General features: G+C 38.8%; 2 protein-coding genes across 3 annotated transcripts; one reads left to right on the forward strand and one right to left on the reverse strand.

Annotated features, from left to right (window-relative positions):
- Positions 1–861: 861 nt before the first annotated feature.
- On the forward strand, positions 862–30,272 carry esrp2 (epithelial splicing regulatory protein 2). 2 transcript variants are annotated; one of them, XM_041792804.1, is made up of 17 exons: positions 862–1,017; positions 1,193–1,345; positions 1,811–1,939; positions 12,317–12,430; positions 12,855–12,969; positions 14,232–14,327; positions 15,046–15,100; positions 15,528–15,638; positions 17,265–17,397; positions 18,752–18,794; positions 20,812–21,113; positions 21,995–22,228; positions 22,512–22,710; positions 24,193–24,397; positions 24,490–24,685; positions 27,033–27,133; positions 28,960–29,094. In XM_041792804.1, the coding sequence occupies exons 2-16, from the start codon at positions 1,214–1,216 to the stop codon at positions 27,117–27,119; spliced, it is 2,151 nt and encodes a 716-aa protein (XP_041648738.1). In that variant the 5' UTR covers positions 862–1,017; positions 1,193–1,213; the 3' UTR covers positions 27,120–27,133; positions 28,960–29,094. The 2 variants fall into 2 exon arrangements, with proteins under 2 accessions (XP_041648738.1, XP_041648729.1); XM_041792795.1 differs by lacking the exon at positions 27,033–27,133 and having other exon boundaries at positions 28,960–30,272.
- Positions 30,273–31,288: 1,016 nt separating this feature from the next.
- On the reverse strand, positions 31,289–114,039 carry nfatc3a (nuclear factor of activated T cells 3a). Its single transcript, XM_041808945.1, has 10 exons — positions 113,545–114,039; positions 84,802–85,954; positions 79,998–80,160; positions 63,916–64,115; positions 63,271–63,443; positions 62,738–62,878; positions 57,421–57,476; positions 57,127–57,253; positions 53,585–54,670; positions 31,289–34,372 (listed from the first exon to the last, which is right to left on the reverse strand). The coding sequence occupies exons 1-10, from the start codon at positions 113,633–113,635 to the stop codon at positions 34,296–34,298; spliced, it is 3,267 nt and encodes a 1,088-aa protein (XP_041664879.1). The 5' UTR covers positions 113,636–114,039; the 3' UTR covers positions 31,289–34,295.
- Positions 114,040–114,253: the final 214 nt, after the last annotated feature.

Genomic DNA, 114,253 nt, shown 5'->3' on the forward strand with positions numbered 1-114,253 from the left:
CTTTTGCACTTAAAAACTCCTGTTTTAATTGGTTAATTTCAGCCATTTACCCAGGCTCTAGAGAAATTAATTCACTGGCCCCCAGGGGCTGAAACAAAGATCTACTGGGGGATGTGATGCTCTGTTGGCGCCCTCTAAGGTTGCGGAATTTAGATTTTCACATCGGTCCCAGTGGTGGCTAAGCTTTTAGATATGAGTTTGGAGGGGCACTGAGGAAATAAGGTTGGGAGCCCCTGAATCAACTGTTTATCACAGGAAAACCATTACAAGGTGACATAAATAAATATCCTAAAATGACTCATTATCAATAGAAAACAGTACAATAAAAGCTTTCCACATTTACAATATGTAAATACCAACAAAAGCCTATGACAAGACACAGGCCTATAATATTAAATATTCAGCACAAACTCAGCTAGCTAGTTCACTGCTGTCTAAACTCCTATAAATAGTAGCTTTATCCGAGTTTCAGATTGCAGTGTTTCACATTTTTGGAGACTACTGATGAAAATTCTGCCTTCACTGGAAAAAAGTACAAAATAATTTAATTTAAATTGAAAGATGACTCTATGTCTGCTGTTAAGGACCTGTTGTGATCTCCCTCTGTATTAAACAGTAGGCCTAATATGTTTTTAAAGTACTTTACAAATAAAAGTTATCATTAATTTACCACACAAAGCCCTTTTTAGTAGGTCAGTGCCTTGTAGAGATAATGCACTTTTTCATCGATTACTTGAGCGATTACTTCCTGATTCAACAGTTTAGACCAATGACATTTTAGCACCAACCCCAGCCTCCCGCCCTCACCTTTCCAAACCAGCCAATAGACGACGCTTCTCCTCGCATAGAGGCCGAGCCACACAGGTAACAGGAAAAAAAGCAGTAAGGCGAGGAGAGGAAAAAAAAAAAAACTCCAGGGCTTGTTATGGAGTTCGTGTGAACGAAACGCGGATTTCCACCCTTCTTTACCAGTTAAACCAGTATCTCTGGATAGAGCACACTCAAGTACTTCAACAGGTAGAGTCTCTGACCGCAAACTCTTCCGTGGCTCTTCTGAAAATAATCTCCCCCTCCGTTTTCTCTCTACCGTTTACCTCAATTGAGTTTCCAGCCCTTTTGTTCGCTCTTCTTATCACTTGGAAAAAGGTGAACCCTCGTGTTATTTTTATTTTAATCTTTGCTTTAATTGTAGTTTTTACCCTTGTGGTCCCTGATGGCTTCGCACAGTGATACTCTGGTGGTGTTCTTTGGGGCAACAGCTGGTGCAAATGGGGGTAAACTGGGTTCGGATGAGAGGGAAATAATTCTCTTGGTGTGGCAAATTGTGGATCTACATGAGAAAAAGGTACGAACCTTTCTGACCTGTTCGTTCGTTGTACGGTTTCTTATGTAGCGACATTGTTTGTGGCTTAGTGTCTATCTGTAGTAGACCAATGTGTTTGACATTTAAATCATGGTGTGCTCTCTGAAACCGTCTGTAGCCTGCTTTTCTCCTGTGCTAGCTAACGCTACATCAACTCTCTGTCCACCTCACCTTTAACAGGTGCGCGACCAAAATTTAACAAGCAGGTGAGGAGTGTAACTGAGGGAGTTAACACACCTTTTTGGTTTGGCATGTCAGCTTGTTCATAAAAACAACGCTTTATTGACAATTACGTGCTTTTTGCAACCACATTGTCAATTTTTTTTTTTTTTTTTTTTTACTTTGAATAAGAGTTAATTTCTTCACTGTGGCGGCTCAAGCCTACTATGTAATTAGCAATAAATTAGCCATTTATTTCTCGCCATGAAACGTTAAATCCTTCCACAGGTGGGGAAGCTTCAGAGGTGTCTTGTCAAACCAGACACTTTGGAGCTGACAGACCAATGTAAAGAAGAGACAGGACTGACTGTGGACGACATTATCAAGGCTGAGCCCCTGGATAAAGTTCTGCAACAGGTGAGTCTAACTAAGTTAACAATATTACAGCCTCTAGGCTAAATTTATTTAGAAATGCCTTTAAGCTTCAATTTTGAAGACTCATTGGGCTAGCCCTGAGTGCTATGATCTGTAGCCTAATGTTATATAGGACCTCCCTCCTAAAGTACTGGAACAGTGAGGCCAGTTTCTTAATTTTTGCCACAGACTGAAGACATTTGGGTTTGACATCAATAGATATGAGACAAGAAATCAATGTTTCAGCTTTTATTTCCAGGTATTTACATATGGATCTGATACACTTAGAAGATAGCATCTTTTGTTTGAACCCACTCATTTTTTATGTGAGCAAAAGTATTTGAACATGTGCCTAACAGGTGTGTTTTGTTGCCCAGGTGTGTCCTATTACATTGATTATTCAAATAACAATAGCGTTGAATGTCTACACTCAGTTTCAGATTTGGCTTTTGCCTTTGGAGACTGCATTTATAGTTAGAGGTGTAACCAACATGAAAACCAGAGAGATGTCTATGGGTGAATGACTTCGTGAACAAAAGTACAGAGGCTACACCAGAAGATGCAAACCACTCATTAGGAAGAACAGGAAGGCCAGGCTGGAATTTGCCAAAAAGGACAGAGACAAGCCTCAAAAATTCTGAGTCAAAGTTTTATGGACTGATGAGACAAAGATGAACCTTTACCAAAAGTGATGGAAAGGCTAAAGTTTAGAGATAGAAAGGATCTGCTCATGATCCCAAGCTTATCAGTGAAATAGTGGAGGTAATGTCATGGCTTTTGTCTGCCGGTTAAAAGATAGATGCAACAAAACTGTCTGGGAGATCCTTCATCATGCAGCAAGATAATGACCCAAAATACACCGCCAAAACAACAAAGGAGTTCATCAGGGGCAAGAAGTGGAAGGTTTTAGACTGGCCAAGTCAATCTCCAGACTTGAACCCTATAGAGCATGCAGTTTACCTGCTAAAGAGGAAACTGAGGCGAGTAACTCCCAAAACAACCAACTGAAACCCAAATGTTTTAGTCTACTGCAAAAACAAGGGAATTGGCCTCATTGTTCCAATACTTTAGGAGGGGAGTTTAGGCAATATGGTGGCCTAATAATTTGATATTCAAGGCATATTAAAGCTCTTGTGTGAAACCCTTGGTCTGTATTGACTGCATAATGTTAATTAAACAAATTATACATTTACATTCAACTTTACCCATCATAGACTTTAGTCAGTGAAAATGTAATTTCTTTACCACTGTTATCCAAATTATTAGAGGGTATTTGGAAGCTATCTGGAGCTTCACATGCTTGTCTAAATGTTGGTAATGTTTGAATGCAGGGCTCAGTTTGGTTTTTATTGCAATTGTGAATACATAGCATGACTACTTGAAATTGTTTTCCTAGTTTGTTGTAATTTAGGCTGTTTATTAGGGAAGTTTTTATTGTAATATGGAAACATAGTGCTTCATAATCCAGCCTGGCACTGGCAGAACCAACCTAAACACTAAGAAAACCAGCTCTTTGGCTCTCTTCTCTACGGGACTTGGAGCTCTCAGACTCTTTGTCATTGCTTGTGCGAAATTCAGAAGCTAATTAAAATCGAGCCAACTTTTCTCTGACAGTTTTTGCCCACAGCGAGATGAGACCCAACAAGCCTGACTCGGTATTACTCTGTAAATTAACATGAGAAGTGTCACATTTTCATGATGACCTTTTAAAAAATGTATCTTCCACCTGGATGGGAGATGTCATTGGCTTGTTCCTGGCAGTTGAACTCTGTTGACAGTTTTGTAGAAGCTCAGGAGTGAGGATAGGCAGAGCCCAAGGCATGTGCAGATAAGGAGGAGTCACAGGTCTAGTCTTGCCCCATCCTGATGCGTGCTGCAGACATCTGGAAGGCGGAATGTTTACCTGGGACCGCACCTCTGTTTTAGGCTGCAGGACAGGTAGGGGGTGGTGGGGGGTGGGGTATTCAGATCCTCATCATCCTGCAGTTAGGTTACAGCATGTCTTTACAACGGGATGTGAGTTTGCTTGCTGGTTCTTCCCTGTCAGGAGGTTTGTTTGTGCTAAAAGTTGTTCTGCTGCCAAACAAGTTTTTCAACCACCTTCTCAACAAGAGTTGTTGGTTGAACTTGGTGTGCCTTTCTTATCCGTGCAGTGTCTCACAGTTTTATAACCTCTCATTATTTTGATGAAACAATGTGCTTGGGTTTCGACCGATGCATGCTTACACTGGTTGGTTTGGGTGATCAATTTACTTGAATCAGCTTCTTTAATGTGGCACCTTTTCTACAGACATGCAGCCCAAAGTGCTTAAATAAGATTTAACAGGCACGACATATGGGGGAAATGACAGCAATGGATGAAATTTAGCAAAACTTATTTAGATACATTAGTAAAAATGACAAAATGCTACAAATGTAAAAACATGCATCAGTAAAAAGTTAGATTAGACAAAAGAAACATGAGGGATGTACCTTGTGTGATGTTTCTAAACTCCAGTTATTGCACAGATTCAAAAAAGAGGTCTTTGATTTTTGTAGCTTTTCATTTTGATATCTAGAATTTAAAATAGATTTTTGAAATGGGTTGCAAGTGCTGTATGGCATTATGAAAGTTATCTAAATAAAAGATGTGTGCAGATTTTCTGAAATAAAAAATTGTATAATTAACAGGATTTAGGTAATCCACCAAAAAGGAGTTAAATGGCTCATTTTCTTTTGAATCAATAATGGCAAAGCAGTACGACATCTAAAGTCAAGTCAAAATTTTCTGTGTCTGGGTTAAAAGCTTGTGTCATTTGAGACTCATACAGACCTGGTAAGCCCTGAGCTCCAGTGTAGGTTAGTTTGTGTGCTGAACCTTTAAATATTAACCCAAGCAATCAGTTTGTTCGTTTCATACCTTTGCCTCGCTGGTTACTTTGTTTCACATTTAGTCATTCTTGCTATAGATTCGTCCCTGAAAATGAAAGTAAGGGAATGCACATCTGTTAAGATTTGAAGGTTTGTTTTAAAATTCAGATTTGAAGCAGCTGCTTCAATGAGTTGTTTCATATTTTGTTCAGTGACAGGGAAACTAGCAGCTGACTCTTCCTGGAGGGCTAGTTGCATTGACCTGTGTGGTCAGAGCCCCTAAGTACATATATTGGTTTTCTTTGGTGAAAGATTAAGGTAAGGAAGCACTGAAAGCTGAGTGACACAGGGCCTCCTGTATTAGCCAGCTATACCAAAGCATGGATGATTTTTTTATTTCATTAGCTGCAGATGCATGCTTTGTAAATGCCTCATTGTGAACCACTGACACTTCATCTCGCAGGTTGCTCGAGTAACATACTTTGCATACCCATTTTCGTCAAACACAGTTATTCACAGTCATACATTATATATTTAGGACTATCTGTAAATGAGCCAGATTTATAAAATAGAAGTGAGCCTATGCTCAGTTCTAGGGCTGGACAATTATGGCAAAAATAATCAAAAATCAAACATTTCAAAATTTGAATATTTATTGAACCACAACTTAAAAGAACAATAAAAAATAAATTAGTAACAAGTAAAATAATAACAATATATTAAATAATAGCAATAAAAAACAATAAATAAAAATAAATATCCAATCTACATGCACTCCTGTAAAACTTGCAAAATTTGCAACATGCAAAAAACACTAATAACAGCCAAAAACACAACCCAAAATACTCTTTGAAGCACACATTAATGGTTTTTCTTTGATTATAATGTTCATGATCATGAGAAGCCAAAATTGAAATCATGATCAAAATTCAATTAATTGTCCAGCCCTACTCAGTTCTTCATTCAAACACATGTTTTGCTTGCTGTGTTGTAAAAATACTGCAGTGTAGGGCTCTGTGGCAGCTCTGACAGATATCAGAAGTTGTAGAAATGAAACTGTGATAGGGCCCACCTGCTGGCTGGCTTTCTTTACTCTTCAGTTATCTACAAGATGACTGCTGATAAGTATTCCACATTACACATCACCAGAAAGCTGTGGTTATCAGGATTCTGATGTTAACCATCCCAGGTAAAACCATCACAGCAGCCATAGTTAATGCATTTGTCAAGCTACAAGTTAACAAACAATAATAAAAGTGATGCAACTCACTATTAGAAGCTCTCCTGTACACTCCTGATCATAATATTCCATTAACACAGTTCTGCTGCGTCAGGAAGAGTCCACACAATCTAAATCAAGTCAAAACAAAATTTCAAATCAAGATCCATTGATTATTTTTATGTAATTTCAAACTTGCTGTTGTTCTCAATAATCCCATGTATAAGCAGTGATAATGTCTTTTTTTCCAGACAATGTTAAGAAATGCCATATAGAAAAATGTTGGCCAACCTCTATCCTTTTTGGATTTTCCAGTTTGAAAACACCTTTTCTTTTCCTCAGAAACAGGTGTAAAATTCACAATTTCTGTTCTATTGTTATCAGCTTTCAACCTAAACTAGCTAACTCTTCATGCTTTAGTCCAGTTGAATTTTCCCGCTATTGTCACACAATTACAGGCCTCTGGTTCACGATACAAATTTATTTGGGAAAAAATGTTTTTTTGTTGTATTTCACAATAACAGTAGCAGCTACAGTGGGTCTGCTGCCTTTCTAAAGACACTGTCCTTGTGGTTGTTCTCCAAATGGTTCAAAGACAGTATTCAATTTAATTTTGGTACTCCTGGGTAGGTGTTTTTGACTAATTTTAGCCAGAATTCTCAGGGGTTATATATGATGAATTTAATTGTTTGTAAGGTTACATATTCCTATACTTCAGTATTATTTGATACTGCCAACAATGATAGCAAATATGTAATCTTTATGTTATAATCGTTAGCCTATCAGTGTCCAAAGATTTAAGAAACTTAAGCTGTTTTGTCAGTCTTTTCTCAAAACAGAGAGAGACCCTGTCTAAACTGCATACAGTGTGTATTTGTGAAATACAAGCTGTACCCAGGAGTTCACCTGCAGTTTTTGGTAATGAAAAACAAGAAATGATCCTATGGTACTTTGAAGCCCAGGACTTTTGCTGCTTATTCACACATGCTCAGTAATGTGACTGTAATATTGAGCATTCATGTCTCACTTGTTTCACAGTGGGGAGGTGGCTGACAGTTTCATTGTCGTCCAACTGTTGCTGACTGCACAGTTTGGGCTGTAGCCTGTAACACTGACTGCATGTCTTAGCCTGTAGAGAGCTACACTGTGAAACCTCACACACCTTGTTGCTGTCGTGAAACTGACACATTTCTTCTCCTGCAATAATTGTTTTTAACTGTTTTAGACCATAGCCAGAGGTCTTGAGTTAACCTATTGATATTTGGTGCTTACTTTTAACATCAGCCATAATGTGAGATGGTTGAAATTCTTAATCACATTGAGGAGTTAGTCACAACACCTGGATTTAAACTGTATGACAAAGAGCTATATCAGGATGACACACAAAAATGTGTTCTGTTTGAACCTGAACCTGTGATATTTAAGTTGTTGTAGCTCATTATTTTATGGGACTGATTAATCCCAATGGGTGTGGAACAATGTCAAAGACTCAAAGTGAGTTTGTGGTCTATTACAAAGAAAGATCTTTACAGAAGATGACTCGTTGAAGATGTTTGTTTTTTCCTTATACGAAAGAAGTGGTGTAATATGAGAAAGTGAAAGTGCTTTAATATAGCAACTACATTTTTGCACTTGTGTCGTAAGTGGAAAAGTTTAAAGAAAGCAGCATGATTTATAAACACACACAGTCTGTTTTAAGCACTTGAATCACACGTGCCCCTAGCAACTTAGCCGTTCCCCTACATTGTGTGTTCATATTTAGGGGTAGGGTGTCCTAATTCTTGTTGGAATAGAGAGGTAGTGCTAGGGCTACATGGCTCTTCAAATGGAGTCTTCCTTGAATTATGCTCCAAATGGTGTTAAGGGAACTCCCCCAGAGCTTTGAGAATCACTGGCAAGATTAGAAAACTATGACATGAGTCTAATATCATGATTTAATGGCGTTTCAATACATTTAGGCCCCTTTGATTTCAAATCTGCATATTAAGAATAATCAGTCGTACCAATATCTGATATTGTTGTTTATGTAATGTTGACAATGACTACTGATGACTTATCAGGAGTGTGAAGGGTTGTCCCATTTTGTAGGGGAAGATTTCACCACTCCCTTTTGTGACTCTGTTGCAAGGGGCAGGATGGCACTTAAAACTGAGGGGTAGGGGTAAAACTTAAAGATGGGATTAAGCCTTTGACTTTGTGTTATCAGTTGGGATTTATTACTTTTTGAGGTCTTTTCTCTACTTCCACTGGACTTTCAACATGTGCTTGCTTGGTATTGTGATTTGCATGCATCGTGTGAAAGGATGGAATGGGTAAAGGTAAAGCTTTCTCAAATAGAAATTTAATTCAATAACCAACATTTTTCAAAGTCCCATAACAGTTTAAAAAGCTAATTTTTCATTGAAACTATAAGACAAACCAGCAGTTGTTTTATTGCTCTGTAGGTGCAAACGCATCCAAGTTTTAATCGCACACTGCTGTAATTCTTTTCAATGAGATATTTACCTTCCCATGTACCCCATGTTTATTTTTGTTGCTTTTGACTCATTTTGAAATAATTGTGAATGAAGCAGCCCTAGAACTCTGTCACACCTTGAGATACCTCCAGCACTGTTTCAGCAGTAGGTTTTTAACTCAGCTTCCTTCAGACAGTTAGCCCAGGCGCTGTGCTGCTCCTGGCAGTCCCTGCTGCTCTTATCGGAGCTTGGTTTAGCCACCACCACCACCACCCTGCCCTCACCTCTGCACACAAACAGTCCGACTACACTGGAGAGCAAACTGTGATAGGACCGTGTTCAAAGGCCACTTCCTCCCCCTCATCTGTGGAAATGCCTTCCAGAGGGTAGAGCAAGACAAAAGCTGGTTTAACAGAAAAAGGTATCCAAAGTGTGTGTGAGGCCTAAAATAGTTAAGGAAGAATTTAGGAAGATCAGGTACTGAGCTTAAAGAGCCTCTTACATCCAGTGGTAAAATAGTATAGTCATGTAGACATGTAGACATGGGGACAGGGGTTATCCAATTATACCTCTTAATGAACAGCTGATTTTGGACTTCAGAGTTGAGTGTGCTATATTTAGTTAATTTGTGTGACTGTGATGCATAACAACTTTTTGTTCTCATTTAGAAGTGCAGCTGGATGTTATTTTCAGTTTATTTGAGAGCAGTTTGCAGAAATGGCTGGGTGTGACACGAATAATGGTTCACTGTGCACATTAAAAATTCTTCACTGTCCTGTTGCCTTTACCTTCACACTGTCAGTTTGAGAGTTGTCCTCTCTTTAGTTTGTTTGCTCAGTTTAAACTTTCTGGCCAGAGGAGAAAAGTGAGGGCGCGCCGCTTCTTCTTCAGAAACATTTGCTTTTCTCTCTGTGATCCAGCTTTAATAATTGGCCCAAGGCGGTTCTGGATGTAAAGCTATGAGCAAACATCAGCTCTGTTTTGACTGTAAACAAGAGACAGTGCTGTGTGGCTATGCTTAAAATGGTCTGCTGATTAAACTGACAAACATTTGAAAACCACTTATGGATTTTTACTGTTGAAACACTGAAAGCTCCAGGATTTAAGGAGGATTACAGAAGATTTGTATTTTTTATTTGTGTTGTGGGCTTTTGTGAACATTTAACTTGCTTAGAAAATAAGTATTCAGATGACTGTATACATAACTTTATATGAAAATGTTCCCGATAAAAATAGTTCAGAAAATACAAACTTTTTTTTTTATCTGTATGCAAATAAGGAAAGGTTTGTTGCTAAAACTATTCCGGCAGTAATGGTACCAACTATGAAAGAGCATTTAAGAATTCAATAGCATTGACCAACAGGTTTGTAGATAAAGGAAAACAAATTGATCTTAATATGTAATTTTAGACATTTAAAATTTAGTATGATTTTTCTTACAACTCTACATTTTTCTCTACATTTAATCACATCCCTGTTCTATGGACACCTTCCTCAGTAAGTCAACACACTTTCCACCATCCATTCACCTATTTTAGCAACATTAATATTATTTACTTGTTTATTTTGGTCTTTTGTATTAGAAAAAAATATGTGGCAAAAACTATTTTGTAGAATTTTAAGACAACAAAATCTATCTACATACACTGACTTGTACTAAACATCTGCATCTCACATTATATAGTCACTATCTCAATGTGGAACCATCATAGAACTGTTTATTGGCTCTTGGTGCAGACATGATGCTGCCTTTCTTTTTACCATCCAATGTTTTCTTCGACCGTGACCTGTTAAATCTTTAGACGATTGCAGAAAGTTTGTAAAAAGATAATTGGCTTAGTGGAAACACTTGTAGTGTTATCCATCTTGCTTTTTACAGAAAGCTTATTGATCAGGAAATTACATCTGTTTTTAGATGCATTTCTCTGACCTGTGAGTTCATTTGGACCTGCAGGAGATCCTGGATCCTTGCTGTTTCCTCAGATCAATGACTCTTCTAGGTTTCTGTCCAGGCTAAAACCATCTTAATCTAACCCTGAAGCATTTCTTCCATCGTCAGCAGCTGGTCGATGTTGTTTTTCTCTGTGACTGTTAACAAACCTGCCTCAACACGCACCTCTAATACTCTCTGACTGTCTGGAGATCTGTCATATATTGCCAGTGGCCATGCAAAACTACTCAGTCACTGGATCTAAGGTGGTCTCACACTCAATTGGTAATGACTTAAAGAGTTGAGGGCAGAAGAAACAAAAACTACCATAACAATTATCTGAGGTGGCTAAAGACATGAGCAGAAGGTAGTCTTAATTTCACATGGGAACACAAAAAAGGAACAGTGAGGTGTTAAGATGTCATATGATGATCTATGTTTGACTAAGAATATCCACAAACATTTAATGGTCTCTGCATCCTCTCCAAAGGCCCTGCTAGAAACTGGTAGAGCTTAAACGGACAATGGAACTTGTCATCCATGTCAGCCAGAAGGATGGAGAAGACAACAGAGGGTTGATTTTAGTTTTAAGGTTGTGCTAAAGGTTTGATAGTGAGTTACAGTACAGGTTTTTAAGTGTATTTCCTTTCACATATTTGGTTTAAAGTGGATTCTTAGGATGAAGTGTCCCAACCTGCATAATAGTTGTGCTTCAAAGGGATACAGATTTATTTAAGATTGAACAATGGTCACTTATTTTAATTTGCCTGAATTGCTGACTTGATTTTAAAATATGTTCCCCTTGCACTAATTTTCTGACCACTTTGTTGAAAAAATTCTGGACTATTTGACTTGACTACACCAGAGTTTTTCAGCTCAGATGTCATGATAATAGTTTCATAACTTTGATATGATTCTCATAGGAATCTAACAGTATCCTTACCTCTTTAAGTACCATATTCATTCATGTTGTAATGCCCAGGCAACAAAAAACCAAGGCTTTAGTATCCACAGTCAGGGAATTTCTTATTTTTAGTACCAAAAATACACTACAAATTCAATTTTGTTGAAATATCTGAAGTTATGACAACCCTAGTGGTGTCCGTGTGGCACTGAGATGTTAGTTCTTGAACATTTCAAAAATGCCGTTTTTTTTTTTGAGTAGTGATCTGGAATTGCTTAACCTACCATTAATGACTTAAACATGAAGGTCTTTAAAGTAATATCATCTCAAATAAGAGAAATACAGGGGCTTTCTGGCCTCATATGTCATTTTCCTCTGTGTTGATACTAAAGGGATGGCTTCTGTTGACAGTGAAATGCTTCAATAACAGGTTGACACAGCACCAGTAATGGCCTCATTTACTGTGGTGGTTATAAATAAACACTCACATATGTGGGAGTTGCTGGTATTTTGGATTGGGTGGTGTAACCATAGGCGTTTACATAAAGGTGAGACAGGCAGGTTGGACTCGTACGGTTTGTTTTTCCTCTCGTCCGGCTGTGACTGCTGGTCACACTGTGAGAAAAGTGTGATCCTGGTGATTAGGGGTGTGATCATTCCTCTCCTTTTGTCTGCCTCCTTCATCGCTGAGCAAACCCAGAAACCTGTTTGACAAGCCTCGTTCTTCACGAGAAACAAACACAAACATTCAAATGTCAAACACCACCCTTACTTTTGTTGCTTCTGATTAGAGTCTGCTGTTATTCTCACTTTCACTCCATGCACAATGTTTGCACAGCAGATACTTAAACAGTAATCTACTGGTTATTTGTAGAGTATTTAAAAGATAATTACTGTTTTTCTGTAAAGATACTATGTTAGATTAGATCTAGTGAAAATTTGATTTGCAGAAATTGTGACATTCTTTGAATAGGATAAATATTGAATTGACTTGTGTCCTTCCTCTCTGTTTATTCTGCAGTTTCAGCAGTCGGTGTCATCAGAACTGAAAAGTCTCGGCAGAAGCTCTTACACACTTTGCGTCCACAGCCCTTTGGTCATCCGACAAGCCCTCCACCCAGAAGCCTCCAAAAAGGTGTTGGTTGTTGTCACTACCTAAAGAGAAAATTTTGAGCTGCTTTTTGAAAGTAAAACATTATCCATAACTGGTATTGTTAAAAAATAAAATCAAATACTTTAATTTAAAGTAATGCAGGTTTTCCTAATATACAATTTCAGTAATTCTTCTTCAAAAACTGTTTTTAGTGACTCAAGAGACATTATAGTATCCAGGAGATCGTGTCAAATATAAGCTGTGATGCTGGTATTAACCCACAACAAGTCATGACTTGTGATGAATGCTTTCCTCCTTTATGCCTTCCTGGTTATAACTCTGAGATTATGTTAACCTCTATCTCTCCTTTCTCCAGTTTTATCTCCGTGTCATGTTTTTGCCTGTTTGCTGCCTGTTTTCCACACTTTTAAAATAAATCCTCTGTTTTCTCTCTTTGTCCGTGCAGAATCTTGTCCTTCCTGAATGTTTCTTTTCATTTGTGGACGTGAAGAAAGAGTTTCACAAATGCTGCCCCAGCGCTGGACCAGTGGCGAAGCTCACACTTGCCTCCATGTTGGAATGTATCTTTAACTAGCTTGTGTATTAAACAGACTTTTTGATCAGATTAGGGTTTTTGTTGGACCAGATTGTTTTGCGTATGTTTCTGGGAGGGGTTTTTTGCCTTCATTTGACAGGAAAGCTGAAGAGTGGCAGGAAATTTAGCGAGAGAGGGGGAAGACATGCACAAAACAGTGTTAAGACTGGAAATCCATCCTGGGACCAGTGTGTCGAGGACTGTAGCCCTTAGTGCATGGGTGCCTCTACCAACTGAGCTGAACTGTGCCCATGTTCCCATATTTTATTCATATAAATTAATGTGCATAAGTTTTGGGCATTTAGGGCTCTAAGGATTCATCATGGGGCCCTGTGTGCCACAACTCAGTGCTGGAGAGAGGGGTCAAGGGCATCAAGAGTCAAGCTTGACACATGTCGACACACATCTGTTGCTCAGCAGCCAAGGTCAGGTTCAACAGCATTTCTTTTGTGTGGTCTTTTCATCTCTGGTGGTACACCCACAGACCACTGCCGTTTTTCAGTGTCCTCAAACATCCACAGCACAACCAGGTCCTGTCAATACTGCTACTTGCCCGAACAGTACCCTCGTCCATGCTTACTCACTACATCCACCCTGTACACCACCATAAAGGTTTGAACTTCATTTTTCAACAGATTATTTTCCCATGCCCATGGTAATATGCAAGGCAAGAGCACAACCTGGGTTGTTTCAGTCCTCCTTCATGCCCGATACTGCTCTCAGGCAGCTTACTTGCCAGATGTACGCCTTAATGCAGCCTCAATTTTGGCTCAAACATGCCTAAACATTATGTACAGTACTGTAGTAAAATCTTACAATGTATGTGCTTGTTTTGGTACCAAGGCAATTAAATAAAAGTCCTGGTCACCGAATATTATGTTCATGGTGCTGCACACTGTTTATATTGCACATATTTAGAGACAATGCTGTCTCTCTCTCTTTGTGGCAGCTTCATTTTTAAATATGACTGAAGGCCTGAAATTTCTTAGGTATTTTTCAGTTCTATCATTGAGCAGACATCTCGTTAAAAAGTCCCAAAATGTTTTTTAAAAAGGTAACCGTCATTTCTGTTTAAAATTTGATTTGATTTGATTTGATTTGATTAACTTTTCTTTGCTGATTTAGTATATTTTAGTTAATGTAGAAGGACAAAGACACAAAACCTAAGCTGTATGCAACATCACCAAGTCTAAAAACGTCACAGTAAGAGGCAGCTTAAACTGTTCAGTGTCCTTAACTTGTGTACAGATGTGGGTCTCCCTGCTGTATCAGAGCAGATGTTTGGAGTGAGGGAGGTGAGGAGCATGGTGCAGCTGACACTCTGCATCCTGGCTGAGCCCCACAGTAAGTAAACACATTATTGGATCACAGTAATATAAGACTCCATTACCAAGTAGTTGAACACATGCAGGCAGTTTATCTTGTGTTGCATAATAAAACATATAGAATTACAATAAATGATAGAACGCTGACCCTAATGTGAACTACCTGTGCAGAGAAAACATAAATACTATGTCCATATGAGGTCCAGTCTAGTGCCATGTGTTGTTCACAAGCAGTGATTACTGTCTGTCTGACTACATGACGGTTTGGGTTTCTATAATCAGCACGGTGACTGCAAAGTTGAAAACAACAACCAGTAACTTTAAGTTAAAGGTGTGGTAGCTTTTAGACCTCTGAAGAATTATTTTATTATATAACATTTGATAGCTGAGCCAGAATAGCTTCTGGCATGTTTCATTGTAAACAGATCCTGAAATGTGTGTTGAAAGGAGCAAACAGTCTAATCACCATTATTTGATTAATTCCCCTGGTTGCATGAAAGATTAATCCAGATATGTGACAGCGTTCATAAATCAAACTGTGATCAGATATCTTTGATCATATCTGCAGCACTTGCCGTTGGCTTTACCTTCTTAGAAACAGACAAGTATGTATTTGCATGTGACGGAAAACAGGAATGCAGAGTGCTTAAAACATGTGCTGCCTGGCGGGATGAACCTGTTTACTACAGAGAACACTGTCTTAAACCTTTAATGTATGTTTTCTTTTTCCTCTTCAGATCACAAGTTCTCCTGTGTAGAAACTGTGAAGTACAAGTTTGATTCTGGCACGTGGTATGTATGAACTTTTTAGGAAATGTACATGTATGCCGGAAACCCCCCTCCAGACGCATTCAGACCTCAGACCTTTAGCATTGATTACAGCAACAAGGAAGGCATGTTATTTAAGCTGTCCAACTTTGCCATCAAGTGCTTACCTGGGTTATCTTGTAGCAGAGCACCAAATCCTGCAGTCAAAAGCCTGTCACCCTGACAACCCCCTGACATTTAATCATGGGAGTGTGTTACTGTGTTAAGCACTTACTGTGAGTGGCCCCTGTGTCTGCAGGCTGTGGACAATTTGTTCAAATGTAACATGAGAAGTGGTAGTGGTGTTTAAAGCTGTAGCCACCTGCAGAGATTAGTTTAGTACTCTGTTGTAAGTGTTTTTCTTTGTAAATAAGTCATTCATGTATGTATTTTTATTTTTATGCTTGTTTAGTAGTAAGACGGAACCAGTGGACAGTGAGACCGTGATCAGAGCTCGAGGGCTCCCATGGCAGTCATCAGACCAAGATATTGCTCGCTTTTTTAAAGGCCTCAGTATAGCAAAGTAAGTTTATTGCAGCATTGTTCTAAACAATATTACACTGGTAAATTCTTCAAAAGCTTGTTTTGCTGTATTATAAATAAACACACTTTGGTTTTGGAAATTGCCATTGCAAAATTTTTAGTTTTATGAGGTTAACATTATAAACACTGTGTTAGAGTCCCTCTTTTATCATATGTAGTTATTTATTTGATCAGCGACCTTCCATCGTCTTTGTTTTCATCACACAATTTTTGCTTCTATGATTTAACAAAAATGTCTGGTTTTATGTTACTTCTCTTTTCCCATATGACAGGAGTGTCCAAACAATTGCCTGGTGGCCAAATGTGCCCACAGATCATTTTTGAGTAACCCACGTCAAATTCCAAAAATAAAATGAAATCTGTCACACAATTGAGTAGGAAGCTTGTACATAACTGTATTGTACTTCATAGTGTCAGCACTAATCTGTGCTACTGTGCTCATTCTGTAAACAGACATTTTGACAAGTAGAATTTTTTGATGTGCTTTTTTATGACTATATTAAGGCAACACTGAAAATGGTAAATATATTGGCAACCAAAAAAAATAATTTTAGGTTTATAACCCCTTGATGGATTATGACAACAAATAGCACTGATTTTTTGCTGTCTGCCACGTCTCAAGGTCTCTTTTCAAACCCTAAAGCATTGATAACTAGTAAAGTTAGTCAGCTTTGTGCAGTCTGCTCTTGATTTGTGTCTGAATGTGAAGACGAGCCATCAGTGTCTCCCTTTTCTACTGCACATTCTAACGCTGACAGGGGTGAAGCCAACTGAAAATCCTTAAAATTACTGGCTATCTGCCTTGTAAGGCACTAACAAGTTATTTTAGCATATCCACCACTTGTCTTATCTTAACCTACATTGATTTGACTTTACCAGCTTTAATAACCTCTACACAATTCTGTATGTGGCCCTCAGTGCGAAAAGTTTAGGCACTCCTGCCTTGTGAGCTGGGACCAAACAGGATCTTTGAAACAGCCACTGGGGTTTTCATCGTAAATGTACGAAACCCCTAAGGGGACATGGGTAGAAGAAAAATTGGACTAAGTTTCAGAGGGGGCCCAGAAACTATTGCTTAAGCACAACAGAGTTTCCCGTGCACGTGAGATGCTCATGAAAAAATGCTGGGTATGTGCATTTTTGTGAAAATTTTTTATGCAGATAGTGTAACTTCTGGTTCACAACAGGAACTTATTTTAAAAATGTTCTGCCTATTTACCTATTGGAGCTCTGTACTTTAGTCATTTTTATTTTCCAATCATATATTTTTTGTATTGTAAGATAGTAAGACATACACAAAGGCTCCCTGGGATAGGTCCTAGATACAGAAAAAATGAAGGTAATTCAAAATAAGAGCATAAATACTGGGATTTAAGCTCCCTTAATTATTTGAGTGATATTTTGACCTTGGTTTGGTCCTAATCTCAGAAGTGCCGTGAGTGAAAGAGGCATGTAAAAGAAACACATATCCCACAATGTCTGTTTCCTTTTTGAGAATGTAATTTAACCGTTGTTTTTGTCATGTAACCATACTGTGAAGTTCCCATTGCTGACCTTGTATGCTTGACTATGGCTTCTTATTCATTTGTGTATTTCTGTGTTTCAGAGGTGGTGTGGCATTGTGTCTTAACGCTCAGGGCAGGAGGAATGGCGAGGCTTTAGTTCGTTTCATCAACTCTGAACACAGAGATCTGGCCCTGGAGCGTCACAAGCACCACATGGGCAGCCGCTACATTGAGGTTAGAATTAACTTATATTGTTCAGTTCTTTCATCTGTGTTTTTTGTGCTTGAAATTAAAGTAGCCCATTTGAATATACAGTCATGGACGAAAGTGTGGGCACCCCTGGAATTTTTCCAGAAAATACACCATTTCTCCTAGAAATTGTGGCAATTACAAATGTTTTGGTATTCACATGTTGATTTCTTTTTTGTGCATTGGAACAACACAAAAAAAATGAAGAAAAAAAGCCAAAACTGACATAATTTTACACAAACTCAAAAAATGGGCCAGACAAAATTGCTGGCACCCTCAACTTAATATTTGATTGCACACCCTTGGGAAAAAATAACTGAAACCAATCGCTTCCTAGAACCATCAACAAGCTTTCTCTTCCGTCCACGTCCAGGGAGATTAGCCACAGTTCCATGGGTTATAAACTTCTTGGTTATATTACGCATGGTGGACAAAGGACTTTCAAGATCTCTAGAGATGGTCTTGTAACCTTGAGATTTTTCATGTTTGTCCACAATTTTGCTTCTTAAGTCCTCAGACAATTCTCAGGTCTTCTTTCTCTTTTCCATGCTTGTTGTGACACACACAGACACACAACACAAAGGTTGAGTCAACTTTTATACATTCTAACCAGCTTCAGGTGTGATTTCTAGATTGCAAGCACCTGTTACTGCCATAGGTGAGTTTAAATGAGCATCACATGTTTAAAATAAAATGATTTACCCATAGTTTGAAAAGGGTGCCAATAATTTTGTCCAACCCATTATTGAGTTTTGTGTAAATTTATGTCAATTTTGTTTTTTTTTCTTCTGCCTTTTTTGTGTTGTTCCAATGCACATAAATGAAATAAACATGTGTAAACCAAAAACATTTGTAATTGCAACAATTTCTGGGAGAAATGGTGCATTTTCTGGAAAAATTCCAGGGGTACCAATACTTTCATCCATGACTGTAATGGAAAATAGACAAAGAAGACATGAAGATGCATTTCAAGGAATTCACTAAAACATATTATCTTGAGGATAAGAAAATAAAAGAAAACCTTTTCTTCCACTTTTGCATACAGAGGCAACATTTTCTGCAAGATTATTCATTCAAACAAGGTGGTATATCTAGAAACTATGGAATCGACTTCATACAACATATTTAGAATGAAGAATAGCATAAAACCTGAAACAAGAAATATATATGAAAGCAAGGACTGAATGAGTGTTCAGTAATAATGAAAACATTGCTCATGTTTTCACCGCTGTCTTAATTTTAATTGGAGTAAATCTATCACTCTTCAGTCTAGAGAAATTCTGATAAAAATGTCTGAAATGATTTGTTTTTATGGCTAATTTTAGTTTTTTGTCTTCAGGTGTACAAAGCAACAGGAGAGGAATTCCTCAAGATCGCTGGAGGTCAGATTTCAGATTTTTTTTCTCTTCTCACCATGTTTGTGTGAATCCCACAGTGAAAGACTTTGTTAGTCTAGGTAGACTTCTATTTCATGGATTTCCCGCATCTTTGAGGAAAAACAAGACTCCTCCACATCTGTAAAATAGCAGCTCTTTAGTGACTGTAAAAGAAAAGATCTCATTTGTTCTCCTGGTCTCTCTCCTGTTACCTGTGTCTCTGCCTCATCACACGACTCTCCAGCAGCTTATCTTCAACAAATAAAAGACGCTTTGTGAGGGACTTCTCCCCCATCCCTTTCCTCACCCCCACATCCCCAGCGTAAACCTTCGCAGGCCATGTGGAGAGAAATTTCACTCTCTGCTAACAGCAGCTCACCTGTTCTGTTCAGTCTGAAGCTGCCCTCCCCTGAGGAGGGGAGGCTGACGGCCTCTGAAAGGACTGGCTCAGAGCTGCTACAAAGGGGGTGTGAAGAGACAAACGCAGGGCCTGAGGCCTCCAGACCACAGAGCAGCAGCCCGTAGTAACAGAGGACAGAGATAGCAGACTTAGAGACACAGTCACTCACAGCAGATAACTTACAGAGGCTGCAGGTCTGACTGTGGACTTTACTCATGCGTTAAGATCAGTGCAGGCTGATGGCACATTGGACTGTATGCAAACAAGCAGGCAAGACACAAACTTCATTCATCAAACAAAGTTAAGAAAAGTTTAAAGAAAACCTCTGGAAGCATATACAGTCAAAACATTACAACTTTAGTACATTATGAAAAAGTTTATAGCTGTCTGATTTGAGGATTTGTCTAACCCTTAATCATCACGGATACGAAGACAACAATTTCTTAAAAAAAACAATAAACAAAAAACAGTAATTCTGGCTGGATCGGAAAACATATTTTAATTGGATTTTAATTTAATCTTAACATAATTTTGAATCCTGTGTTTGTTACCTTTTGATAGTGAGTGATTAAGTTAATAAATCTTGTAATGGGACATCTAAAAGCTCTGTTAATGGCTCACATAACTCCCTTTATAGTTTCGTAATCTTGTTTCTCTGAAACTGAAGGGCCAAAGATTTAAAAGCTCAAAACCCTATTTTTTAATTTTTATTTTCATTTTACAGTGACAGTGCATATTGATCAACATTTCTTTGTCTTTGCCAGAGTATGCCGAAAGGTTTCTGTCTGCAGTTCTTGGCCAAATATTAGACGCTCCCTGAGTATAGAGCTAAATTTAGTGAGCATTAGTGGGCATTTAAGTGAGTGAGTTCCCTCAAAACTGAGTCTTTAGAGCCATGGCAAAGTAAAGAGGAAATTATAAAAGGAAATCTACTGGAAACCAATAGCAGGTGTTTGTTTGGCAAGGGTGATGAATCAACTGTGTAAAAATGTGACATAGTTTATCTCTGCCTATGCAGAGGCCAGTTTGCAAAGATAGCCTGACATTCTTCGGTCTTTTTCTAGGTAATTTAAGTCTGAATGATCGCCTGGCTTTTACTTTTTGCTGCCTTACATCAATAGACTGCTTTGTTCAATATTTAAAACACTGATGTTTTCTAAGGATGTCAGAATTGAAATTGTGTTTGTATTTTATATTTGTTTTATTCTCGTATTTTAACAGGTCTTCACTGACAGAAAGTATTATTCTGCTGTTTAGTAGTTGTCACAAAATATCATGATTAATACCAGTATACTGTATATTGGTAGAATAGAGGCATAAAATGTGACAGAAATCACCAAATTTTGGTGTCTATGAGCCCCAAAGTATCTTTTGCCCTATACCATGTGACATTTTATAAACAGTTTATTAAACCAGAAAATTCAGTCCTGGTCCAGTGTACCGAGAAAGTTTATGCCTCTCATATTTGACAGTTTGCCCGTACCTTTCAGACCTTAAAAAGTGTTTAATTTGATTTTTAAAAGCATGCTGGAACCCTGCTTTAGAGACCAAACAAATCTCTAGTAACCTGGGAGGCAGTGTTAAGATTCTAGATATTTAGTCTTTTCTGTCTTCTGACACCAGGTACATCTAATGAGGTGGCCCAGTTCCTGTCCAAAGAGAACCAGGTGATTATCCGAATGCGGGGGTTGCCATTCACCGCCACACCCCAGGAAGTGCTAGCCTTTCTTGGTCCAGAGAGCCCAGTTACAGACGGCACTGAGGGTCTGCTGTTTGTCAAGTATCCTGACGGGCGGCCCACCGGTGATGCCTTTGTGCTTTTCTCCTGTGAAGAGTACGCACAAAACGCCCTGAAGAAGCACAAGCAGATCCTTGGGAAACGGTACATCGAACTGTTTCGGAGCACTGCTGCTGAGGTCCAACAGGTAAATTCTTTTAGGAAAATGAGCTGGAGAAATTTTTAATGATGAAATTCATTATATAAAACATAAAAAAGAATAGGGCTGGGGAATGGGGGCAAGATTCTACATAAAAAGATTTAATGTAAATGATTAAGAAATAAATAGGTAGCTGTAATCTTTTGATCATTTTTAGACTAATTTGTTTGTATTCTTTTGTAAAATGTAGTTTTAGCATAAACTGTGTTGTGCAATGCAAGACATGTCTCCAGTTAATATCAAACTGAAAATATGAAGAGGGGAAATTGTGGCTTTTGTTTTCTTCCTTCGATACAGATATGCTCAGGTTTTCATTCAGGGTACTTTGTCATAGAAAATAAAATTTTTCTGATGTAAAAATAAAAAATCCACTTATTTTATTCTCCTGTTATTGTGGCTCTTGAAAAAGACTTTTGACATCAATGACTTATTAAGCTGCTTCCCCAAGTCGTGTTTTCAATGACCTGATGTCATGGCAACATGGAGAAGCAAGAAAACAGTTGTAAGGATTACACAACTGAACATTACATCTACAATATTGCACAACATGGATGAATAACATCCTGACAAAAGCCTTTGAATAAGTCATGCCAAAGAGAAAGTGGTCCATGTTGGGCGTAGTTTAGATTGTTTAGAGTAGACAGCCCATGAATAGAGAGTTCAGTCCTCATCTCAGAAGTTGCAGGCTAGACTACCAGTCCTGGTGTTGTTTGGCGTACATGATTCCCCACACAACTAGAGTCTTACCTACTTATGTCATGAAACAGCTCATGGAGGGGCCTTGTGTCCATCACTTAGAATAGCAAAAAATGTCAAATCTGTCTCAAGTTCTTTTGAACTGTCATCATGCTTTGATTTGTGTTTGCCAGGTGCTGAACCGCTACATGTCCACACCTCTGATCTCCACACTGCCCCCCTCACCCATCGTTCCAGTACCGGTCCTTGCCACGCCTCCCTTCCTCCCAGCAGCCAGCAGCACACGTGACTGCGTCCGTCTCCGCGGCCTACCATACACTGCTGGAATCGAAGACATTCTGGAGTTTATGGGCGAGCACACAGTTGACATCAAACCTCATGGAGTCCACATGGTCCTCAACCAACAGGTCAGACTGCTGAGGGTTCAGAATGATCCCTGTCAAAGCTGTGTTTGATCTTTTTATATAAAACCACCGAATGTTTCATCAAATTTAAAATAATGGAAGTACTTGAGCAAATCTATTTTCTGATATCTAAACAGTATTTTAATCAACCTGATCACCCAGCCCTACAGTCAATCAAATATCAGTTTAATCAGTTATTTTTTTTTTCAGGTAAAATTGTGAACATTGTAAGTTGTGTGCTTATTTGTGTTATTTATGTTTGTAACTTCCTCTCTTAAATCTGCAGGGCAGACCCTCAGGCGACGCTTTCATCCAAATGAAGTCCCCAGAGAAGGCATTTATGGTGGCCCAAAAGTGCCATAAAAAGACGATGAAGGACCGTTACGTGGAGGTGTTTCAGTGCTCCACAGAAGAGATGAGCATTGTGCTGATGGGAGGAACTCTGAACCGCAGTGGCCTCTCGCCTCCACCCTGCAAGCTTCCCTGTGAGTAAACTCTGCTAAGTACAATTTAAACCTGTTCCCCTTTGTTCAGCCTATTTTTTATTGTATATTTCTCTTTTCCATATATTGAGATGCTGATTAACTTAACAACCAAAACAAAAAGTGGCTGCTTTGATGCCCACGTTGTGTCACTGTTAAGATTGTTTAAATTCAAGCAAACAGACTTCTAGTTTATTTATCCTAGACATTGAAATATTAATTTTTAAACATTAAAATATTCTACATACTCTCGTATTCTTTGTGTGACAAACATGCTTTACACCTACGTTTTTAGGGAAGGACTAAATGCAACTGTGTACTTTGCTCTCTTGTAGCTCATATCTTTCTTTGGTGCTAGAGAGATTAGATTAGGATTGGCTGCACCAGAGAGAAAGAGGTCTTTAAATTTCAAGTTTTCTATGTTTCCACCAAAAGATTATGAAATTACAAACCTTATTTTTAGATTAACATGTTTTATATACTTTATTGAGAAAGGTGTTTTTTCTTTCTTCCACATCCTCAATTAATTTTCAGCAGAGTCCAGATAATATCTCTTTACCCACAGTCCCCTCCCCCCGACTAACCTGGAAACACTTTGACAAGGTCAGCAGTGTTGTGTGTCAGTGTGCTGGTGCTAAGGGAGACCACAGCTGCCCACGGCCGGGCACTAATACTGGCTGTTTGTGTGTAAATACAACCATACTGTCGTTTGTGTTTATGTGTTTACATTGTAAGTATGACAGCCTCAAGGGCAGAGCAAAAAGCTTGGTGAACAGGAAGCGTGTTTGTCCTTCTATTAAGCTTCTTTGCTGTTACATATACAGAAACTGACAACAGGCCCACAGTCAAACCAAATCATCAAAACCTCCTATTTGAAAGTTAAAAGAAAGATGAATTTCACCCTCCCTGACTAACTGGCAAACATGCTGATATTAGTGCTAAGAGCTAAGATATACCTGCATGAATGCTAAAAAAAAAATGTGCCAAAAGAAAATCAGGATAATCAAAAACATTTGCAAAGTAACTGGCAAACATGCAGTAAATTAATACTAACATATGCATTCCGCCATTTACACTTATAAAGATACGGTCTAAAATTAAAGATAAATTAAAATGCATGAAATAATAATAATATCCTTATGATCAGAACAGAGTTTTATAATGTTTTAAGTTCTTCTAGCTTTGAAATGGGGGTTTTTGTTCACATGTATCTGATTGTAGTGACACTTGTCACTGACACTAGGACAAGAGACACAAATGAGGTTTTTTAAGCTTAAATCAAAGCTAGGACTGTAGATAATGTTTTTAGACTATTGCAAATCGGTTTACTGTTTAACTGGTGGGTTGTAAAGTCTGTGAACATCTACAAATACATTGAAAAATGTGTACACTCAAAACTCTCAGATGGATTTCAGGATTGTTCGGCATCTTAACCACATTGGACTGACACTGTGTTTATATTTCTGTCTTTTTCTCCTTTTGTAGGTCTGTCTCCCCCTACAGCCTACGCTGCCTTCCCCACCCCTCCTGCCATCCTCTCTGAGGCTGCTCTCTACCAGACCCCCCTGCTGACAGCTCCCAGACCGGCTCAGACCACAGCACACAACCCAGCTCACACACTGGCCTACTACCCCCATCAACCACACCTGTACATGAACATGAACATGAACTACACAGCGTACTACCCCAGGTAGGTTCATATCCACCTGCAGCTAGCTCTAAAGTCGCAAAATGGTATCAAAACTCTAACTTCTTGATGTTTTTGTAATTTTTTTTCTCCAGCCCTCCAGTCTCTCCCTCCACAGTTAGCTACTTCACAGCTCCTCCAGGAGCAGTGGCAGCAGTTGCAGCCCAACCTCACCACGCTGCAGCTGCTGCTTCTTCAGTACTGCCTCAGCCGGGCGCTCTGGTCAGGATGCAGGGTCTGCCCTACAACACTGGAGTCAAGGATATACTGAGCTTCTTCCAGGGATACCAGGTTAGCACTGAAAGTAAGACATAGGCCCTGTTTACACCTGGCATAAACATGTATCCTCAGTGATCAATCACAGCCATAAGTACAAGTTTAAATGCATCTAAAATCCGTAAACATCCCACAAGAGATTTGAGAGAGTTCTGGGACACATTTGTCCACATAGGTTTAACATTATGAAAACCATTGTGGCACACGGAAGGACCCCTAGTTGAATAACACCTCATCACATTCTTATATATTGTAGCATTTGTTATTCAAGCATGTGCAAAGTAGTGTACCCAGTGAAGTGGAAAGGATAGAAACACAAAAACAATCACAGCATCAGTGAAGTAAGAGATTTTGTACTTTATGTTTCTCCAAGGGATGATTGCATCCTGGTAGGACTGAAGCAGGCAAGATGGGGTCTTAATCCAAGAAACAGATATCAGTAACAGGCAGTTCATCATAGAGCTTTAAGAGCAGACATGCATTGATCCATTTTACTTAAGGCAGGCATTCACTGTGTGATTTCAGGTCGACTCTAATGGTCTAATCAATTGTCAGCTCACACTGGGACTGAATCCTTAAGATGGAGTGTAAGAAATGTCAAATTGCAGAAAGGCTGAATTCATATTGTCTTGTTTTCACACTTAAAATAGCTCCAAGCAACAATACCAGTCTCACCATCTTTCTTGCTCATGTATATAAACAGCATCACCAGCAAACACACCTAGCAGCTAAATAATAATAAATACTCCAAGTCAGTTTGAGGTCTGCAGGCAAACCTATTTCCTGCTTGTTTATTTCCTGTCTTACATTAAGGCGCATCAAAAGCCATTCCTGCAGTTTTCATAGTGAAGATGCTGCCCAACAGTTGACTAAGAAAAAAATGCCCTAAAGTTGGGGATTCTGGAGTTTCATATCAAACATGCCAGGAATCCAGCTGACCAGTTGTTAGCTGCTGGTTGGGCTGTTGTCAGCCCTTGTGTCCCGCTGCATGACAAACAATGCAGGATCTAGGGGAAACTGGGCTAGACTTTAGAGTGAGTCGTGCAGCTCAAAATTAGTGTCAGAATTGGCTGAAAATCACACAGTGCATGCTTAGTTTTATCCTGTTTACCTGTATTTATACACAGCTTCCATTTGTGTTCTCCAAATCTCAGTTTATTTCTCATGTCCCTGGATTTGCAAAAGGCCGAAATTAGCGAAACATTTTGTGTGTTTTTTAATTGCCAGATATTTTCCTGTTATAACTTGAAAACAAGTTTTACATTTCAAGGTGATAAGACAAAACAACTCTGAGAAAAATAGCTCTGCTTATCCTGAGATGACAAGAAAACAATAGGTTAAAGTGCTTTGATGGGAAACAGAGTAAATCACATGTATAAATGTTTGTACTCTTTAAGCTCCAATAGGAACAGACATTTTTAAAGCTAATCTATTCATTCATTTTTTTAAAGACTAATGAAAGATATGTATATGGTATATAGTTTGTTAGAATAATTATATACAAACCAGGTTAAACTAAGAATGGATCACCCAGGACCCATGTTGGTACCATGTGTAAACAGGCTCTCACATTGAACAGTGTTGGTGTTTGTCATGGTAGACAGTGGTGTTAGATATTACCATGTGTGGTTACAAACTTTGTGAGGAGTTCAGGAGCTGTCGGACCTCTGTGCTCTCAGCCCTGCAGCTACTCAAGATTTACCACCACTGTTATTGCAAAATAACACCACAGTAGTGCCTAATTAGAGGACGTGTGTGTACTTGTGCTCTCCCCCCAATTCTTTGTGCTTCCAATATTTTCACTGCCAGTCTCAATCAGGCAGAGTCTTCTGAGGCAGGTATGAATCCTGACAGGTGTGGTTCACAACGGTTTGGCAAGTTGGGGAGGGAAGAAGAAGGAGTGGGTGGTATTTGAAGTGAAGAATTTTTTCTTGGGTCTACTTCTGGTGGTAAAGTCATTCATTCTACCGTTTCTGAATAACCTATGTGGTTTTGAAGTATGTGTGTTTGGGGGCGAGTAAAGCTGACTCCTGTTCTGACTGTTGGCTGAACTACAGTAATTGTATCCTTAATTGTTTGGTTGTGTGTGAGTGTTTGTGTGTTTCCTGGCTGCAGTGATGCCTCTCACACCATCCCTGGGTGAGAAAGTGTTCCCACACCACTACTGATATTCATTACAGCACAATCCCATTCTTTAACATGATGTGATCTGTCTGCAGTGTGTGTCTGTGTTTTTTTTTCTTTGGTTTGTATTTTTTAGACTGTCATCATCTCTGCATCATTTCTGTATCTGTGACTAATGTATGACTCAATGCGGAGGCCTCCCACCCTGACTATGCGTTCATTATTATGCTGTCTGTAGTATGCTCCTGACGAGTACAGCGGCATGGTTCAGATGAACGAACAGGCCAGGAGTCTGATTCAGCCCAAAGAATGGCTCTGTCTGTAGGGACTCCCACACAGGTAAGAGGAGGCTGCAGACCCAAAGGACCAGGGGGGTGCAGAGGGCATGTCCTTTAACTTACCTCAATAAATTACACAGGGCCCCTTTTATTGTCTCTGCATGTTGAATGAGAAAACCAGCCATTCTTCTCTAAAACAAAACTAACTTTCCTCACATCCAGACAAACAGATGACACACAAAATGGCTAGAAAAGAGGTAGAAAAAAAGAGAGTGACATAATAGAGTAAAATCATCCGTGTTAATGGACTGTTGAATAGTTTTATGCCTTTAAATTGCTGACTTAATGTTAAAATCTGAATGGTGAGGCTAGTGCACACACACAATTGCATAAACATCAATGTTAATTGTTATTGTCAGGATACTTTATCAAATTTATTTTTGCGCTTTTTGCCTTTTTTAGAAAGTGCAGGACAAAGGATCGCATCCGAAATCAGGGAGAGAGAGTGGGGAATGATATGCAAGATAAGGAGTCATGTTGGGCTTGGTGCAGGTCTTCCCCTACCTCTCTCTCTCTCCCCCCATGTTTCTTGTGTTTTTGGCTGTCCTGTCAAAGAAAGGGAAAATGTCCAAAAAAAAATCTTAACTAAAACTAGAAAAGCACTCGGAGAGCGCAGACCTCCGCCATTAGCCCTATCTCCCAATAGTAAAGAATCCTTTAAAAAATTTCTGGATCCAGACGGTGATCCGGATCAGTCCCAAAATCTAATCAGTTCTTCCTTATGCCAATTCTGACATTTCCTGAAAATTTCATCAAAATCTGTCCATAACTTTTTAAGTTATGTTGCTAACAATCTAACTAACAAACCCTGCCGATCACATAACCTCCTTGGTGGAGGTAATAAACACATTTGCCTACTTCTGTGTTACCAAAGATCAAAATGCATGCCATTAATCTGTAAATCTGCAGACTAACATCAGTGAAACTGACATGGTAACATTTAATGGCTCTTTAATATGCTTACAGTCGAAATCTCGGAGAAGATCTCGGAGAGATTCCCAGCGAACCGTTTTCATCAATTTACAGTCTACCCTAACCCTAATTCCAAGATTACTGCCACATACATTTATCTTGCGGTTTGAAAATTTGCATACGAGGAATATGGACACCCAACATTGTGACTTTATGTTTTAAAAATCAGAAAAAATATAATACCCCCTCTTTAAGAATATATCTAGTGAGAATAGGGACTTTAAATGTTTCATTTTAGTAAGATAATAGTCGAGATACTAAGCATTACACGGCAATCTAATTCAAACAAAAATGACTTACTTCTTGCTTCCCCTAATATTTTATAATCTCTATAAAGATGTAGTGTAAGTATTCAGCACTCCTAATAACAGTTCTGTCATGAAGGATTTACTTCACTGCCTGTTTTATTCTAAATAAACTCTTCCCTGATTGCATCCTCATTCTCCTCTGCTCTGACATGATACCGTCTAACATGCTGACTGTTTGTACCGCTTTGTATGAAATGGGATCTGTGGTGTTCACATATCTTTACAAAGCTGATTTTTATGCATCAAACCTGACCTTTAAGTAAGATGCAGATGCATGCAGACTTGTAACTAATCAGTATGGGTCCTAACAACTCTCCTCGTGGATTCCAGGTCGTCTGAGAACCGCGTGTGTTCTGCTTTTGCTCTCTAGCTTCCCCCATTAACCTCTCTCCTTTTTCCACCTAATTGAACCGGTTTGATACGACTTCTTTTCCTGGGATTTGCTCATCCTATGCTTCGTCTGCTCCCTTTGGTGTTTAAGGTGCCAAAAAGTCAACACTTGTTTTCTAATTTGTTTTTGCTTTAATTCCTTTTTTTCCTTCTGCAGCTCCAGCCAGACGCCGTTCTCATCTTGTACAACTTCAGTGGGCAGTGCAGCGGTGAGGCCTTGATCACCTTCCCTAGTGAGGAGATCGCCAGGCAGGCCGTAGCAGAGCGCTCCAACCACCCCTTCTACGGCCAGCAGGTCCACCTGGTGGTCTGTAACTGACCTCAAGCCCATCCTCCTTTAACTTCCTGTTGGAGAACACATGTCCTTGCAGCAGCAGTTTTACCATACAGTTACATTTAAACAGCCAATCCCCTTTTCCATCATTGACCATTTGTCAAAACATTTGACCCTGCTGGCCCTGACACTCCTGAAGCCGCTTTCAGAGTTACGAGATCTACTGGTGAAGTCCTAAAAGCTTCATGCCACTCTGGATGTCAAACTCGAGCATTTTTTGTGCAGATGAGATGATGTGAAGCTTGGACAACCTATATCAGCGGCTCTGCACAGCCAAATCTGCATGTATATTTATATCCTCTTTGTATGAATGTGAACAGATGTTCTTCCTGAAATGCTTGAGGCTATACAGACCACTTCTGCATTTCCATCTTTCTGTATATTTCTGAATTTTCACTCTTGACTACTACAAGATTTAGACTTTTTCAGAATTTATGATCCTTTGTGTTACCTCTATGCAAAGACAGATGTGTGTGAACGTGCATGCACATTGTTTAAGTTATAACCCTTCAGCAGTGTGGTGGTGCCATTTAGAAAAGGGAGGGGAGAGATATCAAAACTGACTCAGCAGAGAAAATGTCACACTGCACTTGCCTCGACTGTCATGGATTAATTTGACTATGCTACTGAAACAACTAATTTGTAACTTTATATATTTGAGCTGAACAGAAACATTTGTGTGAGTAGATGTACCTTTTTCAAGCACTAGGTTAATTTTCTCCATTAGAGTAGACAGAGTTAAATAGAAAACCTTTAGAGATGATTCAGTTATGTGATGTATAAAGACTCAGGTGTATCCTATAATTATTGACCTTTCCTTTTTGTCTCCATCTATTTATAACAATTAGTCTGTAGCATGCTTTAATTCCTGCTGAAGACCAAGTAAAAACTATAAATGTGTAATAACTGCATGAGTTTTTTCCCCTCTTTGACAGGCCTGCTGACAGCTGTTGTAGTTTTTTCACTCTTTACTGTGCCTACATTACCCAGAGTGCAATACTGGCCAAAAACATAAAATGAGGCTGTGTCAACCTCTGGTGGCAGAGGAGATACTTGTTCCTTTTGTTGCAAGTTTGAGACTTGTATGAATTTTGATCTGTGTATAAAACTGTAAACAATAAAGATGTTGACAATGACCCATGTTCGTCCCTGTAGTTTTTTATGGATGTTTGATCTATTATGTATGTTGATAGGAATGTAATGGATGAGCCAATCAACTAGCTTACCTTCACTCACTTCTTCAGCTCCTGACTTCAAACACAAGAAGCCAAAGCATAAAGTGCCCCCTGCTGGTTTAAATAAAAAGTCGCTCAGTTATTTTTCTGTCAAACTGATTTTAAGGTACAGAAAACTAAGGTACTGAAAGTCAGATCTGGATTGCACTTCTGGTGGTAACCTGAAGACAGCCAGTGGAACTGTAGAAAGATGGCAGAGTCCATAAAGGGGCAGTGTCTGTATACAGGTGCAACTCAATAAATTAGAATATCATCAAAAAGTTGATTTATTTCAGTAATTCAACTTAAAGATGCATATAAGCTCATCAGCACAGACTTTCAAGTGTTTATTTTCTTTCATTTTGATGGTTATGACTTGCAGTTAGTAAGAACCCAAAATTCAGCATCTCAGAAAATTTTAACATAGTGAAAAAGTTCAATATTGGAGGCTTATCAGGTCCAAGGTCAGCGCAGCCATCTACCACTTTATGCTTCCCTCTGCTGACTAGCTTTATGGGGATGTGGATTTCGTTTTCCAGCAGGACTTGGCACCTGTCCACACTGCCAAAAGTACCAATACCTGGTCTAAGAACCATGTGCCGTGCTTGAATTGACCAAGCCTAAACCCCATAGAGAGTCCATGGGGTATTATGAAGAGGAAGATGGGAAATACAGAAGAGCTGAAGGCCACTATCAGAGCAACCTTGTCTTCCATAACGCCTCAGCAGATCCACAGACTGATTGCCTCCATGCCAAGTCACATTTCTGCAGTAATTCATGCAAAAGGAGCCCCGACCAAGATCTGCATCTGTGTTTACACTGTGACCATCATTTAATCCATCTGGTTTCATCAGTTAGTTGTTCTGAGGGCTTAGTGGAGTCAAAGGAGGGCTGTTTTTTTAAGAAATTAGATAAACTGAAGTGACACAGAGCCAACAGTGATTTTTGTTTTTTATTGATATACACTACTTTAGAGCCTACGTTATATAAGCAAGGTATTCCCTTTGAATAATTTCAAAAAGCACTGCAGTCTTAAAAATTACAAAAATTTTAACATACAAAATATACAGGAAATGACAATACAAGGCTCGGTAAACATCAGCTAAACCTGTATTTCCCTTTTATTTTACAAAACATATATATAGATGTGTGTATACATATATGTGTGTATGAATATATATAGATATAAAAATATCAATACATATTCAACACTCATGTCCCCAACCTTTAAGGAATGACATCCATTTTAAAGTATCAAAAATAGAGCAGAACAGTCTCTGGAGTTTCACCTTAACGTAAAGGGGGAACAGATTGTTCGGTCTTTGGTTGACAGAAGAGGACGGCAGCCAGAGTTTCTTCTTGATGCTGGTTTTGTTGTTTTTCTTAATCGCTCAAGTCTTTCAAGCTGCAGAAGCGGCTTTTTTTTATTAAAAAGTCATCTCCCTTCTCCCACCCTGCGCCTCCCCCCCAAAAAACAAACAAACGAAAAGTATTAATAGTTCTGACGTACGCCTTTGTCATGGAAAGAAAAAAAAAACAACCCAGAAAAGCATACAGACACACCGACAAACTGGTTTTCAAACAAGAGTTAAGGCATCCTAATAGTTTACAAAGTGACATGATTCTCTCACTATCTGAAGTTTTTTTTTTTCTTTCTGCTCTGTGAAGTTTATAAACATTAGAACAAACGTAATAATCTCTTTTTAATGTCTCACATTTACTGCTTTTCAGCTTGCATAGCCTAAATACAAATGTGTGCTTCTGTTGAAAATACAAATTTCAAATCCTGTCATCTTTCCAGCATATTTGGTACAAACACCATCCGTACTCACACATTTCAACCCATACAGATGTTTGCACCGCGTCCTTAACAAGGCAGAATGGCTGATGAACAACTCCAGGATGTTAACAGAATCAATCAGCTCTACAGTCTACTTCTAGAGGCATCAAGGTCTTTTTTCTTTTTTTTTTTCTCATTTTTAAAGGCATTAGGCAGAATTTTAATGCATAGCAGAATCATTTCACCTGGAAACTGACTTTAAACTGTCATTTGCAACACTCCTCAAGCAGTGCAGGAGCATCATTGTCAAGCTTAAGGCAAAAAAAGGAAAGGAAAAGAAGCAGATGCAAATCTTCACACCATCAGTCTTTTCTCATACACATAATCTGACCTGACCAGAAGCCTGCTAAAAAGACTCATTCGTCGTCCTAACTGTGGTATTGCTGCCTTACAGGCACTGCATGTCTGTCATGACATTCTGGAAACAATAAGGGAAAGTCTCTGATTGTTAACAGCAAACACTGATTGACTTGTTTCATTACAGTAAAGGGAAAGCCTGAACATTTTTGCCAGATTTGAATCTCTGCTGGGAATAAAAAGGCACACAAGGGCCCCTGGAAAATGTGGGGAGTTATGCATAAGAGAAGAAGTATCTCTGTGGAGTCCTGAAACACTTCTCTGTTGTCAGAATTTACAATACTTAGATACCTCTTTAATACCTTATGATTAAAGAGGAAAAAATCTGGTGCATAGAAGAGGAATGATTCCAATGTAACAATGCAGTTAAACTCCTGCACACAAACACTGGTAATGTTCGGTCTCAAAACAGCAACAATGTTTTTGTGCAATTTAGACAGTATTGAGGAGTTAGCCTGCATTTTAGGGCCTTAGGGTTGTGTTTTTTTTTGTTGCTGTGGTATCAAAACAGGTATTGATATCATAGTAGCATATCAAAGTTCAAAATTCTGTTTTTGTGACAACTTCACTCTGTGACATGAAAAGAATCATCATAACTCCTTAAATGAAAATATTAAAGAGGGCTAATTCAGCCCTACAACCTTCTTACCTGCTCTATCTGAAGTCACTTAAAAAATCTGATCAATGTAGATCAGTCGCACATCTGTTAAAAAAAAACAACAACAAAAAAAAAAAACGTTCAAATCCAAACCCAGCTGTGCAAAACAACAAAAAAATACACAAAGCTTTCTAAGTGTCGATAAGGCATTTGTTTAGCTTGAAGAAGGAAACAGTAGAGGGTTGTTCATATACAGATATCTACACGGCTGCAGGGTTGCTTAAAGTTGTGGAATGTCGCAGGCTGCAGCGCCAGAGGAGCTTCTCCTCCCTGCAGGGGCCCTGCACCCCACACCTGAATGCTTTTATCATTAAATAGGGAGAAGAACACGGAGTGCACAGAGTCGTCATCACTAATGCCACAAGCAGACTGATCCATAACTTGAAAAACTGATTTGAGTTAGTTAGATCATTCTACAGCCAACTTTTCTTCACTCCCATCATCTCACATCATGCCACTTTTGCTGATGCTCACTAAGGAAAAAACAAGAATGTTTTCAAGCATCCTTCTATCCTGATGTTTTACAAAAAGAGTCGCCTGAGAAAACACTACCAAACATTAAAATCCCAGATTTAGATCCTGCAAAAGCACTGGGCACTTCTAAGTCTCTCTTTGTTTTCTACATTTTAAAATGTCCTCATTCAATAAATGTCATTGCTGGTGAGAGAGGAGACGGCACACAGACTGCTGTATTGTCTCCATAACAGTAAGTCAGTCAAAAAGCTAGAGCTCCAGATGCACAGAGAGCTGATCGTTCAGGAAGACAGTGGTGCTTCAAAAGTCAGTCAAACATGTCAGCCTGAACACGGCTGCATCTATCTGAAGTTGTGACTTTTCTTTCTTTGTTTCTGAAAAGAGAAACACTGCAGTTTTTCAAGGAATCAGAAGAAATGAACGATGAGACTGTCAGGCTGGTGGTCTTGCACATGGAGTATATTCTGTCTCTGACCTCCATCTCTTTTTCACCTCCACCCTATCATGTTGCTCTGCACACAGGACCACAACCTGGACCTGGGGTCATGGCTGGAGCTGCAGGAGGGGAGGTGGTATGGGTACTCAGAAGGCTTCACCAGGGCCTGAGCAGGCTGAGCTACGACTGGCTGTGTGCTGATGGAGGACCATGAGTGCTGGGGGTCTGGGACATGTCTCTGCCGATGATTTCATTGACTGTGGAAACAACAAAACAAACAGCAAAACACTTTTTAGAACTTATTCACTCAACAATGATCATCTTAGCCTTACAGCAGTTCATTTTGTATTAAAATGTCTTCAAATTAATGATTGGGTTGATTCTGGAAGAAAGTATTTAAGACAGAGAAATGAAATAAATTTAAAACACATTATGAATGGGAGAACAATTTTAAAACTCCACCATTTTTCCCATTATGTAAATATCAGTTTTATCTGTTGTGTCAAATGAAGAATACCACTTGACTGACTGTATCTGAAGCGTTGAAGGTCACTACTGTATAATTCAGTTTGATACAGAAAAAAAATACAAATCAAAACATTTGCAATAATGAGGAAGAAAAAGCAGAGCATTTACAGGAGGAAAACTGTTGAGAAAAGGGAGCATTTCCACTTCATTTAAGGCCAAAAAAAAAAGATGTTACCAAAAATAAATCTACAATAACTTGATTTCAAAATTTTAAATGACATCATGCATATACTAGAAATCTAACATTTGTTAAAAAGTAGGGCTGATACTGAAGTTTGATATATGATTGAAGTTTGACCAATAGGTGACTTCTTCCTCCCAGTCAAAGATCTTTAATTTGATTCAGCAGCTATGCAAGCTAGATGACAGCATTAAACAGATATGACACGACAGATAAACACTAGCTACTGACTGCTGCTTATACCGCATTATTTTGCTGATGGCCACTATGGGCAGATACCGATATTAATATACAGCTCCACAAAATTTACGAAGCCACTCCAAATTATCCTCAAATTAGCATCTCTGCATGCATGCAAGCCACGCTATTACAGCATCTGTTTGATTTCAACACAGCAATGCCTCATAAGTGAGAGGAAATTCACTGGTGAAAAGCAATCAATTAAGTTCAGCAGCTTAATTTTAGGGTTGAGAGTTGCAGAATACAGCAGCAATCTTAAAGTAAAGAGCTGAGACACAAGCAAGCTATGGGGAAAAAGGTTATTCCATCAAATATTGATTATCTCTTCCTTAACTGAAACATTAGTTTTCTGTTAGCATTTTCTTCAAACAAAAGGACAAAAAAGGATAGAAATGTATAGTGTCTAAAAAAGTATTCAGCCCCTTAGATGTTTAACTCTTTAATTGATTTTATGAATCAACCATGGTTAATATAACATTGATTTTTGTGACAAAAAAGTTACAAAAAACCCTATGAAATGTCGAAGTAAAAGAAAGATGCATTCACTTAATACTGACTTGAAGGGGGAGAATATTTATGCGGTTGCTTATTTTGTATTAAATATTTTTATCTAATTGGCATTATTTTGCAGAAATCTGTTTTCACTTTGACATTTAAGAGGTTTTTTGTAATAAAAAATATATATTGAACATGATTGATTTATAAAGTTAATAAAAGGGAAACACATCCAAGGGGGTGAATTCTTTTGTACAATATGACAATGACAATAAGGATCATTTAACCCAAACATAGCCTGTATACAGAAGAAAAATATATTTTTGAAGTGTGTTTTCTTTCCCTAGAGAAGGTAGAGAAAGAAATCATCAGATCATAATGTCAGGGTTTATTTTAAGCCTTTAAAGCCAGGAAATGAAGTGCAATTGAAGTCCATGTATCTGACCAGCAGGAGGCAGTGCTTCCCCACTTTGAGTTCCTCACAGCACTTTCAGCACAAACTCGGCCATCTAAATGCTCAAAATGGAAAAACTCAAACAAACTGGCAAACCCCAAAGTTCACCGAGGCACGGCTCTGACGCCAGAAATAATCACTCCTGACAAAACAAATGAGAGAAAGTCTTCCATTCACAGTTCTGACCTTTTAGTCCAACGACTGTTACCACAGCACACCGCCTGCTACAAACACAGTGGTGCTGTATGGGATAGGCCGTCCGTTACTTCATTACAACTTTAATGATGCTTTAGTGCATTTCCTAGGGCTGTATGCAGTTTTGTGAACATGGCTGAAAATGCTGTGTGACACCAAATCATGGTTAAAAACGTGCTGTTGAGCTGAGAGCGGCACCCAGGCGAAGCAAGGTTAATTACTCCTCTGACTCAGTTAGAACAGCGTTTTAAATAAATAACAGATAAGACTTTCTCTGCTGCTGTTTTTCAGCCAGTGTGGGTGATTGTTTTGCATCTGCTGCCTCCATTCAGTATTCACACAGGGACAACATAAGACACGGCAGGGAGCCAGTAAAAGTGCAGCCGTGAAGTAAATCAACTGTGAGGACTTTGACGTGTTCAGGACAGACGGACAGACAGACACATCTTTGTTTTGTTGTTTGTAATTCATGGAATGTGTGATTTTTCCATTTTGACTATATGTGTGAATTCCCCCCAACGCTGATGTTGGAGGTCAGACACACTTCGGGCTGGATGAACTGGTTTGGGAGGGTGCAGCAGAAACCTCTGGCCCAGTTTGAGACTGGTAGGTTTACAAGCAGACCTGTCCGCACATGACAGTCCTAAATAATGCTCCTTTTTGTTCCCCAGAGCTGCATAATCACACATTCTGCCTTTGCCGTAATAAACAAATGCATTACTGTAACTTACACCATGAAAAGTGGGTAGGGGGTGACTCAGTGAATGATGAGCAGCCGAGTATGTGTTTCACAAGAAAAAGAAACTGTATTTAAATAAGATGACACACCAACTGAAATAAAGGCTTTTAAATAGAACATCAAGAAACAAAAGCTCCTTCTGAACTCTGAAAAAACAGACTTTTTTTTTTTTTATAAATGTTGATCAACCTTTTCAGTTGTTTGACTCTTGTATCATCTGTGTCTGCTTCATTTTTCATACATAATCCTCAAAACTAATTCCTTTCCCAGTCTGTCACAGGACCATCACTGAATTCATTGCCTTGTTGCACCTTCTCTTGTTTTATTTGTTTTCTGCTGCTTGCTTTTGTGTCTGGCCACCATCACTCACATCATCCTGTTAGCGTGGGAGGCTCTTCCTTTCCCATGTCATCTATGTTCACACACACACACATAACACTCACAGCACCACCACGAACTCACGAGGTTACGTTGTGACTACCAGAGCAAACATTTAACTTTATATGTGTTAGACTTTTCTGCAAGGGGATGTATAAAACAATTCTGCCACTTTATGGATTGTGTCCCACAGCTTATGTAAAAAAACAAACAAACTATGATTGAGGTCTACACGATTCTTTTAAAGGCCGTGACCTTTAGAAGGAGAGGCGGTAAAACTGAGCTCAGAATAAAGAGCGTCTAACAGCCTTAAAGGACAACAGAGACTGTTTAACAACGAAGACATACAAGTAAATGGGTTTCTTTTGTTCGAATGTCCCACATAGAATGAAATTTAGCTCTAACATGTCTAAGCCGTGTCACAATTTAAACCTTATTCAAGAAACAAGGTAGGTAACACCTTTAATGAGGCTTCATTATCTTAAAGCAAACACCAAGATGTGAATAAAGGTCTAAATCAAAAACCTTAATAATTTCAATTAAAGCCTCAATCAGAGAGTGATGTTTATAGCCCTGTACTCCCGCAGAGCTGAAACTGTCGTGTTAAAATCTGCTGATTGATAGGAGAAAATCTGCTCTGACACCACAGGAATATGAGAAACCCAGTGCTAAGTGAGACACATCGACATGAAGTAGGCGTTTGCAGAAATATTGCTTTCCGCTGTACTGATTTGATTGTTGCAAATGCAAACATTAAGCTGTGGATGCAGAAATAAATCTGGAGGCATGCAGGCCATCTAGTTTAAGCATAAGTACAACTTTGAAAGAATTGATCACAATTTGATCCACTATTTTCTAACCCCCAATTTCCACATAGGACGACTGCGCTGTGCACTGAAGTGCTGCAGGTTTGGTCCAACCAAACCTGCACACGACGCGCAGCCCTGATCAGCAGGAAGAGATCACGGGAGAATTGCAAGTTCACGCAAGAATAGTATGTCAACAGCGGACTATTTTACCTTTTGGGGTTAATTTATCATCCGTTCCGGTATAAGTCCATGATACTATTGCTTCCACCATTGGTGAGTACGTTAGGAAGTTATAAGGTTAATGTTTGCTTAAAGGATCTGTGGTTTTGTAAAATTCTTTGGCTAAATGTCCTTAAAAGTTAACTTTCCCTCGTCAGTGGCACCGTTGTAGCTCTGTGACCCATTGACCTCTCAGTGACCCTCTGCTCTCGCATAGTGATAATTTACAATCAGGAGTCTGTGCATTGTGTTGTATTTTGAAAGAATCGGATATTCTATGCTTGTAACTTCCTCTTCTGGAGCTTTCTGATCGACAGTTATTGACACGGTTTGGCAGTGGCCGGCGCTGAAAATAGACCTGCAGCGTATCTCGAATGAAGCGGAGCGAAGTGTCAGTCCAGGCACGCACTGCTGCCAGTCTGGAGCGCCTGCTGTGGAAATGCTCTGATAGACTAGAGAGGGAGTGATTTGCTCGGCAGTATGATTCGCAGCGCTTTCGCTGTATGTGGAAATTGGAGGTAACATTAAAAGCAAGAGGACAAGGTTTACCTACAAACCTGTCACTAACATTTACTGTCAATGCTACAGCGGCCTTTATAGCACATGGGCAGCAGAGTGGCTTAGTGATTGGCACTGTTTACACAGTAAGAAGGTTCCTGGTTTAAATCCTGGTCAGATGGGGCCTTTCAATGTGAAGTCTGCATGTGTTGGTTCCCTCCAGGTGCTCCAGACTAAATATATGCTTGCTTGGCTGATTAGTAATACTAAATTTCCCGCAAGTGTGAATGCAGGTGCTTCTGTGTTTCTAAGGGTTAGCCTTGTGACTGACCAGTGACCAGTCAAGACTGTACCCTTCCTGTTGCCAAATGACAAGTGGGATTAGCTCCAGCCTCCTGCAGCCCCAAATGGGAGATGCTAGGTGAATGGATTATTGTTATTACCATTGTCTGACACCTACCCTATGCTTGACAAGGCACTACCATTAAAATTACATCACAGAAATGATCAGTCTTGTCGCTGATGCTCTCATTTGCCTCTGTAGGTATATGGAGGGATCTGTATTTAATCCAGCTTGTTTTTTATAACCAGTCAAAAACTCCTCAGAGGATTTTTTTTTTGGCCATGTTGATCTTTTCTTGGGCGCCTTTTACTACCTTTCTTCCATAGGAAAGACAAGACTAGTATACTAGCTAAAAATATATCTTTAGTGATGAAAACTCTGACGAAAAGTAAGTTAACTTTTCCTCATAGAGACCAATATGGGTTTAAAGTATTAGTGCTGAACTGAAGTATGTTAAAAATCCACATTTCTTCCCTGTGAACATAGGGTAAGTAAAGTAAAGTATTGATAGTGCAATAATGTGAGTGTTTTATATTTATATCAATTTTACAATATAGCTGAATAAATTTCTTTAAAGACAATGAACATGAAGACTAAAAGAAGTAAAGACTAAAATATAAGGGCTTTTTATTGACTAAATCTAGACTAACATGTTTTAAGAATTTTGTTGAATAAAACTAGATTAAGGCTATAAAGGTTAAAAATGACTCAAATGTCACTAACATTAAAGAATATTTGAATCTAAACAAAACAACTGCCAAATTTTACACTCATGCCTTTCTTGCGTAACTAAACTTGAATTATGAGTCTCGTTTAGGCTTCTTACTGGTCTTAACAGACAACATCAAATCACCTCCAGTTCAGCTTCCCTGCATTGGCTCCCTGACTTTAAGATTTTAATCATCACTTCTTAAGCATTTAAGGGTCTGGCTTCAAGCTACTAAACAGAAATTTAAACCGTTAATGAACCAGCCTTAGATCCTCAGGTGGGGGCCTCCTGGTCAATCCAAAGCCGAGATTCAAATCTAAATAACAGGGCTTTCTTCATCAGGGCCCCTCGACTTTGAAATGACCTGCCACAGGAGATGAGGTATTCAGATTCAATCACCTCCTTTAAATCACTTAAAACTTAACTTAAAACTCATTTTTACAGACTCTCTTAATTGCTTTTGAGCTTTTAACCCCTCCCTCGACTTTAATTAATTTTTAGCGATATTGCTTTTATATTTGTTTTTTACTCGATCATTATCATAATTTTATTACCATTATGATCACCTTACAGTTTCTCCCTTTTAACTGGTGTACTCTGATCTAATAATCACTACTCATTTTAATTTGTTTTTTATCTACCCATATTGTTTTGACTTCTATTGCATTTCATCCTGTCTTTAGTCTCTTTTATGTTTTTACATCTCTGGTATTCAGGTCTCTCTTGATGTAGTTGGATTCCTGCATTACCTGGTTATATTTGTTTTTTTTTTTTAACGCTATCTTTTTTTTTTTTTTTTTTTTTTAATGTTTCTGGGTTTTTGTAATTTCTTTCTGGTTTTTATGATGTGTCCCCTGGGTTATTATGATGTCGGTGCAACAATGCTGGCTTAATCTTTTGTGGGTTCTTCTGTTGTCGAGGCTTTGACTTTCTTGTTGTGTTCTTATGCTTGTGTTATAAGGTTTTGTTTTATTTGTCTCATTGTCACTTTGTAAACCTCTGTTTTTAAAGGTGCAATACAAATAATGTTATAATTCATAACAGATGGGAGAAAAATTGTTTCTTAGATGCATCGTGATGTGGAAATGGAAGGTTCTGAATTGATGTGAAAAATGTCCAATAATTGATAATCGAAAAGAATTTAAATATCTAATACTGTGGAATATCAGGAACAAAAAGGTGGAACTCTGACATGAACATCACAGCAAGATTTAGATTACCAGTTGTTCATCTGTGAAAAAGGACATTTTCTGTAACTTCAGATATGTTACAAGGAAAGGATGCTGCTGCCTTTGGTTCAGTGCAACTGTAAAGTTCCAGTTAACACACATCTCCCATTAGAGGATAGTGGAAATGTAATGTATCTATTTTTTTCTAAACACAAATGTAATGTTTTTATTATTTTGACACTGTGAGAACAACAGAAATGTAAAAAACAAACAAGTGCATTACAACCGATTAAGTATTGAATCGTAATCGAATCGAATCATGAGGTGCCTAAAGATTCCCATCTTTATCATTTATATGCAAAAGCCCGTCAGTAAGAACTTCTTTACCACAGTTTTAGTCCCATTACAAGATCTTAGTCTGAAAGCTAACACATTTTTGTCTTAATTTTCTTGCTGTTTGGAACAGGGCTGACCTTATTTTGTTCTTAGTTCCAAAACAGGCAACTGAGAGGAGAGGTAGAGAGAGCATGTTTTTGTTGTTGTTTTCCATCTGATTGAATGTAAATATGGGAAAAAAACACCAAAAAAGCTTCAGCAATCAAAATTAGTCTCAAAGGAAAAGGTTAAAACCATAGAGGAATCCTTTTACGTAAAACAGAGGGTTAATTTCCTATACCGGTGAGCAATAATCTCTGCTAAGAATACAGTCATTCATTTAAAGCTGTGCACCACACATCAATAAACCAGAAGTGAAAGGCAGCTTTGACTGATGAGTTTCGTATGCTGATAGTGTTTTCTCAGGCTGACTCGTATCCTTGATGACAGTGCAACAGAAAAGCCGGTGATTCAGCGCTGCCTGCCATAGTAAGTGTGGGTCTGAATGGCTCAGATGGAAGGAGATCCTTTGCAGATGACTGGGAGGGGAGGTCCCCAGTCAAAATATACATCTGCACTCAGCCGACTGCTACTACTGCTGCTGCTGTCAGGTAGTCTGATATCTGATGGAGTCTTCCCCTGTGGTTTGGATGGGAATTCAAAAGTGAGTAAAAGAGGCCAGAACAAGTGACCCACCCCTGTTTTATGTGTTTTACCTTATTATATGTTTGAAAAAGCTTTTACGTTTGTAAGTGTTCTTATTTGCTTTAATGTTTATATGGATTTAAGTTGTTTTTTAATCTCTTCTGTATGATTTCTGCTGCTTTGCTTATGTCACTCTCCATACAGCTCTTTCCTAAAATTCTAAAAACTAACAATGCTACTTGATAGACTCACCTTAGAGTAATCAATTTCATTTTTTATCATAACTATTCGCACTCATTTTGAGGATCAAGCTTCTCCGAGTTTCAGACACTATGTAGGAACAAATTGAGCCTCTGTAAAGTTTGTCAATTTACAATCATTTTTTAAACAAAGCATCATGGAGTATGAGAAGTATTCTGAGAAGTAAGCAAGGAATTTAAAGTAAAATGGTTCATGTATAGCCAAAAGTTTTAGCCCCTTTAAAGATATACTAATAAGAAATGTATCATCAAATCTACATCTGCAGAATTAGAAAATGTCCGTGAAACATCCCTGAAATCTCACAGGAGACTACTGAGATTGGGTAAACTCACGTCGCTGTTTCCAAGGTTCACATCAAAAGAGGAATATTAAAACAGATTTCCATAATGCAAAACAGAAGTGGAAGAGGTAGACAGACAGTCACTACAATAAACATTTCTACTGTCGAAATGGAAAATGGGGGATTGTCACAAAGCACAGAAAAAAGTTTCCTGACCCAGGCTTTAAAAGCATTACTCTGGCAGAGCAGCTTAAGCAAATAACTGGAAGATTGACTGACTGATTCTTGAGTCCAGCAAATGAAGACAACATGCCACGGTGGAAAACATTTGTGCAGAGGGAGCAGAGACAGGCGAGACTGTGAGAGGGAATATCAAACACACAGTTTCCACTTGCACAACCTTGTAACGGCACGCACATGTCTTCCCAGGGCCTCAGGTACAAGGCAGAAGTAAAAATTCACCAAGTGATCACACACACATTGGAAATAGATGATCAGTTGATGGAATTTGTATTGAAACACTCCAGATCGTTTTCTGGTTCACTGTTTTAACTCTCCTGCTGCTCTTTTGTAGTCAGTGAGAGGACCAGAGCACAAAGTACTCCTGAGAAGCTCATTTAAAAGTCACTTTCTCAAAGTCATGCATATGCTTGAACTGCTGGTGGATTTCCCATTTGATCTGATGGTAAGTGATTCACAAGGCTCTTCTGTCTTCACTGAGCAGATCAGACTCATGGCTCCACTCAGCGGGTGACAAAAAAGACCGGGCTTCAGGAAGGAAACCACTCGGGCCAAAATGGCTGCCTGGGGAGATCAGCAGAGCCAGCTACAATGGTTAATAGTATTAACTGTAGGACTTATCAGCAGAGAGCATGATGAGTCTCTGGTGTGGTCTTCTTCCTGCTGTTTAATGTGTTATAGATCCAGAGCTGCAGACCCATCTAAAATAATAGATTTTCTCTTCCTTTTTTAAACTTGAGCAGAGAGTTTAATTCAAACAATCCTGTTACAATACAGTACAAAAACAGCTGTAGAGCAGCAATTCGTAACAATTTTCTTCTTTAAAATGTTTAAAGGTTCAAATATCCTTAACTCAAAAGGAAAGCCTTTATCTTATCTGGTCCATCTAACAAAAAAAGAAACTTTATTAGACAAAGAAAAAGAAAATGTACCATATCTAAGGGTAATTGTGTGAAAGCTAATAACTTCATTTATATAAAGGTGCTAGTGTCTTCAAATTTCCCAAATCTTATCAGTATCAAATAGGACACGGTAATCACCAGAAGAAAAGGGAAAAACGTAATACATACACTATAAGGCTTACTTTACACAAACGTGCATCCCTCTACAGGTACTCAATTATGTACTAGGGAAAGTGAAATCTACTTTCGCACACCCTGACAAGTCTAGACATGTATGCCATGAGAAATGTATTGAGTAGTATTATTTCTTTTCCAGGGGAAATCTAGCAAAAACTGGCCCTTAATGCTCGACTGACAAAAGCAATTTAGCTTCTTGAATTCCTTTGAGGTCAATAAAGTATTTATCATCTTGACACTTAAAAACAGCAACTACTGATAAAATAATAAAAAAATTTTGTAACAACCCCCTTTAAAGAAAAATCTGTTAATGATAATATTTTTGTTTTAAATATAACTCAGAAACAGAAACTATAAGTCAGTGAGTTGCACTGATCACTACTGAAAGATTTCCAGGCTTCTCCTCCTTCTGTCAAAAGGAAAAGGCAGCACTGACTCCGTCTCCACAACAAGCTGCCAAGACCTCTGCCTTAAACTCTTAAGACCTTAATTGTACGGAAAGATGACACAGAAAGTCCATTTCCACTTGTTTCAGGGAGAAAAGACCAACAAATGTTTGCCATTGTTTTTAATGAGCTGCTGCAGAATTGGATGGTAACAAATTTTCCTTCCATTGCTTCTTTTTCATGCCATGAAATCAAGAGTTCCCTGTGTTAACTCTGTTACTGAGAGTTAATGGCATGGTGAGGCCTCTGGCTTTAACGGTCCCATACTCACACAAGCACGGGCAACCAAACAGAGAAAGATGGATTATTTTATTTTCATGTCGGGTCATAGAATTTTATAAACTGCAGCAATGTTTTTTTTCTTTCTTTTGTCTGTTTATATGGACATGAAAGGACACATACACAGAGAGGTGGTTTGTCTGACTCAATCTGATAAATCCTACTGTATCACAAAAGAACTAAAAGCTTTAACTGAATGAATATTTTTCTTTAATGGTGGTTGATGGTGTATGCAGAGGTGGATAAAGCACTCTACTATTGTACTCAGGTAAAAGAACTGTTGCTCTGGTTGAAATTTACTTATGTAGAAGTGAAAGTACTGGTTCATAAATCTACTCGAGTAAAAGTACGAAGTACTTCATTTAACGTTTTCTTTAAGTACTTGGAAGTTACAGAGGAGTTGTACAGTAAAATATGATCTTTCCTTATTGGCATAAACAACAAGAGAATACCTCCCAACCAGGTTGTTCAGGTAAAGTCAGATCTTTATAATAAAGTAAAACACACAGCTGTTATCAGTGCTTATTCAACTTGTACAGAGTTAAATCTAACATTTTTAAAGTTTCTATATTTTACAGTATGAAAGAGTTGCAGCAACTCTTGAAAGCTGTGGGGAGGAGGGTCTCCTCTGGCAAGAATAAAGTACAGAGTCAACTTCATAGAAAGGCGATGCATAATGATGAAGAATGTGAACTATGCATCCTTCTGGAGCCCCTAAAGTCACAGGTGAGAAATAACTCAGTGGATAACTTCACTCACAGTGTAAATGTGTCTCACATCAAAAACAACAACAATCCACCAGAAACATAATCCAAAGAACCCCAGCAGTCATAAGCTGTTTTGGGATGTGATGATAATTCATTCTCTCCATGTGCCACTGTGCCGTGAACACAGGTGCAGAAAAGTACAAGACAACAGTACTCAGGTAAAAGTACATTTACTCTGATTAAATCTTATTTAAGTAGAGGTAAATCTACTGATTTAGAAATATACCAAAAAAGTACAGGCACACAAAAAAGCCACTCAATGACAGTATTTTGAGTAAATGTAATGAGTTACTTTTCATCCATATGTGATGATGGAAGTGAATAGAATGAGAATAAATGATGCAGGTGGGCTACATTAATAGTTTCATATAAACTTTCTAGAACCCTTTCCAAATAAAAATGTGACTCAACATAATACCAATCTGTAGTCTGACAAACAAAGGTCAAACCCAAGTCTACTTTCATTCAGCATGTAACTGAAGAAACACATCTCACCACCAGTCTGATATAAGTCCAATATTTTCAGGTGTTTCCGTTTGGATTGGTCATCCTGAGGAAAATGATCTATTTTGGATTCCTAGTTGGTGACCTCCCCATTGCTTGCTTACTTAATTCATTCATGATGGCTCTATGTTGTAGAGCTGTGGGCTAAAGACAACTGTCCATGAGCTAAAGGGGCACTCTAAACTGAGAGGACTTGGATCTTGCTGTTAGTTCTCGGGGGCATTTGCAGCACTGACATTGGTTATGTTACAAAGAAGCACTGTTAAAATAAAATTCTGACTACTTCTTTTGCCAACAGTCACATGACAAGAGCAATACCACTCTGATATCTGGCATTGGAAATAAAGCTGCAGTCAGTAGCTGGATAACTTAGCTTGACATAAAGATTGGAACCAGGAGGAAAAAGCTGGCCTAGCAGTCACAAATGGTAACTATCAGCCGCCCCACACGTCTTAAGCTCACTAATTTAAGTGACATCTGACTTGTTTATTATATGTTCTAAGCTAACTAGCTAAATCAAGTTATTTTTTATTAGACCATGTACAGCTTACCACCTAAAGAAGTAGTCCTGCGCATAACTTTATAAAATAATTAGTTTTGTGTTATTACTGATAACTAGATGTGCTGATTTAAAGGTTTTCTTTCCCTTTGACCGATCAAGGCTGTCATTTTTCCCATTTTAAGTCTTTAAACTATAAAGTGAAGCTAATTGGCTGCTGCATTGTAATAAAATATCGCCAGTATCTAATTTTAGTTAGAAAATGCATGTGTGCAAGTCTGTTAGATTGGAATAGATAGACACATTTTAGAGATACCCCAAAAATGAAAATCAAGGCTGACATTGTTCAAAATGACAATATAGCCATTTTTCCCTTGCTTGTTTGTATGTTTGTTTTTCTAATTAAGTATTTTTAGATAGCTTAAACATACCCAGCAGTCTCTCCTCTCTTAATATCATTGAATCATCACAAACTGCAGGTTGCTTTCTCAGAAACTCCTGCACTGCTGACAATTTCATTCATGGATAACCATGAAAAAAAAATCTGTTTGTCCAAGAGGGGACTTCCACTGCCCAATACAAATCTTCTTTGCAAGCATTAAACTGATGTGACACAACAGATACACATCACAGGTTGTATACGGAAAATCATCCATTAAATGTAATACTTTAAAGACCTTTATCAAGACCCTCTTTAAATACTTCAAGACCCCATTGCATCTTCAATTTCAAACCAATTTTGGTGACAGTTATGTGCAAATTGTAAGATAAAAATGTGACAACATAGTCAAGAGAATGCAGATAGTATTTGTTACAAAGTTTTCAAATAAAGCTTTCTTTGAGATGCTAGAAGTGCTAACATGAGCAGACTCTGTGTTGGTATTTCACTAGGCAATTGCTTATTTGTATTTAGATAATTCTGTGTCTTCTCCAACCATTTCTCAACAACTTTCATCTACCAATCTTTTACATGCACACATCACTAAATTACATTGTTAACTTGTTAGCTACGTACACAGAACAGCTTTAAGGATGCACTGATAGCTCAGTGGGCCAAAACATAAGACATCAGATCCATCAGAATCTCCCTTTGTACTTAATAACTGAAAGTAAAAACAAAAGCAGAAAAACAAGCCCTCAACCTCTTTTAATAATATACAAAACTGAGAACAGCCACAAAATTTAGGACATGATGGTACTGAGTTTAAGACTAATAAATACTTTTTATACTTTTCTTATTTTTTTTCTAAATGAACATATCAACTTTTAATACTTTTGAAGACCCTGCAGACACTCTTCCGCCAGCTACTTAGATTTGTGCAAATTTTTTTGCAGATATATTTCTAGAAGGAAAGCACTGCCGATAGCAATGTTCAACAGATAACCTACTTTTCTCCACAATATGAGGATGTACAACTTTAGTGGCGACAACTCTTTAATGCCACTGTTTTTTTTTTTTTGCAGTTTGTGCCTTTTAAAGTAAGAAAAACAGAACAATAAATTTTTTAAAGATGTTTTCACAGCATAGTTACTGCCTCTTTATTTGATTACATCTGCAGGATAACAAATAGCTAACTATGCCCATTTGTAGTTGTGCATATATGCCATTACTGTCTCCCTTAAGAAGAGCAGGCAGCAGGGCTCAGCATATTATTAACCCTCAAAGCCGCGTGCACAATTTGAGGCAGCTGTGCATGTGGGCAGGGCCAACAAAAGACCAGCTTTTGTTGTGACCACTAACTTCACACACACTATGGACACCACAGATACTGTTAACCAACACACACAAAAACACAGAAGTGTTATCTTCTCTCATGTGTGCTCTGTCAACAGAGAGATCATCATGTGATGATTAATTAGTTAAATGCACAGTTCCGCTGCACAGAAGCCTAAGATTCAGTCTCTATGGCGGCTGTAATCATCATCACAGGAGGGCCCACTCTGTCATCAACGGCTGCACTTTTGAGTAAAGAATGAAACACAGGTTTACAGAGCTTTGGCAAACCTGGCTGACAGTCATACTAGGGATTAATAAAAACTAATATTCTAAGTCCATCAGTCATCTGTACCTACTTATGCTTAAGTCCTAAAATTAAAGCGACAGAATAAAACCTGTATTTGTGTTTTGTTGAGGTAGCAACCCACCGTCATCTCTAGGCCAAATGTGAAAGACAGCAACCATTAAAGACCTGCCTGAGATGATGTTTCATGATACTGGCAGGTATTGTATGCTGTTCTTTGGTCTCCCTAGCATTAGGGGTTGGAATGGCAGATATGATACAATGCAATATGATTTGATATGTTACAATACAATATGATGCAAAACAATACCAATATGATATGATACAATACAAAAATACATGAATTGTATAGAATGCATGATACTGATATTATGCCGGATGTAGGGATGCAGATATGAACATTTCTGCTGATATTCAAACTGATATTCTGGCAATAGAAATGTGCCCATATCAGCTGTAAATACTGGCCCAACAAAAAAGAGTTCTTTAAGTTTTAGGAAAGACTAAAAGACCAACTTTAACTCATGTCTTTATCCTACATCATTCCTTAAATTTTTAAGTGTTTCATCAGGACTGAATCATCCTCAAGCTATAAATTGAGTATTCTAAGGAAAGAAGTTTTAGGTCAAAACTACATTTAAATATGGGTATCAATATTGGTGTTAGGGTTGTTCCGATTCCGATACAGTATCAGAAATACATCTGATACTGTTTAAAATGCAGGTATTGATATCAGTGAGTACACAAGTTTATGCACAAATCCAATACCATTTGGTTTAGCTTTATATTTTGCTTCATTGCGGCAGCATTTTCAGCAAGCCTGGAACTTGTGTGGCTTTTGGGTAATTTAATGATTAAATCTACATCAGTAAACTTGACAATGAACGTCTTTTTATCCACTTTAATCGAATTACAATCATTTATTACCGCTTGCCCGAATGCTAACTCGAATGCTAACTGCAGTATTTGTTTGGGTCTGTCAGCCAGTTGCAGGCTGTTCCATAATCACGTCGTGGTGCCTGAGTAGAGCATAAGAGAGAAAGCGCCTGTGATGCAGGCCCCTGTATTATTATTTTAATATTTAGGAGTAAAACTCAACAATCAGCAGAAAAACAACTTTAGGCTCACAGGGATGCTGTATATTATGATTCTATTTGTTCATCCATGTTCTGGGTCAAATAAAAGTCTAAAATAATTTGCTAGTCTGCACAGTCAGTCTGGAAAGTTCATACTGGTATCAGATCAGTACTCGGTATCGGCCGTGCCCACCTTGGTATCGATATCGTATCGGGAAGAAAAAATGGTATCGGAACATTAGATTAGAATTATTATTATCATTATTTTTCTTAAAGACTTTTTGTGCTTTTATTTCATAGAGGAGGACAGTGGATTGAATCAGAAACAGGAGAGAGTGGGGAGAGACATGTGATAAAGGGCCACGGGCCAGATTCGAACCCGGGCCACCCGCGTACATGGGTAGCGCCTTACACCGCTAGGCTGTCTGTGCACCCCAGAGTCAATTTGTAACTATTCACATATCCAATATCGTCAAAATCCATTAACACTTCCATTATTTGAAACAATACAATACTAAACATGTGGCCCGAGAAAACGGTATTATCTTAGTAGAGCAGTTCTGTTATTATTAATACATTGTAAGGAAATTATATGATTTGTTGCATCAATTTAACAATATCTGATCAACTAAAGAATATAAAATGTCACTTAAAAGGTGCAGCAGCTGAAAGATGTATTCATTTACTGCAATTAAGCATCAATTTCTTCTCACGCCATATCTTTTTAATTTCTTTTTACCACAGTTTGACATTATCCAGCTGTTTTCTTCTTTCATCTCACTGTCAACTTCTTTGTGTCATCAGCTCCACAACCAATTAAAAAACTATATCACATAAGTCCCAGTGTGCTGGATTTTTGTCCAGCTCCTCCTAAACATTATTTCAAGATTTAACGGTGATCTCTGCTATCTTGTAAAAAAAAAAAAAAAAAAAAAACCTGTGTATTAGTTTCTCCAGGTCATTGACTGTTTTAAAGCACTTTAACATGAGAATCTTAAGAAAATAGAACCTGAAGAAAGTAAAGCTGCATTTTTTTTTTTTTTTTTGCTGTTTCAAAGAAGCTCTTCCTATTCAACACAACTCTTTTATTTCAACCCTCGGATTAAGTCCAGGTTCACTCTCCCAACTATGCTTAATTTGGATGCAATGGACAGGTTGAAATCTGGAGCCTAAAGTGTGACATTACTTTGTATTCCTTTACTTTAATCATAGATGCCAAGTACATTTCACATTGAATCTCTTGGCTGAGTGACCCTGCGGTGGGCTTGGATCCTGACCTTGTCTGTCCATCTGTCTGTCAGTCTGTCTTCTCACCTCCTGTGTCTCCTGTTTTTACACACACACACCTACAGTGCACTCACACCTCCACATCAAACAGATACACACAAACACAATACCTCATCTCACACACAAACACACACACATCTCAAGCATGCTCTGGTGTGCGTCACGCGGGCCATCTGCTTGCTAACCAGTGCAGTTTTCTATACACATTCATACTCGCTCTCATGCCACTGACATAAATCTTTGATACTACTGCAGTAGGTTATTCAAGGTAATCATATTCAAAATATGATTAAATCTACGCCTTTTCAAGAGAATATAAATGTATATAGAGAAATTACAAAAAATATTTTAGATATTTTCTAGTTTTTAATCTGGAAAATTAAGAGTTAAAGGAAAAAACATGAAGGAGAGGTGAAATCATGAGCAAAAGCAAATAAAAATGATTTCACCTCATTCAGGATTGGTGGCAGTTTGTCCTCCCACAGTGGTCTCATAAAGTAATAAACAATGTTATTAATGCAAAATAGCGCTTTTAGAATCCTTCTGGACTATACTGGAGATATATATAGATTTGCTAACTTAAAAAAGCAAATATTTACATACTTAGGTAGATAACTTTATTTAATTTCTTTATAATTACTTGTGTGTATTTTCTGATATTCATCGGTTTGTGTTTGTGCCGATCCATCTCTGCCTGCCTGTCAAACTTGGTCGAAAATGGACTACTTAAGAGTGTGCTGCGACCTTCTAAAACTCAGAGCTGTAGTTTAAAGTCTCACGTTGCTACTCCAAAACATGGCCTACAGAGCTGGGCTGGCACAGAAAGCTATTTTTAGCCACAGGCTCAAAGGGAGAGCTTACATTCCCGGCTGAACTGTGTCACTCACAAACTTTTCTCGCACTTTTTTTTTTTTCAGAAGAGTATAAGTGTGACCAGCCAGTCATTGAGTCTGTGTGTCGCTGCATTTACTACCATCTAATCATCTGAAAATGCGGATTTTATGTCTGCACAGATGCAAACAACGTTTATCTTTCACACATTACTTCCTGACAATGGCCATGTGTTAATTAGGCTAACCCTTACTTACACAATATCACACCTTCCTCACACAGTCTCACCAGGTTTCTTATTAACCCTAAACCTTTGGAAGCCTCATTTGAATTTCATCCTGGAGTTAAAAATGACAAAACATGTCATGAAATCTACATTAGTCCATGACAATTTAAAATAGTTTGGACATTTAAGGTAAGGAACTAGAATTTATAATTAAGAGAGAAAAAAGCTGCTAACTAGTCAATTGTTAAGTCAACAAGTTCTCCTGAGCATGCTAATTATGGTTGTTAACACACCTACACACCAGCTCACATACGCAAAAACACACACAGGATGTAATTACTGAAGCAGCACACAAGTGCACTTTTTGTTTTCCTACTTCAGCCCTAGCAAGTGTCACAAAATGATGCAATTCTCTCCCTGGTTTCAAGAGACTAAAAAATACAGTGTAATTAATCTACAAATCAGATAGACAGAAGCTTTGTGTTTACAATTAGGCTTTTTAATATGATACTACAGTTATCAGTCCTACTGGGTCTATGTAACACAATACCAAGTCACGGGACCCCTCTGTAATCAACCTGTGTACACCACAGCTCTGACAGATGAAACACTATCACCGTTATCAGGCATCACGGTTTCAGGCAGCACCTTGAAAATACAACTGCTGCTTTGGCTGTTTTATATCATCAGATACAAATTCATCACGTGTGTGACATACTGCAGGGTGATATAATCCCTCAACAGTCCCTTTTGGTAGACTGAAAATGAGATTAATCACAGACGGGTGTGCTATACAAATATCTCGTGTGAAAAAAAGGCTGAAGAAGGAAAAAGTGATAATGAGAGAAGGCTGGAGTGACAGAAAACTGGAAGATGAGAGTCAGGGCAAAAACAAAAGAGACACACGGTTAAAGACAAAGAGAAGTAAAAAGGGTGAAGGCGGATGTCTCTTGGCTGTCTTGGGTGATCATATTTTTTAAAACTATAGGCAAGTGTGCGATCCGTTTGTCATCTGCACCAGAATTACAAGTCAATTAAACCAATTACTAACATTTTCTAATAATTTGAGGCCCATAATCCTGGTCAAACACTTTGTCTAAACTGTAAAGCAGCTGCCTGACACTAGTCACTCTAGTTCTTCTCTTTATTCCAATATAAACTGTTGACTGCTCTAGCATTGATAGCATCTCACAGGAAAAATGTGGTTTAGCATTATTTTTATCTAGAAAATGGGGATAAAGTTGACCAGAGGCTGAGCAAGGTTATACTCACACAATGTTCAGCTCAAAAATGAAGACGTTAACCTGCAAAGAGGATTGAAGACCAGCAGGGCTAACACTGCTAACGTTAGCTATGTTCTGAAAACCAACTTCACATTGTTATGGTGTGGTGTTGTTTTACCATTGCAGTCTGAAGACAGTTAACAGAATGTATTCATTTGACTTTAGTCTAAACTTAATTATATTTTGCGTTGATCGGCTGGGAATTGGGAAAAAGTTTTAGGGTGCTTGTAACCTGTAATTTTCTGATGCTCCTGCCTGTTATGAATGACCATCTATTGTGCATTTCAAGGGAAAAGAATTTTCATTGACATCCTCTGCCCTTCTTTTTAACTGATCATGAAACCAGCCCTCGGAATAGAAAAATTCAATTATTTGTTGTTACAAGGTAAATAAAGTTAATAAAAATCTCTTACCATCATCCAACGTGATGTCCTGCAGACCGATGGAGCGGAACGTGGGCTCCCTGTCATCAGGCTCTTGTTTGATGTTCAGCCTCTCTCCTTCTGATGGGAATGGCCCCTGTGGGCTCAGGGGGTGAACCATTGACCCTGCTGCAGCTGGGGACAGGCTGGCCATGACTGGGCTCGTAGCCTGGGGTGAAGGCTGTCCAGAATGCTGCTGTTGGGGAGGACCCAGAGGACTGCCTCCAGAGGTGGGGGAGGATGAAGTGGGAGACTGGTAGGGCAGCGAGTGGAGCTGAGGGGAGGACGGCCCAGAATGCGGAGAGGGAATCATTCGTGGTGGTGGGGGAGCAGTGGACGTGGTTGGACAGGAGGCTGATCTTTGACCTACAGGGTGGTAGCCCATAGCCCTCTGCAGCTGGGTGGAGTGTTGCCCCACCAGTGGGTGGCCTGCTGGAGAGGGCACCTGGCTGGGGTTTGGGTGAAAGCCTCCGAGTGTATGGAGGTGAGGGGATGAAGGGGTGAGCAGGGGTTGCTGGCTCTGGGGAGACCCAACAATGGGATTGGCGCTGGAGGAGGAGGGTGCTGATGGCGAAGAGCCAGGAGAAGAAGGGTACATCATCCCCATCCCCATTTGGTGTGGTGCTGCACCGGCGCTATGCTGAAAGGGCATACGCTCGTAGCCCTGAGGAGACAGGCCGGACTGGCCATTGAATGGCAGGCTGTGACTGTGACCGTGCTGCAGAGGCTGGTAAGAGGGCCGGGGAGGAGCAGGAAGAGGAGCAGGAGCAGAGCTTGGGTGGAACGTCATGTGGCAGTCTGCAGGGGGGTGATGCAAACTGCGCCCCTGGAGGTGAGGCAGGTGCTGGAAAGATGGGGAGCCCAGGGAGGGGCAGGGGGCCTGCAGGGGTAGCAGGCCAGGCCCAGAGCCTGTGGCCAGACCGCGAGGGGAGCTGGACAGAAGGTTGTCCGATGGGTGGCCCTGCTCAGGAGAAGGCAGCTGGGTGCGCACCAAACTGGCAGCATGAGCCAGGGGCATGGACATTGGGGGTACTGCAGGAAGATCCATCTCATCTCTGTTCTCCTGTTTCACCATGACTACACAGAGAGAGGAACAAAGAGAGAGGGAGGAAGAGAGATGTGACGAAAGAAGAAAGACAGACAGAGGAAAGACAAAACCACATTGTCAGTTAGCTGTATCAACCAAATGTTTGCTTAGAGTAAGAAAATACATGTTTTCTTTAAACTTGTCAAGTCACAGCACTGCAAATTCACCATTGTTACTGCTATTTTTGCTTCAGGAACAGTAGTGAAGTGACATCAATCCACCTTAACAAATCAAGTATTTTAGTTATTTTCAAACCACCAAGGATTAACCCCCTCAAACTGTTTTTAAGTTGCTAAACCTGAAAAACTAGGTCAGAAGAGTCTAAGAGCAGTCAACAGTGTCTGTAATTTCCCTGTCATGTATGGATTGTGAAGTGGTTCTCGTTCCAGATGAAATAAGCCACAGACTGATAGACATTTTGATAGTAAATGGGGCCATTCGCTTTTACTGCGACAGCTCACAGCGCTGCTTTGCCAATCAGTAACCTATTTCCCAATCTGGTGCCTTGTGACAGTGGGTTTTATTTTTATCCAGCTCTGAATCAGAGGGAGAGCATATGTTGTCAGTCCGGGTGCCATCATGTGAAATGCTGTGTGGGAAGAGGAGCTGAATGCCCCGCAGCCCAGATCAGACAGCAGACAACAGAACAAACGAGTTCACTGATCGTGCCCTCTACTCACCCCTCTCTGCCTCTGGGATTGAGAGGCAAGGGGCACAAAAAGGCTAACTGGGGTTTACTCTGGCTAAAAATGGAGTGGAGGCATACCAAGGTTAAGAGAAGGTTAACATACAGTATATCTAAACATGGAGTAGAACCAGGGTAAGGTTGTTTTCATATTTTATTCAGACTTCATGCAGCTTCAAAAGGAGCCACAGGCATTTTCTGCAGAAATCTCCTGCAAAAATCTCCTTCCTAAATTGGGCCAAGGTTTTTGCAACTCAGCCCACAATAAACCATCTTTACTTTAGCCACAATAAAAGCAGGCGTTGTCCGTGGTGACACTGGGGATGTCAGAAACCCAGCTTGCCTGACAGAGCAGGGTTACTCTGCTCTGCTCTGAGTGGCTGCTCTGATCTGTCAACGGTGAAAACAGGAACTGTCTGTACAGAGTGGGCGTGCTTGCAAACAGAAAGGCTGGGTGGGTGGATGGGCAAGGCTGCTTTCATGCATACTCACACACAAATAATACACTGTTGTGGTAAAACGCGGGGTTTGGAGATGTTGCACAAAATGCTCACATGTCATTATATTCAGCCAACAGTATTTTCAGTTTGACTGACTTCAAGAGGGAAATAAACAATAACAATATCAAATAGCAAGGAAGGAATTTGACTTTCATGATGACATTAAGGAAACTTCCAGATCAAATATTATAAACAGTGAGTGTCCTTTATGCCGAGATAATTAGGATTCCACAAATAAAGGTCTTCTATCATATGCATATTAAAGTTTCCTGGACAGCAGCAGATGAGCATCATAAAATCCCATACAAATACAGACTAGTACTGAAAAAAAAGAGGTCTTGGTAGGCTTGCAAATAGTTTGCAGGTGTTAAGGTTAATGTCAGTGGAAGACCCCCTCTAAACCACAGAGATGCCTTGTTTAGGAAAGAAATAGGGAACAGGGTTAGTGAGGCCACTGTGGAAAAAAGAGAATGCTACAACTGTCTCTGTTGTCTGTATGACTTCATGGGACAAGGGCCAGATTTGCCTTGACAGGTTTTTTTTTTTAAATATAAGTAATTTTTAGGCATTAATGGTAAGGTCAGTCCTCAATGCCTATACAGCAGCCATCTATGTGGAGGTGATTGAAGTATTTTAACTACATATTTCTGAGTCTGGCAGGTTGTTGATCAGTAGGTTTGACGATAGTATGGTGTGCACTAATGGGTGATAAAATCATGAAGAAAACAGGTGTTTTGTTTTGATTCTTAGGCAGGAAAACTGTAACTCTCTGAGAGCCTGAAGTGGAAAGATGACAGAAAAAAAGAGGGTATAATCAGGATTGGATTTATTATGGACAAATTCTGTATTTATTATGTATCATATTTAATAATAACAGCTGGCAGGTGGATTTCTGTGAAAACTGGATCAAATGTTAAGGCATTCCTAATAAAACGGTTGCATTTTTGACTGTTCGTGGGTTGATTTGATAGCTGTAGGGATATAAACACAAAAGATACCCCTAAACCCACGACATCTGTATATCCACACATTGATTTTCCTTTTGGGGGGGTGGGGGGAGCTTTGAGGCCCCCAGGCCACCAGTTGATGATCACTGCCCAAATCAAGTACAGCTTGATGGAGTCCTTTCATTTTAATGCGCAAAGTCTACAATACAAAAGCATCTTAAAAATCTGCACTAATCCAGCAGTTCAATGTTAAAGGAAAAAAAATCAGCTGTGTCTAAAATTTTCCATAAAGTCCTAAAAACCTGTCATCTTACCTGAAAGGTAAGTGAAGCGTTGTGATTGGCTCCTTTTCCTTTTGCCATTGCAGACATAAAACTGCACCTGCACAGCTGAGCCCACAGTTTTACTGTGGTAGGGAGGGACCTCCACCATGATGCATGACTGTGAGAAAAGAGCATTTGACATAATTTACATACACCTAATACAAATTAAATGCAATGCCATTACAGACATCAGTTCAAACACTACAGCAGTAGCATTTATTTGGGCACAAAATTTACAGGCAGGATGGAGTGGAATAACAGTATGGTTAACGAATAAGAACTTACTCCATGAGATTTCTCACGAATTATTTTTGCTTCAACTTCCCACTGCGGTCGTCCATCTAGAGGGGATTAGAAATCAAAAAGATATGATTTCTGTTTGACCCCAAACTGTACAAAACTGCTACAATAAAAACAGAGTAATACATGTAATTTATATAAAAACAGACCAAAAGTAAATTTCAGCGACAAACTAAAAACACTTAACTACTACTTAACTACTACTACTGAACACTAAAATAATAAAATGCTATCATTCCACTTTAAATCAAGTGAAATCAACACCATTAACTTAGGCATGGGCACACAAAATAGACAGTTATGAATGTAATTTAAAACATATAAGCTATAAAGACAACCCTTGGCTGCAGATGACCACTTTATTGATAAATTGGTCCCCTGTGAAGTACGGTTTGTGATGTTTTCAATGTAAGTCTCCCTCATCTGGTATACTTCTGTCCCTTTTTTCCTGCTCTATAATGATAATGATGTCAGTGTGCAGTGCTTTCTCAAACAGACAGGGCTTAAAAACCACATCAGGCTTCAAAAAAGCACAGGATTTGAATTTGTTCTGCAGAACCAGGAGACATCAAAATGAGTTCACTTTTAAAGGTCCAGACGCCCCATAGAGAAAATCTTAACGGCTATTAAATAGTAATCAAATGTCCAAATATCCTGATGTTTGTCTCGTCTGGTTAAAATTATGGAGAAAGCAGTGGAATAATTGTATTCATTGAAAAATGCTTTTAGACACTGACATATTTCTGGCTAGAAAACATCCTTTCCAGTTTTCCTTTGAGGGATGTAATTATTTGGCCAGACATCTTAGGGGCAGATGCTTAGAGGGAAGCAGTCAGAGTGAAAACACTAGCTCCTTTCACAGTGCATTTCTGCAACAGCACAATAACAGACTCTGCTGTCATGAAGCCTTTTCTACATACAAATTGATTCTTCAAAGACATAATATCCTTGTCATTTCAGTGTGCTACGGCATTGCTGAAGAGAGCATGTAAATACCCAGAGGGAGCTTCACATGTACACACACTTAAGGTTTTTGCACACTGAGTCTGATATTTTATCCATTACCTGATAAATAAGAGGAACGTCGGGCACTCAAACCTTGCACACCAAGTTAGATGCATTTTTCTACTCATTGAGAAAACTAGCTGTACAAGGTGTAATGTACTACAAAAACCAAACAGGAGTATTTTGTAGTTCTTTCACTCCTGGAAAAATCCAAACGCTGGCCTCATCTATTCTGACAGAGACATTCACATATTAAGCTTATTTCCATGAGCTTGTGCACTATGGTGCCATCTGGGGAGATAACGCTCAACTTTTCAATTCAGCATCTTTGTTACATGGCTGTAAGTACAGTTTTTGCCTTATTTACAAACAAACCCCTTTGTTGATGCACATTTGATCAAGTTTTTCTGATCATTTTATTTTAGGTTTGCACAAACATTAAACGTAAACATGAAAAGTTCATCAAATGTACATTGGGAAAAGTTCTTGTCATGTGTGGTTGTCAGAATTTTTATTTTGATACTTTTTGGTACTGCATGCTTTCAACGACATATTATCTACATTTGATAGGACAGAAAAATACAAAGCCACAAAGAAAAACAGTTTAACAAGTCATACTATCAATAATACAAGTATTACAAGAAGTACAATAAGTAGATTTTGAGTTAAAAAGTTTCAAAGAAGTGATTCCATCTGTATCAATCTTATATTGCAGGGAAAGAAAACACATTTCTTGTCTTCACAGCTGGATTAATTCAACTTTCTCCCCAAAAACATTTTGTTTTCTTTCATATTACATGTGAAAACATCATAATATTCTTCGGATTCTTCTACATCGCATAATCCTATTTCTCTACCGTTTACCATATGTCCAGAAATCAACTCGTGAAGTGAGCTAATTAGCTTCTATTCTGCTGATTATAATGCATATTTCAATATTGGATAAATATTTTTACCTAATGGGAGCTCATTCAAAATTTGGGAGTTTGGGAGTGCTTTCCATAGACTAAAGCCAGTGAAGGAATACTACAAATTTTATCATAGTTATAATTTTACCCGTAACAGTTTCATCCCTAGTGGCAAACACTGCGATACATGGAGTATACTTGACATTTAGGGGTGTAAATATTGCACCTTGAACTGGTAGACTTATTAGACCAACAGAAAGACTGTCAGTGTGGATAGAAGGAATGATAGTCATCAGTGCAATGACACAAATAAACTTGTATGGCCTCTGTAATGCAAAATTCACTTGCAGTTTCTTCTTCAAAGTGTTTACATGATGCCATTATGCGCTGCACCTGCATGACCTCGTCTTTAAACCCAAAAGGATTTCCCCACAGACTGCTTTCAGGCATCTGCGGCACATTTGCAGAGAGGAAAAGCCTTATATTCAAAGTAAACACTCAACTGTAAACCTGGTACCTTTAAGCTTATTCAGTTTTCTACCAGAATCCAAATTCTTCTGTAGCTTTAAGTCAGTGACTTATCTGTTCAGATCACTCCCTAACATTAGCCTTAAGTGTAGTAATCCACTGGCACATAAACAAGTGCTAACACTACTTCCAAGTGAAGGCAGAGCTTAACTTGTAGATAACAGAGTTTTTCACCAATGGGCGAATGACCTTGAATGTCTTTGCAGCTGACAGCGGTGCATTATTGCAGTGCAGCTTGTTGACATTCAACAGGCAGAAGCAAGGGCCCCACATGTTCTGTCAGACAACAAGCACCAACAGGAACCTCATACCACACTAAGACAATGACTCCCATCCTCCAGACACCCATTCAGAGGGGAAGAAAACGTGCACCCATTGTGCCGGAAGATCGAACAGAAATAATGAAGGTGATTACTGTTTATGTTGCAATCTCTGTCAAAAAAGGCCAGCAGCTGTTTTCTCCCTGTGACTTTCTCTGAGGTAAACAGACGTCTATCAGATATTTTAAACATTTCTGGGTGTTTTCAGTACATTGTCCACATGCCATGAGAAAGGTAACTCTAAAAAGTAAAAAACATTTAAACCAATGCTCTGATTACACAAAACAAACAGTAACAGTTTTGCTACAGTTTGATGCTGACGTCTTTCAAAATAGAAAAATCTAACATGAACAGATATTGTCTCTGTATACAGTAAAGTCATTTATAGTACAGCCCAATACTCTCCGTGTACTGGCAACAATAGGCCGGTCTCTGCAGTTCTTTATGAGCCCACTGTTGTCTTTCAATTATGAGAAATGGTGGAAAAATGTCTGTCACTGCCTCCATTTCTTTCTTTTCTTCCATTCCTCAACTTAATCCAATCAGTGCCTTTCTGTACTAAAGCGGGCGGATTAGTCATGATGAGGGGGATAATTTACAAAAACCTAATCAACATCATCTCTCCCCCCTTTCTTAATCTTTCTGTCTCTTTCCACAGTCCGCTGCCTTCCTGCACCATGGGGCCCAGCTTTCCTCCCTATCAACGATGCACCTCTCTGAGGTTTCCACTTGCTTGACCATCAGTGACTTGTTTCAGCCATGCTACTCCTCCATGCCATGCTTCACCTGGTACACCTCAAAGAGCTAGAGACATTCCTCCAGGCTGCTTTTTTTCACCCAGAGAAAGTCTTGGAGAAAGAATGGCTCTTACATACAAAAATAAACACCACTCACCTCTCTGCCATGTGTGAACTCGATTCTGTTGCTCTACATGACAAAAGTTTCTTGGGCAAGCAGAGACTAGCTCAACAAATGCTACCTATTTAAAATTTCCATCCTAGGGATCCCAGCTATTGCATTCATTTCCACCATGAAGTGGTGGAAGAAGAGAACAGGATAAGCCAGAGTAAAAGAAGTGACCTAAAAGGGAAAAAGGAATAGTACAGGGAGTTCCCCTAAATAAACTCTGCAGAGAGTTTACTGGTAACATAAAGCCACTGTTTAACAGAGACTAACTCTAATTCTGTTCAGATTTCCATTTTGTGTACAGGAACAGCAATTAAGGCGATGCTGCAGTGACACTGATGACTACTGCAAATACTGTTAAATTATGATGCAGGCAAAAATTGGAATCAGAGTAGAAAATGTTGTGATACAAAGCATTTTGTGTTTTATCATTCAAATACTGTAAGTAAAAGATTAAAATATTTTATTGAAATGGTCTGACTTTTTCTTGTTTTTCTGAAAAAAATTTGTATCATGTAGTAGTTATAACCCACTTACTAATATATATAGTTATTTTCTAAATGATAATGTTAGGTATGTTAAACTAAGTAAACTAAGCAGGACGATTTTTGTAATGTGAAAAATTTTCAAAGTACAGGTCTAAACTTTTATATTATGTTGTTTAAACTTTTAAAGTTTTGATAAGATCACTTCATGACGCATTCACGGAAATTACTTCAGTATTTAACCAAATAGAAATCAGGTTAATTTACATAGGCTACTTTATTTAATCTGTGATAAATACTGATGGACTTGACAGTTTTTTAGTCTGTCCCTATAATACCATGTTAAGCACACATTGCAGGACTATTTGTATATCTATAAAACATAATCTGTTGTAGATATTGTTTTAGTGTATGTTTGAATTTAAAGGTCTTAATTTTCCTTTAAGATAAGAGGAAGGAGAATAGTGTGGCATTCAGATTATACTCACTTACTACATGCTTGTTGTACCTACAGTGACAGCTTCATCGTGTGTCTTTATTAACGTATGCTGTGAACAAAGTCAAAATTTAGTAATCAAAAGACAGCAGTTTTCAGATGAAATAAAGCTTTTTACTGCTCATTCCCTTATTTCTCTAACTCCCCCTCTCTTCAACTCAGCAGCTGGAACTGCAGAGACTTGCCCTGCCTATGACATCACACAACCACCCTCTACAGTCCACCCACCAAGTGAGAGTGCAGGTGGTGTGGAAACGCAAACTACTTGAGGTTTTGGTATCCATACCAAACCATGGTCAAACTGGACCACCTGGTAGAAACACACCCTTAGACAAATCTAATTTGCTGTGGATTCCAACTACTTAGCAGTTTCAACATCACTCAAAATGTATTTCATTTACTTAAAGTAGACGTTAATAGGATAAAAAACATTTTTTCACATATGTATCAGCCATTAGTCTTGTAAAAACACTTTGTAAGAGTTCTAAATTATTTGCAAATAGTCAAAAAATCTGTCTGATGTATACATGTATAGAGGTAAATTCAAAGTAACTCAAAGTGCACAGTATTTTGATTGTACAACACCACATAAATGACAAGCTGTTTCTGCAGTGTTGTTTCAAGGCTGAGCTGCTGTGCAGACATTAAACATACCTGGGCCTTTCTCCAGGAAGATGACTTTGGACTCTGGGAAGAAGTTAGAGCCCGTGATGATCATCTCTTCTCCCCCACTGACCAGACAGCTGGTCAGGCTGGATTTCTCCACCTGGGGCAGCTCCTGAGCCGAACGCTGGGCTGGGAGAGATGCAGCAGGGGGTTCAGAAGAAAAGAGTATGATTATTTACTGAGATTTGTTCCAGTTTTTTTGTTTTTGTGTTGACCAAGGAATGTGCAACAGAATAAGCAGAAAAATAAACTTTTAAACATTTCATTATAATCTGGTTAAAGACCAAAAGTAAACAAATGAAACCAAATATTACCACAGATTTGTATCGACAGCCTCAGATAAATATCTGTGGATTTGTGAGAATAGTACATGCGTCCAAGTAACATTTTGAATCAACATAGAGGAATATAAAAGGTTTTTGTTCATGTGCTTGTCTTTCTGGTTCTTTTTCTTGTGTAGATTTTTCTGAATGAGTATGTTTGGCTGTGAGTGCATGTGTATCTGGGAAGTTGACACTCACAGCACTCCACAGGAACAGAGGCGGCCTGTAGCGACAGCACCTTCCCGTTAGGTTGAGGGATATGCACCCTAAACACCACGCGGACCCGTGTGTTCTTTCTTCCGATATCCGTTTCCCCCTTCCGTAGCTCAATATCAGAGTTCCTCAGCTTGAGGATGCCAGCACAGTCGATACTGCAAGGTAGAGGGAAAATATTTGGCCCCATAAGGCACCAGGGGGATGGAAATCATGTATGGTACATTTAAGTAGTGAAGGTCTGGGAGTGATAAAACCAACCGCATGCCCAGCAGGAGACTGGCAATGAGAGGAGAATTAAGTGTTGAATCATAAAATAAAAATGCCTGTGAATATGATTTATTGCAACTTTAAATGAGAAAACCCCAACAAATCCTGTCCTAGTAATTCCAATGTAAATGAAACCAGACCCTGTAAAAACATAATCATATGGGTAATGCAGAATCATATATATTCCAGTAAAATCTATTTCAGGGCTTAATGGGAAACCCTCAAAACTCCACTTCTCTGTCCAACTCTCCTCTTAATTTTACTCACAAATCTGCTTTGGAAGACGTAAAAACTGTGTATGAACATAAATGTGGTCCCATAAAGTGATTAATATAACCCTGAAGTGCTTCTGACACCTACCTGGCTGACATGTTGTTCTCAGGCAGGAGAGGAATTTCAAGAACTTTGGTGCTGGAAACTATGATTTCTTGGCTGGCTGTGGCTACGGTTTTCCCGGTGATCCGGTGCACCTGGTAGAAGGCGTGCGGCCTCAGGTAACGGTCGTCTGCTGTTCCAATGAACATCTGTAGGTTGACGGGCTTTTCGCTGTAGCCAGTGAGCTGAAACACGACAGAAAGAAACAGAGAATAAAAACAGATGTGAGTGCTTTTGGGTCCAGATGAGAGGTGTGAACAAAGAAATAGTCTTTTCAATGCCACAGCCTAAAGAGGGCCAGCCTTGTTTCTTGGAGAGAATCTAAATGTCAGGTCAAGGGTGTTATGGTTTCTCTGGCTGAGCCACTGGAGATTCATCTGCAGCTTTGGCTTCAGAGTAGTTTGAATTGATGTTTTCAGCATTAGACTTAGTCTCACAATTTGTTCCCTTACACATCTGCTCCTTTACAGACTTAGCCTTATAAACCTCCAAATCTCTAACCAGAACCCAAAACCTGACCTGGTCAATACTTACAAGATCAGATGATAGTTGTCAGCATCTACAGTTGATCATTCAAAAATGAAACAACAACAACACTCAAAAGCTTTTAACAGGTTATAAGAAGAGTAAAAAGTAAAGAAATCAGTTTGTAAAAAACACAAACTCAATACTTAAAAGTGTGAACTAAACACTAATTTTAACATGCAGTCATAAAAAAGAGCCATTTACACAACATAACACTGATTCTGTGTGGTCTCAAGCTTGGTTTACAATGTGGGTAAAAGGGGAGAAAAATTTGTAAAAATGTCAACAATATTTTTAATCCAGTGGTACCTGGTTGGCAGGTACCACAGCATGCAGGCACTACATGCATGCCAGCCTGGTTGGCATGGCGCACCTGGAGCAGCTGTCTGCTCCATCAGTCCCAGAGTGCTGCTGGCATCCTGGTGAAAGGCTCTATAAACTAAAAGTGTTGTGTTGAAGAAGACATAAGAAGGAGACAGAAAGGAGAGCAGCACCTTGCCTCCTCCGAGGGACAGAACAAACACACAGACCATACAATCCCACTACTGTTGTAATGTTGTACTTGGCAGACTGTGTGACGGCAGGATGGCATCCCCCTCTCACATACACGCTCCAACTGTACTGCCCTCTGAGTCCACACCTCCAGCTCAGATGAGGGGCAGCCCATTGAGGGGGAGAGAGAAGAACAAGACCATTCATAACTATTTCACCCCAGGAACTGCCAAACCTCAAGTCTGCTACAGCTGGTTTTTGACCCTCTCCTGCCTGAGGTTTGCGTCACACTCCGCTAAATCAATGTTTGGTTCAAACGTGAGGCAGGGTCCATGAATGGAGAGAAAGTGGGTGCAGCTCAAATTTTGCCACGAACTGTTCCAAAACCAGCTAAATTAAGAAGAATTACATTGGGCACAATGAGGCTGTGGAAATGTTTAGTATGCTCCTGACAAAAGCTGTGGGAAGGCATGCTTGGCTTCAAAATACTGAATCAGTTTTTCAGAAGACAATTAACTAGTTTTCAGTTGGGTTTTCAGTCATAACATCCATTAAGCGTTGTTAAAAAGTGACCTGGACCCAGTGTGTTCATGGGAAATCTTGTCATTGGATCAACAGGTAGCCTCTTCTCCTTTCCCCTTTCTCTCTCCCTGGCTATTTTCAAGAAAGCCTCTTGTGGTGAAAGAAGTCAAGGTGTGGGTGAAGTTGAAGTGAGCTGTGAAAAAAAAAATGAAATGTGGTGTGTTTACAGCAAGTTATGTGAGAGGACGAGCCTCTAGAGGGAGATAATGGCAGGCAGGCAGTATGGCACAGTTAAAATATTGTGAATGCTTTAGTGTTCTTAGCGGAGAAAAAAAATTGTGGGGTTTTGCTACCAAGCTCATAAAGAAACAATGCTTCCTAAAACAGGAGATTTTTTAATCTCCTCTGGTAAGACAAAAAACTTTCGGGCACTACGTAACACAGAAATTAAGTTACTTTACCATCATTCTTTAACCCCAACTGCCTTCATATGCATAGTTTTAAAAGAAGCAGAGCCTAGTGGTTGGATCACACCACATGTAGCCTAAGTGGGTGTTCAGCGGCTCCTTTCCTGCATGTCCCTCACAACTCACTCATCCTTGTTTCTGACTCTATCCACTGTCAGTCTCTCAGGCATAAAAAGCCCACAAATAAATCTTTAAAAAATATATTTTAAAAAAGGCAACAGGGCAAAAGGGCATTAAGAAACATGTGCTCAGAGGCTGGTTAGATTAATATAACCTAACAGTGACCAGTGAACAGTTTTTCTTCTCCCTATATATCTCTCTACATAATAGATCATATGCTCTCTTTCCCCCAATTGTCTCAAGGATACATAAAAATAATTAACCATAACTAGTATCATATAATATCTAAGAATGTGCATTTCAAAGAGCAGTGTACAGTCAATGGTCCCTAACCAAGCAATCTATACCATCATGCCTTGCATTGCAAAGCCTTAACAAGCAGACTGTGACTTATGGCTGCCACTGCAGACAGACGAGTGTAACCAGTATGAGAGCAAAACAGTCTGGAGCCATTTTTACCAAAAGGTGGAAGCTTTTTTTCATAGAAGATTTGTGGAGGAGAATCATTAGTTTTTCCTGATACTGACGGCCATTTGACAATAATCAGTGCGCACGATTAAATGAGCTGTGCACAAAATTAGGTTGGGTTATCTTATCAAGACTCAGTTCTTTATTTAAATGTGTTTTATGCAATTGTTTTGTGAATATAAGCTCATATGAAAATCATGCCATTATTTCTTAATGACCCCTGATGGTGTCGCAGCACATACAATTGTGCAACAACAATAATATTACCAGGTGTGAGACAGTGAGTTGCACCTGAAAATAAAATCAGAGAGAACTCCCAATGTGTGTGTGGGTGTGTGTGTGTGTGTGTGTGTGTGTGTGTGTGTGTGTGTGTGGGGTATATACGGAATGACTGTGGTTTTGTACTCACCTTCAGACTTTGTCTTACTCTAGCAAATGCCACAACTAGAATATCTCTGTAAATTGTACTCTACAAAAAACCTTTTTGAAAGAACTGTCATGGTTTAAAGATGTCTCTTAAAGCCATGTAAAATGATGCAATTAGGAAAAAGGGTTATTTATATACATTAATAAATCACTGATCACTTAACAACTGCTGGTTTATTTTCAGCTTATAAAATTTCCAACCCTGCAGCTCTGTTTCGCAGCAGAAAACTCCCCGCCCCAGGTATGCTGTCACTCCTCCATCACATCCTCCATGTGTTTTAAATGCCCAGTGTTAGAGGCAAGTTTGAACTGGAAGGAGTAAGCAGATGAGTAAGTCTTGTTGTTTGGAAATCGTATGTACTTCCTACATACATAAGCTTTATTGATGTAGTTGGTACCTGAAATGTAAAGGATGCTGCTGTGAACTTTTACTCATAGTTTACAGCATATACTGAGATATTTCCAATCAGCAACATCAAACTGAAGCAGCTCAATGGTTTAAACTTCTGTATGTGGCATGTGAAATGCATTGGGAAGGAAGTTGCACCAAGGAGCAGCATGAGGCCCCTTTAATAACCAGTAATGGGTTCATCTTTGGAAACCACATAAGATCTCAAGAGCCACATCAAAGTATAAATCTGGCTAGTAACAAGCTAACAGGTAATTATGCATTCCGGTTTGAATGTATCCATGGCCATAAATGACACCATTATTCCTGATTCAAAGAAACGCGGAGTCACAGGGATCAACCGTCTTGTGGTTTGTGTTGCTTGTTTTATGGTCATGTCTGCACACTGTGGAAGTGAGGACAGACGGGCTGTGCTTGCACATGTGTGTTTGTGAGCATGTGTGTGTTCACATGCCTGTAGTACGCTTGTATGGGTGTATGTCCATAAATCAGGTCATGTTTATTTGCAGCACCATGTGTGTTCCAGACAGCATAAAATGAGTTAAAAGTGTCTGGAGGAATTCATCTGTGAGAAAAGATAGACAGATAAAAAACAGAAAATCACTTCACAGACGGAGCTAACAGCAACATAAAAAACACTTATTTTTTCAAGCTTCAGAAACTGTAGTAGTTTAACGTTATGGTATGTAAAATTTACTAGAAGTTACCTGAGATTCATTTTTCTGCTTTGCCAGCTCTACCATCACCACAAACTGTCACCAAAAAAAAAAAAAAAAAAGTCCCCAATGTGTTTTTTTCCTTTCCTTGCATCAAACCTCACTTCATGTTTACCTCTGTTGATTGTATTTTCTCCATTTCTTCATGTCTGCACATCAGGGATTTGGTGTTCAGCTGCAATGTTGACAAACATACACTTAGCAGGCCATGAGACAGGAGTTCTGTCCAAATCAAATAATCGACCAGGAAAACCTGATTAGAGGGCCAGAAAGAAGGGCTCACTTCAGCAGTCCCAGTGAATCGAAGCCTCAGGCCAAGCAGAAACATTCATGCAGCTGAGCTAATTCAGTCACTCTGCTAGAGCTGCAACAAATTTGGTGTTTTACTCAGTTGACTTCAATTTTGCTCATTTTGAAAACTGAGATAAAAAAATAAAGCAGCTTCAACAAACATTTCTTTAAGTGCAGGGCAGTTCCACTCCTCATATAGGCTATGCAGGGATGAAAAGAAATATATAAGAACATGCGGGAAGTGGACTGAACTGTTTTCTCTTAAAAAACCCATATTAAAATGCTTATAGTGATGGCAGAAGTAAGTGTATTTAAAGCTTGATTAAAAAAGATCTGTTCTGAATTAGGGATGCCTCAGTTAGCTAGCTAAATGGCTAAATTCAGATATCAAAACAGCCAGAGCAAGATTTACAAGCTGGTTACGCAATTACCAAAAATTGATCTGAATTGATTAAACCAATCTTGACGTCAAAGATCCGTGAGAATCGGTCCCAGGGGCCCTGAATCAGTAAAAATGTGACACAAAGTATTCAGGTGTCTTCAATCTCTCACATATCTTGCACACCTTTAAAAGAGAATATCGTTAGCAGTGCTTGCTAAGTAGCTAGGTGAGTTTAAAAGAGTATCGCTAAAGAGTCTTACAGTCAGTGGTGTAGTGGTGCGTGCAGATTAGGTATACTCTCAAAACTTTATTGGGCACACTTTATATTTAGAAGTACCAGCATACCTGCATATACCCTGCACTACACCACTGCTTATGGTTACATTACTCTCCCTTATAAATCAAGTCATGTGGACGTAATTTGATGGAAGGATAATCTCCAAACTGTCTAACCATCTGTTACATTTCTTTGGAGAAAAGCGATTAAGTACAACGGCGGCATGTAAGTCTCTCTTGTTGAGATGGCAGAGCTCAAGTTAAGTCAAAATACTAAAACTAGTGTATCGTAGGGAAGCACTATATTATCATCATTTCTGCCGATATTTACAACCAATTCTTTGGATAAAAAATCCACCTAAACCAGGTGTAAATAATGGCTTTACAAACAAATAAGCTAATGGAGTTTTACACTGGACCAACAGACCTACTTCACATTAGTACTGATATTGGCTAAAATTAATTTGTTAACACCTGCATATTGGATATCAGCAAAAATCTAATATTGGCATGCTAACCTGTAACCTGTTGTTCGGAATGATTTATGTGGTGACATCATGAATACATTTGAGCCCACTGATGTGATATTAAACAAAAAGCATTTCACAGAGCTGGAAATCAATTCAAGAAGAAAACAAACAAGAACGGTCTGACACAGAGCGAGAGGAGATAACGATGTCTGTGAGAATAAGGAGAGATTCACATCTCTACTAATTATCTATAATTTTTCATTAATACAGGCCTGAAATCAGTGTTAATTTTGGCAGCTATTTTTAACTTTAGTCTCAGTCTTTAGATGAAATGTCTTTTAGTTTTAGTCCCATTTAAGTCATTTCTACCCATTTTAGTTTTAGTCAACGAAAACTCAAGACATTTTAGTCTAGTTTTATTCCAAAAAAAAGTCCTCACGTTTTATTCTTTACTTTTAGTCCAATTTCTTTTATTTTCTTGCCTTAATCTGGTACCAAGTCATTGTGGTGTGTTCTCTGCACTCTGCCAAACCTGTAGTCCCTGCTTTCTACAGCTGAGACACAGAAGAGATACAGCTGTATTGTTTTTTGACAGATTTACCACCAATAGAGAAATATCAGGGATTTTGAATGTCTGACGAAAACTAAATTCCATTTTAGTCTAGTTTTAGTCATCTTGGCAAAAACTAAGCTTAGTTTTTGTCAGTTTTAGTCATCACAGATCTATTTTTGATAGTCTTAGTCTAGTTTTTGTCATGGAAAAAAAGGCTGTCGACAAATAGTTTTAGTCATAGTTTCAGTCGACGAAATTAACACTGCCTGAAATCCTGGTCATAGGTTCTCTCGAAATTGTTATGAAGCTTCCTGCCAATAGAAGCTGCTATAGCTTCAGTCATTGGCCACTTCCTCCTGGCCAGAGATTTCCACCTGCTCTCCACCAGACGTAAACATGAGAAGCTTAGCAGTATTTTGAACTAGAAAACATTATTAAGTTTATTTGGGCTGTGGAGGGTTGTACTCACATATAGCCAGTCAACTGGAGTAGTGATAACCACATTAAACACGCTCTTAATCTGCAAAGAGGAATGAAGGCTGGCAGAGCTAACTGCTAACTTTAGCCACACTATACTCAGCAGCATACACCATATACCCACTGACACAATGATCCTTTGAAGAATTTGACTGTTTTCTGAGCCTTTTCTTCACTTTGGAATAGTCAGTTAGGCACAATTTAAATGCTGGGATAACTTGGTAAGACAATTGGGAACATAACTGTCGTTAATAGCTCATGTTAGCTCACATTGTAGAGGAAGTAATTCATGACTCATCCTTTTTATATAATTAAGACTTAGAGTTGGGAACTTGCATTATTCAAGATCAGTTTGTAGATCTGAATGACAGGCAGCCATTTTCCAGGAAGGTGAAGGCCCCATTCAGCTCCAGCTTCTTGCCAATGGAAAAAATAAGTAAAAGTTAGTTTGAGAAAGCATTTCCAATATGGCGGCTGCCTTTGTTGGGCCTCAAACGCTTCCCTTTAGAAACCTGTGGCTGACATCACTGACACTACATCCATAGAGAGTGTACATGAGGGCTGCTTGATTATGACAAAAATCCTAATCTGGATTACTTTGATTGGTTTTGAGATCATGATTTAAAGCGTATTTAAACATTCATAAAACCTTGAAAAAACAAGCAATAAATGAAAATAAACGGGTGAAAAAAACAAAATTGATGAAAATAATGATATAGCACAAATAAAGAAAATAATTACTTAGTTAGCCAAAGTATAACCACAAACACTATTACATTTATGAGTGTAATATAGCATGTGGCACAGTAATTGCTAGATCACAATTAACTTAATGACCATGGGTTGTTAAAACAGTAACTGAATGGAAACTCGATTAATTGCCCAGCACTAGTAAGTGTTCGACATGTGCTGTCGTCTTTCTAACATGTACAATATGTTTGGCATCACTTAGATAGCATTCAAACTCTGTGGCAAAAGTCGAGTACCATAATGCCACAGCTTCTTGCCAGCAGTTCAAGCTTACTCCGAGTGCCTGTTTACACCTTCAGTTAAAAAAATGAGGAAAGCACCAATTGCAATAGTGAGGCATGTAAACAAGCACACATGCGGGATACCATTGTCTGTTAGTAGGACACCTCTCCACCATGAAACACATACACCACACATCCTTGACTTGTTTCACATTCCTGCAACAACCCTCCACCGCCCCCTACATCTATGCTTGAGTGTGAAATACCACAGGAGGGTGGTCTCTGCACTTTTAACTCCTCACCTTTTTGCCTGTCCATAATGCATGAGCCCAGCTGGTCAGTCAGCAAAGTAACTGAGGCCTGATAGAGATCAGTTCTTATATTAAACCACACTGACATTAAATCCAGTCACATGTCCCTGGGCCTGTGCTCATCAGAGCCTGTAACTAACTTATGGCTGCCGCTGCTGCTGTCGCTTCTGACTGTGGATCAAGTTTAGGATGAACCCTCTCCCCTAAAATAAAACAGCTGGATACGGTTACATACTCAGCTCCCGCTAAATAAAGTCCCCATTTATTTTTGGCCTTCATCTGTTCCACTGATCCAGCAATAAGGCAAGCAGAGGGGAAAACATCTCCAATCACAGCACATAAATGACTCCCAGACATACATAAAAACCAGAGGTTTTAACCTTTAGTTCAAAATATGAAGATGTCAGTGGTTTTAAGACCTAATTTGGGCTGTATGACTTTTAAAAATGGGATGTTTACATACTGAGAGCAAAGAGGGAGACCATCACCTTCTCCCTGGCTCTCTTCACACACTGAGCCTCAGCAGCAACTGCCTGCAGTAATTCTTTCCTGTTGTCATCCTCTCCTTGATTTTTGATTTCATCCTTGTCCCACTTATTTTCCCTTTGTCACCCTCTCCTCTCCGTCCCTGTCCTCGCCTCTCACCTTCCTCAGCTCTCCAGCCCTCTGCCGTAACTCGACACTTTCTCACAGTGAGCGCCTGACTCTGCCAAGCTGTTTCCCTGTGTTGCTCCACGGTTGCCATGGTGAGACTTTGTGTGAGACTGCGTGTGTGTATGTGTGTGTGTAGGTGTGCAGGAGCGCTTGTGTTAGAGCGAGCAGCTACGTAGACTCAACCTGTAAACTACAGCCCTGCAGCTTGTGACAGAGGCTGTATGTGTGCTAGAATGAGTAGACTAACCGGGGTAAGCTCTGGACCGGTTAGTGATGTATTTGTGTGAGACAGAGAATTAAAAAGAATGTGTGTTATTTATGTGTGACAGTCTGGCTAGCATGTGTGTAAAACAGATGTAAAAACCAGAGCATGATGGTCAAGGTCACGAGTGGGTTCATTTTATCTGGCAGTGGTTTCCCCCACTGTGGCACCACAACCTAGGATCTATGGACAAGCACAACCACATAAACAGTGCAGCTTGCACAAGCTTGCTGTTTGCCCAACACACTGGGGAGGGCAGAGAGAGCCAGGGGGCCAGTTGACTGTTTGTTTAAACAAGGTCAATACATGCAGGCACACAAACTCACACACAGTAGCGTTTACTGTATACTGCATGAGGGCTGTATATGGCCTTGCCAGACTGGGCCACACTCAATTCCTGTTATTCCCCACTCTCTCCCTGTCTCTCTTACACACCTACCTACACACCTCTCTCTCTCCCCCTCTCACTGACAGTTTCTCACTGAGCACTAAGCCTGATTACAACAAATGAGAGTCAAGCCTCCAACATGTTTACATCAAATACAGCCCCGAGGCAAAGCTACATAACACATAGCCAGTTCACACAGTGCAAACCACATAGCTCTGCATTGTATGTGTCCCACCATTACAAGAGCCGGTTCTTGAAAGACACATGATGAGTGGGAGAGATGTCTGTACGGTATGGCAAAGGTTACACTACAGGAAGACAGTTTATCAGATGGGGGTTGAATGAAAAAAAGGGGGTTAAAAGCATTCAAAATGTGAGAGTGAATGACAGAAACAGACAGTAATGGGGTCACGGCCCTGCATTCAATCACTGGAATCAAAATCACTTAATGCATCCAAGCCAGTAGGAATATATGGCTGTCTTGGACAGCTTCTGACCTATTCAATTACAAATCCTTGTTACCAGACACCGTGGCTTCATTTAGATTTATTAACAGTCACAACATGCTTAAAAATGGGCATCATATCTTTCCAAATGTCTGTTTTTCTTTCTTGACTTTCAAATAATAAAATCCAGTCTTTAGCTGTGTTTGTGTGCTAAGTGCTGTGGTTTCTAATGCTGTACGTGTGACTGTTACCGTTTCTATCTGGCAGCTTTTCTTTGTTGTGTCTGCCTGCCTCTACTCGTGTTAGCAGGTAATACCAGTGGGGCTCCTTATATTTGTGTGGGTGCTGCAGCACTCAATTAAGCTGGTTAAATACGCACAAGGATACCTCAGCCAGCCAGAGAGGCTTTGGACTTAAATGTCTCCTAGCAACAGGTGTACCGATTATGGTCTGCAGTGAGGCCCAGAGGAATGGCTAAAACAGCCCGTCAGACAGGCAAAGACAAGGCCACGCAGTGTACAATTATTTTTAAAAAGTCAGGTGGACAACAATATTAAGAAACATTTGGACAGCAGTTGAACATTATTATCAATACCACAGGAATAAACAGCTTTCTAAAATTTGTCTATGTTGTAAATAATTCAGTTCAAGTTTTTCTGTTGCATGCTTACCATTGTGCTGTTTTCTCTGAATACAGGCCTTACTAACATCGCTGATGGACGGACTTCTATAAAGTTACATTTGATGTTGCAAAAGCGAACACAGAATTAGCCCTGAGGATCAGTTTTTGCTCTGAAATACACAGCATTCCTCACAGAACCCAGTGCAATGAATCATGTCTGTCAAAACATTGCAAAGTAAACTTCCACGCTTTTGGTCTTTGTTATTTTAGCTACTGTAGAATCTGTCTGCTCTGGCTAGACTGATCAACAGCTGGTTAACACCTCCACGTCTGTCTAGCATATCTAAGTATTCTCTATCACATTACACTGTAGTTTCATGTTTTGCTCATTGAAATAGTTAGATTTTTTTTATTTTTTATTATTGAGCACAAGTTACCATGGCTTTCAATTCAAAAGCACAAAATTATATAGGTGGTAGAGCCACATTAAGTTTACATTGGGGTTTGTTTAACCATCGTTCCATCATCATAGTTCATATTGGGACTGACAACTAAATCTCGACAGCATGGAGGAAAAACCAAGCGTTGTTGCTTTTATGGTGTAAACAAGACACTTGCATTCGAAAACAAATATTTGTCTCTTCTTAAAGAGCTGGGCTAAGATGAGTTTTCTCAGAGACTAAAGCCAGTACCTATCTACCTTATTAAAAAAGTATCTTAATCATTTAAGTCCATGTTAAGTGATCAAAGATCTTCACTGTGTTATGAGACACCAGGTCAAATTTCATGAAAAACAACTCTCATGTTATAAAATGAAGCTTCAAAATCATGAAAATTGAGGCAGTAATATCTGCTTTTGGATGGTGTGGCGAGTCGGCTTCATAAACTGAAGCCACGCCCACTCACGACAAATGCAACTCTCTCTCTCTCTCAAAAAAAAAAGCCTCTGACCAGGGCTTAGCTGCCTGACTCTGTACCAGAGCAGAGGGAAAGATGGTTAAATTTACTGTTTTCTGGCACAAACCTCTCTGTAATGATATTTTCAATGACCCATAGGCCACCGCAGCTCATAGATTTTTAAAAATTCACCTCACAATTAACAAAAACACAGCTTTCAGCTGGCTGTTAACTTTCACTGAAGGCAGTGACATCAACTAACAACAGACTGTACTGAGATGAACTGCTCTGTGATTTTTTTTGTAGCGTTAGGGAGGCGGGGTAATTCCCCGTCAAGCCCAGGGCTTTCATGGGCTCCTATATTTGTCCTGCTCAAATAAAACCAAGCCAGGAAAAAGATGAACAACTTTCAATCTAAATCAAAATTAAGACACACATAGAGCTCAGTGTTTTCACATGTTTACAGCAACCTTATTCCAACATATCTAGTGTGTTAAGACACAGTTTGGATTTCACGTTACAGGGACAGAAGTGCAGCACAGATCACCTCTCAAAATTGCAATTTAAAGTTAGCTGAGATTATGGCAGCTCTATGAAATTTCTACTAGACTGTTGGATGCACCTCTTAGTGACCTGGACCCCTTGTTACCTTATTTTAAACTCACAGTTACAAATCTTTGTGGAAAGGTCAACAATGATTCTAAATTGGATCATGAAAAAACTCTTTAAACGAGTGGTTCATGCTTTCATTTCTACATGTTTTGACTACTGTTAAGCACTTTGTGTTAGGGTTAATCAGGCTTCTCTTGCACGTTTATGATTGGTCCAATGAGCTGCTGCTTGACTTTTAACAGGTACTGAAACATAAACACATCACACTGATCCTGGCCTCCCTCCACTGGTCCCCATTCGATTTAGAATTCATTCTAAAATGTCATCATTTGTTTTAAAATCTTGCAACGGATCAGCACCCCAGTACATTTCTGACGTACAACCCCCGGTATCCCTGAGGTCTGCTGATCAGCTTGACCTCATCATCCCAAAAACCAGATTAAAACAGAGGTGATTGAGCCTTTCCTGCAGCGGTGTCTAAATTGTGGAATAAATTACCTTTTGAAATCCAAAAGTCCGCCACCCTACCACATCACAAAAATGTATTTTTATCCTTTGGCTTTTAATTCAGCATGAGAGTTTGGGGATCCCTGTCTTTTATTTTCTTTGTCCCTGTGTTTTTATGGCTTTTATTTGTTTTTATCATGTGTTTTCCATTCCTCTTATTGATTTTATGGTGCTCTTATTTGCTTTTATATCTTCCTGCCATTATTTTTATTTCTGCTGTTTGTGTTCTATTACTGTGTTTTTACTGTGCAGCATTTTGGTAAACTTTCATGTTTTTTAAAATGTGCTTCATAAATAAAGAGAATTGGATTGGACTGGATAGCTGAATAAGAACAATTGAATTAAAATTATACTGAGGCTGGGAACATCTTTATGGAAGACACAAAGAGTGTGCAGGTCCAAGAAGCACACACAAGCAGCATGTAATGAAATTAACTTTAAAAACAGAGTTTAGGGGTAAAAGAATATTCATATATCAATGAATCTAGAGACATCTGGTGAACTTCATTGCATGCAAGTTGACTTTCCAGCTTTATTTTTTTAACGGCTGTAAGTCAGGCTTTTTTGATCATGACTTGAGGTAGTGGTGGTGGAAAACTGCAAGGCGTTGTTAAAGAGTAAAACTATTTGCTATTCCAAAATACTTACAAGAGTCAAAAACATTCCCAGTCAAAAGAAATCATCCAAAGACATTAGACATGACCCTGAAAAAACTGTTTGTCAGACTAGGATGATGAAAAAGCCAGGGCAAAGAAGCTTCGAGTTAAAACAAATCAGAGAATGAAGACATCATAGCTCGCCAATCTTCTTCATACACACACTGACTACATCATTTTTGATCCTTAACACATGTAAACTAGACCCGTGGGCCTGCAGCTCCTTCCCCAGACATTGTTTTGTTTTTCTGTTGACACAGCAGCTCAGTGGTGCATTGATCTGGGCAACAGCGCGGCCACAAAAGGAAGTCATCAACATGTCCAGATGGCAGCTATGCCGTCATCTGGTGACATCACGCCACCAGAGTCAAGACCTAAGGAGACAGAGAAGTCCCGCAGGGTGCAGGAGAGAGAAATGCAATATGTCGACAGGGCAATTGCTAGAGGACCATAGTGTCTTAGTGTAAAATACACAAGCTTGAAATGAAGCTTGCATGACTGTGAAATTGAAACAAAGAAGAAATTATCAAATGCTCATTACAGTGGCCATTTAGTAATTAGTTTCGTTAATCTTATACCTCTAAATTCACATTGATACACTTAACAACATCACGTAACATTAAACAGCTGCTGATTGATTTTAGCCAACAATACTGCTGATCCTTAATAACTTAAAAGCCAAAGTAGCCTTATTTACATTGAATTTGGAAAAGCTGCAATCACACATGTTGGCACCAGTGTCATTCTGCCGCAAGGGAAAAGTTTGCTTCACACCTGCAGTGCACCTGGGAAACATATGTGCGAGCTTGTTAACACAGCCAAATGATTGGCTAACTGTCTTTGAAATCTACTTCAGTTTCACGTTTTAGCTTTATGCCCTTTCCCTCATTTTCCCCACAGATCTGATCTTATACTAAACTATAAAAGGCTTTCTTAATTAATATTATTAACTTCACAAAGCATAGAAATTACCTTTAAATTCTGTTCTTTGAAAGTTGGAGTGGGTGTTTAGTAAACACAGTATGTCAGTTAGACCTGCTGGACGACTGCTGATACCATCTATCATACATAGAACAAGGCAATGTTGTTTTTACATCACTGTAAATGTTTTTAGCATCTACATTTAAAACTGACTCAAAGACAGGATGTCTATGTTTATCTGGTAATCACTGTGGTGCATAAACTCTCTTATCAAGGGTCAAAACAAGGGCATGGGTTTTTAGGTATGGATATTTGTTTACAAATGTATTTGTAATCATTTTGACCATGTTATGTTTTTCTTATTCTGTCTTTAACTGTATTGCAGCAGACCTTGATCTCAATGTGTTTTCGCTGCAAAGATAAAGGATAAAAATAAACAAATAATAAATAAATAACAGGGGGCGGTTGTGAATTCAAAACAACTTGCACATGCCAAAGTTAAGAAAAGGAGAACAAATTGATGTATGTATCTGTTACAGACAGTGGTTCAGGTTATAATCTTGACTAAGAATATTTATACAAAAATCAGAAATGCACAATAATCTAGAAAAAGCTGCATTACAAAATTTGCTTATCAAAAACACACAAATGTGTCTTTCATTCTTAAGTTTACTTAACTAAATATCTGAAACTGAATAGCTGAGCTGAGCATGTAGATCCTTTGGAGCAGACTCCAGATTAAAGATCTTTGAAATTGCCTTGTCTGACCCAAGATATTAACTCTGCTCACTAGCTTCAGCAAGGAAACTGCTATAACCAACATTTCCCTCTGGGGATGGGGAATGAGGGCAAGCATGGCAAACGCTTGGTTGAAAAAATTTGGCAGATAAATTATGCATCGTCACATATGGCAGGATAGAATCATGGTCTAACTGAGGTTGAAATGGTTAATGATTGGCCTGGAGGGAGCCTGCATGACTGAATGTATGAGGACATGGGGCTGTTTCTAAAGCAAGAAATGGCAGTGAACTCGACGTTTTTGTGGTATTACAACAAAGACTTGGTCCACAGCTGTTAAATATATATTTTTTTATCTGTTAGACTATTTTTGTTTTGCAAAATGAACATGTTGTATCAAATATTTACAACGAAATAATACAAAAATAAACTATTAGCTTAGCTTTTAAGACCATGACCAAATACTTTTGCATGTTGTTTTATGAAACAATAGGCTTACTTTGTTCTATAATCAAAAATGCAGCAATGAAAAAGACTTAACATACTGGAAAAGGGATGCAAGTAGAATAAGGATAGTGAATTATGTGTGGCAGTGCTATTTGGCTGGATGGACAGCTGTCTGAATTAGTCTGAACTGAACTCAACCATTGTTGTCATGGTCCAGCTCTTAATCATACACACAAAGGAAGCTTATCACTGTGGTTTTGAAAAATTAATGGGACTGATATTCCCAGCTCTCGCTCAGCAGCCCTATCTTTGTGCAGGCTCACCTAGTCTCTCACAGGTGCTATCAAATAACAGGCCAGCAGACTGAGCTGTAGTGACAGCACCCTTGCCTTGGCTGCCTGGGTGTCTTCCTGCCACAACAGGCCGACTGCAGTCTAGCTGTGGGAAAGAATCCATGTGGCAATCCACACGTGCAAACACGTCAATGTAATGTTCTTATTCACAATATTCAGCTGATGTTTGAGCTATATGGCTGGATACAAACAAATTAATAGCCTAATTCTTGTTATCTTTTAAATTTTGCTCCATGAAATATGAGTATGAAAATGCCCTCCCTGTTCAAACTATGGGGGTAAAATTTGTCTGTTGTATGGAAAAAGTAATCCCAAGATCTGAATCTTTCAAGCAGTCATTTAACTCAGGTGAACAAGTTTGGTTAAATGCATTTTTCTCCTTGAATGATTGATTTCAAGAGCTGACTTAAGAGAGTGAGACAACTACTTGGCATAAGGGTACTAACTTAATCAAACTGTGGCAAGCACCATGTTCAGTTATCACAGACAAACATTTGCAGCCATAACCACAGAGAAAAAATAGTATCCTCAGTATGGCAAAGGCATCACTGGTTTAATTTTGTTTTACAGGGCAAAAGAGGAAAGTTTATGTTCTGAGTAACTGTCTTTACAGTTACTGATTTATCACACTGCTAATGGTCTGGCTGCTAATGGTCCCCAAACATGTGAAAATATTCAACTTTGTTACCTTGACGATTGGATGGCCTCCGGATGATGCCTTGACAGCCCCTCGGCTGCCCTCAGTCTCATAGTGTGCCCTGTGGTGTGCTTTTGGTTGCACCTCTATTTTCAACTCATACTGTCCAAACTGGTTTGGCAGTGGCCAATCTAAGGGAGGCAGCGAGGAAGTCCTGGAGGGGAAAAACACAAGTACGTTGAAAGAGTGTATTAAAAGTGTATAAAAGCTTTTGCATCACATTTTTCATATTTGAAGTTATTCTGTGCTGATGTTACAGAATAAAACATAAGAGAGTAAGGTCACTCAAGGCAACTCTGCTGCTCTAGCTTATGGTTGAAGAAGAGGACTTGTCTAAAGAGGTTCAAACCCGGGTATTCCCCTTTTAGGGGGTGACAGTTGATTAAGTGTAAAAGGAGGGTATTACATGCAGTGTACTTGGCCCCAGCAGACAGTGAATCACTGGAATGCCCACATGCATTACTCCTGTTCTTAAACATAACACTTTTAAGTAGACCATGTTAGGCCTTTTACGGTGAATCACTTTCTAAAGGGGCTTTTCTTTTGTGAGTCTTCAGTGTGGGTCAGTGAACAGCGGGTGGGATGAGAGAGTGTGTCAGACAGTGAGTAAATTGCTGAGTGGGTGTGAGCCTGTATGAACACTGTACAAGTGTGTATTATATGTGCAGTACATAGCAGTAGCTGGCATTGTGTGTTTTTCCTCACTGCCTCTTTTTTTGTCAGTGTAGGCCACAATCATATTTGAACAGCTGCACTCGAAAATACAAAACTGTGGCCCTCTCTGTTGAGAAACTGGATTTCTAAAGTTCAATTTTTTCTAAAAAATATTTTGTAAACAGTGTCATCAATCATTAGCATTAGTCCCAGCCTTTTCCAAATGCTGTTGAACATATGTTATTTAAGTGAAGTGAAATCCATATATTTTCCTAAAACATAGATTTCAGAGTGCTATGTCACATGCCCAACTTCCTCCCTGGGAAATAATCTTCACCTAAATGCTTTCAATTTTGGTCATAATTAGAAAATAAAGGAAAGCATAAAGCAAACATTATCAAAATCTTGAACTTGTTTTTGTTTTATCCTTACATCTCACTGCCCCACAATATGAAACATTTTTCTCAAAAATTGTTATTTCACACTTTAAGTTACTGGGTTTTCTTTAGGTAAATGATCTTCCGGGGTTATTGTATTGGTTCACTATTTTTTTTTTAAATCTTTTCAAGGACTACAACAGCACATGAATTCAACTTGACAAGTTACTTGTATTGTAGAACAAGACACAATGTAATCCCTTGTCACATCTTGGGAGAGTACATAATAAATTATTCATTATCAAAGAGACTTATTTTGGGCAACACAATCTGCATGTGTCTAACCCAGGTGTTTTATCAGGCAGCATGCCTCTTCTTTCATCATGTCCATGCATGTGTGTCTGTATGCCTGTGGCTGTGTTTGTTTGACCTGAGTCAGTGGTTTTGTCTGTACCACAGACAGTTGCAAGCACGTGCTGTCAAATGGGCCGACCCCATGCTCCCCTCCAGTCCCTTCATCAGTGCTGACCACTCCAGGCTTTTTATCTGCCATTTACATGGTGGCCTTAGCTTTTATTTGGCTCCATCAGAGAATGAAGAGACTCCTAGCATGCAAGCACACTGCATGACAGATATTTGACAGCACATATAATTTTTAAGGGAAAGTTTGTAAACTTTTAGCCAGAAAGACTGACTCTTTCAATTCTTCCCTTTCCAAATGCCTGTCAAATGCTGGCTAAGTGCACACAAATGTGATCATATTGAATTAAAAACATGTGAGTTTAGCTTTCAGAGGAACTATTTCACTTGACATACTGCTCCAGAGACTGGCACCAAATCTAAAGGAAAGACATTTAGAATAAAAATGTATGTGGCTGATATTTGTGTTTTGATCAGCTTAATGCAGACTTGTGGTTACAAATCTGACTGGGTTCTATTTCATATATTCACCTACCATGAGCAATGTGGAAAGTTCATATGAAAAGCACTTCAGTTCATGCATGATGTGTTTACACAGGGACCTGAATTTGTTTTCTGTTTTCTTTAAAGACCACGAGAATTGTTTGAACTGTAAACAAAGACCTTCTCTTAATACTTCTGAATTTGATTTAGAAAAAAGGTCTAACCTATCAGCAGCTCTATCTCAGATCTAACACTAACACAGTGCAATAGAGGCATCCTAACCCATATGTTTCTTCATGGCAGCCATGACATAACGGCCCAGGAAGTGTGGGTTTGCGGGTCTGCCACGGTAACAGGAGCAGAGGGGAACAGAGGAAATGTGAGCTTTGTGACATAGCAGCAAGAACAGCGGTCCATGTCTTGACACAGCATAACCTTCTCAAATGTCAATGGAGGGTGTCAGAGTGTCCCAAACAACCAAATCCCCACCACCTACATTGTTCATTCTATAGTCTAAAAAAGCTTCTACTCCTCATATTGATTTATGTGTCATGCACCTGTTGCATGATTGTTGGAATAGCATCTTTAGTTAACAGAAACCATGAAACCAAGTTTTTAACTTTACTTGTTTCTTTAGGGTCCACGTAAGTGTAAAAAAAAAAAAACTTAAACCACAATTCATATTTACTCCTGCTGTAAAAACAAATAAAATTGAAAACTCCTCATTGCAGAACTTGTTCCATTCATTCATATAATCAAATCAGCAAAACACTGGCTCTCAATTATTCCAGTGATTTATTGGCCACATCCTAGCCTTTTTAATGTTAACAAATTCCAGTCTGACTAAGGTTAACTTAAACTATTGATCACCTATTGATAATTTAACTTAAACTAGAGATGCACAATAGTGGATTTTTGATGATATCCGGTATGCCCATATGAGCAAATTCATTTTAGCTGATATTTAAATATTTTTCAGACCTAAAACTTAAGTCTTTAAAATACACTTTAAAGTTTAATGAGTAAAGATGAACAAAGACAAAGACTTGCGCTAATAAAGGTCTCGTGGTCCTGCCTAAACCTCCACAAACTTATTTATACATACAGCTGACATCAACAGCTGATACAGGCTGACATCCAGGATGATCGGTTGTAAATATAGGAGGAAATTTTCATACCTTCCAATACTTAGTTACCTTATTAATCTAAAATAAGTCTATACAGATCTTATACCAGTAATATTGTGCATCCCCTACATATGACTCTTGTAAAATATGTCATTTTATACAGTCCAAGGAATAAGATGTGAGAAGACTGAAGAAAGTGTCTGACACCACTGACTTTTTTAAACCCACCCACTCTAACCCAACACCATATGCACCATCCATTAAACACCACTAACACGTGTGCATGTGCACAAGCAACTCAGTGACCCTATATTTCATTACAGAGCAGAAATTTTACCACATAACTCTCCTTTTAAGGAGCTACATGGCTAAATATCCAAAATTTGTTCCCAATCCCTTAATAAGCGTTTAACATTGCTACAGCAGGCAACTTAAAGAGACAGGTTGTTCACTGGTTGAGTAACTTCAGTAGGAGCAAGTGTAAGGAAATACTTGTAGGTCAAGGTAAAGCTAAACACTTCTTTCAAAACAAAGTAGTAGCTGCTGCGCTGGTTGTCATACAGCACCCAACTCTACAGCAATGTTGGCAGTTTTCTGTCTTGGGAGATTTCACAGGGCTGACAATGTAACCCTGTTATTGCCTGAACATTAGGAAACTTAGTTCTATGTGAGTTAGCAATAGTGTCCATTATTATAATGTCTATCTATGTTTCTGTGTGCACGTGTCTGTGTGGTGGTCCGCTTACCATATGTGCCCTATGCTGATTTACGGTGCTAGGGGCCAGTGAATACAAACAAAGGCATGTCTTCATCTGTTGCACACATTCGAGAACAGACAGCCTGTCAGACTTCCCTCCTAAAACACTTCATCGTGAGTTTCTGATTGCATCCATCACTCTTTCATGTGTGTACGTTAGGAAAAGCTGGTGCTGTGTGTGTCCTTTTTCCATCCACACACCAATAAAACTCTGTTACACTCAATGGTGTAACAAAGCCACAATGTACTGCGAATACTAAGTTCAAAGTTCCCCTGATTACTGAGCATTGATCTGAGGTTTAATCATCATGCAAACTATTACTTCATCAAGTACTTATATATTGCACAGCAATATAAACACTTCTTATCAGGATCAAAAAGAGTTTTCAATCTTTATGACTGCACATAGTGCTCCATAAATACCTCTACCACTGAGCTCTATTGTTAAACACTGCCTTAGAAATTCATTTTAAGATTGACAGCCAGAGCTACTTTGCCAAGCTATTATTTCCTAAAGGCTGTAATAATTCATAAATACACTAAAACAGTGACAGTTATCATTCAATCACACTCTCTTTGTGACTTTATGTAAAAAGGTTGAATTTTTAAGGACATAAAGCAGTAAATTAATACTGATTCTGAAATCCATCAACGATCTTGCAAGTTCTAATACTGTAACTGAAACAGCTGTCACCAGGTCTTTGTCAAATATAACAGGAAGAAGAAAAAAATAGATTGCAACACAAAATAGTTTCAACAAGTTGAGAAAGCCCTTGCTGACATTAAAAAGTTAAAAAATTCAGACTTTTCCACAAACTTCCTCTTCCACTGGGTCTTTTACATCTGTATGAATAATTTCCTTTAATGGAATTATTTTAGATTTCTGCATTTATGTGATGGTGCTCAATTTAGAAAAGATTACACTGAGTTTAATCCACCCTTTTTTTGATTATTCTCCTTAACATCAGCAAATTTACCTGAATATAGGTGTGTGACCAGGCTTGGGTTTATTCCATGAGAAGTGAGAAGGAACAGAGAGGAACTGCTCCCCTGGCCCGTCCTTCTTCAGGCTGTGTAAGGCCTCGTCTGACGGTGAGTCAAGATTAGGAGACATGTTTCCTTGATCATCCAGCCCCATTTCCCCTTTCCCAGTCTGCATAGCTGTTCTGTCCTGTGAGGTCTTCCTTGTCTTGGATGGGATGTCAACCTCAGATGGGCAGCACTGGAAAGGTGACATGCTTACAGAAGGACTGCCAGTCCAGGTGTCCTCTGTCACACTGCCTCTGGGTGAGGGTCCTGGTGTAGGTGTAGGTGAGTGGTGGGGAGATAATGAGCTTGAGTAGCAGATATCAGCGCTGGAGTGGCGCCTCTTCCCACACGGTGAGGTGGGCCGTGAGGAAGGTCTAGAAGGTGGTCTGGGGCTCAGCCAGTTTTCATCAGTGACGCTGGTACGTGGCGAGTGGCAAGGGGACTGTCGGGGTGAGAGGCTGATGGAGTGCGAGTGGTGCACAAAGGTAGGGTGATGGTGCTGCCAGTGAGGCTGCTCCTCCAAAACACCACTGGTTTGAGGGGAGCCCAGTGTGAAGCGGGCAGCTGCTTCATTTAGCTCTGAGTCAACATCGTCATACACGTGTGAGAACGACTCACAGGAGGAGGCGTCAGAGAACCAGCTCCGAGACGAGAGGCTGCTACAGGGGCTCGGGCTGAGCGAGGAGTCCCGGTATGAGTGATCCAGAGGTAAATACAGGTGGTCTCTGGACAGGGGTCTATCACCATGGTAGTCCCCATCAGGTCCGTTGGTTCTCAGATCTTCCTCATTGCCATCCATCTCCTGCTGGCAGCTGGGGGAGATCGAGGTGATCTGGATACTAGGGCACTCAAAGGCCTTGGGTGCCTCCACAGGAGCAGAGGGTAGTAGGGGGGAGGTGCCATACTTGGAGTCGTGTGCCTCATAGCTGGGAGGCTCAGATCCTGGTTTGAGGGGCTGAAAGCGTGGAGAAGTGCTGATGACCTGGGAATGGGACTGCATGCCATGACGGGGCACGCCGATGGACTGGTGGTTAGTCACCATAGACTGGGGCTGGCCCACATTTAGGATGTAAAACGATGTGTTGTCATCAGGCTCCAGATCTGAAAGAAGAAAAGAAAGAGAATATTATGATAAACACAAAGGCTGGGTTATTACTCCAAATTTCAATTAAAGGTTAAATTTTCAAATTCAGGAGGTTCAATATTTCTTTAAGGTGAAATGTGTGTCAAAATACCAGTTTAACACATTTTTTGCAGTAGAGATGTTATGCTCTACACATCATGCAAAGATTGAAAGAACACTTTCTAGAATAGTTTAAAAAAACTCCTTCCTTAATGCTGTAAATGTTTTTCTCAAAATGAGAATGACATAAAAATGATCATTCCCTTCAATACAACAATTTATAGTGAATGAGTGAGTTCAGCTCTAGTTTAACCCATCCAATACTGTGTTGGTTATAATGTACAGTGTTTCCCCTATCATCAGGGGGGCACCCCGCCCCCCTCAACGGCACCCCCCTGCCCCCCTTGAACGTCAAGTCAATTTTATTTAATTGTATTTTCTATAAAGCGCCAGCTCACAACAGAAGTCATTTAAGGACATCTTCCCTGTAGAGTAAGTGTCTACCTGGTTCCTTTATTAAACAAACTAAATAGCCTTATGTTATTTATCTGTTTACATGAATGTATTTAATTTCTGAGTCCTGGTTTTCTGCTTGTTCCCTCTCTTGATCTTCTCACCACAGCAGGCAGAAATACACATGGTCCCCTCACAGTTGTGTGGGGGCAGGTGAGCTGCGAATATCGGAGGGGATCAGTTCCTATACAGACTGAGCGGTCACCTGACGATTATTTTAACATTAAGTCATCAGGGATCAATAAACTGGAGGACGATCTCTTTTGTCTTTTTATTCCTCGCATGCATGTTTCTAATAGGGCCTGACGCTTTTTTTATTTACGCTCGTAAATAAACCCTCACCCACATGCAGATTACGACAGAACCTTTTCAACCTTTATAAATGTAGGAATGTTGACAAAAGATCACACAGGCATAGAGACAACAGGATGAGACTGGGACATGTAGTGTGTGTGGATAATAATAGTGAAGAGAGAGAAAATGAGTAGATTAAGTCAGTGGAGGACAATCATCATAAAGAACAGTTACCAAGATACATAATCCTACCTTTTATAAATATGTTATATGTTACAATAAATGGTTTCCTAAATAATTTTAGGTTATTTATTTGTTAAATCTATCAGATGTCAGACTCATTTGCATGTAAGGGCTCCTTTTTGACAGCATAGATAAACTTACCCTTAATATTGGTATGATACAGTCCTAAAGTTAGTCCTGATGTGGCAGGAAGGCAATAAAATTCATTTCCAAACCTGTCCTTCATACATGCACAAATAAATAATTCTAGATATCAAAGAATCACAAGAACACCATGATTCTTTTAAGTGTTTGTCAGCCCCCCCCCCCCCCCGGCAAAGCTGTAAACCTAAAGGGAAACACTAATGTAGAATGATTTATCACTTGTTTGTTGAAAAACACACAAGATTATAAACTTAAGAATAGCCTATTCAATCACGGATAGATTATTTTTTCCAAATCATTTAGCCCCATTTTACACATCCTGTATAAGTATTATCATGTGTTCTTTGTTGAACTTCAAAAATATCTATTTGCAAATATCATCAAAATGCTACCGAGCACATGTTGTTAAAAAGCTGTAGGTTAAATAGCACATGTATAAAGAGTGCTGAGTCACGGCTCTTCAAGCCACATTCTTGGGATAACTTAGCAGACTCGCCAGTGTAGTAGCACATCTGAGGCTGTGTTTATGCAGATCAGACAGAAACACCTGCAGACACATCAGGCATTGGCACCTGCCCTGTAGTTAAATCATAAGCATCACTTACTGCATTCCTATATTAAAATCATATTCACTCAGTTGCACCCTTGTTTTCATACAACTCTGTACTGTTCTGTAATCAGGTAAAGCATTAAACATTTTTTGGTCACAGATCTATGTGGAATTCCACCTCAAGTTTATGTTTTCAATTAAGTCCAGTGTCCGGAAAACGAGAAGCCAGAGTGTTGCTGGGTAGCAGGGAGTCATACAGGCATTGTTCCAAGAGGGATAACCGATGAACAGCACTACTCAGGAAACAAATTCACACAACGATGCGTGCTGCTGGCTGTCATCACAGCTAGCGCCGGCAGGCTATTTATACCAAAGGTCATCCGGCACAGGCAGTAAGTACACACACAAACACACCCACACATAAACAAATAGACAAGAGCCCATTGTTCGCATTGGCACTCCTCTATTAGAGCTTATTGATAAACTTTCATTGGATATGCTCTGTTGCTTTCATTGGGAGTACCCCTCCATGTTTTACATGTGAGATTCAAATTTTGACTCCAGAGACATTTTCTAGATTTTAATTGACAGCTCAGCTATATGTGTCACAAAGAAGAAGTAGAAGAACAAAATATACAATCAAATCAATTTGAACAGTTGAAGCAAAGCAAGCATCATTCAGCTATTTCCTTGTTGTAATGTCCTATTTTTTACTCCTGACTTCTGCTTTACTGTTTTAAGTGAAACACAAATCCTTTAAAAGATTGCAAGATGACTTTAAACAAGTAATACAAGACAGCTTAGTATGAGCAGGCACAAGGATAGTTTGAAACATTTTTAAAAGTTAAAGCATTTTAGTTCCTGTCCTACCCTCTTAACCTAACAGCAGCATTAGAAGCAGAAGCAGCAATCTCTTTATTTATAGCTGCTCAGCTTCCACTGGCCCTGCCTGCCTGTCACAAGACCGAGCAGTGGATTCTCTGACGACAGCTTCTGACTGACAGGGAGCAAGAGAAAGACAGCAGAGAGGAAGAGAAAGAGGAAAAACTGTCCTCTTTACCAATGATGGCCTGAACTCACAGATAGCATGACGTGAACAGGGAAAGAAAAGGAAATAAAAAGAGGAATAAATAATGATAAACATCAACACATACACACAACAATCTAAGAGGGAGGCACATGACAGCATTGCATAACCTTTATTTCATCAAATCCTCAACACTGTACATTATACACCACCCAAAGGAAACCAAAAATACACCAGTACTTCTCTACTGCCACTTCAGCTTTAATTGGGTTGCAAAATGTTCCTTAACCATCAAGATGATGTCAGGGCAAATACAGCGTCAAATTGGCTCCTGTCTTTTTTTCTTTTAGTGCTGGGCAGTTTTAGTGTCTTATACCCAAATTCCCCAAATTTTCTCATGGTGTACAATATCATCTCCACATGATTAAAAATCAGATTATGGCTAACAAGAAGATAAAGCACTTTGACTGGTCAACAAGGCTTTTAGACTGTGCTCAAATCAACATGACTGCATGCTTAACTTATGACTTAAGATATTACTTTGTTGCTTCCATGGTGAATTGGACATCATATCTTTATTTAAAAAGGAGCAGAGAACTACAAGAGTTTGATTCACCAAGTGGCTCCACTGAGAGTGAAAAAGCAGTAGTGGCTGCCTGTCAAGCTGACGTTAAATAGTTTGCACCCAAGGGCTGCACATGACCACTACTTGATTTTTTGTTGCTCTGACTGGCCCATAATGAACATGTCAAACAGAATTTTTGTTCAGTCCACCCCTCAAGATTGGTGCCCAAATAAATGTTAATCATAGCCCATGCAGTGGACATACGAAACAGTCTGTGAGGCATGTCAGGCTAGTGATTCTGCTCTCTGGAGGTTTCTTAGATTTCCTTATTTAGGACAGTTTATGGGTGTCTCTGTATGTCTGTCTATCACTCTGTCACTAACGGACACATACTGTGTATTAGTGTTTTTATCTTTGTAAGACACAAGAGAGACTTAATAAAACATATTTCCCGATCGATTAATTCATCAGGTGCAGGGACAAAGGTTAAGGTGGAGGGCGAAGCTGACAATTAGACATATTGGCAGAGGGCAGAAGGAAGCATATCTTCTACAACAATGAAACAAACAAATTCCTGAATCTTCCAATGCTATAGTCAGAGAAATAATTAAGTCAAAGATGCAGCTTTAAACACTGCAGCTGCTAAAACCCTTAAAGCCTGTTGGATCATATTTGATACATACTTTTATGACACCTCCATCTAATTAACATGATCAATAAATTACTAAAAAAAACTTCTGAATACAATCTGATAAATGATAAAAATGCCCTCAGGTGGATTATCAGTTACCAAAGAACACCTAATGTATCGAATAAGATACAAAAAAATATGTTAAATTTTATGGAAATTTTGATTTTTTTGAGTTTCAGTAGAAAGTGAAATAAACATCTACAAAAAATGAGAATTTTCTGGTTATAATTTGTGTTTTCAGGCTTTAAATGGGTAAAGTCTCCGCTACCACTGTCAAAGCAAAGTTAAATTAATGATAAACACGCTACTTTCATCAACTTCATCAAGTTGTTATCAAGGGCTTTTATTGTGAACACCCCCAAATGGGCATATGGTAAAAAACAAAAAGTAAATACTGATCATCCAGGAAAAAGCAGGGCATGGGCTGCAGCTATCTAAAAATTAGGTGCTAATCAAATTAAAATGAGCACCCCACTAAATGAAAGTAAAGTGAAATTTGGGCTTCTGTGTATGTAAATCAGGCTCTTTGGTTTTATACAACATACCACATTTTTTGGCTTTATTTGTGCAAAGCATTTATGTGTTGAAAAAGTCAGTTGGAAAGTGAGTTTGTTTATCAAAACTTAACAATTCAGGGTTTGAATTAAGGAAAGTTGACCACTTATTGACAGTAAATTTCAGAACCTCTCTGTTGAATATTCCCACATGTGGTCAGGTTTTTTTTTACCAGAGGCATGTCATCAAATGGAGAGTATCAGGTCAGGTCTATGACAGGTATCTTTTAAACTCATTATGCTATGAAAGAGTAGGGACTTTATATTAAATGTCTGTGGCCTGGTTATAGAAATAAGACTAACTTGTCTCCAGACCGTCTGTTCCTGAGTCTGCTCAGATAACAAATTAGAAATCCTTCCGTTGGGTTGCCCTACATTTGAGATTTCAGTTCAAATCTAAATATCTTTAAAATCCTGTGGTATTTACAAGTTTATTTCCAACTCTGTGTCTTTGTATGACGTCATGGTTTTTGGTGAGAGTATAAATGGTAAACAGTAGATGTTAACTGACACAAAAAGACATCTGATTCAATACTTAAGTATATTTCTAACCATAATAAAGCATGGTGAAGAGAGATATCACAGATGAGGGTCAGACAGGGGACGACCATATTACCTGGCCCACAGCCCTCTACTTGCCCTGAGATAAGATTAGCCTGCTACCTTAAACCAGCCAGAGTAAGGGAAGGGGTGGGTGGTGGGAAACCCCCTGGTCTGAGCCAACACCAGTCACCTTAGGACAGGAGGTCAGGATGGAGCAAGGTAGAAGAAGAGAAGAAAAGAGAAGAGAAGAGAAGAGAAGAGAAGAGAAGAGAAGAGAAGAAGAGAAGAGAGGAGAAGAGAAGAGAAGAGAAGAGAAGAGAAGAGAAGAGAAGAGAAGAGAAGAGAAGAGAAGAAGAGAAGAGAGGATGAGAAGAGAAGAGCAGAGAAGAGGAGAAGAGAAGAGAAGAGAAGAGAAGAGAAGAGAAGAGAAGAGAAGAGAAGAGAAGAGAAGAGAAGAGAAGAGAAGCAGCAGTGCTGCTGTTTGTTTTATGAATGGCCTTGGTTGCACACACTCATCAAGTGTCCATACATCAGACAGCCAATCTGGTTAAATAAAGATCTCTAAGAGGCTTTGCTGTACCTAAGCTAATAATATCTACTCCTCCGTAGGAGATGTTTATGTCAAGTGGAGCTTGTTGGATGTTTGTCACACACGCACCACAAAAACCTTTGTGTTCTCACAGTAACCACATGGAACAACCTGACCCACTGGTGATGGTGGCATCCACCTTGACACAAAGCTTAACAGGCTTCTGGGGGGACGGTCACACTGCCTAGGGATTCTCGCTTTGGGGATAATCCACACAGACTTTGTTCTTCCCTCCTCCTACTCTCACAGCACACTAATTGTGTCAGGGTCATCTGACCCACACTGACACACAGGCACATATTCTGAGAAAGTGAACTTCACCACTGAGGAAGAGCAGGATCTGTCTCTCCAAGACAAGTAGACAAGCTTATTTTTGAGGCAGGTTCCTGCTGGTGTGCCCACAATCTTTCTGTCTTCCTCTATTCGTGTGTTAATGTGCATGTATAAGGTTAAAAAGTGTGGGTGGTGTGTGAATGTGTGTTCCTGTGCCTGTGGTTGTGCCTCTGTGCCTTCCTGTGCCTTTTTTGTGCTGCTATGTGGGTATGTTATGAGTGGTTGTGTCTATGTGTCTGTACATGCTATCACATTATATTGTCTTAGGTTACCCACGAGCACCAACACCACACTGTGCTGAAGCTAGGATGTAACCTTAGCCAGGGTTCCCTTTGTGGTGGTCAAGCAGATTGATTAGAGCGGGCTCTGCTTACATCCCCTGTACAGAAGGCTTTGTGTTCTGCCCAGTGTCCTCTTTCAGCTCTCCTAAAGAGCTGCTGACCAGCAAACCACAACAAAAGTGTGCCAACACATGGTGTACAATAAGCCTCATGGGATATACGGCATAGAACTGAGATGGCCAATGAATACACATGTATCAGAAAGAGTAAATATAAATTTCTGCCTATGATAACATAAAAAATTATTCTCCTAAATCAATTCATACAGATGTTGCAGAGTGAATTTAAGAACAGTTCAACTTGCATTGCTATTATCACATTTATATATTTTATACATCTTTCTCTTCACTGCCATTATTTTTGCTAATGCCGGTATTACAGTGAACATTTCTTCATCTATTAATATAATTCTTATGTATAATCATCACTAGAACAGTTGAATTGAATCTAAGAGCAATACTACTATACTGCTATGTTTATCAATACTAGTTCTTTCTATTTCATTACCTTCCTAGCTGCTATCACTAATACTTGCATTGGTTTGTTTTCTGTTTTCTATAATCATAGCTGTTGCTACTAATTTTTCACATATCGCTGCCATCATCAATATCAGTGGTGTACTCATGGTGATTAATGCCGGCCTTTATAACAATTAGGTATAGTCTTTATTCTAATATTAATGATTAACACTGGTTTACTTTAATAGACCACAAAAGTGAGAATGGTCTAGACCTGCCCTCTTTGTAAAGTGTCTTGTCTTGGAATAACTTTGGTTATGAATTGGTGCTATACAAACAAAAATTGATTGATTGTAATTGTTTTAAGCTATGAAATGCTCAGCGAGCATCATTTTTCTTTGAAAATCTTAACATGCCTAATAAGTAGCTATTCTCACAATACCAGGTCACAAGCTCTAGTAAATTTCCAGTAAAATCAAACTATTTCAATACCAGAGCAACATAATCACAGTAAAAGTTCATAAAATATTGGAACAATTCTGCATGGACTTAACTACACAAATACATCGGTAAAGCTTCTATACACTGCAAACATATTTGTTAAATTTAGACAATGATCTCTGTTTGACTTGCATCCGGTTCTGGTTAAAAACATCATTATAGATCATACATTTTTCTAGAGTTTTGGTGCTTTTTCACATATCTTTGTTATACTTTTTCACTTCAAACACATTCAGAAGTTTCAAACATGACAACACAAGAGGAAACTGACTTAGCCACCCAAACTTAAGTCCCCATCTAAATCTCAGAAAAATGACATACAGCTATAACTTACTATATTAATATTGGCATGATACCCATTCTTGCACATAAAGTACCTAGGGCATAACAAATCTATCTGAAACTGTTGCAGCACTTAAAGTTCATAAAAAGAGTTGAAGCAATATATAAATGTAAGCATAGAAATAAAGGACATGAAATTTAAATGAAAACATTTAGGTTTTATTAATCATTCTGCCCTAAGACCCAAATATATCTCTTTGGCAGTTTCAGAGTTATTATCTGCCTCTCCTTTAACTGCAGTTAGCAAGTCTTTTACCAGTAGATCTACGGAAGGGTGCCCAGGTTCATAAAAGTCCTCATCTTTGCTCTTGAATCTGTATGTAAGATACTCCATTAGTATAAGACCAAAGATTAGTTAAGGCCACCCCTCGATTGTTGTGGGTGTATCATTAGTCATCTGATTAATATATTTTTATGAGCAATAAATGTAAGGATACAAAACAACCTTTTTGATGAAAGCCCTGAACCTGAGGTCTAGGTAAACTTAATTTTGGTACTTTTTTGATACTACTTGTCAAAACCAAAAAAAAAAAAAACTGTGTCATTGAAATCATGTGGTACTGAAAAATATCAAAGTATCTGACATTTTAATAACCACACATTTACTCTTTATACAAAATCTATACAAGGCTGTATGGAGTTTATCAACATGTTATGTAAGGAAACAAAGCAGGGTAGCAGGGATTTCGGTAGCACTAAAAACTGGGCCAGTGGTTAGCTGTGACTGACACTGGAGACTTGACCATAAATCATATGTTAATTATCAGTACTTCCACAATAACTCCTTTTGATCAAAAAAATGCTTCAAAGAGATCTTTGAAATTTTAAAGAATTGAAATGTTTCATGTACTATTTTTAACATTTGGGTTAGTATTGGTAGTTGCAGGGATTCCCAGGAGCCCTGACTTAAGCAAATCTAATTCCTTCCTCCTGGGTTTTCCAGGAACTCTGCGGCTGGCTGGTTGCCTACACTAAACACAGACTCTGTGACGCACATGTACACACGTATTGTTAGGGTTGGCCTACACCTGTGGATTTGAACCTTCCTGAATGGATTTGTGCCAAACCTACCGGTGAACCCTGTGGGTGTAGGTGAATGGGTCTGAGTACATCAAGAGTTCATTGGGAGCAATCATGTCAGAAATCCAAGTGTAGGGGAAAATACAGCAGTCTAAATGTCTCCAGAGTCTAATCAGAAACAGTTAAACCATGGAGTACAGGTTTATTCGGATACTTGCCGAGCTAATTTATTGTCTGTCTATGTGACGTTACATTAGTGTTACATCAAAAAGCCTTCCTGTGGCATCACTGAAGATTCACCAGCCAGCAGAGGCTTAACAATGGCAGCCTACGCCAATGTTAACATATGCCGGCAGCTAAATTAAGCTCTTAATTAACAATCCCATGCAGAGACAACATTATGGGATAAACATAGTGTGCCAAATTACCACCTGAACTAAATACCCACCAACACACAAATATCCCTTTCACGTACAAATGAACACCAACTGCCCTCAGGATGTAGTGATTTGGAGCTGAACAGAAGATCAAAGAAATGATAATACTCTTATCACTTTAATTAGAGAGGCTGACGGATACAAGAGCTTAGGTAAACTTTGAAACATGCCTGCAAAGCCTGTGTGCTGTAAGCCACATAAAAGCAGAGCAGCAACAGCAGCTTCAGTCCATGTAAATGTCTACACAAGGTGTGTTTTCAAATATTCAAACAGTAACCCATTTTAAGTGTATTTCTCTTACCCATTCAAAGGGAAGACACTAATGGCTAGTCTTTATTACTTTCACAACACCTCATCTCTCAAACTTTTATGTGCTTATTCTGCTGAAAATGGCACACACACTGCTGAGAAAAGAGACATGTTTGACTGTACATCTCTTTTACATGCTCTGATTTTGGTATAACTTTTACTTCATTAAGAACGATTCACAGTTATAAATATCTGCGTAAAGTTTGTCAGCAGTGTTTAAGGAACTCTCAGAGCAAAACACTTCTTTTAAGACTTTAAAGTCTTTAGTTAGAAAAGAAAGATAAGCTTTGCAGCGAAAACAAAGCATTTCAGACGGAGGTTAAAGTAAGGGTTTTTCAGGACACCAGTGTGAGAACCATGATGAGTTTTTTGAGCTGTAAACCATGTGAAGCTATTACGTGGGTATCAGAGAGATGGTGAAAAGCCTTGAAAAAAGGCATAATACCCCCTCTTTAACCCAGCTGTTTCCCTTAACCTGGTGTATTTTGTGCTTGCCGCAACAAAAAGCGTCAGACAATTCATTTGTTTTTCAATGACCCAGGAGAGCTAAAAGTTTGGCCTCCAGGTGAATACAAGCAGCACAATGGCCTATAATAACCCAGAGCAGATAACATCAGAGGCTACTGCTAGCAGCGGTGACATTTAAACAATCTGTCAGGTCTGACTGTGCATGCGCCTGAAAAAAGTCAACTGGAGATGGGGAGAGAGAATCAGAGCAAGGTAGAGCAGCAGGCAGGGAAAGAAGCGATTGTCAGCCTAAATGTGTAAAAGTAAAAGCCAGTGTGTGGGAGAGAATACAAAGCGCAGAGAGATGTGAGAAAAGCCTTGACCTTCACACACAATGGGCTTCAGAGAACAATGCTACAACAGCATACACTAAATAAAGTGATGGATGCGTGTGTTGTCCAGGTCATTCCATGAGGTTCAAAGAGAAAGACTGTTAAACTGTGTTCAACATTTTTATTTTGAATATTTTATGACAATAATATAATAATATTAATAATTATAATCCATCCACTTTCTATACCACTTATCCCGTTGGGGGTCACGTGGGAGCTGGAGCCTATCCCAGCTGTGCCAAGAGGCAGGGTACACCCTGGACTGGTTACCAGTCAATTGCAGGGCTGACATATAGAGACAGACAACCAGGCACACTTACACTCACAACTATGGGCAATTTAGAGTCACCAATTAACCTAACAAGCATGTTTTTGGTGATGGGAGAAAGCCGGAGTACCCAGAGAGAATCCATGCATGCACGGGGAGAACATGCAAACTCTGCACAGAAAGGACCTGACTGGCAAGTGAACCAGAGACCTTCTTGCTGTGAGGCAACAGTGCTAAACCCTGCACCTCCGTGCAGCCCATAATAATCATAATATATATATATATATTAGGGATATATTAGGGCTGTCAAAGTTAATGCGTTAATATCGCGTTAACTCAAATTACTTATAATGCCACTAATTTTTATGTCACATTATGCTTGCGTGTTCTGTGTGACCCTCGACCCAACCCTAGTCCATCCATAGTTTGCCAGATCAGGAAGCAGTGCCGTCATGATGCAGTGCAAGCGAGCAGAAATAGATACAGGACAGAGACTTTTGAATGGCAGGATTTTCAGATAACGCCAGGTAAGACTGAAGTTATTTGCTCTTCCTGTCGACATGAACGGAGTTCTCAGGAGTTCGTAGAGTCTTAAATAGCCCGCACCACTCACTGGCCGAACACACCGCTAATGCAGAGAGCCGCCTCTTAACCATGCTGGATTGTTTACAACGGAGACGCACAGACAACTCTGTAAGCAGGGATGGACTCGCTATCTGGCATACCGGGCATTTCCCAGTGGGTCGACACACTTTTGGGCCAGTATAATTTATTCATTTATTTCTTTCCGTTATGTACCAGCTTCATGGCGGTGCTGACCTTTACAGTTGACTGGTCCAATCTCGTCTCCTAAAGGTCCATTTACCCCCTCTCCCATCCCAACTCTGCTCCTGCTTGAAAGTGAAAGTATTTGGAGAAAACAAAACTTACTAAAAAGATCGATTGAAACTGTAAATAAATGTCAAAAAAAAAAAAAAAAAATCAAGATGCTGCAAAAGTGTCAAAGACGCTGCAGTCCCTATAGGAGATGGTCTGACACTGGTGAATATACAGCTATCATAAGGAGGAGAAGTAGACAGAGCAGCAGAGGCTGGTGTGTGACAGGGGAGCAGGGGTGTTACAGGTGAGCCTGAGAGTGAAGTAGTGATAAAGCTCTCTACAAGATCATAACATAAGCCAAAAGCATTATTAGACTGTGGGTCCCCTTTATTTATGAAGTAAAAATGGTTGAGATTAAATCTGTAGCTCTTCTATGATCTGAAGAATTAAGAGATGGTTAAGTCCTCTACTACATCTTAAAAGTTCTCCACTGAGACTTCTTTTACTTTTTTGTGTTCATGAGTTTTGAAAAGCAGCTTTAGATTTGTATTTATTGATATTATTCCAGTTCTACTGAACTGATGACATTAAGTTATTACTGTCAGCATTTATTTTACATTTGGACATTTTTTCATTTGAAAATTAAAAGATGATAATAATAGCAGACATTTTCAAAGTAATTACTTACTTTTTCTTGTGAGTAGGGAAGATGAGTCCATCTTACTCATCTCTGACCACATCAGAACAGTGAAACACCATTAGATGTGTCTGTGCCTTACTGCTGAGCTCTCAGCAGAGACTTGACTTCTCCCAGTGATCTGTAGTGTAATTCTCTAACCACATTTATTATCTCTTTTTTGTATCATCCTGTTGTCAGTCCTCTTGGTGTAAAGGGATGTTTCTGTGAGCCTTTATTTCCCACATGTGAGGGATCCAGGATTGATCTCTAAGTGATTTAAACTTGACGGACCATGCTCTTTATGTCCATGTGTGATGATGAGATCTGTTGTTCTGAGTTAAGCTGCTGAGAACAGAGGAGTTAACTTCTAGAAGTCTAAAGTTGGACTCTACATTGTGGTATTATTCAGTAATGTTACATTAAAGTCAGTATCTCCATCATCATGGGCTTGAGTTTACCTTGTTATGCTCTCAGCATATTTTTGGAGCATTCAGTATCTCTGAGCTGAGTCTAGAGAACATTTTGGACATTATCTGTCATTGTTTTGGGTTGTTGAAATGAACAAACATTTGCAAAAAGAAAGCGTTTTTGCCCACTTGTGTTGATAAGGTTGTTTAAATCTTGAGAAATAGTCCAGTATGGTACATTTAGAACAGATAAAAAAGTGAGATTAATTTGTGATTAATCTCGAGTTAACTATGAAATTTGTGAGATTAATCCCGATTAAAAATGATGATCTATTAAAAGCTCTTATATATATATCAGGCTTTATCAAATATAGTGATGAGGGATCTCCCATGACATGACGTCAGTCATAACTGAGTGAGATTTGCTGTAGATACAGATCTTATTCTGTTTTAATATAGCAGTTGGTTTAGTTGTTGGTCAGTCTACTGAGCTTTGTAGTGTACTGGGACCTCCTACAGGTGTCAGCGTTACCTGATAAGGACCACAGGAGTCATCCTTGTTCAGTCAACAACATGCTTCTACTGATTTTGTTTAACTGAGCAGAAGAAAAACAACCCACGTCATGATGACATTTAATTTACTTTAGCCTAAAAGTCATATTACTGAGCCAACCTTAATGTCCTTGTAAAGTGAAATCCAAACTTTGTTTCTTGACACTCTATTTATGTTGGAATAAGGTTGCTGTAAACATATGAAAACATTGAGATCTATGCCTGACTGAGTTTTTGATTTAGACCATTAGAGAGTCATTCACCTCTTTCCTGACTGTTTTTTTTAGCAAGGCAAATGCATGAGCCCATGACATCACCAGTCTTGACAGGGAATTACCCCGCCCCCCTAATGCTACAATCATATAAAATCACAGAGCAGTTCACCTCAGTACAGTCTGTTGTTAGCTGATGTCACTGCCTTCATTGAAAGTGAACAGCCAGCTACATGCTGTGTTCTTGTTCACTGTGAGGTAAAGTCCATGAGCCACGGTGGCCTACAGGTCATTAAAAGTACCACAGAGAAATGTGTGCCAGAAAACAGTAAATTTAATCCTCTACTTCTGTCCCTCTGCTCTGGCACAGTCAGGCAACTGCACGCTGATCAGAAGTATTTTATAAATTTGAGAGGATCGTATTTCTTGTAAGTGGGCGTTGCTTCAGCTCATTTAAACAACCCGCCCACACTATCCTAGAGCAACTATTACTGCCTCATTTTTAATGATTCTGAAGTTTAATTTTATAAAATTAGAGATGTGTACCATCAATGAAGTTGGCCTAGTGTTTCACAACCCAGTGGCCTGTCATACAACAAAAAAAAAGATTTTTTTTTTTTATCACTTTTACAGGGACTTACATTATACATTATAATGTAATGTTGTGTTTTATTGCCTCAGTTAGCGAGCAAGCTAGCTTTCATCCTGCAGTATTCAACACCTAGTTCAGCACTGGATTACTGTTGACTAACTGGACAACGAAGTGTGAGGGATCTTACCAAAGCTGCTTTGGGAGCAGAAGAATGAGTGACTTGCAGCAGCAGCAGCAGACAAGTTGAGAATATTTCTTTTTTAAGCAGACAATCAAAGGTGTTGCATTTTAGATTAATCTGATTCACAAAGCTGATGTGCCTGATATGTTGTCGGCTGGTAATTTAATAAGCCTATAGTGTATTATTATACAACACCACACACACAGTACTTCTATCAGCTACAGACTCCAGAGTATTGCCTGCAAGAGATCAGATTTGGTGGCTGGCAACTAGAAGTATTAATTCTGATCAACTAATCACATATTTTGAATGAAAATCAGCTGATAATAATTGGTTGCCAATCAATCAGGGTATCCAGAGTAGTAATATAAGGGTAAAATCAAATACATATTTTCACATCAATAAAGGCTAATCAGTTTTTCTGGCACTGGCTTTTTTCATGCAGATTAATTAAACAGCAATATGAGCAAAACAACTTGTCATTCTCTGTTTGCTGGCTCAGCTGAGGAAAACTAATGAAAATATTGTGAGGTGGAGGGGAGAAATGCAGTGTCATCAAGTCAAGGGTCAATCTGTTCTGCTTCTCACAACACTCATTTAACTCTCTATCATGCTGGTAATGACACAAATTCAGACAAACAGGAAAAACAGGAAATAATCAAGGAAAAGAACAGGAAGACATAAAGTTTCTCGTCAAAAGCATATTTGGAATAGGTCCAGAAAAATCTTTCATTTACATTTTTTTTCAAGGCTCTGCAAGTCCATACATGTTCAAGATGACTGGAATATCTCCACTGCAGACATCCAATTTATGTTTACAATTGTGATTAAGATACGCATAAAAAAACTGTTCAACAAGTGACCACTAAAGTCTTACATTCCTGTTAGTTCTCTAAGTAAACTATTTTCTTAATTACAAACAAAAAATCCAATAGTTTTTATAGTCAATAAAAGATCCCACAATAATCAACATCCTTGAGATCTCATCTAAGAGTATGTCACGCCTAATCGCTGGATATAAAACTGGGTCAAGCAAAACTACATGGTGTAGAGGTGCCAATACCTAGCATTAGCCCGGCTGAAATGAGGCTTTGAGGGGCTGCCTAAAATAAAATGGGATTCAAACCACCCTAATCCCTATGAAGCAAGCTCTGCCTTGTAGTAAAAGGGGACCAAAGGAAGAAAGAAAAAAAATAATAGAGGAGTTCAACAGCTTTCTCTCTGGTGTAATGCAGCCTCCGACATGTTGATACAGCGCAGCCAGCAGTAGCTTCAGTTACACTAAATTTAAACTAGACAGATGCCACACATAGTTACTCATGCCTCGCCCCAGGAAACAAACGTCTCATTCATCACACTGGGTGCTGGGACCCCTTCGGTTCAGCAGGGTTAGGGGGCAACCTCATGGTGATCTAGCCCCACATGTGGACCTCATGCATGACTGTCTGACTTTTGACCTCTCTGTCTTATACATTTTCATATAAATGTTAGATCCTTTAAGTCTCAAATCTCTCTCCTCTGGCCACACTAAACCTTCAATTAGATTTAAAAATTAAAGACAATTACTAATCAGTCTGTCCAACACTCCACTATATCTGCTCCCCCCTAAAAATACCAAGCTTTATTTATCTTCTTTTACTTTCTTTACAAGTTTTGCACATATAACCTGTGAATATGATGGTTGTATAACTATGGAGCTCATGAAAACAGCAAATGCCTTTATGTCTCACATATAATTTCAAAAAAGGTTCACTATAACAGCAATAAATGTATCCAAAAGAACCAAAAAACCCTAAGCTCGCTGCATTTTAGTCAAGTTTATTAAATACATCATGGAAAGTACCAGAAATAAACGTGTTAGATCTACTTAAATAGAACACCTAAGACCTTTTAGAGTTTTGCTGATTAAACTTTTTCACTCTTCTGTCATCATTCTAGAGAATGATGAATCTCATCTCTGACAGACTCGAGGACAGCTTGTACTCTAATGACAGCAGCCTGCCTTAGAGTCAATACCCACCCCTCATCAGAAAAGTCTAGACAACACAAGACACACCTGGCTAGAGTTGGGAGTGCTGACACACTCACCTGGCGATGTAGTGCAGAGCATTCTTCCTCTCCTCTCCCCGTTACGATCGCAAAGCGCTTGAGCAGTAAAAGTTGAAGGCTGCAGACGTGCTGGGACGAGAGGGGTTCTCCTGCACTAAGTACAAACGAGTCACTAGAACCTGCCGCCTGCCCTCTGCCACTCTCTTTGGGAGCTCAAAATAGTCCACCATGAGAGCGATGTAATTTCAGTCTTTCAGTCTTTCCCACGACGAGGACTGAGAGGATCGTGCTCTTGGTTGAGAGGAGAGCAATGACAACAACAAAGACAAGGGTAGACCAGCTTTCGTGACTTGCTTGCTCTTTGTTGATTTTTTAAATCACACTAAAAAGTGCTCTGACATATCATCACCGCATGGCAGGTACAGAAATTATCAGAGCACATTTACAGGATCAAAGTCAAACCTGACTAGTTACAAAGTGGTTGTGGTGACTGCTCGCATCTGGAGATTTCATTAGCCTACATCAGTCTCTCTGATGTCAAGGTCTCTTTCATATCCTGAGACAGCAGTGAGAAAGGAAAGACGCCTCAGTTGTCCTGACAGCTGGTCTAAAACGCTCTGTGCTGATATGGCAGCAACCAACAAACCACAAAGACTTGTTTCAGTTTGAGTCAAAAGAAAAAGAAAAAAGTCAAAGTATTTGAAATTTTGAGAAAAAGGGGAGACAAGGGGTCTAGAGATAAGGAAAGCTGAAACAAAATTCTGTTCCCCTTGCTAGCAGCTAGAGAGCAGTGTGTCCCCCCTCTTCCTTAATTTCACACTGCCATCTGAACCCCACATGGCATGTCTGGGCAGAGATCCAGACACCTCCACTATAGATCTATTGCTCTGCCACCCGTAAAGGACACCCCTCATGCCACCCTTCATCATACTACCTCCAACACAAATGAGACTATTGCTCATGATTCCCATAACCCAAATGAATCATCCCGAAATGAACCTCTACCAATAACACAACCACTTCACACTGGATACTTACAAAAAGAGTCAGTGGTACTTCAAGAGATTGGCAAAAATGTACATTGTATATACTAAATACTGTATTATTTTGCAAACAAAAATTACAAATTGTTGAGACGTATACTGTGTTCTTCACCTAGTCTATACAGCCAATAAGTCAATGCTGATACTGTGGGGAATATAAGGTAACCACACACAACAGGGTCTGATGGAGCCCCCCTCAGGGTCATTTGTTTCAAAATGTCAGTTTGCTTTGAGCTACAAAATGTCTAGACTCATTGCGGTTATGCATAAAATTACTAAAATATGAAATACATGCTATTGAACCGCTTTACTCTTGGTGAAGCATGCATTACTTGATCTAAAATGAGTATCCTCTGCTGTCTAACATGTTTCTTTAAATAAACAATTTGATATTATAACTAAGTCATCATCTGCTGTAAGATAAGATAATGTTACATTATCTATAGGCCAAAATCCCACCCCAGTTGAAATTAATTTTTAGCATACCTCTTTTAAAACATCTGCACTGAAATTACTCAGTCTCCACTTAAGGAAAAGTCCCTTCGAAAACTTTCGATAAAGTCTGTTTATTTTCAGGACTTATTGGGGCACTGACTCTAGAAAGATAAGCATTTCCAGATGAGTCTATCAAAACAACCTTATGTGTTAAATTTTAAAAATCTTGATCAAGACAAACATCATTTTCTGCAAAGGGGATTGAATGTGGAATGCTTTGCTTGCAGATATCACAGTGGATCCAGTCTTGGCTCATGTTAAACTCAGACTGAAGCAGTTTTTAAAGAAAAAAACAAAATCATGTAATCATGTATGATCCTGCATTTCCCTTTTTCACTGTGTGTTGTAGTGTGATAATATGTATTATATGGAGTCTGTGTTTCTGTACTTTTAATGTTGAGTTTATCTTTGTGTGTATTTGATTTTTAGTTTGAAATATTTTAAAGGCCCTGATGGGGACTGGCATTGCAAATTAGCTCTGGGTATAAATGCTGTAGTGTGTGGCAATGGTTTACTTGCTTCATAGGTGTCCCCATATGAATAAACATTAAATAGATATAGATCAATATTAGGGCTGGGCAATTAATTGCAAATTAAACTTGGCACAAAAAGTAAGGAAATGTTGTAACAGTGCTTCTTGGCAATAAATCTTATACCATTAGAAAGCCTGTTTATTTCTATTTTAAATGGTGCCACATTTGTAAGGAACATGCATTTGTGGGATGAGCAGCAGAGCTGAGTAGGTGGGTTGCACCCATGAAATATTTGCCAAATCTTCTCTGCCAGTGCCAAACAGCTTATTTTGCAGTTGCTATTGACTCTTGTTTTGAGCTTCTGGTACCCCCAGGTGCTGCCCTGCTACAGTGGTCAGTAGGTGTCTGCTCCAAGAATCGGCATGCCATGTTTGACTGATCTGGATAGGGCAACTTCACAAATGCATGTTCCTTACAAATGTGGCACCATTTAAAAGGATAATAAACAGGCTTTCCAACGGTATAAGATGCATTGCCAAGAAGTATTGTTACAACAAAGAAATAATCTACCAAACACAAATTTCCTTACTTTTTGTGCTAAGGTTAGATTAAATCTAGGGGTGCACTGATTTGGGGGATCAGCGATTGGCCGATACTTACATATGAAACCTATCTTATCCACTGATCTTATCTACCTCTACCTACTAAAATGTGAAAAATGAAAGACTAAAGGAACTGATATAATTTAGAAGTTTGGACAGCAATGCTCTAAACTTTTTATTTATATTTGAGAGAACTACCTCATGTGCAGTTAAAACAACAAGTCTGTATCGTTTCACAGGTATTGTTCAATGTTTTTCAATAAAATATGATTGGAACATTGAAGGTGTATCCTGTCGGTTATAAAAAAAAAAATCGGTATCAGCCAAAATCGGAATCGGCGGGTCAGGCTTTTATGATCGGTGAGCGGCCAAAAAATTGCAATCGATGCACCCCTAATTAAATCACAATATGGCCCGCTGCAATTTTCAAATCGCAGAAGGTGCAATATTTCTTTAACCTGAAAATACTAGTCTTAAAACTTTTTGCAGCAGAGAAGTTTGCATTACATACATTACATATCATGCAATCTTTTAAGTCCAATTTTTTAGAATAGTCTGGGAAAAAAAAAAAATCTTCATTTTTGTAAGTTTTTCTTATTGAATATGAGAATAAAAGAATTCATATCCGATTTGCAATATGAGTCAAAATCATCACAATAAGTTATTTTTTCAAAATTGTTCAGCCCTTCTTTAATCTAATGTTGTTTTGGTTTTAATATAAAACCAAATATATAAATATATATATAAATATAATATAAAATGATTTCTTTTTTGTTGTTGGAAAATTTACAAAATGAGGAACTTAACAAATAATCACAAATCAAATCGCAATCGCAATATTGGGGGGAAAAAATTGCAAATAGATCATTTTCCTTAATCATTCTGCCCTAATCAATATTGAAGGCCTTAAGAAAGAGAGAGAACATGTTGTCTGGTGAACATTGTGGAACAACACTGAAAATAAACAACACTCATACTAATAACAAAACGCAGATCATCACCAAAGACAACATTGTAAAACTGTCCTTGAGTAAGACGCTGAACTCTAAATTGGTCCTGTTGGAATAACCAGTAAGTGAATATGTATGGGTAGGGTTAGTTAGTTTGCATCCTCTGTCATCACTGCATGAATGGATGAATGTGACATGTAGTGTAAAAGTGCTTTGAGTAGTCAAAAGACTACAAAAGCACTTTTTCCCCTGCAGTCCATTAACCATAAAAGCTTTTGGCAACAAAAATCAAAACTAATTAATTCCACCATTCTGCTTTATTTCGCTCACAGAAAAGATGGCATGACTGACAACAATCCCAATACACAAAACGATAGAGGTAAGAGTTATCATAAATACAGGACACATAAAATAGGCAACAGGGCAATAACACAAAAGTTATTCCTGGTAAAAAGAAGCTTCAAAGCCTGAAACAGACAGCTTACATTAACAACTGATGACAAAAGAGCAGATTTTCATGGCTCAACTTTTCCTTTGGACCATCCTTCCATAACTTTGTGTTAAACTCAGTGTGATTTAAACACGAACCAATCGTTATGATGAATATATAACAGGGGGTTTTTGGTGGCAGGCAGAGGTGGCACCTTTCTGATAATGCGCACTGAATTCTCTAGGGGGGTCTGGGGGCATGCTCCCTCAGGAGAAAAAATCTTGCATTTTAAAGTTAATAACTAAAGGCTAAATCTATGAAAAATGTTTTTTCTCTTTAAACAATTTTGTGCTCTTGTAGTCCTTAACCCAGAGATGCACTTCTATTAGCCAATTCTAGTTTACAACTGTTTCCTGGTTTGACCTCCTTATAAAGATGTTGCATGATACATATTTTGTCCTTAAAAAAATGTATTAACATGTAAAAGCTTTTCTTTCCCCTTTTTTCAACAGATGCTCAATTTTATATCCATATTTAAACACTGTCAACTTTTCAGTAAAAAAAAATCTCATAAACTGGTCGTGTATGTCATGTGACCTACGTGATCATCTCTGATTTTACCAAAAACTATTTTTCACCAGAAAATTGAGTCTCACGTTTTAATTCATTTTATCTATTTCTTCATTTTTGCTGGATTTTTTTTTTTACTTTTGTTCTCAAATTATCTGTTAATTATACTTTGTATCAAACTATCTATTTAAATTAAATATAATTCTGTTTCTGGGTTAAGTTCACATTTTACAAGGATCAACACTCTGTTTATCCCTCTCTGTTTTATACAACTCTTACATATAATCAACGAAACTGTGAAGTTTACTGCAACTGCATCTTCTGAGTGGAGGAAATATGAACTATCTAACAAATATCTAACATTAGTGACTTTTTTATTCAGCTTTGCTTCACATTGTTTAACCTTACCGCCTCCTTTCCTCTCTTTGCCTAATAAACAGGTTTAAGGGAGTTTTGATCATGTTTTATATCTGCTTATTATCAATACTGATCTATATTTCCTGTTCAGGGATACACCTGGTTGGTGTTCACTCTTTGTAATCACACACTGAGGTTTTATAATAAAAAAAAGGATTTTTACTAAAATATTAATTACATAAACGTAGCAGGCTACCCTGCCCACACGCTCATGACACACACAGCAGAAGCGCATGAGTATACTAAATGCCGATCCTGCAGCATTAAGTTGAGAGAAACAAGCGCAGCTCTTTGTTCTTTCTTAAATGCTAAAAGGCTCCTCTTGTTTGTGTGTGTCTTTAGCTCACACACATAGGGCACAGCATTCAAAAATGACAGTCACCTAGTACAATGCTTGTCATAAAATAGCAGTCTTCATGACGTCAGAGCTTTGGGAGCTGGGGGCAGCAAGAAATTAACCAGAGGCGGCCAACTCTTAAATATATATGCTGAAAAATACCTGGAAGATTAGTGCACTTGCTGTCACTAAATTAGTTCAACACGGATGAGTAAAAAGTTACAGAATTAATCACATTAAAACATAACTCATGTTTAGCCAATGTCTTTCTCAGGCCATTACTTTAGTTGAATGCATCATTATTATTACCTCTGCCAAGGAGGTTATGTGATCGGCAGGGTTTGTTAGTTAGTTAGCAACATAACTCAAAAAGTTATGGACAGATATCGAATGTCGTTGGTTCTGTGATGTAACTTTACTTTATCTTATCAGTGGTTTAAAACATCAGTTCTAAACATAAGGGGGAACATAAGCTCAAAGCACATCAGCATTGTGCATCAAACTAACCCAAAACACTGCAGCTTGTACTGTCAAAAGACAGCTACTCTGGGTTCGCTGGGAGGAGCATGCAATCACAACACTGGCTTCAGCTGCTACGTGACAATTTTTGTTCCTCATCGGCTCAAATCAGCACTGAAAAGCATCCCTAACTTCAAGGTCAGCTCAGTAAAAATCAACAGTGTGGATGCTCAGCATCCCCAATAATGACTACAAGGTGACTGTAAGTAGAATATGTTCAAATGGCACTTCGGAAAAGAAATATCTTTTTGATAAGAAACTAAAATAATTACAGTTGTAAGGATGACGAATGTGATTTCTTTGTTCAGCTATTTAGAATAGGTATGATGGATGGAATTATGACGTTTTAATGTTCTAACTGAAGCTCTGCTCAGCTTTCGTTTAAGATGTGTCTTTTTTTTCTTTCCATCAAACAATGGAAAAGGATCAAGAGTAGTGTCAGTGAGGATTCAGGCTGATAAGAAGTATCGATAAGGGTAATAAAAGGGTAATAAAAACCAACAAACTCCATCCCCATATGCAACACAAAAACATCTAAGAAGAGACTCAGACAAACAAAAAAAATCCTTTAGAGTAAGATGGGTGATTAAAAAAGTAAAAGAAGTTCCTTACAGCATTTGTGCAAAAGCAGATGAAAATATTAAATTTATGTTGTTCAGCACTGCTAAAATAAGAAAGTAGTGCTTGCATTTTGAGAGGGAAAATTTAACATCAAGCATCTTGTTAAATAAACATCAAAACAACAAAGACCTGAGCCAATTAGTCTGATATTTTAGAGGCGTAAATATAATGGATTTCTTTTTTTAAACCATAAACATACAACATTCAAAATGCCTTTAAGAGCTCTTAAGTTTGACTATGAAAACATTGGGTGAAACGTATACTGATTTAGTGGAGATTTAATGATTGAAAATCAAATAAAAGGTAGCGTCAATTATGTATTTAGTTTTTATAACTCAAAGTCAACAATCATCTGATAAATCCAAACATAACAGCTTGAATCGAGTATTTGTGTTAATTCAAAGGTATTTATGTAGTCAGCTCTAAATCTTTAACCTGACATGCCAGATGGATTTGTTTCGCACATCCATCCGGAAAACCACTCATACACAGCGTTTGGGAAAGGGCAGAGCCTTTAAAAAAAAAAAACGAAAGGGTGATTGGATGAACGTTCTGTCTGTCACATCTTTACGGGCCAATCAGATTAACAAAACATGCAATGTAGCTGCTACAGAGGAGTAAACTCCATAAGGACTTCATAACGCGAACCATGGCGACTGTAAACATGTCGGTACATGACTTTTGTTGTTTTTGGAAAGAAAACAACTCAATGCTGTTTTTTGTTCTTCTTTCAATGAAGAAATGTCATCAAGTTCTGATAAAACTGGCGCTTTAGCAGCATCCGTGCTTTAGCAGCCTCTTGCTGCTGCTTGTTTACTAGCAATAATATAAATTTCTATTTTTAGATGTAATCAAAAAGAAAACCCAAATGAATACTCTTTAGATACTTTCTATGAGAGGTTTTCAAAGCTGTTGAAAAGATTTAAAGATTAAGATGTTCAAGCTATTGCAAATGCCGAGCCTTGATCAAAAGCCGTTCTTATTTCAGTGAATTTGGAATGACCCAATCTCACTTTCCAAGCGGGTTCTGAAAGGGTCTTGGTCTCCTATTTAGCCCCTACCAGACATAATCAGGGGAAAACCCTTACAGCAAGCTTGCCTAATGCCTCTCAATAGTACAGTGGAGTATTTCATGTTGAAGAGCTGACTGTTTCCTGAGCAACAAGAAAACAGAGAGAAGAAGAGGTAGACATCCATCCAGCAGACAAAAGGAAAAGAATTCAATTTTTAATCATATTCACAATGCAAGGCTTTAATTTTTCACACGTCAGTAAAAAAATTATAAGCTGCAAAGTTATTAATATAACAATCACAGCAAATTTCAAGCAAAGCTCAAAAACATTAAATTCTTAGAAGTGAACAGCTGCCAGATATTGACTGTAGAGGTTTTCCTGGTTGTTACAAAAACAAGCCCTGACTTAGTCTTTGCCTGCAGAAAAGGAGACTTAGCTCAGAAGTGTGCAGCTCCCTGTAACTCAGGCAGTGTGATCCTGTATTACACTCAGGTTATTAATTGAGACAAGCTCCCCCATGTTAGTCCAGGTCACACAGACCAGATTAAAACCACTTGCACAGTGCTGCTTTTATTCCTTCGCTTACTCCAGCTTTATTTTTTCCCTCATTCCATCTTCAAATCAAACTTCCTTTTTTAAATGAAGAGGAAAAATTCTTAATTGCACTAGTCAAACCTCGAGGAGTAAGCACTTTCCCAGAGTTTCATGAAAAGGACAACGATGGAGAATTCACCAGCTTGAGGCCAAAACACAGACAGAAGAGAGTGAACTTTGCATGGATGTAAACAATCAATGAAAATCCCATCATTTTTAAATCAGTGGGTTTAAATACAGAGTTTATGTCTTAAATCACCCTGGGTATGTGTATTATATATGATCTAAAAGACATCTTCTCTCACATAGCCTATTAGTCACTTAACGAGATAACTCATACCCAAAAAGGCAGCAGCCTCAATAATGCACAGGAGTAACTTTCATATTTAGCTGCATCAGACAGAAGACTTGCAGAAAACGTTAACCACCTTTATGTTTTACACACTGTAACGCCACTGCATGAAAACCCAGCATCTCCAAGTTAATTTATCCCTTTATAAAATGTAATGTCACTCAGGGTTCTTGTTGATTTTAGCTCTGATATAGGCTTTATACTTTCACTTACTTAAAACTCTTTTTATAAGATACTGTCATTGGTAAGCCCAATGCTGATAAAAATGACTTAACTAATATGTCTCTTTCCATCACATAACTGAATCTGTAATACACCAGTAATGCAAAAAAAAACAAAAAAAAAACAAAAAAAAAAAAACAAGAAAGAAAATACTGGTGCTACATTACATCAACTAGAAAATACTTTGCCATGCCGTCTTGATTATTTTGGGTTTTAGTCATGCTTTAATTCCCAAAGTTTTCCAATTTAGAATTGGTTAAAGTGTTTCCAAAACTGAATACACAACACAGTTAAAGCAACACAGGACATCAAGTTCTTTCAAGTGCTGGCTGAATTTGTTGCCATTGCTATAGTTATAAAATTATGATAATCTATAATTCATTACTCATTTATTAATAAACCCAGGCAGCGCATAATCTATTTACTTTGCTTTTTTTTTTTTAATCTCACAACATGGAGTTTCAAGAAGCATACTGTTTTCTGACTTTAGCCCTTTTTCCCTCTGGAGAAACTTTAGCCTGGGGTTGGGTGCAATAAAGATCCTTGTCTAGATTTGAACCCATTAAGCATGCAATGCAACTGACATCACTGATATAACAAGATAAAGACTAGTTCAAATATTTATTTTTTATTAACTTAAAGTGCAGGGGCCTTCATACTGAAGGCATCATAATAATAACCTGATGAATATAAATATCCATATTTGTTTACGTCCTTAAACTGGAAAATCTAGCACCTGAAAGAAATGTTTGACCAAGCTGTGATAGTAAGTGACTAGGCCTGTAAGTTAGGAGAAAATGATGATATGTAGGATATTTTTACTCATAAGGACGCACAATACAGGATTTTTGCCAATATACAATATGTCAATATTTACAAAATTATTTTGGTGCTGATGTCAATACGAATGTACATAAATGTATTCAGACCTAAAACTTCAGTTTTTAATACATACTTCAAAGTCAAAAGATAAACATAAGACTTCACCTGATGTTGGTCCTGACTAAATATATCACAAACATATGCTTATATATGATTAGTATTTACAGCTTTATAAAGCAGTTGTAAATATTGGCAAAATGTTTCGTATCTGTCGATGCTAATTTACTTTTTTTGCAAATATCTGCCAATACTGATATCATGCCAATAATACTGTGCATCCCTGATTGATAAAGACTGCATTAACAATAGAAAGTGTCTTAAACAAAAATCAACATTTGTTAAAAGATATACAATACACAGAATTTTAATCACTATTGTTTGTTTAACAAAATACCTGTATTTGCAAAATATCCTAAGGGAAAGCAAAATACATCCTAAATGGGTTGTTTTTGGATAAACTAGCATCAGTCAATCTGAGGGTCGCACATAATTTGATTGAGCCTTAAGGGATTGAATATGTTGAAGTGCATGGCCTCTTTAAATCTTTTTAAAAGTAAATTGAAGGCATTGGAGGATGATGCTTTGAGCTGTAGATGTTTGGACTGATGACTCTGAGCTCTGTGACTCAGGATTGCTTGATCTGTGTTTGTAACTATTACCATTTATGTCTGTAACTGTTAAATGTGCTGCTGCCTGTCTTGGTCAGGACACTCTTGTAAATGCCGTTCTTGATCTCACTGAGCTTCTCCTGGTTAAATAAATGTAAATAAATAAACATACAATAATGCAATAACAACAGCATTGCGATTGTGTAGTGCCATAAAGACCCAATCAATCCAATCACCAATCGAACTGAGACTACTCCTGAGGGTCATGGAAGTTTTTAATATTTAATTCGAGTCCTTGTCTTGAAATCCATTGGACTGGTGACAAACGTATTGTTTTTTAAGTAGAGATTATTCTCTATCTTTTCCCCTTTATGAGCATCTTGGAATTGAAATAAAACTCATAATAAAACTTGTTCGGATAACACTGTCCAGGCCACCATGTACCTGTATAGCTTTCTTCATCTTTGATCATAAACTGCACTATGATGCCGTCCCATAATAACAGAACTGAACACAAAAACAGAGCATCTACTTTTTCTGTGCTTTTATCATAACAATATCTCCTACGTGGCTTTTTAATTCAACTTAATAAAGAGCAAAAAAATGCAAGGCTGATAGTTAAAACTGACCAGCATCAATCATATGTGCACACAGATAGTTTTGTTGTTTAGTGTGCATAACTGTGAGACAGTTACGAGCATAATAATCGTTAACTGTTATTTCATTACATCAACGAACTGACATAATGCACAATTTTTAGGGTAATAATTATTTTCAAAGTGATGGTGGTACTGCTATTAAAACATTATAAAGGAATTTTAAACTTCTTTTTTTCAACAGGGAGTGAATTAAAGTTTTGACATGATTAGCATGTGCTACTTTGCAGAAATATGCTTCAGTGACATTGTAACTGGTCCCTTTCTAAATCACACTTTAAATACACCATTACAAAGTAACAGCTTCCCGTCCCGCCAAAGTTACAAAACTTTCACTTTACAGTTGCCAAGTCAACCGCTGCTTAAATTTAGGAGGCATTTTCAAGTTTAAACTTCATGGAAACACAATTATATTAGCATATGGCAATAACAGCACTGGTGCTACTCTGCTAGCATGTCCGGCTAATGACAGCTGGTGTTGTGGACATTAGCTGGGAGACGACGATAGGTGGGTGGCGGGGTATTTTAGTAATTCCACTTCTACAATTTAAAAAAAAACTCTTGTATGGCCCGGTTCCTCTTTCAGAGAGAAAACAGAGTTTTGCTATTTGGGGTTTGACGCTAAAATTAAGTCAACAGTAGCTAACTAAGCTGAGCAAGTTGTGTTATCCATATTGCATATTGTTCCTTGACATGTTTGTATGAGACATAAGCAAAGGGAAACAAACTAACCTGCGGGGCCTAATGGCTGCTGCTGCCCGTCCTCCCCGAATATCAGTCTGAAGTCCAGCTCCTCATTCCCGGGGCAATTTGCAGTAGTCATCGGGTTTGACAGCACGGGGTTTACCCCGCCACTCGACCGACCGTCGACCGCTGGAGCACTTTAAGCTCTCTAAAAAATGTCACAACATTTACCGACTGACACGACGCCGGGGTTCAACTTTAGTTCAGTTTTACCTCATGAGCACGCGGACTGATATTTTCCGCTCGTTGGTGAAATCCAAAATAAAAGGCTCTTCCTGCGGCAGGCAACTGGCGAAATAGTGGCGTCAACTTCAGAGAAAGTCGCCTGCCCCCCCTCTAGCTCTCCATCTCTCACTGTTTCTCTCTCGTCTCCAGACAGACTCAGCAACAAAGACGTGCTTTCTCCTCCACAGTTAAAATTTCGTTGTAAATGTTCCGTTCCTTGTATCTGTCTATGTCACCACCGGTCTGTTTTACTCTCCCTCTCGCTCTCTCTCTCTCTCTCTGGAGCTCCTATCCCAACTTTTACTAACCCCGCGTGACAAGGCAGTTCCAGCAGTGACGTCAGCAGACACAACACAGGGCACGCATACACACACGCACAGATATCCATGTCTATGAAGACTAGGCCTACATTACTTTCAGATAACCGTAAGGTGCCTTTGCTTGTTGTTCTTTTAAGCTGTGACTCTATAAC

This window comes from Cheilinus undulatus, linkage group 1 (assembly GCF_018320785.1).
Source record: "Cheilinus undulatus linkage group 1, ASM1832078v1, whole genome shotgun sequence".
NCBI lineage: Eukaryota > Metazoa > Chordata > Actinopteri > Labriformes > Labridae > Cheilinus > Cheilinus undulatus.

Bases quoted from the DNA above. Each gene is read 5' to 3' on its own strand.
- esrp2 (XM_041792795.1), top strand. From the start codon at position 1,214: ATGGCTTCGCACAGTGATACTCTGGTGGTGTTCTTTGGGGCAACAGCT. The intron at 1,346-1,810 runs GTACGAACCTTT...ATCCTTCCACAG, and splicing joins TGGATCTACATGAGAAAAAG to GTGGGGAAGCTTCAGAGGTG. The intron at 15,639-17,264 runs GTAAGTTTATTG...TCTGTGTTTCAG, and splicing joins AAAGGCCTCAGTATAGCAAA to AGGTGGTGTGGCATTGTGTC.
- nfatc3a (XM_041808945.1), bottom strand. From the start codon at position 113,635: ATGACTACTGCAAATTGCCCCGGGAATGAGGAGCTGGACTTCAGACTG. The intron at 85,955-113,544 runs GTTAGTTTGTTT...TTCTTCTTTCAG, and splicing joins GCAGCCATTAGGCCCCGCAG to ATCTGGAGCCTGATGACAAC. The intron at 62,879-63,270 runs GTGAGTGTCAAC...CATCTCTCCCAG, and splicing joins CTCTGTTCCTGTGGAGTGCT to CCCAGCGTTCGGCTCAGGAG.